This window comes from Eurosta solidaginis, chromosome 1 (assembly GCF_040869045.1).
Source record: "Eurosta solidaginis isolate ZX-2024a chromosome 1, ASM4086904v1, whole genome shotgun sequence".
Taxonomy (NCBI): domain Eukaryota; kingdom Metazoa; phylum Arthropoda; class Insecta; order Diptera; family Tephritidae; genus Eurosta; species Eurosta solidaginis.
The window spans coordinates 269,327,716-269,471,894 of record NC_090319.1 but is presented as its reverse complement, the minus strand read 5'-3'; the positions used below and the strand labels follow the sequence as shown (position 1 = coordinate 269,471,894).

The 144,179-nt window shown below is 39.4% G+C and overlaps 2 protein-coding genes across 6 annotated transcripts; one reads left to right on the top strand and one right to left on the bottom strand.

Moving 5' to 3' along the window:
• Positions 1–24,762: 24,762 nt before the first annotated feature.
• stg (string) lies at positions 24,763–39,966 on the top strand. Of its 4 annotated transcripts, none has more exons than XM_067760714.1 (3): positions 24,763–24,922; positions 26,248–26,673; positions 35,209–39,966. In XM_067760714.1, the coding sequence occupies exons 2-3, from the start codon at positions 26,615–26,617 to the stop codon at positions 36,941–36,943; spliced, it is 1,794 nt and encodes a 597-aa protein (XP_067616815.1). In that variant the 5' UTR covers positions 24,763–24,922; positions 26,248–26,614; the 3' UTR covers positions 36,944–39,966. The 4 variants fall into 4 exon arrangements, with proteins under 4 accessions (XP_067616815.1, XP_067616814.1, XP_067616812.1 ...); XM_067760713.1 differs by lacking the exon at positions 24,763–24,922 and adding an exon at positions 24,977–25,122; XM_067760711.1 differs by lacking the exon at positions 24,763–24,922 and adding an exon at positions 25,022–25,177 and having other exon boundaries at positions 26,001–26,673.
• Positions 39,967–50,526: 10,560 nt separating this feature from the next.
• LOC137237276 (protein vreteno-like) lies at positions 50,527–120,089 on the bottom strand. Of its 2 annotated transcripts, XR_010948888.1 has the most exons (8): positions 119,952–120,089; positions 119,767–119,887; positions 119,520–119,707; positions 92,706–93,831; positions 92,210–92,388; positions 61,682–61,875; positions 61,390–61,619; positions 50,527–61,288 (listed from the first exon to the last, which is right to left on the bottom strand). XR_010948888.1 is itself a non-coding variant. In XM_067760709.1 (7 exons), the coding sequence occupies exons 1-7, from the start codon at positions 119,960–119,962 to the stop codon at positions 61,453–61,455; spliced, it is 1,986 nt and encodes a 661-aa protein (XP_067616810.1). In that variant the 5' UTR covers positions 119,963–120,089; the 3' UTR covers positions 50,527–61,452. The 2 variants fall into 2 exon arrangements, 1 of the variants encoding a protein (XP_067616810.1); XM_067760709.1 differs by having other exon boundaries at positions 50,527–61,619.
• Positions 120,090–144,179: the final 24,090 nt, after the last annotated feature.

Below are 144,179 nucleotides of genomic sequence, written 5' to 3'. Positions count from 1 at the left end.
ATTACCACCTTTCATTTGATACCCATATCGTACAAACACATTCTAGAGTCACCCTGGCCCACCCTAATGGCGATATCTCGAAAAGGCGTCCACCTATAGACCTAATGCCCACTCCCTCTTAAAATGCTCAATAACACCTTTCGTTTGATACCCATATCGTACAAACATTCTAGAGTCACCCTTGGTCCACCTTTATGGCGATATCCCTAAATGGCGTTCATCTATAGAACTATGGCCTACTCTCTCTTAAAATACTCTTTAATACCTTTCATTTGATACACATGTTATACAACCACATTCCAGGGTTACCCTAGATTGATTTTCCTTATTTTGTCTCCATAGCTCTCAACTGAGTATGTTATGTTCGGTTACACCCGAACTTAGCCTTCCTTACTTGTTTTTTTTTCATTCGTAGCCTGAACACTGATAAGAATTTTTGTGTTGGCGTGTGGTTTGTGCTCTGTTTGTTCCTTTTTTTGTTCATTTCATATGTTTTTTACTTATTGTACTTATCAAATTGTGCATAGAATAAAATAAAATAAAAATCTTGAATAATTTGAGATTTTCTCACTTCCGCAGGCCATAACTATCTACATATTCATGCATTATTACACACATACATATCTGCATCTTTATCTTCTTTTCTACGTGGGAAAATTCTTTGATGGAAATAAATGGATTAAAAGCAAAATCTTATGTAAACAGATCGCAAGTCAGCTGATATCTAAAAATAAAAATAAATGTTCCTTACGTGGGTGATAAAATTTTATAATATAGAAATAATGGACGTTATTCAAGATTCTTTGAAATCAGAAACGAAGTCGTTTTAATTTCAAGCTAAGCACAGGCTAGATATTATTTTTAAACAATATACATTGTATTTGTTGTTATATAATGTAGATATGTACATATCAATAAGTATTTATACCTTTGTACATATTTACATATGTTGCTGGCTATGTGGAATGGCGAGAAATGATATTTACTGAATTTGGTCACGACTTGAATCATATAAAATCTATAAAATCTCATAATATTGTGACGAATATACGAGCATATGGCTATAAAATAAACATAAACTAGAAATATACATGAATGTATATGGCTGGTAACCAATCATGAAATTCGCTAAATTACTAGACCTTAGGAGAAATGGCTGAACAAGGAAACCGAGAGTCTAACAGCAGCGCAAGTTGAGGGATGACTAATCGATTTTGATCTAAGCACGCTATTGGTTGTGAAGTATAAGTGTTATTGTGAAGTACTTTCAAAGTAGTCTAATAAAGACCATTTTGCATTATTGAATATTGGAGTTATTTATTCAACGGTTTAGCGATTCGAACTTTAGCAGAAGGTTTGGAATAAGCGTAATTTCCCTAAATTCGTTACAATATCCCTGAGCAAGATAAGCTCTCCGAAAGGACCACATCTCTACCAGATTCCCTCATTCAAAAGGCAATTGGGCAGGGATCGTATGGGGCTCTTCACAAATGATTTTCGAAAAAAATGTCTTTATTACTACAAGAATCATCTCCTTTTTATTTTGTATGTACAAATATATCTACTATGTAGAAGGCTACTTACTTCTGCATGCAATTTTGAAAATCTCGCATGTGTGAAATCTTACACAGCAAGACCTTGCATAGCAGCATATATGTATGTATGTACACAACATATAGCAAAAACCCATCAAAAAATGGGTAAGCGGTAATATTAACAGAGCTGCTTGCTCTATTTACCAACAAATCGCAGTTGCCCAAAAAAGAGTGAGAAGTGGTACACCGCAGGGGTGTTCTATTCCCCTCCCCTGGGTTGTTGTTGTTGTTGTAGCCGGTACTAGCAACTTCTACTACTAGTACGACAGTCTCGGAAATAGTTTTTTTTTTACCACTCGAACCTTTGGGTCTATTTATTTTAGTATACCCATCTCGGGACGCTTAGCCCGTTAATCCGCTGGATGCCTTTCCTCTATGTCATCGCTGGTAACGAACTAATGCAAGACATCGAATGCAGAGGCTGTGAAGTGGAATAAATATATTTCCGTGCATTGAGACCACTCTTCAATGGCGGATTGTCGTTGGTACGATTGAATAAAAAAACATAGGGTTGACTTGATACGCAAGATGTCATGAAAGCTTAATATAAAGCACACCGCTATGCCGCTACTGTGGTGCCATTGGCAAACGCTGGAGGCTCTCTTCTCTCTTATAGACCACCGACACTAATGTCAAATATCTGGAACCCGTGCAGCGAATGGTGGACTTATGGACAACCGACAGTACAGCATTCTTGCTAGCTTCAACTTCATCTCTACACAGTAAAACCGAATACTAGCACCAAACTCTACACCGACTACTTATCTGGGGCTGGCGTTTGGTAAAACCAAACTGTACAGTAAGGTTTGAGAGTATGGATTATTCGAAAGTCGCCTCTATCAGCGATTCTGGGGATGGGATGCTATGCCGTGTATCATGTGTTAGGAAGTTTAACATCTACTTGGAATTGTCAGGCGCCTGTCAGGATGCTTCTGGCCGCTCGATAATAAGCAGTAAACTCGACGATGGAAATCCATGCGGCATGGCTCAATATTCTAGACAACCACAGCAAAGCTAGTTACGTGGGGGATGAGAAGCTAACTGACAAGCTTTTGCTTAGGCAAGGCGAAAGTATCTCGATTTGGAAGTATTCGATTCTCTGGAAAAAAATTCGAGGGTACTATTACAAGCCTTTAAATAAGGCAAAAAAATCGATGTCTTATACTTAACTCCAAAGCATCACTACATAGTATAAAACAAGGTCGCTTTTTCTGTCCCTATGTCCTTTGAATGCTTAAACCTTTAAAACTACGCAACGGACTTTGATGCGTTTTTTTTTTAAATAGATAGAGTGATTGGAAGGTTTATAAGTATAATAACATCCATTAAATAGTGGAGAAATACTTTTATTTTGGAAGTTAATGTGATGTATATATATAAAAGAAATTGGTTTTCGTTACACTATTTATAACTTCAGAACGGTAGCTTAGAACCATGAGACAGACATAGATCAAAACGTGGACCTGGGTAATCCTGGGATGTGTTTCTACAATATGGATATCAAATGGAAGCTGTTTATGAGTATTTTGATACGGGATATTTTTCGTACCCCTGGGTGACTAGGGTCTCGAGATATAGGCGAAAACGTGGACCCGGGTACCCCTCTAATGTTTTTATTATAGAATATGGATAACAAATGAAAGCTTTTAATGAGTGATTTGGTACAGGGTAGTTTTCATACCTATTGGTCTCGAGATATTGGCCAAAACGTGGATCAGGTTAACACTAGGATGTGTTTTTACATTATGGGTATCAACTTGAAGCTGTTGATGTATGCTTTAGTAAAGAGTAATTTTTATACCGCTGGGTGACTAGGGTCTCGAGATATAGGCCAAAACGTGGACACGGATACCCCTAGAATGTGTGTGTAATTTGTATGTCAAATGAAAACGAAAATGTTTCGATTCGATTTGTATCGTATTATTGTTCAATCAATTACGTCAATGTATTTTGATGTGACGGATTGGTGTCCAGGTAGTCGAGTTTTGCAAGGAAGGTTAAGCAAAATGCCAAATAGACCAAGGTAAACATATTCAATTGACTCATTTAGAAGAACACATGTGAGGCTAGGGTAAATGTAATATAAGGTTGAGTTTTTTAGTGGGTATTTAACAAATTTTTACTTGTATATATGTATAAGCAATATATATAATAGGTACCTACTCGTAAATTTACTTCTTTCTGCATTCTTTTCTATTGTTGTTGCTGTTTATAGTGTTATTTTGGGCGCGCTATGGAGATCCTCTTCTTCGTTTATTTATTCTTTTAGACTTTTTTGTTGCACCGACCAAAACAACTGAAGATATTTGTTGATATTCTTTTTAAATTTCGATCTTTTGCTTTATCCTTTCTTTTAGTGCATTCATAAAGAAGACGAGTTGAACGTACAAAATGAGTTAAATGTGAGTATTTAATAGGGGGACTCATGATAGCATATAAACTTATAAGGTGTAAAATTATATCCATTTACACACGCGGTTATATGAACGCACCTAGTAATACTCTTGATAAACTTGATTGTTTTTCAGCTGTATTATTTCCAAAAAAATTTTTTTGATTGTTATACAAATTAAAAAATACCAAGATTAAGTTAAAAATCAAAACTAAAACGCCTTTACTTGCTGATGTTGCAGATTTTTGATGAAAATGCCGTCTGTAATGTCTGCAAGGTTGCATTCCTTTGAGTTTACCGCGTTTACACAATGAAATGTGCGCGTAAATTTATACAAATTGTGTAAATGATTTTTCATACAAAATTTGACAGCTCGTGCGTAAACTAGATAAATTTATACGTTTACACACTTTATAAGGCATTTATACGGTTACATGAGTCCCCCTAATGCAAAAAGGAAAAATCGAACATTCTTTCTTATCATTTGTCAACGCTCAGAATAATCGGTTTTATATCTGTATCATTTTATAAAAGTAACCTGACTCGATCTCTGACAAGGTTAAGTTAGGTTGAGGTGGCTGCCCGAGGGCACACTTAGACCAGTGATATTAGGCCGGTTGTGATACCACGAAAATACACCATTACCTTTCCTCTTCGAACCATTTTGAGGACCTGATAAAAGCTACCAAGTCCTTGACGTCGTGCTCCGCAACCTGACCCGGATTATCTAGAAATGGAGCACCCAGAAAGCGCTACCATACTGCGCTTAGTGCCAGGCAGTTGCAGATGAGGTAAACCACCGTTTCCTCTGCCTCATTCTCTTTACAACTGTTGCAGCAACGACGATAAGGCGCTCCTAACCATTCTGCATGCCTGCCTATAAGGCAATGACAAGTTAGTGCCCTCACAAGTGTGGAAATTGTATCCCTACTTAGGATGTACACGTGACGGGATCTTTTAAGATCCAATTTGGGCAAGTTTCCTTCGATGTTCGACACCCCGTTGTTTGCAGCCATCTTTCGTCGGCTTGACGGTGGATGTGTTCTTTTAGCATTAGCTTGCATGTGGACAGGGGCATACCTAAGCGTTCTTGGCCGGGAAGAATCTGCCTGGTTGTACCCAGCCTAGCCAGTTCATCTGCAATGCAGTTTCCCTCGATGTCCCTATGTCCAGGGACCCTTGTGAGGTGTACACGGTTTTGTTGGGCCATCTCTTAAAGAGATCGGCGACAGATTAGTGCTAGTTCAGAATTGAACGAGTAGCAGCCAAGCGATTTTACAGCAGCCTGGCTGTCGCTGAAAATAAGGATTTCTTTGCCGACATCCTAACTGCGGCTTCCATAATGGCTGAAACTTCTGCCTGGAAGACGCTGCAGTGGTCGGGTAGTCTGGAGGTCAAGGTCCCAACTCTACCGTTTAGCTTGGAGCCGTTCGTGTATATGGATCCCTGACAAAATATCACTAAAATTTGGGCATCGGAGTTTACCAATCCAAAGGCGAAAATTAGCTCAGATGATAGCGGTTTTATGAAGTTTGTGACTTCTGTGAATGAAATCAAACTGCAGGGTAGCTTACGATAAATAATTGGGGTATTCACGTGAACTGGTTTTCAGGTTATCTGCTTAGATGGTTATGTTTTTTAAACAGTTTACAAAAACAAAATACATACCTTGAATACAAATAGTTTTTAAGCATATAAGTCGATAATGAGGTGATGTGAATACCTCAAATTATAATATATTGGCATATTCATCTTAGTTTCTATTTTCAAGGGCACGCCGTACCCTTATCATCTACATATATATCGCAAACCTCAGAGCTTTTTTGACATAACACGGGACCTAACGGAGCTAGATATTTATGATCTTCATAAAGTGTGTGATATTCTGACAGTATGACCTGACTTTGTGAATCCCCTTAATATAAAAAGTGTGACACAAGAGCTACACTATTGTTCATATGTATTTACACACATACCACATATGAGAAGCAGAATGTTAATTTATTTATCTGGCACATTTTCATACAAAAATTATGAAATTTTGTATTTATTGTTTCTTTGTTGATTTTTAATAAATTAGCAATTAAAACAAGTTGTGCTGTCGACAAAACAGTGATCGCAACCGCCCCCATTTATCCAACGACATACCCTGACTCGGATACAAGCTCCACAACTTGCGTACAATGGCGAATAGCAGTGGCGTAGTAAAAGAATTATTCGGGGGGGTCACAAAATTTAAAATTCAAATTTTGTTAAGTGATGTTAAGTACTTATTGTATGGAATAATGTTATTGGGAGGAAATAGTATTGTATTTATTCAGTGATTCATTTATTGAAAATGTTGTAATAATTAATAGTAAAAAGTAAAATTACAAATTGATTTTCCTCTGTTTTTGAGCGAATCGGCCAATGACGTCTTCCACTGTGATATCAATATTTCTATTGATACTTAATGTTGTTGTTGTAGCGTTAAGGTTGCTCCCCGAAGGCTTTGGGGAGTGTTATCGATGTGATGGTCCTTTGCCGGATACAGATCCGGTACGCTCCGGTAACACAGCACCATTAACGTGCTAGCCCGACCATCTCGGGAACGATTTATGTGGCCACATTAAACCTTCAGGCCATCCCTCCCTCCCCACCACCAGGTTCCATGAGGAGCTTGTGGTCACCAGAGCCTCGTCTGTTAGTGAAACAGGATTCGCCGCGGATAGGTGAGGTTGACAATTGAGTTTGGAGAAGCTGAAGGGTTGCGCTACACAGCCCCTTGAATCTGGTATTTTTGTCGTCTCTTACGACAGGCATTCCTACCACGGGTAAATTCTGACCCCCTAACAAGCTGGAGGGCAAGTCCATTCAGCCTATCTTCTCCAGTTGAATTCCTTATTAAATTTTTCCAACGCCTCAATGTTAAAAAACTTCGTTCACTGCTGGCAATGGTTGCAGCTAACGTCAAAATCTTGAAAACGTGTGGAAAAAGTTCTTCATTACAAAGATTTAATGCGTCGTTGAATGTCTTTGGGCGATCTTCTGCTCCAACCCAACGTTGTCTCCATAGTAGGACTTCATTTTTCACCATAGATACGTTTTTACCTACTTTTCTGACCAATTTATCGGGAATGACATTTTCAATAATAGACAATGTGTTTTTATGCTTGATGAATCTATTAGACACTGAAGATATGAAGTGATCGATGAAAGGGATGAATATTAATTTGCGAAAATATTCTTTGGTTGAGCTTTTTTCGAAATTTTCTCGATTTTTGACGACTCAAAATCCCAGGAACTTCAATCTTCTCTCCGATAGATACAGCTAATTCTTTAGCATCAAGAAACATTTTTTTGAACTTTGACTTAGCCTTTTCCCTCATTTCTTTCAACAAAACAGCCAGATCATCAGCCGCTGAAACTGCTGCAGAAAGATCAACACTTTTCCCTTGAAGGTAAGAGGTTAGTGGGTGAGCCAAAGAAAAAATTTCGTTAATAGAAACCATTGCCACAATAAATCCTCCAGTCCTCAAAGTGTGTAGATAACTGAAAGCATTTCTAGAACTTTCAGCGTTTCCACAGTCATGAATTTTTTCTAAACTGAAATAAATGGGAGCAAACATATCTTTGAAGCAGATCACAGCATCTAGTCTTTCTGTCTATCGTGTTTCACACAATCGCTTCAAACGTTCTTTCTTTGTTGGACAATTCAAAGTTTCGACGGCATCCTTTAGAATAGCTTCGCGTTTTGCTGAAGGTCTGAAGAAAGAAATTATCTGCTTTATGGACCTAAGACAGTTTCTTATGAGAGAAATGGAGTACGCTTCACCAACCGCCAAATTCAACGAATGGCTTGCGCAATGTACATAAAGTGCAGACGGATACTTCTCCATCACTGCAGCAGCACAAATATTCCATTCTTCACTCATTGCAGCTGCACCGTCGTATCCTTGAGAAACCAAAAACTCCAGGTTGATCTTCAGCTTCTTTGAAATGTTTATCAATGACGAAGCAAGTCCTCTACCAGTGCAATATTCGATCGGGACGAACTGTAGAAAATCTTCTCTCAAAATTATACCATCTGTAGTTTTTCCAGTATAACGGAAAGATAGTGAGTATTGTTCCACGCCACTAGTGTCAGTTGTGGAGTTGATTTTTGCAACAATTTTTTCAAGAATTATGTGCCCGCAAATTTCGGTGAGCTCATTCTGAATCTGTAGACTCGTGTAAAATGTGACGCGATTTTTCAATGTGGCAGTTTGAAGTAAATGTTGCTTCAATGTTTGGTCACCAGCATTCATCCAAAATCTTAATAAAGATCTGAAGTTACCATCATTATGGGGAGGAGTCGAGGGATATAGGACCAGAATCACGATGTCCTCTTGAAGCTATTTCTTGCCTGCCAATGAAAATTATTGTTTCGACGATGGAGCGAAAGATTTCTCGATTCCGTTGAAATTGAAATGTATATCAAATCAATTTTTTACCAAACTACTAATATTTCGGAGGGGGTCACCCGCCCCCCGTCCCCTCCCCCCCATTGCCCCGCCACTGACGAATAGGCATTTGCGATATCATTTGTTAATCGATGTGCGATCAGGGAAGCTTATTATGCGTTTACGCATTGGTCATAAATATATTACGCATATTACAATTATATAGCATTCGATTAAGCTATATGTACATATATACAAATGTTTGACTGTACAATTGTACCTTGAAACATACTGGAACGCATGTATTGCATTCGAATTATTTTATTTTTTAATTAACGCGATAAATTATGTTCAACGGAGTATTATAGAAACCTAGCTTATGACGAGTTCTAGGCCAAACTTCTACACCCATTATACAAACGCCAGTGTGTTGTCTTCCAAAATATTAATTAAAAAGGTATGTATTACGACCGGTTTAGTGTAAAGGCAACCAACTGTGAGAACTATAGTACTGACAGACTGTAAGTAAATTACAGGGAGGGTATTTTGGAGCTCAGATTTGTACTGCTATTGTAAAGCTAGCGAAGATAGCACTAGTTCTAAACTTACGCAAAATTTTCGCTTTAAAACCCATATTAGTGCTAAATCAGTTCTCACGCAGTGCTTTCATCTAACACTTTTAACATTGTGATTTTCTACGAAATGGCAATAGCGCCCCTTTGTAGAAGTTTAAGCTAGAATGAGGTAGGGTAGTGTAACGACGGCAATACGATCACGAGGCGCAGATCCCCTGAAAATGTTTTCACGATTAGTTTACGAGAAGATGGTGCGCCGATATAAAACTGCTTACGCACTGACAGGGACCGATACCAAACCGATAGCGAGTTTACACCTATATTTTACGTTGTTAAAGCTTATTCTAATCACATATTAGCAATAATTTCTTGTGCACAACTACTCACGGGATGTGGTGAAATTTTTGGAAACATTTCACAAAACTTATATTAAAAATGGTAATTCGAATCCCCGATCTTGTGCCGCTAAGGTCGTAACCGTATCGTAGCCAACCAATTGGTTTTTGGTTTACCGTCGTAACGATAAACAGCTGATTACGTTAGGGATACGAAAACAGTGATACGAAATACGGCACCAATGACTCCCGCTTAAAGGGCGAATTAATGGTGACTTATAACCATAAAGCCATAACCAGATAAATCAGCTGATCGAACCTACCTTATGGAAAGGAATGTAATCGATTAATGGTGCCATAACATAACGCTAACGCCATAGCCAATCAATTGGTTTTTGGTTTCTCGCCATATCCATAACCTAAAAATATTTGAGTTGGTGAATTTAATAACTTTTTTTAGATTTTCTTCATTGTTTTGGATACGTTATGACTAAGATACTTATTTTTTGTGGAATATGTTTGTAATTTTTTGCGTTTTCATCATTTTTATGAAATTTTCGCGATTTTTAGGTTAAGGCACCATTAATCGATCACATTGAGATGGTTATGGATATGGGTATGGTTACGACTATGGCGGTAGGGTTAAGGAAGTTTAATTTGGCTTTAATGTGGCGAAAATTACAATACGATAGTTACGATACTCTCGAAAAGTATCGATAGTATTTTTCAAAATATCGAATAATCCCCCCGACAGAATGGATTTTCTCATGTTCATGAGTTTTGATGCAATAGGGAATATCGTCACAATCACGCAAGCTGTTGCGTTTGCAGATATGAACAACACTCAGGCTTACTAGATAGAACTAATTTCAACCTGCGGACATATGTAAATACAAAATTTCGAGAAGCACAGTTAGAAACGTTCTAACTTTGCAAGACAAATACTTGTTAATACCTTTGGCCTACTATTTATCAGGTAAAATGCAGATCTTGACTGTGAAAAACGTTTGAAAGACGTTTTATCTTGTAAAGCCTTTAAGAACACACAACCAAAAATTATGTCGAACTCAAAGTGGAAAGCTGCCAACTTTTGTGCGAACTACTTGTTTTTCGTGTGAGCCAATATTCTTATAGGTTAGGTAACTGGCCGGTCGGTGGGGACTTCAGATAAACTGAAAACCCATCATCCATTGAGCTTTCAAGCTCCGTATCACGCTCAATTCTCACGGGTATTTTTGTACAAATTAGTTGTGATAGGCAGATGTCGCTGTTGTATTTCATTGAAAACATAAGAGGCCAAGCAGCGACATCTTTTTTTTGTTTGAAAAAGTAGGGTTTATTAAAGGCAGTGTTGCCAAACCAAAGACAAGAAAATGACAAAATTATCTAGCTAACAAAATGAACCAGACTTCGATGTGGATTTATTTAGCTCAAATCATTGTTTTTGCATTTACATGCAAAATTATTTATATGGCTCAGGATCTTTGCGAGCGGATGATGCCTAAAGAGCTGCCAAAAGTTTTTTTAGCGACCAAACTGAAAACCCCTATAAAACAAATCTTATATAAGCATTCACTTATTTCAGATGTAGTCTCCTGTACCTTTTTGGGACACCCTTTTCGCATTGATGACTTCAACATGTCAATGGCATTGTATATTTGGTTTTCACAAATTCTCAACTAAAACAATTTGTTGAGTGTTATGTTAGTTATTTATAAAATATATCCTTTAATCAAAAATTCCACCTAAAGTAATTGGAGCATCTCAATCATATACTACAAATATATTTACCCATGTAGATACATATGGAGTTTCATTATTCATGCAAATATGCTTTTATTGTGTTCTGGTTATTATGCAGATATGTATCCGCTCATATAATTTCATAACGCAGCCATTATGTACCTTACGCTTACATACACGGAACAATTTTTAAATAAACTTCCAACGCAATTTGTCGATTTTTTTCTGTTGGAGCGGCAGTGGCGCTTCTCCAGCCGCGGCTCCAACAACTTCTCTATGCATGATGGCGTTTGTGTGTATATCTCTAATGTATGTATTTATGATTCTTGTAGCCTTTCTTGTCATATCTTCTTCTAAGCCAACAATTCTTATGGTCTCTCCCTCTTCACATGCGAAATAGTGTATTTGTCTCGTGTCTCGAGCAACATTGAACAGATCAGCAAACCCACTGTCGTACACATATGACATAAAGCACATCCTCTGGCTGGCATTGTTGTCAACGTAATTTGCGTTGAATCGTCGTTTCTCCCAGCATTGTCATGCCTGCTGTCAGCTGTTACTTTGCGTTACGCTTAACTCTTTGACGATAAAGGGGATAAGGCGATGAAACGCCATTCCACAACGAAGATTAATGGGAGATGCTTGCCGAAGCAGGCGTCACATTCTAACTGGACTCTCATCTATGTAGACTGGACCCATACACAAACTCAGAGCTGGCGTCATGTGCAGAATGATTTTAAGATGCCATTTATCCCTTCACATGTTCATTCAATTCCACTATCTCTATGATCTAACGCTGTGACACTAGCTTGCTTTCCCTGTCTACCTTGACATGAGTCATAGGAGTATCCCCATGTTGTTGTCGTTGTTGTAGTTACCTCGTACAGATCTGCAAACAAGTGACTATCGGCACGTAGGCGTGTTGCCCATGTAGAGGGTACACCGACGAAAACAGCTCTCCATCCCTGCAAAAATCGTTGGATCATGTGGTCCACTGGAGTACTTACCATTGTACTCTACTGTAATGCTGCAATGGACCAATTCATATTTCTACACGAACATATTGTAAGCCGATCATTGCTCTTTTTTAACGATTGTAATCACTACACGATGTTCATTGGACGTGGGTACTCCATGGATTACTCTGATGTAATGCGGAGCTGCAGTATATGGTCCCGTCCTAGGACATCGCGATGTTAATTGGACCTTATTTTTTATATGAATTGTGGTTAATTTTGGAGACTTGGTTGGTCCATAGCGAGTACTCCATGCATGCAGTTTTTTCAGGGATGCTGTAGTAAAAGAGAAAGAGGCGTGGCGTGGAAACAAGGAATTTCCGCTAGCCGCCTTTCCTGACATTGAAAGAACTTCCAACAATGATCCGCCAGCGGTTATAGAAAGGGTGCTACCTACACTAGGCGTCGAATGTACCGTGGCCGAATTTCTTAGCAGATTTCTGAGCGGCGGAATTATCACAGCGGAGTAGGGGAACCCCCTTTTCTGGGTCGTACTCATGAACGACCAGGACCTGGAAGGTAGTTACTGCATAATTGTGGGTGGCTTATTCTAATGGCCTGGTAATCTTTGTCAGGGGGAAGTATCTGAATCCACTTGTGGATGTTTGGCGAAGGTAGCTTGGGTATGGTGACCAGATGATCTTAAACAGCACGCTATCCAAGTAAAACTTCTGTCCCCGAGAAGGCTCAAGGCCTTTAACAGGTGCTTTAACTGATATGGAGTTTAGTATTTATTCGGAAAAATTATCCGGATATTGGCCAATTGTTGCGGATCTCTTTACCGGTGAACGTAGGGACTCTAGAACTCTGTTGGCCACTTGATCTCTTCTTCTGGACAGGTGAGCTTTGAGTCAGCTAAAAAAGCGCTGAGTTGATACCACTTCTTTAAAGGCTTATAGTTTCTTCTAGCGCCTTATTGATTTCAAGCGCTCGCCGTAACTACGTTAATTTAAGTATTGTCAGGACACTGCCCAGTATAAGTATATGGGTTGGCGTTGAACCATTTAGACAAGCTTAGCTTTATAAGCTGTAAGGAAGATGACGAAGGGAAATCAGACAGGGACTTCATGCACCGCTGGCCAGCTTTCGCGAGGTATAAGCGTGAATATCACGGCCGGGAAGCAAATAACCGACAGAGATGTTTGCCTTACTCCTGAATTTATCGTAGCTATATAGATACGTAGTTAATCCCTACCTTGCCTAACAGATCTACTTGGACTATTAAGTCTAGACTATTTGCAGTATTGTCGACCAACAAGGACTGAAAAACATTTAAGAGGTAGTACTCGTGCTCACATACGGTCACAAAAACAGTTGTTAATGTTTTTGCCAACTTGGTGAAGGATTCCGCTCCCCCTCCTACCAGGTCGCTGAGGTTTTATTCACAGCACTGTATTTATGTCTCCATAAAGCTCGTACCGCGAAAGCCGAAGGAGGATCAAAAACCGGATATCCTTTGCTCCAATATCCCATCATGTGCTTTTTAGGAGGTGCATGATTCTTATGGAGTAATCTTAATTTCGAAACAACCTGCTCAGTCTAACTTTGTGTTGTCCTCGCTTGATGTAAGACCTAAGTCCCAGCGACCAACGGCCCTAAGGCGGAATCAGTGGGTGTTGCCATTTCTTCCAAGTAATATTTAAGATGATATGGATATGTTTGATCGCGGTCCTGGACACCCTATGAGTAGATTGCTACTTCTTTCCTGTAAACATTTTGAATTGCTTTTCTTGGTTTGATCGCCTATTAAAGCACTTGGATAAGCGTGTCGGCTAACATTACCTGAGCATATGTACAGTGTACATTGTACACACACAGAAAGCTCCAAGGCAGCCAAACTAAACGGAAACCGAATCGTTATTCGAACTGCCACCAAAGTTCTGTTATGTATTGCTTTTTTTGCTTTCACCTCAGCACAGCATCACCCAAATATGCGTTTCACAGGCTGATACGAAAGTCCAGAGGAAACTCAGCCAGCTCACATACTTCAAGAATCAACACACCGACATCATTGCTATCTACGCATAGTTACCGGAAAGTTGTTGACTGCGGTGGGATGTGTTCTATAGCTCACGAACACCACACCAAATTACGAAGCACATAACTCCAACAAAACAACAGCAATTTCTACCCAAACGGTCAGAGCCCCCACTGGCAAAATCACTCAAGCTTATTTTCTGGCGGCATTAAGTGTTGGCGCTCAGCAACTCTCCAGCTGAGATTTGGCTCCATCATATGATTTGAGTAGAAAATGCTTATAGGACTCCACCAACCAATCGACCCCATAGGTGCTTGCTCCAACTCAGTGCGCTCTGCTCTGAGCTCTTGAGCTTTATTGAATATCTTTCGGCCTTTTTCGCAAGTTGCACTCACTTCAGATGTTTCGGGTTATTTTTACTGGTTGCATATCTTTATTTTTGGATTTTTTTCTAAGATTGCTGATCCTTTTTGGTTGCCGCTCGGCTTGCCGGTATAAAAGCTTGCGCGCCAAAAAGTTGTTTACCATTGCGGCATCGGCCGCTTGGGCGGTGGCATCTTATGGCGATGGTCAACCGCGAGCAACGACAACGAAGCGTCACACTTGCTGTCCCAATTTCTTATTATGGACGTACAATACATATTTTTTACTCACAAATAAGACGTGCTTTAAGAAGATAAAAAATTTTGCGTTTTCTGTAGCATACAATATTTATTTTATTTACATAAGACTGAGCTAAAAAGTTTATTTTTTCTTGCCATTTCTCTTTTCCGTCCTCTTCCTATTCCATTTTTAGCTGGCTCTCAGTCTTTTCCTCCCTTCCTCTTTTCTTCGACTTCGGCCACCGTTTCTGCTCTTCCAATCTCCCACAATTTAACTTTATCCCTCCCCTAACTTTTTCGAATATCATCCCACTCCTTGATCCCCCGCTTTAAGTTGTCCGTCCTTATATTCCTGAACTTGCTTCCGTCTTCTCCTCGATATTGTCCCTCTACCAATTTCCTCCCTTTTTTATGAGATAAGGAGAATCCCCGAAGGTTTTGGGGAAATTTGTCGATGTTGGTGGTCCTGTACCGGATACAGTACGATGAGGGAAAATTACCATTAAGATACTAGCTCACCATATCGGGAATGATTTTATATGACCATTCTACGTCATCCAATCCCCTCCTTCCGTGAGCTTGGCGTCGACAGAGCGTCGTCTGCTACATAAGCAGGATTTGGCACGTGTAGGTGAGATTGAAAAATGGGCCAATTATCATTTATGAATCTTCTATAATATTGGAAACCCAATATTTTAAAAGGGATAATTGGACTGTCCCAAAACCGATTTATTTTATCCAATAGTAGACAGCAATAAGTACGCTAATATCGTTATGGGCACACATCACATCGATAGGTTTGTCGCTGTACGCCGATATGTTATTTCCGTTATTTTTATATCAATATCTTTAGCGATCGAGTATCCAAACCCTCTCATGGTGCCCAGTTAGAGCACGAAATCGCCTAGTCCTCTTTCATTTCGTCGTTTACTGAAAATTTCTGTCTCAATTGTTTGCTCTCTATGAGTTCGGGAAAACAATTTTTTCTGGTCTGAAAGTAAAAAGACTGAAGAGCTGTTTTAATTTCTGTCATGGGGCGATTACAAATACTGTGTGTACGCAGCTACTGCAACTTCTAGTCGGCTTCCATTTGATAGGACTCAATGCTCCATCTTCTGCTAGAAAAAATGTATATCTTCTGAGTCTTATCGAGTGCATAGGCTGTCCAATATGCGAAACTTTGCCTTCGATCTTGTGTATTAAGGGCCAGTTAAACTTCCTTAACCCAAGCGCCATAGTCGTAACCATACCCGTATCCATAACCATATTCATTGTGATCGATTATTGGTGCCATAACATTAAGCAGCTGACATTTTCATAAAAATGAGGAAAACGCAAAAAATTACAAACATATTCCACAAACAATAAGTCTCTTAGTCAAAACGTATTCAAAACAATAAATAAAATAAACAAAAAGTTAATAAATTCACCAATTCAAATATTTTTAGGTTATTTATATGGCAAAAATCCAAAAACCAATTGATTGGCTATGGTATGATTATGGCGTTCGCGTTATGGTATGGCACCTATTAATGGTGACTTATAACCATAAAACCGTAACCAGATAAAACCTACCTTATGGAAATCAATCGAACCTATCTTATGGAAACCATTAATCGATCACATTGGAGATGGTTATGGATATGGGTATGGTTATGCTTTGGCGTTAGGGTTAAGGAAGTTTAATTGGCCCTTTAATCGATTACTTTGATTTCCATAAGGTTGGTTCGATCAGCTGTTTTATCTGGCTATGGATAAGTCACCAATAATTGACCCTTTAAGTAGGCATTTTTGTTCTTAATCTTAAAAAGCAGCAGTAGACCTGCTGTGCTTAACCCAATACTGCCCACTGTTACATATGCGTAACGCAGCCCGTTTGAATTTGAAACACCTGTTAGTCATAGCAGGCTAGTAAAATTTAAAATTTTTGCATTCCGAGAAATATAATAAAATGTAGATAACCCTGTCAATCAAGCACTCAGTCAGTTGCACTTTTTATTTCATCGCGATTGGCCGTTGTGTGAAAACGACTTTTTTAAAAGTGAGGCGAAACACAAAATTACAACAAGACGAATGTAAGAACAAATATTAAAATAATAAAGAAACATTTTAGCAGTGAAAGTTTTGTGTTTATTTACTTAGAGATATATATATAGAATTATGCAAATGCAAAATGAAATATTTGGTAGCGGTAGGCTTCTAGGGATAACCGACAATCGGAGCGTTACGTATATGTAACAGTGGGCACTCCTCAGCACTTATATTTAGATTGTTTTTGTGCATGTATAAGGAGTAGAAAAGTTATTAAGCTATTACGATTTGGATACAAAATGTGGAGCCTGAATACTACTTTAGGGTATTTAGTAAATTTCGAGATGTACCAAGGATCGAATCCTCGTATGAAAGAGGAATATTCATTCCAATACGGGAAAAACATAACGCCGCTATTTTGCATGTTGGACGCGTTTGACGAAAGTATCAAGAGTTTAGAATTCAGTTTTTATTTTGACAACTTATTCACGCCACCCTCAGCCTTAGTTGGACTAAGGCAACATGGTTACCATGGAACCGGAACCATTCGACCAAACATAATTCCAAAATCATGTCCTTTGCAGTCGAAAGAAGAATTGAGAAAACTTGAACGTGGTTATATGGAAAGCGCGAAGATGGAATCAACCGATATTAAAATAACTAAATGGGTTGACAATGCAGTGGTGAGTGTAGCTTCTACTATATGTACATGGCAAACTACCTGTTACCACCATTGGTAGGTATTCGCGATTGGAAAGGAAACGTATTATGTTACCTTTGCCAGATTCTATTCAACAATACAACAAACACATGGGTGGAATGGATAGAATGGACCAAAATGTAAATGCCTATAGAATTGGAGCACGTGGTAGAAAATGATGGCACTCAATTTTTACTTGGATAATAGATGTTTCAATACAAAACGCTTGGATTTTACATCGAAAAGGAGGGCAATACATGAGCCAACTGGAATTCCGGAGAGCTATTGCTTCTCGTTATTGCAGAACTTACGGGGTAACAAAATCCCCTCAAAGTTACCGTAGAGTTGCTACTTATGAATCTCAATATTCTAGCCGTTTTGACAGCATAAATCATTTTGTGGTCGAAACTATAGAGAAAAAAATGCGTCGCTGCGCTGGCCTGAATTGTGCAGGTCACCCTTCTTCTATGTGTAAAAAATATACGTTGGTTTATGTATAAAATGTTTCGAGAAATATCATTATTTCAATACTAACTAAATCTCTATTCCTAAATGGACCATATACATATGTATTTATTATAAGTTTTTATATATTTGTTTCGAAAGTTGCCTGAATTTGTTTATTTTCTCTACATAAATAAGTGAAACACAATACAGGAGTGAACTGTTACTTAAAGTTCAAAAATTTTCATTTATTGTCAGTTACCAATAAGGCAGTCAAAATGTACTGAGTAGTGCCCACCGTTACACATATGTTACAGCTCATAACTCCAAAACCAGCAGAGGTAGAAATTTAATTTTTTCATATTTTGCTTCTACGAGCAATTAAATACTTGTCTGAAAATTGTATGTTCCTAACCCATCTGGGCACTAATGGGTTAAAATAAATTTCCAAATTAGCTCCAGTTAATTCCATTGTTGAATGTTTGCCTGTGTACAAGTTTATCTCACTGAACAAGTCACAAATCAGCTGAATAGCTCAAAAAATAAAGAACCACATATCCACACACACAAATGCATATCACGAATAACCGTAACGTACTTTTTAACAGCAACAACAAAAAAAAACTCTCAAACCCTTACTCAAATTTATACACATATAGGCAAATTGTTATTTTCGTTAAGACTCAATCTCCTTTTTTACTGTAGCTCAGTTAGCATATGAAGCAAGCTCGCAGAGCTCGACCAAGCAGCACATTGGACTGGGAAGAAACAGGGATCGAACTTTACTGTAAGCGCACTAGGATTTTCGTATGATTAGGCGGTATCTACTGCCTAGTGCGAGGTAATCCCAATATGTACTTGCAATTTTAAGAGTTTCCCGACAATCTGTGAAGAACATGAAATTACTATTCTAAACCGGAGCGCTTAGATAGACTAAACCATACAATGTCAGATAAAACTGATTGTTATTTTTGTAGTGATAAAGAAACTCTCCAATGGTTTTGGGGAGTGTTATCGATGTTGATGGTCCTTTGCCGGATATAGATCCCTTACGTTCCAGTAACACACGACATTAAGGTACTTGCGACCATCTCGGGAACTATTTAATAGCACCATATTGAGTCGTATCGCCCCAATGCCCTAGTTTCATGTGGAAACAATGATACATTCACATTTGTAACAGGACTCGCTTCGCGTAGCTGAGGTTGCCAGCTGGGTTGGGAAAGCTGTGAGTTGCGCTTATCAGCCGTTTGAATCCTTTGAAGAAGGAATTGTCTTTATCGCTACCATAACAGCAACAGATAAAACTGGATGCTTCGCCAAAAAGATTTTCAGTTTTTCCGTTTGACAGCGCCACTGTTTTTGCAAGGAGATAAAGAAAAGTTTTGGAATATGTATAGTCTTTTCCATGATGGCAACGCTTTGTTTCAAAGGTTTTTTTAATTATGAGAACAATATTATCGTATAGAGTTGTTAAACTTCATGTCCCATTCACTATTCATTCCAAAGGTACACAAAAATGCGTCTCCTGTGCCTGGTTGTTCAGTTGAACCTTTCGAATGTGGTACCTACTTTGGCAAAATTTTACAACCACTCCTATGGTATCTGCTAAATCAGATGAATTTCTTCTGAGTAGCCTTTCGTGGCGAAATATGTATAATCTTATGGTTAGCAGGTTTTTGTTATGCCTGATGTTACTTTCCCCAAAATGTGAACCTGGAGCAACTAATGGCTGAGGTTTTGATGATGTGCTACATACCTGGCCTATTTACTGCAATATTTTCTGGGATCTACTGCGAAATAGAAAACATTAAGTCCGAAACCTGAATAAATAACTTGGATGCGTTTGCTCTCACTACTCAAAGTTATAAAGAGCGAATGAAAAACTATAAAAAAAACATATGTTTCCTTATGTGAGATTTTGAATTCGTTCGTAGAACGTACATATATAGATATATATATATATTAAAGGTTTACGCCGATGACCTTATCGGCGGCGCCGACCTACGCCGGTGTTATTACTTTAAAAAGCTTGATTCTTCTATTTAAAAAAATAATATTTAGGAAAGGTTTTGTTTGTATGTATTTAAGGAAATCAACGTGTTGGCGATTTCGGAAAGATCCGGGGTTTTTGCCTCAAGATCTCGCAGACCGTTCAAAAATTTTCAGGAGTAGCTCCTTGCTGAGGGAGTGTCCCTCGTTCGCTTACTCAGAGGCTTCGAACCTAACCCCGGTCTTTGGAATTGGTACTGCTGCGTCTGCTGAAAAGAAATAGAGATACATAAAATAGTCACACTTTTGTCTGTATATCTCGTGCAAAGCGTAGTTTCACCTAGGTTAACTCCTAATAATCGTCGCGAACACAATGCCTTTAAATCATTTGTGGCTCCTTGGCGGCCACGCACAAAGGCGACTTACGGTTGCTATTAATGGTCTTTTAATACTCATGACTTTCGTGGTACAGGGCGCCTCCAGTTGTTTCGGCTGTTTTTAAGAGTTATTCCTGATGTGCGAACAATAGCAATCCCGACCACCAGTCTCTACCACGCCTCCTGACCCTCACACCATATACCAGCACAGAAGCTATAGGACTGCGACTTCGAACTCATACCTTCGCTGACGTCACTTTCCTAGAAGCTCTAGGTGTAGCTCCAAAGACTTTCAAACGGATGCTTTTGTCGCGCTATGCTGCCGAGCTACACCAGAGAAACACTTTGAAACGTTAGGGAGTCGAAATCATAAGCAGTCTAATTGGATGTCATTGTGTAATGGGGAAAATCGTATAATCTTCGGCGCATCTACATAATTAAAATTTTACAAGGACCCTGGATAAAATTTTTAAAATGTAGACCAAAGTTTGCAGACGTTTGTGTTCACAACATTGACATCAATAGTCTTCGTTAAATCAAAACGATATCTTAGAATGAAAGTCGACCGATTTTAAGTTGAAAGATGTTAACTTCTGTTTTCCGGCCTTATGATATAAGAGCTCATTATGGATGACCGCGTAGCTTCAGTTTTCATACTAGTTCGACTGTCCACTACATTAGGTTAGTAGAACACACGGTCCTTAGTTGGACTGTCTTGGGAAAGCTTTTCCTTCACCAATTTGAGTGTTCTTGCGAAGGACAAAGCCTCACCTGGTAAATATATGTGCCCACATGTTCACATTTGTAAAAAGAGCTGTAACATGTAGGTGATATTTAAACTTGGATGATAGGCTATAATCAATGTGATTCACTCCAAGGGACTAGTTTTGGATAGGGCCGCCAACTTTGGGAAATCTCAAACCGGGAGACTTGGGTGTTGAAAGATTAAGTGTGAAAATCAAAATTAACATTTCATACCCTATTGTATAGTTTCGCAAATAGGCAACAGATATTTGAATGTAAGCCCAAGTGATTTTTCAAACCCTTATACGTACATATATCCTCAACTTAAGTATGAGGTAAGAATCATTTCAAAGGGGCGTGTATGCCCCTAGAACATACTAAAGTATTTTGCGTCACTGATTTCGCTTATTCTTTTTCGCTTATTTTCTTTTAAATCCGCGCCATTTTTGGTTAATTTGCTTTTTTTAACAACTTGGGGACAATTTGAAAACATGTTCGCCTTGGGCCATTTTATTTGAATTCATTGTTTATTATTAATTTTTTTAAAAAAATATGCAAAGTGAGCATATACATTTATTAGATATATAACTTTTCTATTAGTGTTTTGTTTTAATAACTTGGTGAATTGGGTGATGCAAAGTCCGTGTTAAGCTGACATCGAAAGCGCCTGTTTTTTTTTAAATAACTTTTGAAAAGTTAGAAAGAGTTAAATTTCGCAATTCGTTTCTTATAACTGGCAGTGATGCGCATCCGTTGACACTACTTTCGACCATATCCGACCAATTTTCGACATGAACAATAAATGGCCTAAATAGTCTTAAACGAGTAGAAAATATAGTAACGCGCCGGACGCTGCCACCGCCGCGCCGATATTTTTGACATTCGGCGGCGGCGTTTATGGGTGGCGTATATCTCTAATATATATATATAGATAAAAATATATATAAAGGTTGCCATGTTCAAAAACGATTCCTGCTAATTTTATCAAAATAACTAAAATAGCATGGCGGCAAGCCACAAATCGTCATTGACTAAATTCTGAGATTTAACCTTTTCTTAACAGATTTTCAAAAGCTCATCAAGGTGGTCATTAGCGCCAACGTTACTACGGTATCACTTCTCTTACAATCTTACACGCCACAACGAGCTCATCATTTAAGTTTTCTTCCCACCAAAATTTTTATCTTTTTATTTAAGTAAAAGACTCTTAATAATGTCGGCTTTAGCTTACCACACCGAATGTCCTGTAAAGTACATTTACTGTCTTTTAGAAATTTTAATGCTTATAAATTTCTACGATCGCAATTCACCCAATACCTATTAAAAATTCACAGTGAAAGATAAAACAAAGTTTCAAATTTGATTTTTACTTGAAAAATCTGAAATTTTCCCCGATTTTACTTCTTATACTTTACTGACTTTTTGCTATGGATGGCAATATACTGATGTTATTTTTTCATCTAAGCACTCGAGAAATTTTTAATAAACACATTAGTGTACATTTATTACTGAAGCTTGTGTTATAAATTGGTTTAACATTCTTCAGTTTTCATTTTAAAAAAATCCCTAATATATGCATTGATTTTTGTCGTGAAGGTGGCCTAACCCCTTAAATCTCCTCGAAGGTATTTCGCGCCAAGTTACTACTATTATTGTAAGTATTAAGATTATGCATACTTATATAGACCTTTTTTATTACTTTTTCTGAGAACTAACTCTGAAAATTGATTGCACGACTATTTTGGTGTTAACAAGAGGGCAACAACATAAACGAAGACGATTTGGCTCACCACATATTTTCATGAAACGTTTATGCGACATTGGTACTTCAATATCAAAGCAACCGTCTTAAAATAACTGAAGAAGTCTTTTTAATTGACCAGCTTAAATTACGAAGCCAAGCAATTTTATTCCGCCCTTTATTTTTCAAAACCTTCTTTAAATTTAAAATCCAAAACATATTCAGTGTTTATTTATTATGGTGAACAACTTATTTTCAAAACGCATTGACTCCGAAAAGTATTTATACCATCGTTCTAGCCGTCTGGAGAAATGAACAACCGATTTGTGTGTCATACCGCTTCGTATTTTCAAAGCAATTTGGAAAACTGTTTTTAAATGTGTTTTGAGTGTAATCGCATTGAATCAAAGCGATGTAAACGTATAAACGTATCATATGTTTGCTATGTGCAGCGATTCCTTCTTATCATTCCACCCAATCTAATCTCAGCTCACACGCCTTGTCGTTGCCACATTACCGGGAATCCAATATGATGTAAATCTTCCCTTTATTCAATTCTTTCTACTGCTTGAGTTTACCCTAAAGCACTTCCAAGTATGGAACTATGAGCTTTATTGATTTTATTGTGGCATGGCTGCCCAGTATCTTTATAGCTTTGGCTACCTCTTCTGAATGAAAAACACTATACTGATCTCGCGGCTTGTATCCTCTATTGTAGATCTCCGATGCTCTTCGCACAGACACGTGATTAGGGTCCTATTACATTTAACGATCAGTGACTAAAAACCATTTTTACTTAAACTATAACAATGCAACTTACAAACTATTTAAAAAAAAAGTATAATAAGTTTTGGATCTACCTAGCACTATTTGTGGCTTCTTCACATATTTCTTTAATCCGATCCATCATTTCAGAGCTATTTTGAAATGGGTTTAGATCACGGATACAATAAGGGCCCTGATAGCACTTCTGCCCAATGGTAAATGACGCTATGTTTTAATGGCAGAACAGCCTGCGCTCACACTTCCCCGAAGCATTGAGTCACGTTGCATTTGTTAAATATTTCTTCATCGCCACTAGGTCCACTGGTGGGAAGTGCAAAATTGATAACTGTGTTGCTGACGTGTGGTTATCAAAGCTGCCGATAAAGTGTTCATTGCTTATTCATAGGCTTCGCAATCCTCAATTACGGATAGGGAGGGCATTAAGCCTCACGTATTCCGCAGAAATATTTTGCATAAATAGAGTGTTGTAAAAGTTGGCGGCCACCGTGGTGTGATGGTAGCGTGCTCCGCCTACCACACCGTATGCCCTGGGTTCACACCCCAGGCAAAGCATAATCAAAATTTTAGAAAAAAGGTTTTTCAGTTAGAAGAAAATTTTTCTAAGCGGCGTCGTCCCTCGGCAGTGTTTGGCAAGCGCTCCGAGTGTATTTCTGCCATGAACAGCTCTCAGTGAAAACTCATCTGCCATGCAGATGCTGTTCAGAGTCGGCATAAAACATGTAGGTCCCGCCCGGCCAATTTCTAAGGAAAATTAAGAGCACGACGCAAATTGGAAGAGAAGCTCGGCCTAAAATCTCTTCGGAGGTTATCGCCCCTTACATTTATTTTTTTAAAGGTTGAGCTTCCACGACAACTTGCTGTCTAGAATGACTCCGGCAAGATTGCCCCTCTTCACTATTTTAAATACGGATTCGTATCTGGGCTATCTACTGAATTGTTAATCTTCGAAAATTAGTATAAATACGTATCAACTTTCAAGTATATGGAGAGAAACGGTAACACTGATGGCCACCCATATGATCTGATCTGAAACTGATTATAACGACCGAGGAATTGTTGTTGTTGCTACACTTTTTGTTGCTATTAACATTTGTGAGCAAAGAGGTAAGGCATGTAAATAAATGAAAGGGATCACAGCTGAGTTTGGCAGCGGCGTTGACTTACGAAAGGATATGACGAAGAGGATGGAAGAAAAATCTGCTGACCTTCGAAGGAATAAACGGCGGAATAATTAAAACAACTGTATAGCAAAAAAACAAAAACAAACACAAAATTGGTAAAGATTGAACAGCAGAATTGTGCGTGCAGAGCGTTTGAGCGCCGGAGTGTCAAAAAATATGTATACACAGTTGGTACAATAACAAATATACAGCGGCCATTACGCTAGTACCAAGAATTCACTGTGATAAAAGGCGCAAATTCATCGGGCAAAAACTCAACCTTCATTCTTGTATGCCTTCTTTTTTTTACCAATTTGCATTCTTCTTTATTAAAAATGTTTGACATTTACCATCGTCAACTGCACGCCGTTCTCAGCCTCTTTCATTTCTAGCAGAGATTTTTGACTGGCATTAAGTTTGTGAATTCGTGAATTTTGTGAACGTTTTGCATTTGTTTTATTGTTCAAAGTGTTATTTAATATAATTTAAAGTGTTACTGTGGAATTATAACAACAAGTGTTTTTGTATTTAGAGTTTATAAAAAGGTACATCACTTTTTTCGTTTTAAGCCGTGGGTTAAAGTGTACGCGTGCAGGGCAGTCAGCTGTACGATCAGCTGAGTTGGCTTCAACGTACATATGTAGCTGGCCGAAGCATTCAATATTCCACATGACTTGTCAGAAGAGTGGCGAAGATCTTCCAGAAATGTTCGAAGTCCAATCAAGCAGTAGCCACACACACACGCATGCTTGCATATGTTTGTATAATCCCAATGTGGCGCCATATCCTGCTGTATGCTGCTTGCCTCACGAAAAAAAAAATCATAGCAGCATCCTTTTCTTCATCTTTCGCGCAATTTTCTTCACTTTTCGCTCATATTGCTTGCCATTTCCACTTGTCGGTCTTCCTTTCGGCGGTGCTTTACTTTTGTTTTGTTGTTGTGTTTTTATTGCTATTGCACTCATCCATCTGCAAAAGTCGAGTGATATGTTAAACATGCTCTCATTTTTCCCAATTTTGCTCTCTCCCAGTTTTTTTTGACGTTCTCTACATTGAGTTAAAATCAAAGAATTGTTTTTGTAATGAGATACGAGTTTCACACTCGTTTCCCTTTACATTGTTGTTGGCATGGTAGCAGCACATTTATTTCTCTTTTGATACGCCAGCAGCGAAATTGAGTGAATTTAGTAAAAAGAGCGCCCTTCAAAATTCGTATAAAATGCGAAAGCAGTGCATTGAGTGCATTAGTACGAGTTTTTCCGCTTTGGTGTTTTGGTGTTATTTGGGTTTGCATATTTGCGGTTTGCCGTGCGCCTTGTAGCCATCAAAATTACTAACCGATTTTATGTGGATTAAAAAATTTATTAGTTATTCAAAACATACCATTAACAACAATAATTATGATAAACAACAAAACGGGACTAAAAGCAATATTGAAGAATATACTGTAGTGCGAAGAACAAGAAAAGAAAAATTTACAACAAAACATATGTGGTTTATATTAAGTACTTCAATATGTGGGAGAAGGGCAATAAAAAAACGTAATAAAACTGCAAAGAGATGGACATTTTATTAACACCAAAAATAAATGCAAGAAATTTGTGTGAATATTTAGATAACCAAGTGCAAAAGTTTATTAAAAGCCATTTGGCCGGCAAGAGAAGAAAGGACTGCAATAAAATAGCAAAGTACCTACACATGAATCTGTGAGAAAAAATTTAATTAAAAAAAACATGCAATTTTAAAACTGATGAAGAAAAAGCAGCACGTGAACGTCAACGACGACGACGTCCAGTAAAAAGCGAGGGAGTTGCAGCGTCAAGATAGCGTTTCGAAATTGTGCTGTAACAATTTCATGATCCTGTCCGGCCGCAATATTTATTTTCAAAAAGAAAATTAACGACCGACATCGCCCTTTGGTGTCGCAAGAAGTTTTTAAACCTGCAATTAAGTACAAACAAAATTTATAGAAGAAAATTAAAATGATGTGGGACACAATTGCCGAAGAGAATAGCGGCGATATGGCCATGGAATATACAAAGTAAGTTTCATATAAAAAAAAAAAAAACTTGCATTTGAATGGAGCGATAGAGCATTTAAAGTGTAGAATGGGTTAGTCTAGTTGAGGGGTCGACTGCTAATACGCTACCAAAAATATCGAGAGTGGTGTCAAACGACGCGTATTGTCATCAGTATTAATAATCCGAAGGCGGAAAATAAAAATATTAACTCGTTCAAAAGATATTAACGAAAACCCGAAAAAAGACCCGCGGGTACCTCCGAAACCGGGGGTCGTATCCATAGTATTTTTGCGCAGAACACCTTTCTGAGTTGGCGGCCTTCTGCCGCGCTTATAAAAAATAACCCTGGGCTACGTCCTGCCAAGTCCGGGTGTGTGGTATAACCGTGGCTACCGCCACGGTGATGCACAATTTTTTTTGTGGGTACTAACACAACAACAACCACATGGAAATCGCCAACTTCAACTGCAAATATCTCCGGACAGAAATAAAATTTTTCTTTTCCGCATTCGGATTATTGTTCTCGAGATTAATACGCGTCTTTTGACACCTCACTCGCTATTTTTGGTAGGTTATTAGCAGTCGACCCCTCAACTAGACTATTACCGTAGAATGTTAAGCCAGAACTCTACAGCAGGTGACTGGACCTCCCTTTGGGGTGATTCTTTACTTAAGCTCTCAGCTGTTAAAACTCGTCCTAAGAGATCTGGAGAGGTGTCCAAAGACTCAATTTGGATTGAGTACAACGAATCCAAAAGCAGAAATTGAAATTTTTGTAATAGTCCAAACGCGTCCAGAAATATCAAAATAGGTGTCAAACGACGCCTATTGTTCTCGAAAACAATAAGGTAAATTCAGTCTTAGCGATACAAAACAAAGTATATGGAATTTATTTGTCACACTCCGTGTAAATAAAATGTAAGTTTTCCTTAATGAAGGAAGTCAGCTATTTTCTCACATTAACTTTTCATAACGTTAGTCAAGACAAACAATTAGTAAATTGATTTATGACGGGAGAAGAATCCCTTCGGTTATATGTACATATATCAAAGTGTGCCACGTGATGTTGAACTGGCTGATCCGTAAGGGCCTCACATAGTCTGAATAGGTATGTCCTTATGATTCCGAGTCCATATTTCGTTAGCATAATTCACCAAGACCCTAAGTAACAAAGGTAAAAAAGGAATCAAACTTTATATTTCCACTTACACTACATTCAAAAATGGCATCACTCCGTTGTTAGTGTTTTTAGTCAAGAGTGCTGATATTGTTTTACATGGATTGCGCCTTTTCCTTAGAAGGTTTAACGAGAGGTTAGATTCCACTAAAAAAAGCTACAAACTTGTCTGATTTTTATCGTGGAGCTCTGGCATATGATGTTCATAAGTACAACGTATGTTGGCTTTGATTTAAATATGTTGACCCCATACTGGCGGAAACTTTTTATCTTTTGGACCCCTGGTGTTAATATAATAATTTTGAATGTAATTTATGAACCAGTGTATCCATTAAGACCCTTAAAAACAATATAGGACTTGATAAACCGCCACAACTCTACACCTATATCCGGTCAATTGCCAAAAATTAGCGCATAAAATGAATTTTTAGAAAGAATTGCTCTATTGCGGCTGAGTAGGTAACAAAATCTAACTGACACGTTCTAATTGGAAACGTTTACAAAGCAACAGAGCTACCTGGCCTATATTTGTAAGCTGGAGTCCGTTTCACAAAATATACAACAAGTTTCGTAATAGAAGTTAAACATCTCCTGAAAAATGAAATAGTGAGAAGTGCTTTACTAGACTTGTGTTTTTGTGACAGGAAGCTCTGACCTGCATACATATAATAACTTTCACGTATTTTATAATTTAAATCCCTTGAATACCAATTTATTTATTTATTTATTAGTCTACGAATTTAACAATCAGACTAAATATAGTACGGATTACAGATAAATTACAGAAGCAAACAAATTGAACAAAATTATATTATAAAATATGTATATACATTATTAAATCAGTTGTCGGGATGGACTGTGATGCCGAGCAACGGGAATTGAACATATCAAAAAGAAAAGGTTCTTTTGGCTGCCTTTCCACTAGCAAATTTTATTTTACCAAAAAAATCCCAAAAATTTTGTTTTTGTTTTTGTGGTTATTTTTTATAAAACCATTTCAGTGTTTGAGTTGAATTTTTTAATTGCTGTAATAGCTAAAGAACCCCCAAATGTTTTAAGAATGCTGCAGTAGTGATTTTTCTTAGACCGTCATAAATTTGGATTGTTTCGATACTGAAGGTCCTGGCAAACATGCCATATCCGTATCCATATAAAACATCTGATCCAACCAACCTTTTTGTAATTGGCCAATGGTGGCAGACAACAACGCCCCAGCCATAGTCATACCATATCCAAGCAATTGATTTTTTGTTTTTCGCCATAGCCATAACCTCTAAATCTTTGAGGTGATGAATGAATTCATTAACTTTTTTGATATTTACATTTTTGTTTTGGATACGTTTTGACTGAGTGACTTAATAAGTGTGCAATTTGTTATTTTCTTCCCTTTTATGAAACTATCATATTTTTTAGGTTAAGCCACCATTAATCGATGCCAACAAATATGGTTATAATCAAAGCATTATGACTATGTCAACTTTGCAGGGGTCTTTACGTCCAATTTCCATTTTACTGTATACCTAGACTTTTTCGGAGGTCAGTCAAGTTTTTAACGCAAGGACCAACTATTGTTTATCATTACAAAGATGATGACCGTGTATTTGTTGTGATTGTGTAAAGTTACTCCGATAATTTAAATTTGTAACATAAATCGAGGTGGGATATGAAGTTCTAGCACAAGCCATTTTTAAAGGTTCATTCTTTAATTGCCTTGTAATCCCATGCCTTGCAATTCCCAAAAACCTACCACATAAAAATCAAAAATTACATTATAACTCACACTATATACTCCATTGGAGCATCACACTCCATCCACATTCAACGTTGCCGCTAGTTGCGTGCGCCAAGTTCATATTCGCTAAGTTAATATGCAAGCCAGCCAAACCGTAAGCAATGCTGAACTTGAACTTCATTTCAACGAAGTTGTTGTTATGCCATGTTTACCTTTTTCATAAAGCTACAATCATGACAGCACCACCTTACGTGAGGCAGTGAGTGAGCCCCAACCGCTGACTGGTTGACTGCTTAGTTGATTGGCCAGTCCTTCTAGTCATTTAATAAGCTTTAAAAGAAAGTAAGAGTTCTTTGTGGCTTGTTATGTATTGCCTCTTTTGTTGCAAGTATTCTTTGTATCGTTACACACACACAGTACATAACAATTTTTTCACTTTTATTATTTAATAAATTTTTCTTTTTTTTTTTTAATTTTTCTTTTTTTTTTTAATTTTTTCTTTTGTTTGGCGTTTTACGTATGCATACATGTACATATATGTTTGTATGTCGATGGTAAATTCAACACTTCCGCTTTATTATATTTGAAAGTATTGTTACACACTTTATAGTTGTTTTTGTTGTGTTGGAGATATACAGACTCCCGGAAGTTTTGGGGGAGTTTTATCGATGTTTATAATTCTTTGCTCGACATATATATATCCGGCTAGTATCGGAAACTAGTGCGATTAGAGTACTCGCCCAACTGTCACGGAAACGATTTGATATGACTACTTCAAATCTAGGTCAGCCCTCCTCCGTAAGGAACTAGGCGTCCCCACAACCTCACCTGCAAAATATTCATTTTTGTAACATGATCTATGTCAAGCCGCCCCTTTCCTTCAAGTTCCATGAGGAACTACTGGTCGCCAGAGCCTCGCCTGCTAAATATGTGTATACTTTCATATTTGTAACAGGATTCCCCTCGGGTAGGCGTGGTTTGCGGTTGCGCCTGTAAACTCCTTGAACCCCCCTGAATCGAAGTCGTACCATATAGGGCCTTATGTAAGCCCTCGTCTAATTGCTCTGATATCTGGGCGCAAAATAAAAAACTAAACGTATGTACTTCAAAAAAGACTAAAAAACCTCCAAAGTATATGTATGACGTCCGAGTAGTGCATCAACCCTGGAAGGCGTATTGCAGCAGAATGTAATACTTCTCATAACAAACACCAACCTATTTCAAAAGTACAAAGTCAGTTAAGCGTTTGTTTTTTATTGCAGTAGTTCCATATCCTATGCACGTCGCCACGGGCTTTCGACTGTGATGGAGGCGGTTTACGGTACTCTACATTTGTTTGCATTCTTATTTGCTTCTTTTCTACCTGCTTCTACTTCATCTACATATACACTCCCAACTTCCTTATTAAGTTAACGACCTGGCCTAATAATAATACACATTTCCGCTGCTTCTTGGCATTTTATGTTATTGCGCACAACCTTGATACCTTTAGGTGTTTTTTATATCTCTTAATTTATTTAAGTTTTTTTTTTTACAATTTACAATTTAACTGGGCTCGCACATTTGCTTCTCTTCTTTTCTCCCCTTGCAAGTATTTATGTTGTGCATACAGCGTGACTTAAGAGTTTTTCGTTTTTTGTTTTCATTAGCAATTTGCTTAAAATTCTTAGGGAATTACTTTTATAGTATTGTATGTTTGTGCGACCACAGCCTGACGTAATTGTCGTCACTGCATTTGACCGTATTGCATGTGCATGCATTTACTCGCGTCGTTGGGCATTTTCTTGTTCCTTCCGCGTTCTTACGGGACGGAACCAGCAGTCAGTCAGTCAATCAACAAGCATTTTTCTTTTCTCTTTCCATTTTTCGTACATACTTCGCTTTTTTGTTGTTTCTTATTTGTTTACTGTTGTGTCAATGGCCAAGTCAGGCAACCAGCCGGCCATAACATCTGCGTGTGTTCCAATTGTGTCGCTGTGTGCTGGTGACGTCTCTAATTTTGTACTTACATTGCATTAAATTTAAAGAATTTCATACTTAATTACATAGATATATATTAGTTGCAGTGTATTATTGTATTCAATAATGTTTGTATTCGTACACCAAAAACTTTGTGCTCTGCGCTCAATCCCGCGTCCTTCTTAATAGCACGTCCCCTGCTCTAAACAGCACTCTGCCGGCCCACTTCTTCCACATTATCGATCAATATCAGACTTTATACAGTCTTTCGTTCTTTTTGTTTTGTTATTGTTGTTATTGCATTTATTATTCTTATATTTTTTTGTTGTTCGTTCAATTTCAACGCGAGCTAACATTGCTTGATTATTCTCGTAGAGCTCTATGGGTACAGTACTACTTGAATATTACATTGTGTATGTGATGTGGTGTAATAAACGCTCCTTGTAGACTTGGCTGCTGCTGGCGCATACTGCAGCTGTTGTTGTTGCTCTGCAAAACAACCCTCACTAGCACATGCAATCCATCCTAGCTGGTCTGATTGTGGGTAGCATTTTCCGTTTTAATATGGCTGTGGTGTTCATGTAATAAATGTATGTACCTATGTATGCATGTATGAATATTTACCACCACCGCCGCCTCTAAAAGCAGCACCAGAACCAGCACCAGCTCTACCACTATCGCCAACACCAACAGCAGAGGGCGATCGCAGTCAGGCTATAGTTCCTCGCTATCATTTTACTATTTGATACCATAAAAAAATAAATATATATTTGCTGGTGTATTTGTGTATACGTGTGGATGATTTCAACTGCGCTTGCGTGTCGTCGGGTGGCACACAGTGTGCAAATTTGATAAAGAATGCAGAAAATTGGTTATATCTTTGTTAAGTGATAATAGCCGTGTTTTTTTTTACACGCGTATACGTTTCGTTTGCGCGTGAAAAAAAAAACGCCTATCCTCGCTTAGATAATGCTTAGGAGACCCATCTAGCGGCAGTGGTTAAACAACTAGCTACATCTACAGGGTGTACCGAAAAGCGGAGACACAACCCTCTGTTGTATTTCTGTGTATAACATATAGCTGAATCAGTTGTGATAGATAGTGGACGCGCATAGATACATGGAATTAGTGTAGAGGGTGAAACATGGACACATATTTCAGTTAAAAAAAAAAATAAATGTAAGGCGCGATAACCTCCGAAGAGATCTAAGGCCGAGCTTCTCTTCCAATTTGCGTCGTGCTCCTATTTTTTTTCTACAAATCGGCGGGACGGGATCTACATGTTTTATGCCGACTCCGAACGGCATCTGCAAGGCAGATGAGTTTTCACTGAGAGCTTTTCATGGCAGAAATACTCCCGGAGCGCTTGCTGCCGAGGGGCGACCCCGCTTAGAAAAATTTTCTTCTAATTTAAAAACCTTATTTCTAAAATTTTGATGTTGCTTTGCCCGGGGTGCGAACCCACGGCATACGGTGTGGTAGGCGGAGCACGCTACCATCACACCACGGTGGCCGCATATTTCAGTTACATCTGAGTATAATGCGTATTGAAATTTAGTAGTACTAATTTTATGCGTAGCAATTTCAGAGGTGTATTTAAAGTTTGTCGCTTAGCAGTCCATATAAAGTTTAAGCGTAAACGTATATAGATGTGAAAAAACAAACACAGCTAATAATATAGTTATAGTAATAACTCACAAAAACTTAAAATATAATAGTAAAAAAGTTAAATAACAAAAAAAAAAATTATAGTAAAAAAATATATTTTTTTTTTAAACTTAGAAAACCAGAAATCGAAAACTTATTTGTTTGAGTGTTTTTAATTTCTTTTATTAAGTCTTAAAATAACAAAAAATAGAAATTAAAATAAAATCAAATTTTACATTTTTCTGCTTTCTTATAAAAGCTAAAAATGTAAAAAAAAAAAAAAAATGTTATTAAAAATATTCTTAAATTTATTCTTAATTAAAAATAAAATATTTTTAAATTAAAAAACAAAGTTCTTTAAATACAAAAATTTCAAGATTTAAAATGTTTTTAATTCATTGAAACTTTTGTTTTTGTAGCTTAATTTTGTTCAGTATTTTTTAAATTTAAAAATTTTCTGTTTCCCTCCAAAGGTAAACATATAAATATTTGAAAAAAAAAATAGTATAAGTGATAATGAGTAAATAACTATAAAACATAAATTAATATATATGTAGTACAAATTAAATAAACCTATTTTTGAAAGGTAAAAAAAAAATTATAAATATAAAAACTTCAAAAAATTAAATCAAACAAAAATTATAAAACTGTTATCGTTTTTAATACTTAACTGTTTGTTTTTTATAACTTCTTTAAGTTTATTCGCAATAATTTTTGCTCAGTTTCTTACTTGATGTTTTTTTTTTGATATACATTTTTAAAAATGGTATTATTTTTTTTTACATACTTTTAGTTTCATATAATTTTTACTTTTTAAATAAATTTTAAATGAAAACTAAGTAAATCCCATTTTTTTATGCTAAAGGATTAACAATATAAACAAATAATTACATTCAGGAAAATATAAAAAAATTTAAATTAAGAACAAATTATAAGAAAGTGAAAAAAAAAATCATAAACAAATTTTTAATAAAAATGAATATTCATAAACATAATATAAAAATAAAAAAATTTATTAAAAATATAAAAAGAAATCAATAGAAAAAAGTGATACTTAAAAAGAAAGTATTATGTTTTAATAACAAATAAAAAATTATGAAACGAAAATTAAAAATAATAAAAAATATAAAAACTAAAAAAAAATTGATAAAAATTTGTTTTTATTCTTTAATTAAATTTTAAATTTAAACTTTTCCTAATTTTTCATTTTACTGATATTATTTAAAAAAAAAATTATATTTAGTTATCTTTGATTTTTTTTTTTTACAGCCCTGAAGATGATTTCTAATTGAAATCGAAATATCGACAAAATAAATATATGTATATGTGTGGCCTAGAGCTCGGATATTATTCTTGATATAACTTTTGAAAGGCCGAAAATAAAAATAAAAACAACAACAATCTTTGATTTTTTAAAAAAGAATTTCGTGTAAAAAAATTCGAATACTTTTTTAAAAATGTTCAAAGTGCCTAAGCCTCGTTTCTCACCTTTTCTGATTTATTCTTTTACGAACCTAAAAAACATCAAAACCATACACTGTGCCATCAGCCTTTTCAAGTTGAATGAACCGCCTGCGCAAGCAGTGCAACACACATTTACACATCCAGGCTTGAACACATACATACTATCCACCAGCTGCCATATATGCGCCTGCGCATACTTTCCTCTATTCTGTTTTACTCTGCCCTGCCTTGCTCCAGAGTTGTTTGCCCTACTCGTAGTCGTCCAACTTTACAATTCAGTTCTATTTTGTGTGTCCTTTTTGTTGGTTTGTCGTACATTTTTAACTCGCAAAGCATGCCGCCAACTACGATTTGGTATTACAGCTATTGCTGTACCAACACTACTTCCGAACCACAGAATACGAAAGGATATTATTTTTTGTTGAGTTTGTAAGTGAATATATATACCTGCCGCTGCTGTGCTTATCTATCGCTCCTTGTATTTGTTTTGTTTCAATTGTTTTTTTTCTTTTTTTCTATTTTCAATTTGATTGTTTTCTAATCAAAAAATTGTTCTTCTATTTGTTTTCATTTTAGTTGTCAAATGCAACACGATTTGAATACGGTCGCTGACACCGCTTCCAATGATAACGCTGCTGCCACAACCTCCAATCGCCGCCGACAACATCAACATCACAGTTTAATGATGAATAATAGTTCACTGCTGCATGATATGGCTGTGGATCATCATCCATTATCTTTTTATGATGATGATGAAGGAGATTTAGCACAACTTCAACTACATCAACAACAACAACGATTGTGTCCCACTGTTTTCGGCTCACCAACACAACAAATGCGCTTATTATCGCCAGAAGGTTCACCATGCCGTTTACAAATATTAGAAAAACCTAAAACACCAAAATATCAACAAGACTTTTACAATAATACAAATAATCAGCGTTATCAACAACAAACATTAGCAACACGCCTGCAGAAGCTACAACATATTGATAATGGCAGCACAAGTACGTCTTCACCTACGAAAAGTTTACGCATTTATCATAGCCTATCATCGGGTTCGATGGGTTCATCTTCGATGGAAGATGATTATATGGATCTATTAGAGATGGAAGTCAGTTCAACACGTTCTCCTGCTTCAAATGCTGCGCTAACAAAAATACCCAGCGATTTAGACTCATTATTTATGGGTCAAATTAAAAGTCTACTGTCACCCGCCCACCAACAACATGCAATTGAGCAACACAAGTCACCTTTGTTGGATCAATTGGAACAATTGAGAACACCTGAAATGCGTCGGCCACCAGTACGTCGTTGCTTGAGCATGACCGATAACTATTTGCCAACACCTAAAACCCCAGAGACGCTGCTCAAACAAGTGCAAGAATTGGCAACAAGTCCTTTTGGTACGAAAATGCTAACAACTGAACGTAATATGTCTGCAATCAATTATTGTTTTAAACGTCCTGAGCCACCATCAAAGACGAACTCTCCAGTGCAAATTAAGCGACATCGCGTTGAAGCAGAAAAAGAGAATTTAGATGTCTCGATGTCTATGTCTTTGGCTGCTTTGCCTACGATACCAACGACAATAAAAACAAGTCATCATCACCCGCCTCCCTTGCGTAAGAGTATGTCAATGAATGATGCTCAGATAATGTCAGCGTTAGCACGCTCCGACAGCACTGATGAACCCGATTTAATTGGTGATTTTAGTAAACCATTTGCATTGCCTTTGATGGAAGGACGTCATCGTGATTTGAAATCAATATCCTGCGATACAATGGCACGTCTGGTGCGTGGTGAATTCAATGATGTTGTATCCAATTATCGCATCATCGATTGTCGTTACCCATACGAATACGAGGGTGGTCATATACTTGGTGCTGAGAATTTCTATACACACGAGCAAATAATTGCTGAATTTCTTACAAGACAAAAGACTGAAGAGGCTCAATTGAGAGCGGTTGATAAACGTCGCAATATTATTATATTTCATTGCGAGTTCTCATCGGAGCGTGGTCCAAAATTATCACGATTTCTACGCAGTACTGATCGTGAACATAATACAAATTGTTATCCAACTTTAGATTATCCTGAAATCTATTTGCTGCATAATGGCTATAAAGAATTTTACGAACAACACTCAGAGTTATGTGTACCCATTGCATATCGTCCCATGTTGGAGCCAGCTTACAATAGCGAATATCGTCATTTTCGTTCGAAATCTAAATCTTGGAATGGTGATGGTGGTAGTTTGGGTGGTGCGACGGGACGTTTGAAAAAATCGCGTTCACGTTTAATGCTTTAAGAATAGCTGCTACTGCTGCAAGAGGACGAGCGGTATGAGGCGGTAACAAACAATGGTGTTTGTTGTTGTTTTGATTTAGTTTGAAAAGTGTTGGATTATAGAAAAAGCAATAGCTGCATGTACACAATCAGCGCGTGGTAACAGTTGCCGTGCAGCAGCAGAGTTTTGCATGAACCTGCGTCGTATTCGTGCGGAGTTAGCGTCGTTTAGCTAAAACAATTGACGAAGCACCTACACATGTAAATACTTACATACTCTAAATGATGACCAATTTGCTAGAATAGACGTTAGTTTATTAAAGGGGTGGAAAATGAGTGTAAACCAAATATAAAAAAAAAAAAATTAAAAAAAGTACAAATTCGAAAGCTCAGCTTTTACTTGAATGCTAAACTTATAATTAGAAGAAAACACAAACAAGTGTTGAATTTATAAATAGTTTACAAAAGTTCAGTATAGTAAAAACAAAAAATGTAACTCCCCACTCCTCTCCACAACGCGTTTATTCGACAATACTATGATAAAAACGGCAAAAAATAGAGTAACAGCGCAAGTGCATACACACAAACGCACACGAATGCATTTATTGTAAAAAAATATATATCTACACACATGCTTACACTCTTTTTCTTACATACATACATACACACGCAGTTGCATTGTTAAAAAGAAAAAAAGAAAGAAAAAAAAACAATTTCAAAATGTACATGAAACATTCATACATACTACATACTCAACACAATCCAGTCTTCAACTATACATACAATTTGTTTTTGTTGAATTTTTTTTTTGTTTTCGATGTTTTTACGCTAAAACAATTTTCGATTTTATTTTCTAGCAATTTTTTATATACATACATATTATATGAGAAAATGTAAAAAAAAAATATTTTTATACATATATGCAATGACTGCACTTTTCAAGTAAGTGTGCTTATGTCGCTTTCGCTGTGTGTATGCGTGTTTACATATGTGTGTGTATTTGATGGATGTATGTATACATATATGTATTATAGTATGCAAATATAAAAATTTTATTTGTACTAATAGTAATCCCAAAAAAAATGGTTAATATGAACAAAATGTATGCGTTGCGCATGCGCATTGTGCCGACTACATTGTAAATATGTGTGTGTACTATAAACCATGTATGTATGTAAAATGACACTACGGTTTTCGGAAAGAAAAAAAAGATGCTTAAAATATACCTAATTTATTATTAGCTATGAATAGCTTTAGTTAGCTTAATTTAATTTAAATAATTTAATTTAATTTTGCACGAACGTATGCGCATGCGCACACAAAATTTAAACACAAACACCCACACGTATTTAAATTGATTTAGTTTAATCTATAGAAAATAAAAATTTGTAAACAGTATATATTAAAAAAGTTTATATATGCATACCTGCGAATGTACATACTAATTAGTAGATAAAAACATATATGTATGTTAGTGAAATTCATGCATACATACTACATTTATATACATACAGTATCCAACTTTTATAGTTGCAAAAAATTAAATGTGAAGAGTATGTGAACAAATTCTAAACCTTAAAATTTAAAAAAATTGTGCATTATGATGTTTTATTTTAATTTGTACGAAAAATTGCAATTTAGCAGGAAAATTTTAAGACAAACCACTTAAGAAAACAAAATTTTGAAAAAGAAATGCAATTTTTTTTCAAGCTAAGGTACATACATATGTATAATTTCTAATTTTTTAAATTTTAAAACTGTTTTTTTTTTTTTTTTTAACTAAAGGTTTGTTTAAATTTTTTTCGATTTTTCCTTGTTTAATTTAGAAAATTTGCAAAAACACTTAAACACAATACAACATCGATGTGAAATAATAGATCGGCTATTACAACAAAAATTCGCTTACTTTATAATTATATATGTTAAATATATAAACAAAATACATCAAAATATGTGTATGTATGTATATGTATATGTGCACTCCACTGTATGTACGCACATATGGTACACGCACAACAACCAAACAACCATTCACTCATCCAAACAACATAAGCACCTTCTAAGAAACGCGCAACTCTGTAAGGCTGCAACGACTAAATGAAACATGGAAATATGAAAAAAAAGAAACATGGAAGCATTTCACCATGGCATGGCATGTCGTTGCAGTCAAAGCAAAATTTTTACGTAAAAAGTTTAAAACAATTACGCTTATTTTATGTTTTAAGTAACCCATTTTTTTATTTTTAAAGCATAGCTTTCTTTTTCTTAAAAAAAAAAATTAAAAAAAATACAAAAAAAATCTAAAACAAAAGATAAATGCAATACAAAAAATACAAATTAATATGTAATAATAATATTAAAAAAAAAAATATTCAAAGAAATATATATAAAAAATTTATAAAACCTAAAAACACGGCTTTAATTCTAAAATATTATTTTTATTTATTTGTCTATTTTCCCTCCTTTTTTTGAGCAGCTTGTGGACCTGAAATAAGCGTGATTGTCAAACTTACGACAAGGTGACGACTTTTACTCCGAGAAGTGAAAGAGAAGAAAATTAAAAGTAATATAGATACTTACCAAATATTTTGTAAGCATCGAAGTCAAAGTAATGGCCGCACATTGGAATATTTTAAAAGAACTTGTGACAAAATCAAACTGCTACTCAGATCGTATTTTGTGCTACTCTGCATACAAAAAAAACCGTCCTGAAGATGCCACAAAGCCGAAACCAGCTTTTTTTCAAAGCAAATTTGACAAGGAATGACTGAAGATCATTCCAATATAACTACTTATTTATGTTTTAGCGAGATTTTTCTGAAATATTTTCAGTACTTATCTGGAATATTAATTGAGTTGTTTGATTTTACTGGTATTTTTACTATATTTGTTGACATGTTCCTTCAAAACATCCCACTGTGCGGCGTAGTAAAATGTGTAATTCCTTTTTTCCTGAGGACTCGAAATAAACGTGATTATCAGATGTAATATGACTACTTTTTACGCTATGAACTGAATAAAGAGCAGTAAAAACATATACCTTTGAAGCCACCACAAGAAAGGGTGTTCCTCTTCTGAGAATATAACCGCAGTAAGGCATGCCTGTGGTGGTAACGGGTAACAAACGCGTACAATGAATAAACTTGGTAACAACCCTTAGATGAGGTCTCGTTTCGACCACGGTAAACGTTTAAAGGAGTACAGTTTGATGGCATATACCTAAAATATCCGGAATCTTGCAGGGAAAGGTACAGATGCTTTGCTGGTTGATGATGGAAACCGCTGATATCAGCGCCATTCAGGGACCAAGAAGAACGGGGCAGTGCAGGCGTACAATAGCGCCGTCTACTACGGTGGACTTAAGGAGGGCAGGGCAAGTTGGAGGCACGCTATTGGTTTTGTGGCGAGATTATCAATGATTAGCATAACGGTTGCGCTAAAAACTGACCCGACAGTAGTATTGCCTGCCATTGTACACATCTCGCTTACAGACCTTATGGTCAAATACACAGCGTGAACAACTTAAATAAGGTTTAAGGCTTCGGACAGCTTAAGAATAGGTCGTATGACTATAGCAGTATAGAGTCAACTTATATAGGGCGAGTGGACTACATTATCCCATGACAGAGCTTCCAAAGAGATCTTGAAGCCACAATAGTCGGAGGGTTGGCGCAAGGTTGCGCAAATGGCAGAACGATTTGTCTGATCACTGAAGTGTCTATCAGGCGGAAATTGTAGCAGTAAAGAAGGAGCAGAAGTTCTGGAGTAAGCGTGCTTAAGCTGCAATCACGTTTAAAAAAATGTTGATAGTCAGGCAATAATCTCACATCGTACTTATCACGAATATCCTGGAATGCTAAGAACTTTAGGGGAAGAAGGTAACGAAACCCCCAGCGGGTTAGGGGGTCAGAATATTCCCGCGGTACGTATTCCTGTCGTAAGAGGCGACTAAAATACCAGATTCAAGGGGCTGTATAGCGCAACCCTTCAGGTTGCCGGCGCAATATATGACTTCTCCAAACCCAATTGTCAACCTCACCTATCCGCGGCGAATCCTGTTTCACTAACAGACGAGGCTCTGGCGACCCCAACCTCCTCATGGAACTTGGTGGTGGGGAGGGAGGGAATGGCCTGAAGGTTTAATGTGGCCACACAAATCGTTCCCGAGATGGTCGGGCTAGCACCTTAATGGTGCTGTGGTAGCGAAGCGTACCGGATCTGTATCCGGCAAAGGACCATTACATCGATAACACTCCGCAAAGCATTCGGGGAGCAACCGTATCGCTACAACAACAACAAGGTAACGAAAAGGTCGATGAGTTGACAAAGAAGGGAGCAGCACTCGATGAATCGACGGTGGATGTCCTTAACTGGGGCCGTATCGTGACATACGATCCGTGATCGAATGCAATTACAATATCTCCGAAATGGTGAATCGGTTAAATGAAATATTTGAACTAGAGACAACGCCTACATACTATGGAATATTATAGTTTTTTTTAAATAATTGTATAGCTTCATTTTTATCGCTTCAGTAAAAATTGTTGTCGATACATGATCGTAAGTGACGATACGGCTCCTGTTTTGGGAGAAATCAAAAGGAGACAGGAGTCGCATATGATCCATCAAGCGGGAAAGACGTGATACAACATTAGTCTCACGAAGTTGCTCAGATCTCTTTAGAGAAATCTCACGATGGGCATACTAACTGAACACTGCTTTCTGGCGTTACATGCTTGAAAGTTAGCACTCGTCAGTAACAGCAGATGTAGGAAGTGCGAGTTGCAGGAAGAAACGGTTGATCACGTTCTGTGTTCGTGTTCTGCGCTCTCGGGGTCGAGGCTGCAGCTTCTAGGGGTTGCATTTGCCAGATCTTGGCGCAGCAATTAAGCTAGATCTTATGAAACTGCTAGTATTTGCACTATGGAGCTACTCTATAACAAAAGAACTGGGGTGGCTTTCCGTAATTCGATATCGAACAAAAACGAGTATCAAATAATCGTTTTTGCGTTCCGTAACACAAAATCTCGTCGCGTCGTATTGAACGTTGTATCTAACGTCTACCAAATTAGGTGTCGAATTGCTTTTCGTAAGCTACAGTTTTTAATGCTTTGAGGAATAATTTTAAGCTAAGGAGTCAGCAAACAAACGCTTTTCCCTATTGAAATTATTTTGATGATTCCAATATACTTTCGAAACACTTTTTGATACACGGGAAAAATGTACTCAAATTGAAATACGTAAACCAAAACTGTATCATCGAGCGTTCGATATCGAATTAAAGTATCGAGCTAACGAGTGTCGACTATCGAATTATGGAAAGCCAATCCTGTTACCTTATAGAGGTGTTCAACAAATTCTATGTTATATGCCACTTCAACCAAACGCTGTGGGTGTGTTCTAACTGCAGTTATTGCAGCAGTATTACTTTTAATTAAAGAGCATCACGTTCTTCGGCAAAATTTGGAGAGCAGTGGCAACATCACACGTTCGATGAATGAAATGTTGACTATCTATTGATCATCAGTATCATATCATGGGCAACATAACAATTTTCACTGCCCAATTGCATCACATTCTGGACTGAGTAAAAGCAACACACTATAAGTAGCATTATTGGAAGATTGTTGTAAATATTGAACGGCTCGAACATACCCTTTTGGATGCTGCAATGATAGGGTCCAATCAGTTTGTCGACTTTGGGCTTCAATCTCGCGCTCAATATGCTAGATCGAACATTTAATATATTAATGGCCGGCAAAATCAAATGAATTGATTTATAGAGTGAATGAAACTTAAATTTAAATGCATATGCAAAAATAAAAACGAGACAAAAAGTTTCCGTAAAACTAACAACTCGTTGATACTGTAACAATTTTTCGGGGATCCTGATAATTAAACACCTTCTGCTATCGTTCGAAATAGTCTAAGAGCCCGTGACGGCCAGGCCTTAGTTAAAGTATAAAATCTAAAAATTTCTCTATGTATGTCCACTATACGGGTAAGAACGATCCCAGGCTATGAGACTTGGGTGGCGGTGGCTTTGGCATGTAACAGGTAGTAAAGGTGTATAAAATTGTGTCTCAAATTAGGTATAGTATAAAGCTCAGTTTTCACATATTTTATTAGTGCCAATCTAAGAAATCGCCTCGTCCGCAGCCAGACATTTAGTGCAGTTCCAACCACCTGCCAGAAACCCTTAAAGTAGGGTTAATTTTAATTGTACTTTAGTTATAGTATAAAACCTGAATTTTATATATGTTACTTGGAGAACTATAAAATGATGTTTCCTCATTAGCCAGACAGTTTTGATGGTTCCCCTATATTGACAGACACATTAACGATCTAGTATAGGTGCGCGCGCGAGGGATATATGCGTAAGCGGGTGCGAGTGAGATAGTGCGCTCGGTCCACGGCGACCTTTTGTGGTATACTGTAGTGAATTGTTATACGTACAGCAAAAGTTTTATTATTTATTTGTGCAAATTTTATAAAATAAGTGCGATCCAGTTGTAATAATAAAGTGTTGTCATGGAAGAGGAAAGCAACAAATTAATTTGTTTTGTTTGTAAAAAAGCGATGGCAAAATAACATTATTTTCTGAAGAGACATTAAAGAAATGCCACACCATTTGGGAAGTGAGAAAAAAACATAACCTCAAATACAAAACATTATTTTGCCTGATAAATATACTGATGGGAGTTATCACCGGGAATGTCATAAAGCGTTCACAGGACTTATGAAAAAATATTACACTTCTGAACGTGTACGTTGTAAGAAAAGAAGTGCAAATGAAGAATTAACCATTGTAGTTGCAGAGAACTTATCTTCAGTCAAACTCAACAACAGAATCTCCGACAGCATCAGAGCAAAATTTATTTTCTCAATCAATAGAACCGCAACCTTCAACTTCTCAAGAGCAATCTCAATTACCGCCTGTATAACAAGCTGTTTTAGTTTCTGAATCAGGAACATCACATTCTATAACTTATGAAGAAAGTCCTGGCGTAAGTAATTACCTCGGTGCCATTGTCAATGTGTCATATAGATGGAACTATTTGTAAAACAGATAAATCAGCATTGATGAAGCGTTTAGAGAAACACGATGAAAAACGATCCAAAAAAATTGGAGGTATTTCTAGAAAAATGTTGCAAATGGTTACTCAATTACAATCGTTGAGAATCGATGTAATCTTTGATCAATACCTTACACCATCTATTAAAGATTATGAGCATTCTCAACGGTTTGAATCTGCACAATTGGGGTACAACATAACTGGACCTGAGCAATCGCGACCAAGCGATTTTAAAAAAGAACTAAAAATTCAAATTTTAAAAAAGCTCTTGTGGATTTTTTTATTTTACATTGGGCAACTGATGAATTGGCGTCATTTATTGGTAACAAGATTATACACGTAAATTTTAGAAAATGTCATTCTTTCACATCTAATAATTCTAAAGTTACATCAAGTATTGATGAAGAACCGTCATGCCCGGAACATGAAGAAGCAGATACAAAAATAATATACCATGCGTGTAACATCAACTATCCAGCGAATATTGTAATCCGAAGTGTTGATACAGACATTTGGGCTTTAATGCTTGCTCATATGCATCACCTAAAAAATGATTCGTTTGTTTGGATTCTGTCGGGAACTGGAAACAACTTAAGATACGTGGACCTAACAAAGATACACGCAGAATTAGGAGAATCTGTTTGTCAAAGCTTACCAGGATTCCATGCAATAACAGGGTGCGATTATAATCCTGCATTATTCAGGAATGGAAAATTAAAACCTTATGAACTTTTGAAAAAATCTGATGAATTCCAGGAAGCTTTCATTAGGTTCGGTGACAGTGAATTAATTGAAAATAAAGTTGAACAAAAAAACGTGTTTAATATTATTCAAAAATTTATATGCAATATATACAATATTCGTAATATCATTGATGTTGATGCAGCTAGACTTCAAATCTTCATAGATTCGTATACAGTCTCTTCGAAAAAAATTGCGAAACTTCGACGCTAGCAGTTTACCACCTTGTAAAAGTGAATTATTACAGCAATTTTTGCGAGCAAATTATATCTGTACTATTTGGAAAATGCTGACCTACAAAATCCAACTTCTTATGGAACAGAAAGTAATGGTTGGGTACTGGAAAATGACCAATACCATTTTAAATGGTTTGAAGGGGATCAACTACCAAATTATGTCAGTGATTCTTTAACAACTTCGTCAGGTATGTTACTATGATTTCAAATTATTTTAGATACATTTCAAACTATTCATAACTATGCTAACTTGGTTTACTTATTACAGAAAATGACGAAGAAGGAGATACTGACGACGACGAATCCACGGACAGAAGTAGCAGTGGTGAGGACGATTAAGATATCGGCGAGACCGATGAAAATAATTGACTACTTTTTTGAATTTAATAATAATAATAATACCCGATTAAAAATATTATTTTTTTACTTTGTATTCAGTGGCTATAATTATAATTAAACTTCTTTTTCATTCAATGTTTTACTACCACAATAATTCTTCCTTCCTTACAGTATAAAAAATTGTTTACAAAATTAAATATTTAAATGAAGCTTACAAACGTCTAAACAGTAATTAACTACATTTTTGGATTATTGATTTAAAGATTAATTCATGAACGCACTATCTCACTCGCACCCGCTTACGCATATATCCCTCGCGCGCGCACCTATACTAGATCTTTAATGTGTGTGGCAATACAGGGGAACTATCAAAACTGTCTGTCTACCGAGGAAACATCATTTTATAGTTCTCCAAGTAACAAATACAAAATTCAGGTTTTATACTATAACTAAAGTACAATTAAAATTAACCCTACTTTAAGGGTGTCTGGCAGGTGGGTGGAACTGCACTAAGTGTCTGGCTGCGGACGAGGCGATTTCTTAGATTAGCACTAATAAAATAAGTGAAAACTGAGCTTTATACTATACCTAATTTGAGACACAATTTTACACACCTTTACTACCTCTTACCTGCCAAAGCCACCGCCACCCAAGTCTCATAGCCTGGGATCGTTCTTACCCGTATAGTGGACATACATAGAGAAATTTTTAGATTTTATACTTTAACTGAGGCCTGGCCGTCATGGGCTCTTGCTCTAAAACGCTGAACTGTTGAATAAATAACTGCAATATTTAGTATTGCAAAATGGTCTTTATTTAAATTAGTTTGGGCGTAGTACTTCACAATTATACTTCACTAATAGCGTGTCCAAATCAAAACTGATTACTTATTCCTCAGCTTGCGCTGCTAGGGAGTATTATACTCCCGATTACCTTTTTGCCGATTTCTCATTAGGTCTAGACGTTTCACGCACATGCCTTCTAGAACAGTTGTATCTGCCGGTTATGTGTATGGAATGTTTTTCGTTGCCTTGTACATAAGTGTGTCTGCTTGCTCTAATGTGTTCATGTACATAAGTGTGGCTGCTTGCTGTTTTTGTTTTTGTGATTATTTTCTAACAGCATAGTGATGCTAATATTCGCCACAATACTTTATATAAAAGTACCGGCCGTTCGTATGTGATATTAAGTAGGTTGACTCAGCGATAATTAGAAAATCAAATAGTCCTACCTAAAAAATGTCCTAAACATTTTAACCAGTGTTTATACAGAACATTGCAGACGGAACAGATGTTGTTGTTGTTGTAGCAGAGTTGTAGTGTTTCTCCCCATCCAATAGGAGCGACCGATCACAAATTGTCATCAATATCCTCTAACGGGAGTCCAAAGTAAACTTGCAGTTTCAACAGGATGGACAATAGTGAGAGGGGTGTTAAATGCGTTGATTCCACATTGTAATTGCAGAGATGGTTGGTATTATGTTGGAACACATTACAAGCAGAACATAAATTATGTATGTCGGGATTGATACTGGATAAGTAAGGGTTTACCTGTTACAGTTCCCAGATCGATGTTGAGCTAGAGTGATGCGCGTCTCCCTGGGATTCTGGGTATTTTTCTTTAAGAACTGGATTCGCCGGGCAATTCCTGGTATAGAGGTCCGGCGCCTGTTTGTGGATATTATTGCGGACCTGTTTGTGTTTTTTTGCTGTGTTCTTAGGTGCAGTATTTCCTCATAATGCTTACGGAAATTTCTTTAATTTGATGCTGGAGAAAATTATACTAGCTTCAGACCTTAACCGCTCTGGAACAATATTCTATAAAAGCGTTCAATTACTGGCATATGCTGATGGCATTGATATCATCGGCCTAAACATCCGCGCCGTTAGTTCACCTTACTCCAAACTGGTAAAAGAAGCGGTAAAGATGGGCTTGATGGTGAATGAGGACAAAACGAAGTACCTGCTGTCATCGAGCAAAGAGTGAGCGAATATGCGCCTTGGCAACCACGCTACTGTTGGCAGCCATAATTTCGAAATAGCAAAAGACTTCGTTTATTTGGGAAGCAGCATCAACACTAACAACATCAGCTCTGAAATCCAGCTAAGAATCACTCTTGCCAATAAATGCTATTTTGGACTAGGTAGGCAATTGAAAAGTAAAGTCCTCTCTCGGCAAAAGAAAATCATACTCTACAAGTCACTTAGCGTACCCGCCCTGCAATATGGTGCGTGGACCATGACAACGTGAAGCGGCTCTGGGAGTGTTCGAGAGAAAAGTGCTTCGAAAGATACATGCACGCATTGGCGATGGCGAGTACCGAAGATTTAATGATGAGCTGTACGAGCTCTACGCAGACATCAACATAGCCCAGCGAATTAAAACGCAACGGCTGCGATGGTGTCTAGGCTTTCGTTATTTAAGTGGGCTTATTTGTTATTTAAGTGGGCTGTATATATATTTTATTTAAAGAGAGGTCGCTATGCGCCTGTTAACCTTGTATATATTCATTGGGGGCGAGCACTGGGGGTTCCAACGTATTGGTTGCGGGTTGAGCCACCTTGTTTTGCTTTGAAAACCCTCGATTTGGGATAAAAAATTTAAACTATGTATGTCTTTAGAATATTTCACTAACCAGTTGAGAATTACAAGTACACTCAATGGCTAATGAAACAAACGAACGAAAAATGTTCATAGTTTAAGTCACTTAAACAGCTGGCTAGGCCATAAGATGCCGCTCCGGCCAAGAAAGTGTTTCTATCGGAACCCGCTCATGAAAGCAGAGGTAGAGCGCGGCCCGCACTCCGCTGGAAGAACCAGGTCGAAAACAATTTAAACTCCCTTGGTGTGACCAATTGGCGCCGATCGGCAGAGAAAAGCGACTGGCGCACCTTGTTGGGCGGTCATAACCGTTTAAACGGTTAAGCGCCAATTAAGTAAGTAAGTAAGCTTACGGAGATAACCTCGTAAGCCCCTGGGGGGCCTCCTCAATGTTGTAGGGATGCCCAGGTTTCTAGTATTAAAAACAACTTCTTTTAGGGAGTGCAATTCATTTATTTGTTCAAAACATGCTGATACATAGATATAAGTTTACATAGTGTGCAAATAATTAATTGTTCAAAGTACTTAATAGTGATAATAAAAGAGCATATAAATCGCTTAAAAGCAGAGTGGAATTATTTATTGTGGTTGTGATTTCAATTGTTCTTAGTATTGTTTCGAGTAATAATGTAAGCAACAAATAATTGCGTATAAGTAAGATTAAAGAAAGATTGTATTCTGCTTACATATATAAAACATTCAATTCTTACATAGATCTTGAAATTGAATCACAGTTTATGGCATTAAAATAAATTTACATAAAACTATTATTGTATAATTCTAGACCTCAAAGTGCATTTTTAAAACCGTGACAAAATTCTTCAAACGCTTTCCATGCTTGCTCGTATACAAACATTACGATTTTTAAAATTTTGCCACACTGCTATATGAGGATCTTTTTTTACTGTGATCAAGTTATGTTTATTTTTCAATCTGGTGAATATTATGTTGTGGTGGTACAAATACATTTTCTTAATACATATTTCTTTGAGCCAAGAATTAAAGTTCTATCTTGTTTTAACTACATTTTATTTATTTATTTGCTTGTAAAATTAAAACTTAAAATCTTGCAATGGTAATTGTTTATAGGTCACATAAAACATGCGAGAAAGAAATAATTCTAAACTGTTCTTTGTTCAAAAGCATAGCAAAGTGAAATAATTAATCAACAATCACATGGATTTCCGTTTCAGCAAAATATAGAATCTAGTCAAATATTATAAGGGGTATATACGAATAGCAGAAACAACAACAGAGAAAAAGAAATCATCATCAGTAATGACGTCCCCAGAACGTTAATTTGTGCTGGATGAATCAAGTAAGTTTGATAAAAAAAAGTAAGATATAGCAACTGTACATATATAGCAATCGGGACTTAAAGGTGAGCTAAGATTGAAATCATCAACAACTACTCCAACTCCATAAGGAGAAGATGGGAAAGATTTGTTCATTAATAAAATATTTGGATAAAATACGGATTTACAGGATGTATTCCTGCGGTGCGAGAAGGTGAACAAAAAAGTTGTGTAATGACTAGGTAAGTTTATGATGGGATTTGTATTGATTAACTATCAGAGTGTGTAGACGATTATGGTATTTTGGTGTTTTCAGCATGTGTATAAAGATATAAGAGCATAGAACCTTCTTCCGTGAAAATAAATTAGATTTGTATTTTCATTCGTTCATTTGAGGTAATCATAATTTGGTGCTAAAGTTACCATCTGGCATCTTTACCCTGATAATACACCCTTTCGATGGGCGCCTTTTTATAAGTTAACATTTTGTTTAATATAAATGCCGTTTTTATTTTAACATAAGTGGAATTATCTGATTTTAAAATCATACAAATTTTCGTCTGCCTTTTAACTACATACTTTTTCTGTTATTTTCGTGCGCAAAATTAAATCAGCTGATGTGAGTTGACAGCTTAACACAAAAGAAATACAGAGAGCTAAGCGAGTTATGTTTGACAACTCGTGTTATCTCCAGTTCCTTTACAACTATAAAGGAATTTGAAAAAAGTTAAGTGTGGTTAAGATGGTAAGTTGAGCACCCTAGACAACAATAAATTGTGATTACCCCAATTGACACATTCATATTGGAAGAAACTAATCAGCTAGTCATACCTTCTCGGTACAAAGCTTTTAAAACTTATACAGAGGTGGTATAAAATTATTAGATGTGAGGTTTTATATTGAGGCCAATCATGTCTATTTTAAATATTTTCATCGGGACTTTTGAGTAGGTGAATCTGTGTCTAAACGGATATTTCAGGCGAATTATTTATTAAATTACTAGTTTTACTCTTACTTAAAAACACAGGCAGAAATTAGTCACAATCAGTCTGGAATTTGCGCCATTTCTTCAACAGTTGGGGAGGTTAAAAATCTTCTCATGTTGGTATACAAGTTAAACCTACAAATTAGTGATGACCACCCACGAAAGCCGACTTGTTCTTTGATGTCTTTCATAGCTTTATAGGTGGAACACTTGACGACATCGCTCATTTGCAAAGCAAGAGTGTGGTGACTACCAGGAGAGTTGTTTGTATACATATATATATATATATATATTTTATTTTTTTTTTAATCATACATATTTTAATTCATATATTTATTTATTTTTTCCATATCGGTATTTAAATATTCTGACTTACTTTACCTTATATTGAGTTTTTGTAATATGATTCCCTTTAGTCGTTATGAATTATGTTTGTTGTACTACAAAAGACAATTTGTCTTACTGTACTAATGTATACTCTCTGAATAAATGAAATGAAATGAAATGAAATGAATGGCAGTAGAGAGTTATATCATCTCACTTTCGTATTTCTTATTGGAACGGAGTATAACACGTTTGAAGCACAGGCGGTAAGCGGTCGCTTAAGCGTGTCCTTATGGGAGAAAGTCTAATTAGAAGTTTGTTGCAATCGGATTTTAATAAAATATTTATAAAAGCGAAAGCATTTCTTTAGACTAAAAAAATGTTGATCTTTTCGATCTAGTTAGGTTCTAGAACACTTCTAGTATTTGCTAAGAGGGTAGAGTTATTTAATAACATAAGTTCTGATACCTAAAAACTTGTCTTAGTTCATAAAATAAGTGAGGTTTTCAATTACCCAATTGTACATGTTTGTCATTCCCAAGCTGAACGAAGCTCTCGAGTGCATCTTTGGTCGGAGCGAATCCGATTTTTGCCGACTAAGGCCTTTAATTTTCATTTCAGTGCAACCCCATCTCAATGTTGTGATTCCACCTATTGGATGGGGCTAAGCACTGCTACAAGAAGAAAATACTAACGTTGGTTCTGAGATTTAAGTAAAAAAAAATAACATAAATGCAAGGTTTATGCAATAGCAGAGCTATACCATGCAATATTGATTCAAAATACTTAAAAGCAAGTCCTATAAACGTAATTTTATATATAAAACCACTTTTGTAAAATAATATGCAAAAAAGTCTCAAGTGAACTACCTTCAATTCACGTTTTCAATGCTTCTCGAATTTAAATGAAAAAATTCCCTCGATTTGTGAGCACCAGAACAAGTTTTAAAATCGAGTTCGAAGATCGCTTTTCATGTATTCGTGTCTTGAAGGTTTATAAAAAATTAAAAAGGATTACCGCTAGGTTTAAACTAATTTAAATTTACTTGTTCAATGCCGGTCGTATTTAAATCGTATATTTTTTCGATTTGTGCCGACAAGTACAAGTTTCAAAATCGAATTGAATGTGACAATTTTTTTCGAATTCGGAAATAGCCGCCCTTTCACGTAGTCGGGTTCTAAAGGTTTGTAAAAACAAATTGTATAGTTTCTGAAAAAAAAAACTATCAGGCATTTTCCAGTTTTCGTAAAAAAAGTGGAATCGATTTTGAATCCACATCGCAGTGTTTTTTTTTTTAACTATGTAGTTTAAGTTCACCTATTCAATGCTGGTGGACTTAAATACGACACTTCTTTGATCGAATTCGAAAACCGACACATGGCTTTATGACAATTATAAATTTCCAGCATTTTCGCGTAAGCAACAAATGTAAAGTCTTTTTGCGTATACGTGTGCCATTGGAATTTTAAAATAAGACAATATTTACTCTACATCGAATTAAACGCATACAACTAGAAAAGTACAAGGTCAGATATGCTATTTGACAATAGCTAAAAGAAAATTAATAAGGAAACAACATCTTTGCATATATCTAGATTACGGATCTTTCTAAAAATAATTTAAAATAATACACATACAGATAAAAAAAAATTATAGGTAATTTAAAAAAAAAAATCCGTTTGACAGTTTTAAGGGTTGGCCAACTTTCAGAAGTTTTTAAAATTTATTTACGCCCTTCTCACCCTTTTAATATTTTTTGAGCAACTAAGAAACACAAACGTGTTCGAAACCTTCAAGGATACCAAACCATTTATGATGATATGATACTGACACTTAAGTGTCAAAAGCTTATTTTTTAGGTGACATTTGGGGATAGTCTTATTCAAATTTTTAGAGATGGCATCTTGTTATTTTCGCCAATCACTTTTACCTCTGTACTATAATTAATATTTTACCATGAGGTTAGTCCTTGCAATACACTAATTTCTTAAGCTCAGCTATAATTCTATAGGGTGTACCGAAGTGAAACTGCAAACGTTATTATGGAAACTGAACACCGCTTCCTCAGGCAACCACTATAGTTACAGTCAATTTGGTATTTTAGTCGCCTTTTACGACAGGCATAGATACCTGTCGCGGGTATATTCTAAGCCCCCTAACCCGCTGGTGTGGTGGTCCCACAATACATTAAGTGTTTGAATAGTAAAACCATGGAATTGATGCCTTACCTATAAATACTTGAACCGTTAACATCTTGGAAGGTATTCCTAAGTTTCTTGGTCAGAAATTGGTGATTAGTAACCGAGCGAAAATGTTTCGTTACAATTTTAATGGAAATAATTACCCTCAAAGAGGGCATGGTAGAGGTGATCAGTCATGGCGTAACAATAATAATTATATTGATAATTATTATCAACAACAATATCAGCAGCAACAGCCACTTGAACAATATCAATCCCAAGCTCCTTCGTCACATCGTGGACGTGGAGGATATAAACGCGGTGGGGTTTCAGAGAGACCTAAAGATAATGTAAGAGCACCGATCGTTGCATAGGAGAAAGGCAGTACTATGCCTTCAGGACAGCATTCTGATTTGAAAAATGATCATTTTCATTCTTTCCTACTCCATCTGAAGAGTTAAACCATTTTTCGGGTTTTCATGGTCCGACTTCTATAATTAATGAAACATATGAAACTTTTTCTGCACATAATTTAAATTTTAAGCGTTCTATTTCACTTTCCGCTCATGCGTATTATATAGCCGTTTTGTCTTGGGCTAGGGTATTATATATTAAGAGAGCAAATAGATATAGATTAACTACTGATGAAATTGAATTTGTTGATATGATTTAAAAGTTTATTTATCTTTCAGGTTTTGGTAATTTCACTATCCCTTCAATCAAATCAAAGTTTAAAACCAACCCCTATACGAGGGTTGCTATTTATATTTTGAGTCTAATAATGAAAAGACAGTAATTTATTATCGAAAATGGTTTTATTGTTTTTCGAAGTATTCTCCATGATAATCATGCAATTTGCATGCGTTCAAACCAATTTTCGTAGCACTTTTTCCACTCCGATTGAGGTATTGAGGATTGAGCTTTTGTCAAATTATGCGGGATCCAACGCGAACAAATTTTTTTCACAGCTAAATGTTCATGCAATATCTTATTGATGCTTGTCATACTAATGCCCAGGGATGCCTCAATCTCACGATAAGTCGTATGCCGATCTTGCAATATACGTTCGCGCACAGCGTCAATGTTTTGTTGCACAACAACTGATTTTGGACGACCTTCACGACTTTCGTCCCTGAGCGAACGGCGGCCACGATGGAATTCGTTATACCAGCGTTTCACAGTGGGCAAAGGATGGGGCTTCATCACCAAAAGCGGAAGTAAGTTGTTCAAAGCATTCCTGTCTTGATAATCCACGTGGAAAGTCGTAAAAAATCATCACACGAAAATGTTCACGAGTTAATTCCATTTTTTCGCGATATACAATTTTTAAGTTACTGTAAACAACATAAATTGTGCTCGAATGTCAAAATTGTCTGAAGAAGGTTCTGCTTAAAAACGTGTAGCTTTCAATTGAAAACGTTATATGGCGCCGGCAAACAATTAGAGATGCCAAGGCTCAAAATATAAATAGCAACCCTCGTAGTTATGGTGTACATGAATATTTTGAAAATTTTGATACTTTATTCTATTTGTGTTGTTCTTATCCATGTATTTCTATTTTTGCAGAACGGATAATACGCGATTGCGCGTATACTGAAACAATGATCGTGGTAAAGAGTGGTTTCCTAATGATATTGAACACGAATGGAACACTCGAAGTCTCGGTTACTCACCATGTTTAAATTTGCCTACGATGCAAATTTCAGTTCTAAAGCGCGCAAGTATTGGCGTCGAAACTTTTCCTTCCGATTATGGAGGTTTTTAATTAATGTTAGTTTAATGAATTCGGTTCAAAGATATTTAATGGAAATTCCTAGTTTTGAGTCTGGTCCTATACCAGCTAATTTAACTGGTCCTCAAAGTCAGTTTGTTATTAAAGAAGCCAATGATAGTGCCGCACAGATAGTTGCTGCTCTTGAGATTGGTTCTGTTTCTAAGTTCAAAGTCTTATGTCCAGGTGTAATGGCGCCTAAGTTCCTAAACTCAAATATTCATTAAGTTTTGTTAAAACATATAAGTTATAATAAAGTGTAACTAGACACATATAAAAAGGTGTTCATAAGTAACCTGCAGTGTTTTAATTATATGGCACAACTTTAACAAGGTGTTTAGATGGTAAAGTATAGCCAGTCAATATAATTGGAAATCTGCAAATCATCTATATACCACACAGGTTCATTATCTTATTTAAGTGGAACATTTTTATATCGAGTTCATAAAGTATTAACTCTTGGGCGACGATGCTCTATGCGTGCATTGTATAGGACAGTCAACATATTGCAAACTAACTTCAAAGAGGAAATAGCTTATAGCAGTAAAAACAACGACTTGTACAAAGGTGATCAATACGAGCCCTACCCGTGAAAAAAAGGTAAGCGACACTATTATCGATTTTTACTTTTTTGCACAAATCGATAGTTTACAATCATATGCATCTTCTGGGAAATTTTTGTAGTTCTGGGAATTCCCGTTAATTAGTTGCAGCGGAAGTAATTTGAATGTAACCAACTCATTTTGTGTACATGGTGCTTGACCGCGGTTTGTCGCTTACTTTTTATTTTCTGCCTGCGCTTAGTTTTTTATTCTATGTCGGCGCTTAGGCAATTATCGCGGTTTAAAAATAATTAGTATACATTATGAGCCATTTGGAACTAGACGTAAGTGTATTTATACAAATATTTATATATATATATATTTTGCAAATTCATTAATTTTAGCTAGGAAAAGGCGCTCTTGTACCGTACTCGGATACTGATACGGAGAAAACCGACGATTGCGAAAAAGAAATTTGTGTTGGGAAAAGAGGCTATAAAAAGAAAAAAACCAATACCTAAGCGACACCTAACTAGAAAAAAGCGGTCTAAAGAATATCCAGAGGGTGAGATCAACAAGTCCCAAGATTACTCCATAAATTTTAACGACAAAACCATAAAAGTGTGCCAAAACTTTTTGTTAAGTACTTTGATTATATCGCAAACATTGTTAGTATCAGCGAGGGATAATGCTAAGTATGTCAATGTTGTTGAAAATAAGGTACGAAAGGAACCCCATAACAACTCAGGCATAGCTAAAGTATCAATATTAAAAGCATTCATTGAAAAGTTGCCTGCAGTGCCTTCTCATTATTGCCGTAATAAGAGCAATAAACTGTACACTTCACATGAGTTTCGTAATGTACCAGGGCTATATAAATGTTATGTTAAACAATTAAGGAGCATCAACCAAGAATCATCCAAGTTATCTTTGCGAGTTTCTCGAAATATTTTCAACAATGAATTTCATTTGCCCAAAAAAGATAAGTCCGTGACTTGCGAGCGTTATAAAAATTTGGACAATGAAGCAAAAAGTGATTTCCGTCATACTGAAGAGTACAGAAATCACATCCAATCCAAGGAAAAATCCAAAGAATTATTTCTGGAGGACAAAAAAAAACAAAAAAAAGGGAAATCAAATTCCGAGTTTTTATGTGCTAGTTTTGATCTTCAAAAGGTGCTTAACACTCCTCACGAGAAAAGCGTTAACTTATTCTATTCCCAAAACTATGCGTACTACAACGAAAGTGTGTATGAAAACGGCACCAAAAATGGATATTGCTTTCTTTGGGGAGAATCTGTTGGAAAATGGGGTTGCAATGAAATTAGCACAATTATTTTTCAGTATTTAACATTAGTAGATAAAAGAAAAACTCACGAATCAATAAGTCTTTACTGTGATAGCTGTACAGGTCAAAACCGGAACAGAGCCATGCTCGCTGCCTGGGCGTTTTTCCTGGAGAAGTCAGTGTTTGTTAAAAATATCAAAATAACATTCGCTACCTGGACATACCATGATGCCAGTAGACTCGATTCATAGCACTATTGAGTCTTTTATTCGTGAAAGAACTGTTTGGGCTCCAATAGAATGCTATACCATGATTGGTAGTGCTGGGACCAATCCAACAAGTTATACGTGTATCGCCATGCATCACTCTCATTGTAAGGATTGGAAAAGTTTTGCAAGTGCAATGTTTCCACCCATATTTAGAATTAATTCCCAAAAATTACGTTCCGCTTCATTCAAGAAAAACAGCTCTATTATTAAATTTAAATATGGATACTTTGAATGCTCTGAAACCAAAGAATATGATGTGAAATTAATTCCACAATCCAGACGTAACTCTTCATTATTAAACAATGGCCCTCTTCCACTATACAATATGGAGCTTAGTATTTCATTAGCTAAATACAAAAACTTGAAAGACCTCTGTGATAAGAACATAATCCCACACAAATTTCTAAAGGAATATTTGAATCTGAAATCCGATGAAGATATTAGAGATATTCTAACAGAAACAGATGCGGAAGATAATGCAAAATAATTTATTTTGAAGTTCCAAAAAGTTCTTTTGAGAACTAAGACCTAGAAATGAAGTTCCTATTTTTTTACTATACATAAGTGCAATTAATTCAAATTGAACTGAAACTACCTATACGAATGTATTTATACGAAATAATTTAAGTTTCTTTAGATGTTTTTTTTTTTTTACTTTGTAAACTGATTGAAAATGAAAAAATAAAAATAACTGCCAAATACTAACAATAGTGTTTTTAATGTCTTATATTTTAAGGTAACCGCCATATCTTTGAGAACGAGCAATTTATGGTGACAGCAAAAATGTAAGCGACAAAAAATTGAGATCTCCCACTTTTCTAATGCAATAAATGGGAATGGTACCGAGTTTCAAACAATAATCAGCTTTGAGTGCCGAAATAAGTAAGAAAAACGTTCTCCTGTAAAATTTTCATTTTGTCGCTTACCTTTTTTTCGCGGGTAGGGCTCGAATAGTCTAATAATCGTATAAGCTAATCTAATATAGCTAGCTTGCGTGAAATAGCCACATGCCTTCACACAGAAGGTGTATGGCAATTTCAGTGGGATTCCGAAAAATTAGGAATACAATTAATACGGTAACATGTTACAATGATTATTAGCATAACTACAAATCAATCAATAGTGTACTACATATTAATTGTTATCAAACGGGTTTCGTTTATATCATAAGCTACCAACCACCCATAATTGTTGCTCTAAATGTTAGGGAGGTAGACAGATAAGACCTTCCCCCTCTCTGGAGATCAAAGAAAGTTCCAAATAGAGCTACATACGAGTAATAGCCTGTCATATTTTAATATATATAGAGATACATACGAGTAATAGGCTGTCATATTTTTATATATACAGATGTATATGCATAGCTATATGCATATAAATGTACTTGTTCGGAGCTTCAATCACTGCCGTAGTACTGCAGCACTGCTCAAAGGAAAATCTCTATTACTAATGACAACAACTGTAGGCTGGCTTAGGTACTTAGGAACTAATTGGCTAAACCAGCGTCATCAAAACTCTTTATGTTAAAGGTGACTCTTTAACATAAACGTTCCAACTAGACAAAGGAATACCAACAATGACAGTCTAGTTCAAATGTCCGTTTTTGAGTTCAGTTGAAGTTGGTTGTTAGCCGTCCCCACGTCGAAATAAAAATGTTAACCTATAACGTAACGTGTAAACCTAAAGCGTGTCAAATGTTTAACCAAGTGGTAAAGCCAAAACGATAAATTACTCTAAATGTAAAACTGTAACGCTAAACTTGAGTGTAAAGCAAGTAAAAATTGTTTAAAATAAAAACTCAATGTGAATGAGTTTTATGTTGTATCCAATTAATTTAAGAAAATGAAAAAAAAAAAAAAAACGAAACCAAATCTTAGTGAACTAATTGTATGGAAGCAGAATGTCACCATCTAGTTTGCTGAAATTCGCTGCTTGGCTGCATCTGTGAAAATAAACATATTCGATCCTTTTCAGCTTAGGTAAAGAAGTGCCCCTGTTTGGCAGTATCGCGCACGTGATTGAAGCTCTGAATAGATCCTATATGTTATAAGTGGACATCTTAACCAATCTCCCTTGTCGCGTACGCAAACTAATGGGCTAATTTATTTGTTGTCAGTCTTTAATCTGACAGAAAGCTATTCCTGCTTATAACAGTGTCTTCAGAGTTTCAGCTAAGTGTAAGCAAAAAATAAAACTGAAGTTTATGTATTCAACTAGGTTCCTTTTACTTCCACAACCGAGTATTTTTGTTGAGTTTGCTTCTTTATGAACTGAACATAAGACTGCATGAAGCAAATGTTGCCTTAACTTATAGCTAATTAGACGTTATGGCTGCTTAAACACTACCTCAAAGTGCTAACGCGTGGTGTCTATTGTAAACGTGGCCGCAAACAACGGAAAAAGGGTTGTTACTGAGACGCCGTTCTTTTCATACTACATAACAATAATTTGCTGCAGTGTTTCAGTTAAAAATTATAACGAATCGTATACAGTCGGTATTTTATATACAATTCAGGTATCAATTGAAAACTGCGACAGTGTTTCCCGTTAGTTAGCAAGAGCATTTGATGCGAAGGGTGGAATAGCAAACGGGAACTAGTGATGTATTGGTCTAAGTTTTGCCGTTTTAAGAAACATCTCGAATTACGCGTAATCTGTTGAACAATGTATAAATACCAAAATGATCTAATAGAGAATGCTTTGGGAAGTTTAAATATAAGTAAAATGGTAAGAGCGGAACGAGGATAGAGAATGATTTGGTAAATGGCGCCGAAAGCGAATTTACAAATTTTAAGTTTAATATGAGTAAAACAATCTGATGAATGAAATGGTAAATGGGGCCAAGGTCTAAGGCTTACCATGTTCAGAAACTTTCGAATTAAATGGAAGCTGTCGATTGATGTGTAATTTTGACCACGATATGATAGAAATGATTTGGTAAATGGCGTTAACGAATTTCAACTGTTAATATGAATAAAGCTGCGTTTAGAACGAAGCGGTGGTAGAGAATGATTTGGTAAATGGAGCCGAGAGAGAATTTACGATTATTAAACTTTAATGTAAGCAAAATTTACTTTCACCAACTCCTTAGATCAATACTAAAACAATCAAAGCAAAACGGCCATGTTTAACACAGTTACATTGTTCATGCTTATGCAATTATAAAAGCGCAAGTCCTATGCAGGCACACATCAGTTTGTTCACAAATATGTTTAAGATCAAACATTATAATAGTACTTGAATCAGATTGAGTAAAGACGGCTCCACATTTTATTTCTTTTATTAACAACAACACGCTATTTTCAAAGAGCGATCTTTATACGATATATTTCTAATGTTCGAAGGGAAATAAGATCAATAATGGGCTGGTAATTGGCACCGAGAGAATTAACGATTTTCAAGTTTTACTATAAGTAAAAAAAAAAAAAAGTAAAGCTGCTATAAAAACGCAAGACGAAGACCAACAATCACCAAGATCCATAATAAAACAATAAAATCAAAACAGCTACGTTTAACACTATTAAATTGTTTATGCTTGTGCCATAATCAGAGGCGCCAAGACTTTTGAAGGCAATCGACAGTTTGTTAACAATTATGTTTTAAACGTTATAACATTATAATAGGGCTGCTCGTTTTCATCCATGCTTTAACTGTTTTACAGCCACATAATTTACTCCACCTTATACTGCACTTTATCATTTCTATTTGCATTATCGATTTTGTGAACTATTGCAATTGAAGGAAAATTAGATAGCAGCAAAACTAAACTCGGCGCTTATTTTTATTTATTCTATTAATGTATTCAGCAAATGCAGCGACTTAACTTCAGCAACATTTTCGCTTATCTTGCATGAGAGTGATATAGTGGAAATCTCAGTCCTATTCGCAAACAGAGTTATATAGAGCGGTTTTATTAAATCGGCTGAACATTGTTGAAAAATAAATACTCAATCTTCTCAAATGGCCTGCCTTAAAATAAATGAGCGTCTGATGTTTGATTTGGATAGTTAAAACAAAATTAACATTCAATTCTTTATCTTATTCTTTAACAACAACAACATTAATTCAAATATTGCTCGCATATCAGTGTGTAAAAAGTTACGAAGTAAACCTCTTTAATCATTAAAAATTATAACTTTTATAATGAGTGATGTTCTTTTAAAACAACGAATTAACAAATTTTTACAAAAAAATACGTTCGCTTATTGAATTAATTTCACATAATAATAAAGGATGCATCCTTCACCTTAAACTATACAAATCACATAACAACTGTATCGCTGCCACTACAGCCTGATTTACAGGGCAGAATATATCTTAAGTTAATCAAATATCACCAACAAACTAATTGAGTTTGCAGCCAGTCACGCAATACCGCGTAACTGCTCCCTGTGTTTAGAGAACACTAAGCTCGTACCTCGAAATCATGCAATTTAAAAGATAACATATTTTAAATTATCCGAAATGTCAACACTTTCATTTTCAAATTTAAGAAACTGAAAATTTATCGTTAATAAAACTAAAACATCAAACTACCACTGGAACTACCAAATACGCAGGAAGCAATATTTATATTTGCCTACATAAGCTTACTTCAGCCATAAATTTTGAAGTTAATGTCTATCATTGGAGCATTTAAGCCGAATTGTAGCTACTCTGTTACCGCCTGTAATGCCCAACGCCTTAGCTGGGTTATACGCATGATACTGAGCCCAAATATCTAAATGGTAAGTGTTTAACATTTTAGATATGGATTTTAAATTGAGTGGGAATAGTTTTGAAAGGATTAAGCAAATTTATAAATTTATATATAATTATTACTTATAACTCGAGCTGTTTGCTGCTATCGTCTTAGCGATTTAAATGTTTTTTGGATGTTTTAATTTAGCCAAGTAAATTCTTTTGCTGAATTTTGCTTAATAAGTTTTTGCATTCGATGACAACAACTTGTTCATCGATTTTTTTTACACCATCAATTGTTATAACAGTTTGCAGTGTAATTTCTTCGTTAAGAAATTTTATGAGCTCAGCACTGAATTCGGATGGCAAACCTATATAGAAAATCAAATACGTATAGGTCATTTTGAAATTTATAAATAGTAAATATTCTTACCATCAATTAAACACAAATTAGTTTTGCACACCCCCGTCACACTTGCAGGATAGTGGCGTATTTCATTGCTGGTTAAAGTTGCTTCATTTGTAAAGTCGATATACATTACAGTGAAATGAGAATCATCAGGTATATCAGTTACCTGAGCACGATACCACATGTCTTCAAATTTAGCGATGCAATATTCATCTAATCTAAAATAAAATATAAAAAAAATCGTTATTATGTATGTACATTAGAGTGGTCTTAAAAATTTGTTTTCCGTAAAAAGAATGTACCGCCCAAGCACCCCCCCCCCCTTTTTTTTTTATTTCCTTTGTATGTAAGTAACAAATATCACAACTCCTGTGCAGATTACACAAGCTTAAGGCGAGGCACATTCCAACTCAAAATGTCCAAACCCATTTTCTTTTAATTTTCGAGAATAACGCCCAACAAAATCTTATAAAAAGTTGTAAATATGCTGTTTTACTTATAGAGTATTTGTAACAAGAAAATGAAAAAGGAAAACAATTTTTGGACATTTCGGCACTTTCCATTTTTCAATCAAGCATATTCCAACGTTTAGCAAGACCAATTGACGTATCAAGTCAAAATCCGTTACACATATTTCTCCCACATTGGTTAAGGAGCACGCCTATTTTATAAACATTTTTTTTTATTTGTATGAGTTAATCATGGATTGCCCGTATTGCTTTTAAATGTATGAAAGCATTTATTTGAAGCAATTTTTAATTTTATAATTTACTAGCCTTTACCCGCGGCCCCGTCCGCAAGGAGAAAATGAAATATATGGGCTATTCACGTTAGCCTGCTTATCAAGTTATCTGTTTAAAAAAATTTGTCTGTCTAACGCATTTTATTTGCAAATAAAATAATGTGCTGATAACCTGATAGGATCCCCGAATGATCCCGAAGTTATCCAGAAAAAGCCACGAAATGACCCCGACGATATTGCGGACGGATCCCGAAAACCGTCCAGAAATGCCCCGGAAGGGTCTCCAAAATTTCCCGGAATAGTCCCAAAAAACCCGGAATGACGACGACACAATTCTAGACTTATCCAGTGAACCACACAGAAATGATCCCTGAAGGGTACAAAAATGGTCCCGATATAGTCCCGGAAAAGTTCCAAAATGACCCTGACGGGCTCCCGTACGGATCTCAAAAACCATCCAGAAAATATCCAGGAAGGGTTCCCAAATTATCCTGACATAGTCCAGAAAAATTTCCGAAATGACCCCGAGGGGATCCACGACGGATTGCGAAAACCATACACAAATGATCCCGGAAGGATCCCAAAACTATCCCGAAAAAGTTACAAAAATATCTCGAACTGACTCCTACAGAAATGACCTCGGAAGGGTCCCCAAATGATCCCAAAACGGTCCCGAAATGACCCTGATGGACCCGGCAAACCATCAAGAAATGATGCCGGAAGGGTCCCCAAATGATCCCGAAATAGTCATGAAATGGCCCCTAAAAGGTTCCCAAATAATCCCGAAATAGTCCCGAAAAAGTTCCGAAATTGCTCCGATGGGTTCCCGTATAGATCCCGAAAACTATCCAGAAATTATGCCGGAAAGGTCCTCAAATAATTCCATCCAGAAATGATGCCGAAAGGGTCCCCAAATGATCCGAAATAGTCCCGAAATGACCCCGGCGGGATCCCAAAAACTATCCAGAAATGATGCCAGAAAGGTCCCCAAATGATCGCCTAATAGTCCCGAAATGACCCTGATGGGATCCCGGACGGATCCCGAAAGCCATCCAGAAATAATGCCGAAAGGGTCCCCAAATGATCAGAAATAGTCCCGAAATGACCCCGACGGGATCCCAAAAACTATCCAGAAATGATGCCAGAAAGGTCCGCAAATGATCGCCTAATAGTCCCGAAATGACCCCGACGGGATCCCGGACGAATCCCGAAAACAACCCAGAAATGATGCCAGAAGGTACCCCAAATGATCCCGAAAAAGTCGTGAAATGTCCCCGACGGGATCCCGAACGAATCCCGAAAACTATTCAGAAATGATGCCGGAAAGGTCCCTAAACGATCCCCTAATAGTCCCGGAACGTCCCTGACGAGATCCCTGGCGGATACCGAAATCATACAGAAATGATGCCGAAAGGGTCCCCAAATGATCCCGTATAAGTCGAGAAAAAGTTCCGAAATGACCCCGACGGGATCCCGGACGGATCCCGAAAACCATCTAGGAATGATGCCGGAAAATACCCCAGATGATCCCGAAATAGCCCCGAAAAAGTCCCGAAATTACCCCGTCGTGATCCCGGACGGATCCCGAAAACTATCAAAAAATGATGTCGGAAAGGTCCACAAATGATCCCAAAATAGCCCCGAAAAAGTCCCGAAATGACCCCGACGGAATCCCGGACGGATCCCGAAAGCCATCTAGAAATGATGCCGGAAAATACCCAAAATGATCCCGAAATTACCCCTATGGGTTCCCGTACAGATCCCGAAAACTATCCAGAAATGATGCGCCTAATAATCCCGAAATGACCCTGACATCAAGATATGATGCCGGAAGGCACCCCAAATGATCCCGAAAAAGTCCCGAAATGACCCCGTCGGGATGCCGAACGGATACAGAAAACCATCCAGAAATGATGTCGGAAAGGTTCTCAAATGATCACCTAATAGTCCCGAAATGACCCTGACGGGATCCCCGACGCATCCCGAAAACCAGCCAGAAATGGGGCCGGAAAGGTCCTCAAATGATCCCCTAATATTCCCGAAATTACCCTGACGGGATCCCGGACGGATCCCGAAAACCATCCAGAAATGATGTTGAAAGGATCCCAAATGATCCCGAAAAAGTCCCGAAATGATCCCGACGGGATCTCGGACGGATACCGAAAACCATCCAGAAATGATGCCGGTAGGTACCCCAAACGATCCCGAAATAGTCCCGAAATGACACCGTCGGGATCCGGGAAGGATCCAGAAAACTATCCAGAAATGATGTCCCCAAATGATCCCGTATTAGTCGAGAAAAAGTCCCGAAATTACCCCCACGGGATCCCGGACGGATCCTGAAAACCATCTAGAAATGACCGGAAGGTACCCCAAATGAACCCGAAACAATCCCGAAAACCATCTAGAAATGATGCCGGAAGGTACCCCAAATGATCCCGGAATAGTCCCGAAATGACACCGACGGGATCCCGGACGGATACCGAAAATGTCCAGAAATGATGCCGGAAATTATCCCACGGATCCCCAAAACCATATAGAAATGATGAAGAAAGGTACTCCAAATGATTCCGAAAAAGTCCTGAAATGACCCCGACGGGATCTCGGACGGATCCCGAAAACCATCCAGAAATGATGCTGAAAGGATCCCAAAAGAATGATGGTGGAAGGGACCCCAAATGATCCCGAAAAAGTCCCGAAATGACCCCGACGGATACCGAAAACAATCCAGAAATGATGCCGGAAGGTACCCCAAACGATCCCGAAATAATCCCGAAATGACCCCGTCGGGATCCCGGACGGATCCAGAAAACTATCCAGAAATGATGCCGGAAATGTCCTCAAATGATCTCCTAATATTCCCGAAATGACGCTGACGGGATCCCGGACGGATCCCGAAAACCATCCAGAAATGATGCCGAAAGGGTCCCCAAATGATCCCGTATTAGTCGAGAAAAAGTCCCGAAATGACCCCGAAGGGATCCCGGACGGATCTCGAAAACCCTCCAGAAATGATGGTGGAAGGGACCCCAAATGATCCCGAAAAAGTCCCGAAATTAGCCCGACGGGATCCCGGACGCATCCAGAAAACTATCCAGAAATGATGCCGGAAATGTCCTCAAATGATCTCCTAATATTCCCGGTATGACCCTGACGGGATCCCGGACGGATCCCGAAAACCATCCAGAAATGATGCCGAAAGGGTCCCCAAATGATCCCGTATTAGTCGAGAAAAAGTCCCGAAATGACCCCGAAGGGATCCCCGACGGATCCCGAAAACCATCCAGAAATGATGGTGGAAGGGACCCCAAATGATCCCGAAATGGCCCCGAAGGGATCCCGGACGGATCCCGAACACCATCCAGAAATGATTACGGAAGGGACCCAAAAGGACCCCGAAAAGTCCCGAAATGACCCCGACTGGATCCCGGACAGATCCAGAAATGATGCCTGAAATGTCCTCAAATGATCTCCTAATATTCCCGAAATGACCCTGACGGGATCCCGGACGGATCCCGAAAACCATCCAGAAATGATGCCGAAAGGGTCCCCAAATTATCCCGTATTAGTCGAGAAAAAGTCCCGAAATGACCCCGAAGGGATCCCGGACGGATCCCGAAAACCATCCAGAAATGATGGTGGAAGGGATCCCAAATGATCCCGAAATGGTCCCGAAGGGATCCCGAAAACCATCCAGAAATGATTACTTAAGGGACCCAAAATGACCCCGAAAAAGTCCCGAAATGACCGCGGCGGGATCCCCGACGGATCCCGAAAACCATACAGAAATGATCCCGGAAGGCTTTCGATATGACCCTAACGGGATTACAAATAAGGTGAAGCTAATTATAAAACCATGTTAATAAGGAAGCAGGCGTGTTGGGGCGAATGAAGAGTTACATAGAAACATACAGGCTAATAAAAGCGTGCTAATAAAATCAATTGAAGGAGGGCGGATGGCGGGAGGAGAAGGAGAGGACCACTGATCGTTTTTCCAAAATTGTTTAGATCTCGATCTGTATGTGCCAGATACCAAAAACTATTGATTTTGGAGAAAATTTATATTGAGTTATAACAATTTATAGATTTTACACCAGGGGGTGGGAGAAGGGGGGAGGGAGGCACGGAGGGTGTCACTGCTCATTTTGTAAGCCCCCGACTTATTTGACCTATTGAGTTGTAATATTGGTGAAGGTCAGTAAAGGTAAAATTATAATGTGTAAAAATTATTAAAAAGTAATTGTTTGAAGGGGTCGTGGCATCCCCACCCCCCTTTCCATGCTCGAAAAAAATTTCGCTTGTAGACTGTTGCCTGTGTACCAAATTTCATCAAATCCGTGTAGCCGTTCTGGCGTGATTCAGTCACAAAGACGAAAAAATACAATAGTTAAATTTTAACTGTTCCTAGGGGGCGGGGACCTCCCCCCTTTTCAAAAAAATATAGCTAGTAGATCCTTCTAGACTATTGGCTATATGTGTGCAAAATTTCATCCAAATCGGTCCAGCCGTTCTTGCGTGATTGAGTCACAAAGACAAACGTCTGGACAAACATCCAAACATCTTAACATCCAAACTTTCCCATTTATAATATAACTAGCCTTTACCCGCGGCCCCGTCCGCAAGGATAAATTTAAATATATGGGCTATTCACATATCAAGTTATCTGTTTAAAATTTTGTTTTCTGTCTAATGCATTTTATTTCTGTAATTGAGCAAAAAAAGAACTAAATGAACTGATAACCTGATAGGATCCCAAATGATCCCGAAATTATCCAGAAAAAGCTACGAAATGACCCCACGCTATCGCGGACGGATCCCGAAAACCATCCAGAAATGCCCCGAAAGGGTCTCCAAAATTTCCCGGAATAGTCCCAAAAAAACCCCGAAATGACAACGACACGATTCTAGACGTATCCAGAGAACCACACAGAAATGATCCCTGAAGGTGTTCCAAAATGATCCCGAAATAGTCCCGAAAAATTTCCGAAATTACTCTGACGGACTCCCGGACGGATATCGAAAACCATCCAGAAAATATCCAGGAAGGGTTCCCAAATTATCCCGACATATTCCACAAAAAGTTCCGAAATTACCCCGAGGGGATCCACGAGGGAGCGCGAAAACCATACAGAAATGATTCCGGAAGGGTCCCAAAATGAGCCCGAAACAGTCCGGAAATGACCCGGATGGGATCCCGCACGGATCCAGAAATGATCCTGGAAGGGTCCCATAACTATCCCGAAAAAGTAACAAAAAAATCTCGAAATGACTCCTACGGCATCCCGGAAGGATCCAGAAATGGCCTCGAAAGGGTCCCCAAATGATCCCGAAATAATACAGAAAAAGTCATGAAATGACCCTTAAAGGGTCCCCAAATGATCCCGAAATAGTCCCGAAATTACCCTGATGGGTTCCCGTACAGATCCCGAAATACATCCAGAAGTGATGCCGGAAGGGTCCCCAAATGATCCCGTACTAACGGATCCCTAAATGACCCTGACGGGATCCTGGACAGATCCCGAAATCCATCCAGGAATGATCTTGGAAGGGTGCCAAAATGATCCCGAAATTGTATCGGAAAAGTCCAGAAATTACCCTCTGACGGGATCCCGGACGAATCCTGAAAACCATCCTTAAATGATCCCGAAAAAGTCCCGAAATTACTCTGACGGGATCCCGTACGGATCCCGGAAACCATCCAGAAAAGATGCCGAAAGGCTCCCCAAATGATCCCGTATTAGCCCCAAAAAAGTCCCGAAATGACCCCGACAAGGTCCCGAGCGGATACCGAAAACCATCTAGAAATGATGAAGGATGGTACCCCAAATGATCTCGAAATAGTCCCTAAATGACCCCGACGGGATCCCAAAAACTATCCAGAAATGATGCCGAAAATGTCCCCAAATGATGCCCTTATAGTCCCGAAATGACCCCGACGGGATCCCGAACGGATCCCAAAAACCAACCAGAAATGATGCCGAAAGAGTCCCCAAATTATCCCGTATTAGTCGAAAAAAGTCCTGAAGTGACCCGGACTGGATTCCGAAAACCATCCAGAAATGAAGTCGAAAGGGTCCCGAAATGATCCCGTATTAGTCGCGAAAAAGTCCCAAAATGACCCCGAAGGGATCTCGGACTGCTCCCCAAAACCATCCAGAAACGATGCCGGAAGGTACCCTAAATGATCCCGAAAAAGTCCCGAAATGACCCCGACGAGATCCCGGACGGATACCGAAAACCATCCAGATGTGATGCCGGAAAGGCCCTCAAATGATCCCCTAATAGTCCCAAATCACCCTAACGGGGTCCCGGACGGATCCCGAAAACCATCCAGAAATGATGCCAAAATGGCCCAAATGATCCCGTATTAGTTGAGAAAAAGTCCAGAATTGATCCCGACGGGATAGCGGACGGATCCCGAAAACCATCCAGAAATGATGCCGGTGGGCACCCCAAAATGATCCCGATATAGTCCCGAAATGACCCCGTCGGGATCCAGCACGAATCCCGAAAAATATCCAGAAATGATGCCGGATGGGACACTAAATAATCCCGAAAAAGTCCCGAAAGTACCCCGACGGATCCCGGAAACCATCCAGAAATGATGCCGGTGGGCACCCCAAAATGATCCCGATATAGTCCCGAAATGACCCCGTCGGGATCCAGGACGAATCCCGAAAACTATCCAGAAATGATGCCGGATGAGACACTAAATAATCCCGAAAAAGTCCCAAAAGTACCCCGACGGATCCCGGAAACCATCCAGAAATGATGCCAAAAGGGTCCCAATTGATCCCGTATTAGTTGAGAAAAAGTCCAGAATTGACCCCGACGGGATACCGGACGGATCCCGAAAACCAGCCAGAAATGATGCCGGAAGGGACCCAAAATTACCCCGAAAAAGTCCCATAATGATCCCGGAAACCATCTAGAATTTATCTCTCAAAGGTACGCAAATGATCCCGAAAATACCACGACGGGATGCCGGGCGGTTAACGAAACCCATCCAGAAATGATGCCGAAAGGGTCCCCAAATAATCCCGAATTAGTCGAGAAGAATTCCCGAAATTACCCCGTCCGGATCCCGGACGAATCCCGAAAAATATCCAGAAATGACGCCGGTAGGTACCCCAGATGATCCCGAAATGACCCCGACGGAATCCCACACGAATCCCGAAAACCATCCAGAAATGGTGCCGGAAGGGACCCCAAATGATCCCGAAAAAGTCCCGAAATGACCCCGACGGTATCCCGGACGGATCCCGAAAACTATCCAGAAATGATGCCGGAGAGGTCCTTAAAAGATCCCCTAATAGTCCCGAAATGACCCTGACGGGATCCTAGACGGATCTCAAAAACCATCCAGAAATAATGCCGGAAGATACCCCAAATGATCCCAAAATAGCCCCGAAATGGCCCCGACGGGATCCCGGACGGATGCCGGAAGAGACCCAAAATGACCCCGAAAAAGTCCCATAATGATCCCGGAAACCATCAAGAATTTATCACTCAAAGGTACGCAAATGATCCCGAAAATACCTCGACGGGATGCCGGACGGATCCCGAAACCCATCCAGATATGATGCCGGAAGGGTCCCCAAATGATCGCGAAATTGTCCCTATTAATCGCGGAATAGTCCCCAAAATGTCCCAAAACAACCCCGACGGGATCCCGAACGGATCCCGAAAACTATACAGAAATGATCCGGTAATGGTCCCAAAATGATCCCGAAATAGTCCCGAAATTAACCCGGCGGGATGCCGGACGGATCCCGAAAACCATCCAGAAATGATCCCGGAAGGGTCTCGATATGACCCTAACGGGATTACAAATATGGTGAAGCTAATTATAAAACCATGTTAATAAGGCAGCAGGCGCGTTGGAGAGAATGAAAAGTTAAAAAGAAACATACAGGTAAAGCTAATAAAAAGCGTGCTAATAAAAACAATTGATGGAGGGCGGATGGCGGGAGGAGATGGAGAGCACCACCGATCGTTTTTCCAAAATTGTTTAGATCTCGATCTCTATGAGCCAGATACCAAAAATTATTGATTTAGGAGAACATTTATATTGAGTTATAACAATTTATAGATTTTACACCAGAGGGTGACAGAAAGGGGGAGGGGACGTAGGGTGTCACTTCTCATTTTGTAAGCCCTCGACTTATTTGACTCATTGAGTTTGTAATATTGGAGAAAGTCAATATAGGTAAAGTTATAATGTGTAATAATTATTAAAAAGTATTTGTTCGAAGAGGTCGTGGGTCCCCTACACCCCTTTCCATGTTCGAAAAAAATTTCGCTAGTAGACTATTGTCTGTGTTCCAAATTTCATCAAAATCCGTGTAGCCGTTCTGGCGTGATTCAGTCACAAAGACGAACAAATACAATAATTAAATTATGACTGTTCCTAGGGGGCGGGGACCTCTCCCCTTTTCAAAAAAATATAGCTAGTAGATCCTTCTAGACTATTGGCTATATGTGTGCCAAATTTCATCCAAATCCGTCCAGCCGTTCTTGCGTGATTGAGTCACAAAGACAAACGTCTGGACAAACATACAAACATCCACACTTTCCCATTCCAGAATTCCCGAAATTACCCCGACAGGATCCCGGACGGATCTCGAAAACCATCCAGAAATGATGCCGGAAGGGACCCAAAATTACCCCGAAAAAGTCCCATAATGATCCCGGAAACCATCTAGAATTTATCTCTCAAAGGTACGCAAATGATCCCGAAAATACCACGACGGGATGCCGGACGGTTAACGAAACCCATCTAGAAATGATGCCGGAAGGGTCCCCAAATTATCGCGAAATATTCCCGAAATGATCCCGGAATAGTCCCGAAAATGTTCCAAAATAACCCCGACGGGATCCCGGACGGATACAGAAAACCATTCAGAAATGATGCCGGTAGGTACCCCAAATGATCCCAAAATAGTCCCGTATTAATCGCGGAATAGTCCCGAAAATGTCCCAAAACAACCCCGACGGGATCCCGAAAACTATACAGAAATGATCCGGTAATGGTCCCAAAATGATCCCGAAATAGTCCCGAAATTACCCCGGCGGGATGCCGGACTGATCCCGAAAACCATCCAGAAATGATCCCGGAAGGGTCTCGATATGACCCTAACGGGATTACAAATAAGGTGAAGCTAATTATAAAACCATGTTAATAAGGCAGCAGGCGCGTTGGAGAGAATGAAAAGTTAAAAAGAAACATACAGGTAAAGCTAATAAAAGCGTGCTAATAAAAACAATTGATGGAGGGCGGATGGCGGGAGGAGATGGAGAGCACCACCGATCGTTTTTCCAAAATTGTTTAGATCTCGATCTCTATGAGCCAGATACCAAAAATTATTGATTTAGGAGAACATTTATATTGAGTTATAACAATTTATAGATTTTACACCAGAGGGTGACAGAAAGGGGGAGGGGACGTAGGGTGTCACTTCTCATTTTGTAAGCCCTCGACTTATTTGACTCATTGAGTTTGTAATATTGGTGAACGTCAATATAGGTAAAGTTATAATGTGTAATAATTATTAAAAAGTATTTGTTCGAAGAGGTCGTGGGTCCCCTACACCCCTTTCCATGTTCGAAAAAAATTTCGCTAGTAGACTATTGTCTGTGTTCCAAATTTCATCAAAATCCGTGTAGCCGTTCTGGCGTGATTCAGTCACAAAGACGAACAAATACAATAATTAAATTATGACTGTTCCTAGGGGGCGGGGACCTCCCCCCTTTTCAAAAAAATATAGCTAGTAGATCCTTCTAGACTATTGGCTATATGTGTGCCAAATTTCATCCAAATCCGTCCAGCCGTTCTTGCGTGATTGAGTCACAAAGACAAACGTCTGGACAAACATACAAACATCCAAACTTTCCCATTTATAATATACTACTAGCCTTTACCCGCGGCCCCGTCCGCAAGGAGAAAATAAAATATATGTGCTATTCACGTTAGCCTGCTTATCAAGTTGTCTGTTTAAAAATTTTTCTGTCAATGTATTTTATTTTTTAATACAGTAAAAAAAAGAACTAACTGAGCTGATGGGCACGCTTACATGAATAGTACAATACACTTTTTTCGAATTAAAAAAATACATTTTGTTTCTAAGTTAAATTAATTGATATGACAGGGGTGAAAGAATTACTACTCATAGAACAAAGGAGTGAAACTACAATTAGCTAAAACCAAAAAGAAGTTTTTAAATGAAAGCAGTGTTGCTTTTTCGGGTATTTAGCTGGTTAAAATATTACAAAAATTTTAATTATAGTTGTAATAGTTCGTTACAGGATTCATTTAAAAATAGAACGAAAAAGCTGTGATATATTAAAGATAAAACATACCGAATTTTAATTACGAATAATTTGCCGTAAATCCACGGCCATGTGTGCTGAATTACCGGTTTCGAAGAGACCTAAAATGATCCCGGAAGTGTCCCTAAATGACACCAAATAGTCACGAAATGATGCCGACGGGATCCTGGACAAATCTCGAAAACTATCCAGAAATGATGCCGGAAGGGTCCCAAATAATCCCGAAGTAGTCACGAAAAGTCCCGAAATGACCCTGACGGGATCCCGGACGGATCCCGAAAACCATCCAGATTTGATTCCTGAACGGTCCGCAAATGATCCCGATATAGTCCGAAAAAGTCCCGAAAAAACTCTGACGGGATCCCGGACAAATCCCGAAAATCGCCCAGAAATTATCCCGGAAGAGTCCCAAAATGATTCCGAAATAGTAGTCACGAAAAAGGCCCGAAATGACCCTGATGGGATCCCGAAAACCATCCAGAAATGACTCTGGAGGGATCACCAAATGATCCCGGAAAAGTCCACAAACCATCCAGAATTGATCTCTGAAGGTTCCGCAAATGATCCCGAAATAGTCCCGAAAGTCACGAAAAACTCAGACCCAACCCGAAAATCATGAAGAAATTATCCTGGAAGGGTCCCAAAATTACCCCGAAATAACTCCGACGGGATCCCGGACAGATCCCGAAAATCATCCAGAACTGAGCTCTGAAACGTCCGCAAATAATCCAGAAATAGTCCGGAAAAAGTCTCGAAAAAACTCCGTCGGGATCCCGGACAGATCCCGAAAATCACCCAGAAATTATGCCGGAGGGGTCCCAAAATGATTCCGAAATAGTCCCCAAAAAGTCCCGAAATGACCTTGAGGGGATCCCAGACCGATACCGAAAACCATCCAGAATTGATCTCTAAAGGGTCCGCAATTTATCACAGATAAAGTCGCGAAAAAACTACGAAGGGATCCCGAACAGATCCCGAAAATCATAGAGAAATTATCCCGGAAGGGTCCCAAAATGATCCCGAAATAGTCCCGAAAAGGCGCGAAATAACCCTGACGGGATCCCGGACGGATCCCGTAAACCATCCAGAAATGATGCCGGTAGGTACCCCAAATGGTCCCGATATGACCCCGTCGGGATCCCGAACGTATCCCTAAAACTATCCAGAAATGATGCGGAAAGGGTCCCCAAATGATCCTGTATTAGTCGAGAAAAAGTTCCGAAATGACTCCGACGGGATCCCGAAAACCATCTAGAATTGATACCGGAAGGTACCCCAAATGATGCCGAAATAGTCCCGAAATGACATCGACGGTATCCCGGACGGATCCCGAAAACCATCTAGAAATGATGCCGGAAGAGACCCCAAATGATCCCGCAAAGGTCCCAAAATGACCCCGACAGGATCCCGGACGGATCCCGAAAACCATCCAGAAATGATGCCGGAGGAGACCCCAAATGATCCCGCTAAAGTCCCAAAATGACCCCGACAGGGTCCCGGACGGATCCCGTAAACCATCCAGAAATGATGCCCGAAGAGACCCCAAATGATCTCGCAAAAGTCCCAAAATGACCCCGACAGGATCCCGGACGGATCTCGTAAACCATCCAGAAATGATGCCGGAAGAGACCCCAAATGATCCCGCAAAAGTCCCAAAATGACCCCGACAGGATCCCGGACGGATCCCGAAAACCATCCAGAAATGATGCCGGGAGAGACCCCAAATGATCCCGCAAAAGTCACAAAATGACCCCGACAGGATCCCGGACGGATCCCGTAAACCATCGAGAAATGATGCCGAAAAGGTCCCCAAATGATCCCGTATTAGTCGAGAAAAAGTCCCGAAATGACCCCGACGGGATCCCTGATGGATCCCGAAAACCATCTAGAAATGATGCCGGAAGGTACCTCAAAGGAACCCGTATTAGTCGAGAAAAAGTCCCAAAATGACCCTGAAGGGATCCCGAACGGATCCCGAAAACCATACAGAAATGATGCCGAAAAGGTCCCCAAATGATCCCGTATTAGTCGAGAAAAAGTCCCGAAATGACCCCGACGGGATCCCTGATGGATCCCGAAAACCATCTAGAAATGATGCCGGAAGGTACCTCAAAAGAACCCGTATTAGTCGAGAAAAAGTCCCAAAATGACCCTGAAGGGATCCCGAACGGATCCCGAAAACCATACAGAAATGATGCCGAAAAGGTCCCCAAATGATCCCGTATTAGTCGAGAAAAATTCCCGAAATGACCCCGGACGGATCCCGAAAACCATCGAGAAATGATGCCGAAAGGGTCCCCAAATGATCCCGTATTAGTCGAGAAAGGGCCCCGAAATGACCCTGACGGGATACGGACGGAACCCGAAAACCATCCAGAAATGATGCCGAAAGGGTCCTCAAATGATCCCGTATCAGACCAGAAATGACCCCGACGGGACCCGGACGGATCCCGAAAACCATCCAGAAATGATGCCGAAAGGGTCCCCAAATGATCCCGTCTTAGTCGAGAAAAAGTTCCGAAATGACTCCGACGGGATCCCGGACGGATCCCGAAAACCGTCCAGAAATGATGCCGGAAGGGTCCCCAAATGATCGCGAAATAGTCCCGAAAAAATCCCGGAATAGTCCCGAAAATGTCCCAAAATAATCCCGACGGAATCCCGGACGGATCTCGAAAACTATACACAAATGATCCCGGAAGGGTTCCAAAATAATCCCGGAATAGTCCCGAAAAAGTCCAGAAATGACCCCGGCGGGATCGCGGACGGATCCCGAAAACCATCCAGAAATGATCCCGGAAGGGTCTCGATATGACCCTAACGGGATTACAAATAAGGTGAAGATAATTATAAAACCATGTTAATAAGGCAACAGGCGCGTTGGAGCGAATGAAGAGTTACAAAGAAACATACAGGTAAAGCTAATAAAAGCGTGCCAATACAAAAAATTGAAGGAGGGCAGATGGCGGGAGGAGGAGAGTACCACTGATCGTTTTTCCAAAATTGTTTAGATCGATCTGTATGAGCCAGATACCAAAAATTATTGATTTTAGGACAAAATTTACATTGAGTTATAGCAATTTATAGATTTTGCACGAGAGGGGGAGATAAAGGGGGGAGGGCGGTGGGTGTCACTGCTTACTTTGTAAGCCTTCGACTTATTTGACCCCTTGAGTCTGTGATATTGGTGAAGGCCAGTATACGTAAAGTTACAATGTGTAAAAATTATTGAAAAATAATTTCTCGAAGGGTTCGTGGGACCCCCACCCCTCTTTCCATGTTCGAAAAAAATTTCGCTAGTAGACTACTGTCTGTGTCCCAAATTTCATCAAAATCCGTGTAGCCATTCTGGCGTGATTCAGTCGCAAAGACGAAAAAATATAATAATTAAATTATAACTGTTCCTAGGGGGCGGAGACCACGCCCCTTTTGAAAAATATATAGCTAGTAGATCCTTCTAGGCTATTGGCTATATGTGTGCAAAATTTCATCCAAATCGGTCCAGCCGTTCTTGCGTGATTGAGTCACAAAGACAAACGTCTGGACAAACATCCAAACATCCAAACATCTTCACATCCAAACTTTGCCATTTATAATATACTAGCCTTTACCCGCGGCCCCGTCCGCAAGGAGAAATTTAAATATATGGGCTATTCGCGTTAGCCTGCTTATTATCTGTTTAAAATTTTGTTTTCTGTCTAATGCATTTTATTTTTGTAATTGAGTAAAAAAAAGAACTAAATGAGCTGATAACCTGATAGGATCCCAAATGATCCCGAAATTATCCAGAAAAAGCTATGAAATTACCCCCACGCTATCGCGGACGGATCCCGAAAACCATCCAGAAATGCCCCGAAAGGGTCTCCAAAAGTTCCCCGAATAGTCCCAAAAAAACCCGAAATGACAGCGACACGATTCTAGACGTATCCAGAGAACCACACAGAAATGATCCCTGAAGGTGTTCCAAAATGATCCCGAAAAGGTTCCGAAATGACCCTGACGGGCTCCCGGGCGGATCTCAAAAACCATCCAGAAAATATCCAGGAAGGGTCCCTAAATTATCCCGACATACTCCAGAAAAAGTTCCGAAATGGCTCCCAGGGATCCACGACGGATCGCGAAAACCATACAGAAATGATTCCGGAAGGATCCCAAAATGGTCCCGAAATAGTCCGGAAATGACCCAAATGGGATCCCGCACAGATCCAGAAATGATCCCGGAAGGGTGCAAAAACTATCCCGGAAAAGTAACAAAAAATCGGGAAATGGCTCCTACGGCATCCCGGACGGATCCAGAAATGATCTCGAAAGTTCTCCAAATGTTCCCAAAATGGTCCCGAAATGACCCTGATGGATCCGTCAAACCATCAAGAAATTATGCCGAAAGGGTCCCAAAATGATCCCGAAATAATACAGAAAAAGTCACGAAACGACCCCTACAGGATCCCCAAATGATCCCGTATTAGCCCCGAAAAGGTCCCGAAATAACCCCGACGGGATCCCGGACAAATCCCGAAAACCATCCAGAATTGATGCCGGAAGAAATCCCAAATGATTCCGAAAAAGTCCCGCATTGATTCCGACGGGATCCCGAACGGATACCGAAAATCATCCAGAAGTGATGCCAGAAAGGTCCTAAAATGATCACCTAATAGTCCCGAAATTACCCTTAGGGGGTCATGGACGGATCCCATAAACCATCCAGAAATGATCCCGATATAGTCCCGAAGAAGTCCCGAAATGACCCTGACGGGATCTCGAACGCACCCCTAAATAACCCCGACCGGATCCTGAAAGCCATCTCTAAATTATCCCGAAAAAGTCCCGAAATGACCCTGACTGGACCCCGAAAGGATCCCGAAAACTTTCCAGAAATGATGCCGGAAAGGTCCTCAAATGATCTCCTAATAGTTCCGAAAAGACCCTGACGGGATCCCGAACGGATCCCGACAACTATCTAGAAATGATGCCGAAAGGGCCCGCAAATGATCCCGTATTAGTCGAGAAAAAGTCCCGAAATGACCCCGACGGGATGCCGAACGAATCCCAAAAACCATCCAGAAATGATGCCGGAAGGGACACCAAATGATCCCGAAAAAGTCCCGCAATTACTCCGACGGGATCCTGAACGGATACCGAAAACCATCCAGAAGTGATGCCGGAAAGGTCCTCAAATGATCACCTAATAGTCCCAAAATGACCCTGACGGCATCCCGGACGAATCCTGAAAACCAATCTTAAATGATGCCGAAAAAGTCCCGAAATGACCCTGATGGGACACGGAAAGGATCCCGAAAACTAACCAGAAATGATGCCGGAAAGGTGCTCAAATGATCTCCCAATAGTTCCGAAAAGACCCTGACGGGATCCCGAACAGATCCCGACAACTATCCAGAAATTATACCGAAAGGGCCCGCAAATGATCCCGTATTAGTCGAGAAAAAGTCCCGAAATGACCCCGACGGGATGCCGGACGAATCCCAAAAACCATCCAGAAATGATGTCGGAAGGGACCCCAATGATCCCGAAAAAGTCCCGCAATTATTCCGACGGGATCCTGAACGGATACCGAAAACCATCCAGAAGTGATGCCGGAAAGGTCCTCAAATGCAAACCTAATAGCCCCAAAATTACCCTGACGGCATCCCGGACAAATCCCGAAATCCATCCAGAAATGATCTTGGGAAGGTCCCAAAATGATCCCGAAATAGTCTCGGAAAAGTCCAGAAATTACCCTGACGGGTTCCCGGACGAATCCTGAAAGACATCCTTAAATGATCCCGAAAAAACCCCGAAATGACCCTGACGGGATCCCGAAAACTATCCAGAAATGATGCCGGAAAGGTTCTCAAATGACCCCCTAATAGTCCCGAAATGACCGTGACGGGATCCCGAACGGATCCCGGCAACTATCCAGAAATGATGCCGAAAGGGTCCGCAAATGATCCCGTATTAGTCGAGAAAAAGTCACGAAATAACCCCGACGGGATCCCGGACGAATCCCAAAAACCATCCAGAAATGATGCCGGTAGGTATCCCAAATGATCCCGAAATAATCCCGAAATGACCTCGTCGGCATCCCGGACGGATACCGAAAATTATCCAGAAATGATGCCGGAAAGGTCCACAAATGAGCCCTAATATATCCGAAATTACCCTGATGGGATCCCGGACGGATCCCGAAAACCATCCAGAAATGATGCCGAAGGGGTTCCCAAATGATCCCGTATTAGTCGCGAAAAAGTCCCGAAATGACCCCGACGGCATCCCGGACGGATCCCGAAAACCATCCAGAAATGATGCCGGAAGAGCCCCAAATGATCCCGAAAAGGTCCCCAAATGACCCCGACGAGATCCCGGACGGATACCGAAAACCATCCAGAAATGATGCCGGTAGGTATCCCAAATGATCCCGAAATAGTCCCGAAATGACCACGTCCGGATCCCGGACGGATCCCGAAAACTATCCAGAAATGATGTCGAAAGGGTCCCCAAATTATCCCGCATTAGTCGAGAAAAAGTCCCGAAATGACCCCGACGGGATCCCGGACGGATCCCGAAAACCATCCAGAAATGATGCCGGAAGAGCCCCCAAATGATCCCGAAAAAGTCCCCAAATGACCCCGACGAGATCCCGGACGGATCCCGAAAACCATCCAGAAATGATGCCGAATGATCCCGTATTAGTCGCGAAAAAGTCCCGAAATGACCCCGACGGGATGCCGGACGAATCCCGAGGACCATCCAGAAATGATGTCTAAAGGGACCCAAAATAACCCCGAAAAAGTCCCGTAATGATCCCGGAAACCATCAAGAATTTATCTCTCGAAGGTACGCAAATGATCCCGAAAGTACCCCGACGGGATCCCGGACGGATCCCGAAAACCATCCAGAAATGATGCCGGAAGGGTCCCCAAATGATCGCGAAATAGTCCCGAAATGATTCCGGAATAGTCCCGAAAATGTCCCAAAATAACCCCGACGGTATCCCGGACGGATCCCGAAAACTATACAAAAATGATCCCGGAAGGGTCCCAAAATGATCTCGAAATAGTCCTGAAAAAGTCCCGAAATTACCCCGGTGTAATCCCGGACCGATCCCGAAAACCATCCAGAAATGATCCCGGAAGGGTCTCGATATGACCCTTACGGGATTACAAATAAGGTGAAGCTAATTATAAAACCATGTTAATAAGGCAGCAGGCGCATTGGAGCGAATAAAAAGTTACATAGAAACATACAGGTAAAGCTAATAAAAGCGTGCTAATAAAAACAATTGATGGAGGGCGGATGGCGGGAGTAGAGGAGAGGACCACTGATCGTTCCTCCAAAATTGTCTAGATCTCGTTCTGTATGTACCAGATACCAAAAACTATTGATTTAGAAGAAAATTTATATTGAGTTATAACAATTTATAGATTTTACACCAGAGGGGGTGATAAAGGGGGCGGGCGGAGGGTGTCACTGCTTACTTTGTAAGCCCTCGACTTATTTGACCCCTTGAGTCTGTGATATTGGTGAAGGCCAGTATACGTAAAGTTATAATGTGTAAAAATTATTGAAAAATTATTTCTCGAAGGGGTCGTGGGACCCCCACCCCTCTTTCCATGTTCGAAAAAAATTTCGCTAGTAGACCACTGTCTGTGTCCCAAATTTCATCAAAATCCGTGTAGCCATTCTGGCGTGATTCAGTCGCAAAGACGAAAAAATATAATAATTAAATTATAACTGTTCCTAGGGGGCGGATACCACGCCCCTTTTGAAAAATATATAGCTAGTAGATCCTTCTAGAATATTGGCTATATGTGTGCAAAATTTCATCCAAATCGGTCCAGCCGTTCTTGCGTTATTGAGGCACAAAGACAAACGTCTGGACAAACATCCAAACATCCAAGCATCCAAACATCCAAACTTTGCCATTTATAATATATACTAGCCTTTACCCGCGGCCCCGTCCGCAAGGAGAAAATGAAATATGTGGGCTATTCACGTTAGCCTGCTTATAAAGTTATCTGTTTAACATTTTTTTTTCTGTCTAATGCATTTTATTTTTGTAATTGAGTAAAAAAAATAACTTTATGAGCTGATAACCTGATAGGATCCCAAAATGATAACGAAATTATCCAGAAAAAGCCACGAAATGACCCCGACGCTATCGCGGACGGATCCCGAAAACCATCCAGAAACGCCCCGGAAGTGTTTCCAAAAGTTCCCGAAGTAGTCCCAAAAAAACCCGAAATGACAACGACACGATTCTAGACTTATCCAGATAACCACACAGAAATGATGCCTGAAGGGTACCAAATTGATCCCGAAATAGTCCCGAAAAAGTTCCGAAATTACCCTGACGGGCTCCCTTACGGATCTCAGAAACCATCCAGAAAATATCCAGGAAGGGTCCCTAAATTATCCCGACTAACTCCAGAAAAAGTTCCGAAATGGCTCCGAGGGGATCCACGATGGATCGCGAAAACCATACAGAAATGATTCCGGAAGGATTCCAAAATGATCCCGAAATAGTCTGTAATTGACCCAGATGGGATCCCGCACAGATCCAGAAATGATCCCGGAAGGGTGCAAAAACTATCCCGGAAAAGTAACAAAAAATTCCGAAATGGTTCCTACGGCATCCCGGACGGATCCAGAAATGATCTCGGAAGGGTCGCCAAATGATCCCAAAATGGTCCCGAAATGACACTGATGGATCCGGCAAACCATCAAGAAATTATGCCGAAAGGGTCCCAAAATGATCCCGAAATAATACAGAAAAAGTCACGAAACGACCCCTAGAGGATCCCCAAATGATCCCGTATTAGCCCCGAAAAGGTCCCGAAATAACCCCGACGGGATCCCGGACAAATCCCGAAAACCATCCAGAAATAATGCCGGAAGGAAACCCAAATGATTCCGTAAAAGTCCCGCATTGATTCCGACGGGATCCCGAACGGATACCGAAAATCATCCAGAAGTGACGCCGGAAAGGTCCTCAAATGATCACCTAATAGTCCCGAAATGATCCTTAAGGGGTCATGGACGGATCCCATAAACCATCCAGAAATGATCCCGAAATATTCCCGAAGAAGTCCCGAAATGACCCTGACGGGATCTCGAACGCACCCCTAAATGACCCTGACGGGATCCCGGACAGATCCCGAAATCCATCCAGAAATGATCTTGGGAGGGACCCCAAATGATCCCGAAAAAGTCCCGCAATGATTCCGAGGGGATCCTGATCGGATACCGATAACCATCCAGAAGTGATGCCGGAAAGGTCCTCAAATGATCACCTAATACCAAAATGACCCTGACGGCATCCCGGACTGATCCCAAAATCCATCCAGAAATGATCTTGGGAAGGTCCCAAAATTATCCCGAAATAGTCTCGGAAAAGTTCAGAAATTACCCTGACGGGTTCCCGGACGAATCCTGAAAGCCATCTCTAAATGATCCCGAAAAAGTCCCGAAATGACCCTGACTGGACCCCGAAAGGATCCCGAAAACTATCCAGAAATGATGCCGGAAATGTCCTCAAATGATCACCTAATAGTTCCGAAAAGACCCTGACGGGATCCCGAACGGATCCCGACAACTATCTAGAAATGATGCCGAAAGGGCCCGCAAATGATCCCGTATTAGTCGAGAAAAAGTCCCGAAATGAACCCGACGGGATGCCGGACGAATCCCAAAAACCAGCCAGAAATGATGCCGGAAGGGACACCAAATGATCCCGAAAAAGTCCCGCAATAATTCCGACGGGATCCTGAGCGGATACCGAAAACCATCCAGAAGTGATGCCGAAAAGGTCCTCAAATGATCACCTAATAGTCCCAAAATGACCTTACGGCATCCCGGACAGATCCCGAAATCCATCCAGAAATGATCTTGGGAGGGTCCCAAAATCATCCCGAAATAGTCTGGGAAAGTCCAGAAATTACCCTGACGGATACCGGACGAATCCTGAAAACCAATCTTAAATGATGCCGAAAAAGTCCCGAAATGCCCTGATGGGACCCGGAAAGGATCCCGAAAACTAACCAGAAATGATGCCGGAAAGGTCCTCAAATGATCTCCCAATAGTTCCGAAAAGACCCTGACGGGATCCCGAACGGATCCCGACAACTATCCAGAAATGATACCGAAAGGGCCCGCAAATGATCCCGTATTAGTCGAGAAAAAGTCCCGAAATTACCCCGACGGGATGCCGGACGAATCCCAAAAACCATCCAGAAATGATTTTGGAAGGGACCCCAATGATCCCGAAAAAGTCCCGCAATTATTCCGACAGGAATCTGAACGGATACCGAAAACCATCCAGAAGTGATGCCGGAACGGTCCTCAAATGCTCACCTAATAGTCCCAAAATGACCCTGAGGGCATCCCGGACAAATCCCGAAATCCATCCAGAAATGATCTTGGGAAGGTCCCAAAATGATCCCGAAATAGTCTCGGAAAAGTCCAGAAATTACCCTGACGGGTTCCCGGACGAATCCTGAAAGCCATCCTTAAATGATCCCGAAAAAGCCCCGAAATTACCCTGACGGGATCCCGAAAGGTTCCAAAAACTATCCAGAAATGATGCCGGAAAGGTCCTCAAATGATCCCCTAATAGTTCCGAAATGACCGTGACGGGATCCCGAATGGATCCCGACAACTATCCAGAAATTATGCCGAAAGGGTCCGCAAATGATCCCGTATTAGTCGAGAAAAAGTCCCGAAATGACCCCGACGGGATCCCGGACGAATCCCAAAAACCATCCAGAAATGATGCCGGTAGGTATCCTAAATGATCCCGAAATAATCCCGAAATGACCTCGTCGGCATCCCGGACGGATCCCGAAAACCATCCAGAAATGATGCCGGAAGAGCCCCCAAATGATCCCGAAAAAGTCCCCAAATGACCCCGACGATATCCCGGACGGATCCCGAAAACCATCCAGAAATGATGCCGGAAGAGCCCCCAAATGATCCCGAAAAAGTTCCCAAATGACCCCGACGAGATCCCGCACGGATCCCGAAAACCATCCAGAAATGATGCCGGAAGAGCCCCAAATGATCCCGAAAAAGTCCCCAAATGACCCCGACATACTCCAGAAAAGGTTCCGAAATGGCTCCGAGGGAATCAACGACGGATCGCGAAAACCATACAGAAATGATTCCGGAAGGATCCCAAAATGATCCCGAAATAGTCCGGAAATGACCCAGATGGGATCCCGCACAGATCCAGAAATGATCCCGGAAGGGTCCAAAAACTATCCCGGAAAAGTCAACAAAAAATCCCGAAATGGCTCCTACGGCATCCCGGACGGATCCAGAAATGATCTCGGAAGGGTCCCCAAATGATCCCAAAATGGTCCCGAAATGGCCCTGATGGATCCGGCAAACCATCAAGAAATTATGCCGGAAGGGTCCCCAAATGATCCCGAAATAAAACAGAAAAAGTCACGAAACGACCCCAAGAGGATCCCCAAATGATCCCGTATTAGCCCCAAAAAAGTCCCAAAATTACCCTGACGGGATCCCGAAAGGATTCCGAAAACAATACAGAAATGATGCCGGAAAGGTCCTCAAATGATCCCCTAATAGTCCCGAAATGACCGTGACGGGATCCCGACAACTATCCAGAAATGATGCCGAAAGGGTCCGCAAATGATCCCGTATTAGTCGAAAAAAAGTCCCGAAAGGACCACGACGGGATCCCGGACGAATCCCAAAAACCATCCAGAAATGATGCCGGTAGGTATCCCAAATGATCCCGAAATAGTCCCGAAATGACCTCGTCGCCATCCCGGACGGATCCCGAAAATTATCCAGAAATGATGCCGGAAAGGTTCCCAAATGATCCCCTAATAGTCCCGAAATTACCCTAATGGGATCCCGGACGGATCCCGAAAACCATCCAGAAATGATGCCGAAAGGGTTCCCAAATGATCCCGTATTATTCGCGAAAAAGTCCCGAAATGACCCCGACGGGATCTCGGACGGATCCCGAAAACCATCCAGAAATGATGCCGAAAGGGTTCCCAAATGATCCCGTATTAGTCGCGAAAAAGTCCCGAAATGACCCCGACGGGATCCCGGACGGATCCCGAAAACCATCCAGAAATGATGCCGGATGAGCCCCAAGATGATCCCGAAAAAGTCCCCAAATGACCCCGACGAGATCCCGGACGGATCCCGAAAACCATCCAGAAATGGTGCCGGAAGAGCCCCCAAATGATCCCGAAAAAGTCCCCAAATGACCCCGACGATATCCCGGACAGATCCCGAAAACCATCCAACAATGATGCCGGAAGAGCCCTCAAATGATCCCGAAAAAGTCCCCATATGACCCCGACGAGATCCCGCACGGATCCCGGAAACCATCCAGAAATGATGCCGGAAGGGTTCCCAAATGATCGCGAAATAGTCCCGAAATGATTCCGGAATAGTCCCGAAAATGTTCCAAAATAACCCCGACGGGATCCCGGACGGATCCCGTAAACTATACAGAAATGATCCCGGAAGGGTCCCAAAATGATCCCGAAATAGTCCCGAAAAAGTCCCGAAATTACCCCGGCGTAATCCCGGACCGATCCCGAAAACCGTCCAGAAATGATCCCGGAAGGGTCTCGATATGACCCTTACGGGATTACAAATAAGGTGAAGCTAATTATAAAACCATGTTAATAAGGCAGCAGGCGCATTGGAGCAAATAAAAAGTTAGATAGAAACATACAGGTAAAGCTAATAAAAGCGTGCTAATAAAAACAATTGATGGAGGGCGGATGGCGGGAGTAGAGGAGAGGACCACTGATCGTTCCTCCAAAATTGTCTAGATCTCGTTCTGTATGTACCAGATACCAAAAACTATTGATTTAGGAGAAAATTTAGATTGAGTTATAACAATTTATGGATTTTACACCAGAGGGGGAGATAAACGGTGGCGGGCGGAGGGTGTCACTGCTTACTTTGTAAGCCCTCGACTTATTTGACCCCTTGAGTCTGTGATATTGGTGAAGGCCAGTATACGTAAAGTTATAATGTGTAAAAATTATGAAAAATAATTTCTCGAAGGGTCGTGGGACCCCCACCCCTCTTTCCATGTTCGAAAAAAATTTCGCTAGTAGACTACTGTCTGTGTCCCAAATTTCATCAAAATCCGTGTAGCCATTCTGGCGTGATTCAGTCGCAAAGACGAAAAAATATAATAATTAAATTATAACTGTTCCTAGGGGGCGGGGACCACGCCCATTTTGAAAAATATATAGCTAGTAGATCCTTCTAGACTATTGGCTATATGTGTGCAAAATTTCATCCAAATCGGTCCAGCCGTTCTTGCGTTATTGAGTCACAAAGACAAACGTCTGGACAAACATCCAAACATCCAAACATCCAAACATCTAAACATCCAAACATCTTAACATCCAAACTTTCCCATTTATAATATATATTAGATGTATATATTAGATTAGATATTGGATTAGATTAAATAATTTGGGAAAAATTTAAACAACGTGACATCAGGACGGACAAGGCGACAGCTGTTTCGATTATACGGGTTCAAATCCCAATCCTGGAAGAAAAGGCTTTGAAGAGATTTACAAGGTATAATCGAAACAGCTGTCGGCTTGCCCGTCCTGATGTCACGTTGTTTAAATTTTTCCCAAATTATTAAATACATTTTTTTTTAAATAAAGAATCATCGACCAATGTAAAAGATATTATCTTTGTGAAAAAAATCTTCATATCAATCGTATTTTACTTTCAAAATACCATTATAACAAGAAATTTAAGAAACTGAAATATTTGAAATAGGTGTTTCACCACTCCTTCTTCGACCATTCATTACTCTGCGTTTCGATAGACATTACTGGAAGAAGAATTACTAGAACTATTGTGAAGCAAGTATATATCCTTCTTTTTTATAAATATGAATATTTCTAATAAAATTGTCCAAAATCATTTAATAAATACCCCCGTTTTGACAAATGTATGACAGCGCTAACCGTTTAAACGCTTATGGCCGTCCAACAAGGCGCGCCAGTCGCTTTTTCGCTCAGCCAACTGGCGCAAATTAGTCATACCAAGGGAATTTAAATAGTTGTTTCCACCTAGTCTTTCATCGTAGTGGGGCCCGCCCTCTTACTCTGCTTTCATATGTGGGTTCCCTTAAAAATATTTACTTGGCCGGAGCGTCATCTTTCATTCGCATAGCATGGCCTGCCCAGCGTAGCCAGTGCATTATAATTCGTTGGACTATGTCGATGTCTGTGTATAGCTCGTACAGCTCATCGTTAAGTCTTCTTCGGTACTCGCCATCGGCAACGCGTAGACCTTTCGAAGAACTTTTCTCTTCATCTGATATTGTCATGGTCCATGCTTCTGCACCATATAGCAGGACGGGTACGATAAGTGACTTGTAGAGCATGATTTTCTTTACCGAGAGACGACTTCCTTCTTCAATTGCCTACCTAGTCCTAAGTAGCATTTATTGGCAAGAGGGATTCTTCGCTGGATTTAAAAACTGATATTGTTGCTTGTGTTGGTGCTGGTTCCCAAATAAACGAAGTCTTTTACTATTTCGAAATTATTCCCTAGCGGGTTAGGGGGTCAGAATATTCCCGCGGTAGGTATGCCTGTCGTAAGAAGCGACTAAAATACCAGATTCAAGGTAGTGGTTTACGCCGATCACTTTATCGGCGGCGGCGGCGCAGGCTCTATTATATACCGGCGGCGGCGGCGTGGGCGGCTTTAAAAAGCTTGATTTTTCAATTTAAAAAAATAATATTTAGGAAAGGTTTTGGGTAAAAGTCTAGTTGAGGGGTCGACTGCTAATACGATACCAGAAATACGAGAGGGGTGTCAAAAGACGCGTATTGACCTCGACAACAATAATCCGAAGGCGGAAAAGAAAAATTGTATCTCTGTTCGGAGATATTTCCAGTTGAATTTGGCGATTTTCATGTGGTTGTTGTAATGTTTTGGTGTACCCAAAACCCCAAAAAAATTGTGAACAGAAGTGTTTTTTGCGGATATAGTTTTGGTCTCCAAACCGGTGTTGGACCCACCCAGGGTAATATTCAATAAGCGCGGCCGAAGGACCGAAGGTGTTTTACACAAAAATACTATGGATCCCACCCCCGGTTTCGGAGGAACCCGCGGGTCATTTTTAGGTTTTCCGTTAATATCTTTTGAACGAGTCGTTTGACACCTCTCTCAATATTTTTGGTAGCGTATTAGCAGTCAACCCCTCAGCTAGACTTTTACCAGGTTTTGTTTGTATGTATTTAAGGAAATCGACTTTTGGCCATTTCGGAAAGACCCGGGGTTTTTGCCTCAAAATCTCACAGATCGATTAAAAATTTTCAGGAGTAGCTCCTTGCGGAGGGATTGTGCCTCATTCGCTTACTTCAGAGAGGTTTCGAACCTAACCCCGGTCTTTGGAATTGGTACTGCTGCGTTTGCTGGAAAGAAATAGAGATACATAAAATGGTCACACATACGTGCAAAGCGTAGTTTCACCTGGGGTTAACTCCTAACAATCGTCGCGAACACAATTTCTTTAAATCATGTGCGAACAGTAGCAATCCCAACCACCAGTCGCTGCCACGCCTCCTGACCCTCATACCATATGCCAGCACAGAAGCTATAGGACTGCGACTTCGAACCTTCGTCGACGTCACTTGCCTAGAAGCTCTAGGTGTAGCTCCGAAGACTTTCTAACGGATGTTTTTGTCGCGCTATGCTGCCGAGCTACACCAGAGAAACGCCTTGAAACGTTAGGGAGTGACTATTCGGCCAAGGATGCCGTCCTCGAAATCATAAGCAGTCTAAATGGATGTCATTGCGTAACTCATGGGTGAAAACCGTATAATCCTCGGCGCTTCTACATAGTTAAAATTTTACAAGAACCCTGGATAAAATTTTTAAAATGTAGATCAAATTTTGCAGACGTTTGTGTTCACAACATTGATTTCAATAGTCTTCGTTAAATCAAAACGATATTTTAGAATGAAAGTCGACAGATTTTGAGTTGAAAGATGTTAACTGATGTTTTCCGGCCTTTTGATATAAGAGCTCATTATGGATGACCGCGTAGCTTCAGTTTTCAGACTAGTTCGACTGTCCACTACGTTAGGGTAGTAGCACACACGGTCATTAGTTCGACTGTCTTGGGAAAACTTTTAGTTCACTACTTTGAGTGTTCTTGCGAAGGACAAAGCCTCACCTGGTAAATATATGTGCCTACGTATTCACATTTGTAAAAGGAGCCGTAACGTTTAGGTGATATTTAAACTTGGTTGATAGGCTATAATCAATGTGATTTACTCTAAGGGGCTAGTTTTGGATAGGGCCGCCAACTTTAGGAAATGTCAAACCGGGAGACTTGGGTGTTGAAGGATGAAGTGTGGAAATCAAAATTAACATTTCAGACGCTATTGTATAGTTTCGCAAATAAACAACAGATTTTTGAATGTAAGCCCAAATGATTTTTCAAAACCTTCTCATACGTATATACATATATCCTCAACTTAAGTATGAGGTAAGAAACATTTCAAAGGAGTGTTTATGCCCCTAGAACCTACTAAAGGTTTTGCATCACTGATTTTGCTTATTCTTTCAGCCAATCGCAATATACAATTATTTAAAAAATGGGCTCCTTTTTTGGGTAACTTGCTTTTTTTAACAACTTGAAGACAATTTGAAAACATGTTCGCCTTGGGTCATTTTATTTGAAGTCATTGTTCATTATTATTTTTTTGAAAAAATATGCAAAGCGAGCATATAAATTTATTATATTAGTGTTTCGCTTTAATAACTTGGTGAATTGGGTGATGCAAAGTCCGTGTTATGCTGACATCGAAAGCGCCTGTTTTTTAAATAACTTTGGAACAGTTAGAAAGAGTTAAATTTCGAAATTAGTTTCTTATAACTGGCAGTGATGCGCATCCGTTGATACCACTTTCGACCATATCCGACCAATTTTCGACATGAACAATAAATGGCCTAAACAGTCTTAAACGAGTAGAAAATATAACAACGCGCCGGACGCCACCGCCACCGCCGCCCCGCCGATATTTTTGACATTCGGCGGCGGCGTGCGAAAAACGACTAAAATCGGCGGCGTATATCTCTAATTCAAGGGGCTGTGTAGCGCAACCCTTCAGGTTGCCAGCGCAATATATAGCTTCTCCAAACCCAATTGTCAACCTCACCTATCCGTGGCGAATCCTGTTTCACTAACAGACGAGGCTCTGGCGACCCCAAGCTCTTCAAGGAACTTGGGGGTGGGGAGGGAGGGAATGACCTGAAGGTTTAATGTGGCCGCATAAATCGTTCCCGAGATGGTCGGGCTAGCACCTTGATGGTGCTGTGGTACCGGAGCGTGCCGGATCTGTATCCGGCAAACCACCATTACATCGATAACACTCCCCAAAGCCTTCGGGGAGCAACCCTATCGCTACAACAACAACAACAACAACAATAACAACAACAACATTTCGAAATTATGGCTGACTCTTTGCTCGATGACAGCAGGTACTTCGTTTTTTCCTTATTTGCCATCAACCCAACAACTTGTAAATTTATTGTCTTTAGTTTGGCAACGCTGCCTTTAATAAACATCCTTTTTCAAAAATAGATGCGCTGCTTGGCCTTTAGCCGCATGTTTTAAATGAAACACAACGGCGATATCTGTCAACTTAGTTGTACATATCACGACCTCTGTTTCTCCAGTCTCCCAATGATCCAAAGCATTTCGTGAGAATTAAGAGGGATACGGAGCTAGAAAACTCTCTGCATAATGGCTAATATGTGTGAAGTGTTTATTTAATGATTTTGGGTGTCTTTTATAAGAAGTATTCCTCTTTGTACAGGAAATAAGTGTAAAGAGTTTCTTCATAGTAGGTGAATTCTTCTTCATTGGTCAAAAGAGGTTACCACACCCATTTAAAAAGGTTTAAGTTACGTCAAACAGTCTTCGAGTTACGGCTTTAGAAACGGTACCCAATGCATGATCAAATAAGAGGTGCTGTCACGCCCGTTTCCAAAAACTGTTTCCATTCTTGTAATTGTTATAAATACACTTTAGAAGATAAATAGCATATTAACAACTTTTTATAAGGTTTTGTCGGACATGGCTCTCGAAAATTACAAAAAACCCGATTCTGCGCATTTTCAATGAAACTGTGCCACGCCTTAACCTGAAACTATCTGCCCAAGAGTTTGGAATTTTATTACCTACATACAAAGGAATAACTTGAGGAGGCGGTACGGCGTTTTCTTAAAATTTTCAATTTTTTCATACAAAATATGTCCAATCTAATGTACATAGTATATATATACATTGGGATTTTAATTCATTACAGACGTTTTAAGGGAGTGCATTTGAACATTGCGAAAAATTTGTTTTGATTATTTCAAGACAAAGTCCCGTATATTTGAGGAACAATCCGGAATTATTTTGAGACTATTTGGGGCATAGTTTTGGGAATGTGTTTGAGATAATTTAGATACTATTCGGGTTTAATCTTTAGGACTACTTCGAAACTATCTCCGCATTATTTTGGGACGATCTTCGGCCTATCCGCATTATGAATTGCTTTTGGAATAATTTCAAACAATTTCCGGATCATTGTGGGACTACCAACGGATCGTTGAGGGGTCACTTCGGGACTATCTCCCGAACATTTGGAACTGGTCAAGATCTTTTTAAGCTAATGCCAGAATCATTTGTTTTTAGTTTGATTTCACAACTTTCTTTGGCACCATTTCGGGCTTGTCTCCGGAATAATTTCTAGACTACATCCGGACGAGATCATGTTTGGACTGTTTTCGGGGAAATTTCTACATTTTCTCTGGATCATCTCGGGCCCCTTTGGAATAATTTCCACAATATTTTCAAGATAATGTCTTTACAACTTCCACATTGTTTTCGGGATAAGTTCAGGTTATTTTAGGATAATTTTGGGATAATTTTGAGATTGTTTTCAGGACGACTTTGAACTTTTTCGTGATGAATTTGGGTATACTTCGGGATAATTTCGGCTTTGTTGCCGGAACAATCCCGGGATTATTTCACATTCATTGCGAGATATTTTTGGGATTTTTTGTAAAGATAATAGCGGGACCATTTCGCGATTATATCTAAGAAATTCCGGAAACATTTTATAATTGTTTCCACACTATTACGATTTTTGTTATTCATTCTATTCAGACTATTTCGCGACATTTTTAAGATGAATATCGGATTATTTTTGGAATCATTCAACACTCGTTCGTTCATTAGTTAAGAAGCCCTCCCAGCCTAATTCAGATTTGGAATTTATACATAAGAGGTAAAATATAAAAAAAAGCTTTCCCGAAATTTTATTTTCAAAATTCGAAAAGCAGAAAAAATACATTTTGTAGCTAACTAAAGTAAGGTAATTATTTGAAAGAGGAATAAGTGGCAAAATGGAACATTAAGAAGGTAGTTGCATTTTAATAGCATGCGTACTTACTTTGGCACGTACGGTTTATTGGGAACATCAATTGTGCTCAATTGTTTATGCACAGTTTGCAAACAAGCCAAGTCGGCCTGTGCAATACATCCAATGTAGCCAATTTCCAAACAGGAAACATCCAATACGATCGACTTGAAAGGCGCACACCCCACTTTAAAATAATGAGTTTCGAAAGGCTGCAAGTAAAAATTTTTTTTCCGTTACAAGAAAACGAATGTGTTTATGGTTTCAGAGCTAAACGCTTAAAGAACTATAGGAACTGTTAAAAAAGTATTTGTAAAGCAATCGAATTAATGTAAAATTTATATTTTGAGCAAGCATTTTGAAAGAACAATGGAAAAGATATAGAATGTAATAACTGTTAAAATATAATTGAAAACTAATAAGATGTATGTAAAAGAGCTGTACCAATTTGCAAATACCGACTAAAATTGTAGTATGTCCTCGCTCCGGCATTGTAAAATAAACATTGAAACTTCAAAATCCTACTTACAGCAATCAGAGTAGGTCGTTCAACTTCCTTCACTTTTTCCACGACCTTCTCAGTGGCACTTGGCGTGCTTGTTGCGCTTTTGGCATAGTACTGCTCATCGGGTTCATCGCCGTTTACTGCTGCAGCTGCTTTTTCAGGTGTTTTTTCTATTTTGGAATTTTTGGCAGTTTTCACCTCTTCGGTGTTCTTTTTGCTTCCAGCCTGGTTGGCCTTCTTATCGTTATTTTCTTGTTTCTTACGCATTGTATCTGCCCATACCTCAGCACCAGACTCCTTACAAAATTGTTCAATTTCATCATTTAGAGATTTATCAGTTTGCCAGTGGAATAATTCTACACCATCTTCAACACGTTCATATTTTATCTTAAATTCTTTATCTTCAAATGTATTGAAAAGTTTAGTCATGTCGCCATTTAATACATAATTGGAAACGTTACGCAATGGTACCATGCAAGCATATTGTTTTAACAATATAATTTCATCATTAATTTCACGCAATTGATTTAGGCGACGTGTAGCTAAAATGCCACGATCTAGAAAGAGTACACGTATGTTGTCGGGATTACGCTCTTGTGCCTGCAATATCTCAACACGATACATGGCACCTTCATATGGTGCTATTGCATACGTATGTGGTCTAGGTACTTTGCTAAGTGGTGCCGCATTTTTGCCATATGTATCAATTTTGCGTGCATTTAATAAATAATCTTCGTCTTCTTCATTGCTAAGAGGGCGAACATAGCACCGATTTGGGGTACGAAAACCAGTCAAGATGACACGACTATTATTTTTAGGTAAAACAGCTAATGGTATAGAAGCTGTGGGCTCCTTATTTTTATTTGGATTTTTATTGGCATTTTGTTGTAAATTACCCCTGTTGTTGTTCTGTCCAAATCTTTGTTGTTGTTGTTGTTGCTGTTGTCCATTCAAAGCGAAGTTTTGCTGCTGCAGATTTTGAGAAAATTGTTGCTGATTGTTTTTTAACAAATTGGAATTAAAAATTTCATTCAATATAGTCTGACGATTATCTAATGGATGGTTAGTTAATTGATTAACAGTCATTAGCGGCTTTTCCACAGGATATAATGCGTCCGTGGTCAAAGTTGTTGCTGGATGTACCAATGCACTGTAAGATATGAAAGAATGAAATTTTTAAACAAGTTGTTAGACCTAAAGCAGCAAGCATTTGCCAGAATGTGAAAACTTAGAAGTGCAACGAAAGTAAGTTAAAAATAATTTTCGCAACTGGCTTGATGCCAAATTATTGCAGTCGCACTATGCAAGTTTTAAATTTTTAATTATTATTGCCTATTGCGTATACACAGAAAGCGAAGTATTTACAGCGCTGCGCTATGCCCTTTAGCTTGTCATACTTGTCCTGCTTGTGCTGTGCGACTGATTTTGTGATTATTTTTGAAGATTTTCATGTTTTTCATTACATAATACCTACTTATGCCTGACACGTCTGACGGCACCTTAAGTTAAAAGCTCCGGCCATTCATTTTAAACAAAAATAAGGGTGGTTATATAATCCCTACTTTGATGTGAATGAACTTTAATTCGCACTAAAGTACTATATTAAACAATGGCTTCCTCAGCTCATTGGCTTCAGCATCGAATGGCAAAGTAACCCTTCAAAGTATATAACGTTTTGTATGCTGTACTCAATAATATTGTTCATGCATTTCAAAGTTATATATGTACATCGATATATACACGTATAGATTTACATACATGTTTCCTGTTTTTCGACGCGCATAAGTTTTTGTCGACAACAAAACAGTTTTTCAAAGCGCGAAAACGAGTTGCTTGTATGCTGCTAGGTCTGAATTTGAGTTCCCAGTAAAGCCTATTAGACATTGTCATTGTTGACGTTTGGCATCACTACCGGCTACGTAAGGATTGGGAATGACCTATCCGAAAGGTCGATTGTCAATATCACCGCTTCAAATGTCTTTAATTGAATTGGCCTAATGACCACGTCAAATGATCATAACGTCACCCCTGAGGATGCTAAGATCGCTTCCCAAGGCCGTCGGTTCTCTGTACCGGAGCGACTCGGTATTTTTCCCGACCAAGGACTTCCATTTCAGTGTAACCCCATTTAATTTGTTGCGTCCCTCCCACAAATTGTCATTCTCCCAGCAGCTCCTTGCAGCGGGACTGCTCCATATTCTTTTGCTCCGGGAAGGTATCGAACCCAATCCGGGTCCGTCTCCTGACCCCTGAGAAATGGTTTTGCTGCATCTGCCGGAAAATAATCTTTTTAGGACGGTCATACTCTTGTCAGTGTGTCTCGTGTAAGGGATGGTTGCATCGGACAGGTTGTTCTGGGCTAGATCCCAAAACCAGACGTCCACGTATTTTCTATAAATCGTTTGTGGCTCCTTGCTGTTCACGCCCTAGGACGTCCCTTAGTCTGCGCCTTAGCGCCCCCCCCCCCCTCCCCCACTACCTTCCAGCAGCCCAGCTGCTCAGCAAGCCACAACAAGTACCCGCTGTTGCTCGCGCCCCACGGCGTCACCAACTCCTGCGGCTGCTCCCACTCATACCTACAATCTCCGTAGTAGAGTCGGGAACATTGCCGAGCATCAGCCCTGCCCCCGTCTTCTCCCGCCTCTTTTCCGACAGCAATTGTCAGGGAAAAATACTCTTAGTCCCCACCTCCCTTTGCATATATATGTTTGCGACATCCGCCCAATGCAGAGCCTGCAATGGACGTTGCCACTTTCCTAGATGTTCTGGTCTCCGCGACGGCAACCCCTCGACGGGTTTCATTGCGCCATGTTGCCAGGCCGCATACCCAAATACACCGGGTACCCCAATGCTTACCCAAGGACGTCCAGTCCCAGGGCCACAACAGCAGTTGCGTCCTAGCACAGGCGTAGTCACCCTTCACTTACTCCCAGAGTGGCGACGTCTCCCCCTATGCACTTCAGACTTCTGCACTGTAATGGATTAACTGGGAATATCACGGAGATAGTCTATTTCATGAAGCGGCACAACATCCGCATTGCTGCGATTCAAGAGACTAAACTCACAGCAAGATCTGCACTGCAGACCTGTTCTGGGTATAATGTCCACAGAAAAGATCGCGAGAGCGGAAATGGAGGCGGCCTCGCGTTTATCATACACCACCCTGTGCAATATCATATATTTGATCCAGGCATCGACCGCAGGGACAGTGTCTTAGAGCGTCAAGGCTCATCTGTCCGGTCAGGCGATACAAACCTAGAAATCATCAAAATCTACATCCCTCCTGCCACCTGTTGCCCCAGCGGATACTGACCTAATATTAGCGCCTTACTGGCAAAAATCGCATTATCTTAGGCGATTTCAATGCCCATCACGACCTATGGCATTCAAACTTGCGGGCGGACAGTAGGGGTGAGATGTTGGCGGATCAAATAGAAGAAACGACGTTCTGCACTATAAACGGAGACGCCCCCACACGTATAGTAGGAAGCTGTCACAGTTCGCCGGATATTTCAATCGTGAGCGCAGAACTCGTAAACTGCGTCAACTGGCAGCACTTCCCGGCGGAGGCCGCAAATTTAGCAAGCGAACGTGACCTTATAAGGCAGCTCGATCCCGGCGACCCCCAAATAAGGGATATAAACCAACGCATCAGATTGCTTGTGGATGAATACAAGCGGGCAAATGGGAGGGGCACCTAAGAGGTTGCAACCTCTCTGCCGGTGTAGGTAAACTTTGTTCAACCGTAAAGTCCCTATCGAATCCGTCTAGGCACAATGACAAAGTTTCCATCGCCTTTGGCGATAAAGTGCTGTCGGATGCGCAAAAATGCGCGAGCGCTTTCTGTCGACAATATATAATGCATTCTTCAGTCGACAAAGATAGACGGAGGGCCAACAGACACGCACATAAACATAAATTCAGCGCGTCACCAATTACCATCACCGCCAAAGAGGTTGAGGATGCCATCGGTCATGCTAAACCATCCAAAGCAATGGGCCTAGACGCCATAGCCATGCCGATGCTTAAAAGCCTAGAGAAAGAGGGTTTCAAATATTTAGCACATGTCTTCAACCTGTCTCTTTCCATCTTTGTCATACCCGAAAAATGGAAAATGGCCAAGGTGGTCCCGCTACTAAAGCCTGGGAAACCAGCTAACATAGGAGAGTCGTATCGCCCGATATCTCTCCTATCGCCAGTAGTCAAGACGCATGAAGCCATTTTGCTTCCCTACTTCAAAGCAAATTAGCAGCTAGCCTGTAATCAGCATGGCTTCAGAAAACTCCATAGCACCACCACCGCGCTAAATGCCATCAACACCCACATAAATTGCGGTTTAAATCAAACCCCCCAACAACAGTACTCGTTGCGCTAGACCTATCAAAAGCTTTTGATACGGTCAACCATGGCACGTTACTGCAAGACCTGGAAGGGTCTACCCTTCCCCCATGTTTTAAAAGGTGGACCGCAAATTATATGGGTGGTCGGCCGGCATCGGTTAAATTTAGAAATTAAACATCAAAACCAAGAAGAATTAAACAGGGGGTGCCACAGCGTGGTGTCCTATCCCCACTTTTGTTTAATTTCTACATATCTAAGCTACCTTCGCCACCAGAAGGAGTTACTATCGTTTCCTACGCCGATGACTGCACAATAATGGCCACAGGCCCAGGCCCACAGATCGATGAGCTTTGCAACAGAATAAACGGCTACCTCCCTGATCTCTCCAGTTTTTTCGCCTCGCGAAACCTGGCATTATCACCGACTAAATCCTCCGCGACCTTATTTACAACATGGACGTCCCAAATGTCGACCATTTTGAAAATCCACGTCGATGGCACTACGCTACCGACTGCCCTACACCCCAAAATCTTGGGTGTGACGTTTGATCAGCCGCAATTGTTCCGAAAATCCGGAGCCGTAATAAAATCCTCAAATCTCTTGCTGGCAGTACTTGGGGAAAAGACAAGGAAACGCTCATTACCACATACAAAGCAATTGACCAGCCGATTGCGTGCTACGCGTCCGCTATATGGTCGCCAAGCCTAAAAACTACCACTGGAAGAAGCTATAGGCCTGCCAATATACTGCTCTCAGAATCACCACGGGCTGTATTTTTATGGCCCCAGAACACCATCTACAACATGAGGCGAGAATACTCCCCATCAGGGAGAGAAATGAGATGCTAACCAAACAGTTCCTGTTGAATACCCAGAAAACTGGGCATCCCAACAGACATCTGATTGATGAGCCAACACCGCCTAGGGGCTTAAGGAGTCATCTCCGTAAGCATTTTGAGGAAATACGACACCTGAGCACTCAGCCGTATGAAGCAAAAAAACACAAGCAGGTCCTTGGTGAACTCCACAAACAAGCGTCGGACCTTTATGCCAGGAATTGCCCGGTGAATCCAGTACTCAAAGAACAGTACCCAAAACTTGCGGAAGAGGAACGCATACTCCCCAGGGAAGCGCGAGTCACTCTAGCTCAACTTCGTTCTGGATACTGTAACAGGTTAAACTCTTACCTATCCAGAATTAACCCCGGCATACCCCCGCTTGCAATGTGTCCCCACATGACACCAACCATCTCTTTAACTGTAATGTGGAACCAACGCCTCTAGCACCCCTTTCATTATGGTCCACCCCTGTTGAAACAGCAAGTTTCCTTGGACTCCTGTTAGAGGATATTGATGACAATTTGTGATCGGTCGGAGCTGTTAGGTGGGGCGAAGCACCAACAACAGGATTCTAAGATGATTAGCAAAACGTCTTACGACTTTTAAGACGTTTGAGCTCTTTAGTTTACCATGCAATTGACGAAGTAGCTGTAGAGGTATTAGCTAGCGGTATGCATTTATGAAATAAGGCGTAGAGTACATTGTTGAAATGAAATGTACACTCATCAATATAACCGGTGTAATCGGGCCAGGTTATTTTTGACAATTCACTGATTAGCGCAGACCAATTAGCTTTCTTGAACAGAAACCGGGGAGATGTCTCTCTTACGACCTTCTGACTTTGGCTTGGAAGACTATACGACTCCAAATAAAGAGCAAGAGCTGGATGATAAACATCTTCAGGCAATACAAATGGATCACATCTATGAACGGAGCAATTCAAGGTGTCGTCTGTGAATATTAAATTTAGATATTTACCGTATTTGTTACGAACATTCTTTAATTGATAAAGTCCTGCATCCGAAAGCTCATTTAAGAACTGAAAGAATATATCCCGGGAAGAAGCAGGGGCCATTAACACATCCACTAGATTCCCAGACACGCAAGGTAGATTAAACTCGCCAAGCAATATGACAGAATCAGAGGAACTAGCCTTAGAAACAACTGATTTCATTAAAGGTGAATGTCTCAAATAAATGGAAATATCCGATTGGGGTGGTATATATGTAGGTGGCAACAAAATATTTAAACGTTGTGAATAATTTTACACTCACGCAAAGAAACTCGATATCATCAGAGTCAGCAAAATGCACTTCCTCTGCAGAAAAACTGGTGTGAACGGCAATCAGCACGCCACCACCAATTCTGTCCAGTCGGTCTTTTCTAAAAATCTCCAACGATTCGGATAATATTTTGGAGTTAAAAACAGTTGGCTTCAACTATGTGTAAGTAAACACAAGAACGTCATAATAAGTATCATGACTCTTGAGAAGAGTAACCGTTAGTTTTTTGTTCAAACCCCTAACGTTTTGATAAAAAATATTTAAGAAAAAAGTCAGTTAAATTGCACGTATAATTTAAACTTAAATTAGGCTTATGAATATCCAAGAAATAAGTAGTGTTAAGAACAGCTGTCTCACTTATTGCTCTGCCACGGGTGAGGTTGTTTTTTGAAAAACTCGAACGGCCGCATTTTGACATGCGTCGGCCAAAGCATGCGTGGGTCCAGCATTTCGTCCGCGTCAGCCGATGGATCATCGATTTTACAGTTGACTCTACTTATCGATTATTTATGGCATAAAATATATTTTGACTGAATATTTGTTTGCTTGGATATATACATAAGTAGATATATCAGTTGTCTGAACAGAAGGCTTGAATCATGGCGCAACGACACAAGGTGGCAGCATGGAACAGCTGATTATAAACTTTTTTTATTTGATTCGATACAGAGCTCACATGAAACCATTTGAGTTGAACAACAACATCAAGCTACACACCTTGCATTTGTGCCTATAACGATGCTACGTGTTTTGTTATTTATATACTTTTTTGAATGATTTGCGTTCGTTTTTGATACATGCATTGCGTTAATGGGATAAGCGCCAGCGTTATTGGTGTGGCGACAGCAGAATTGTCAGCAAAGGCATTGGCGTGAGCAGCAACTGCATTAAGGCCGCCACACAATGACCTTTCTCGTATAGAAGCGTTTAACACAAGCTTATACATTCCAATAACATCGCCACAATCAACAAAGATGTTGCGTTTGTAAATATGAAGGAACTTCAGACTAGGCAATTGAAGTTTATTACGCCTTGCCCATTCACATGCAAAATTTCGCGAAGTACTGTTATGAACATTCGCCATCTTTCAGTGAGTTTTACAGCTCCGGCTCACGCTCAATTCTCACGGGATTGCTCTGGATCATTGAGAGACTTGTGAAGCAGATGTCGTGAAATTTTCGCACACGTGAAATGTGATAGGCAGATGTCGCCGCTGTTTTTCATTTAACTCATACGGCGAAAGGCTAAGCAGCGACATCTGTTTTTGAAAAATTAGGTATATTAAAGGCCGCGTTGCCAACCTAAAAAGAAGTAATTAACAAATCATCTGGCTCACAAATTGAACCAGACTTCTATCTGGATTTATCTGGCTCAAATCGTTGTTGTTCCATTACCTGCAAAATTATTTATCTGGCTCAGGATTTTGCCACCGGATGATAGCTATTCTCTCTAGACAACAAAAATACTAGCTAACATATTTTGTGTCGTATTCGATTGTTATATTGCAGTTTTTAATTGCGAAAAATGTTAGAACAGTTACCAACCAGTGGGAAAAATAATTTCACTTGCAAAGTGTGCCAACACCCTTAGCCAAAGCAAATGTGAAATTCTTCTTCTTATGATTTGCTGGCAACAAAATTTGGGAGTTGGCTACTTTTCCATATCAGATGGCGCCAGTGTCGCCCAATCTACGTTCCCCATAAAAATACGTGCAATCTACTCATAATGCAAAAGCTTGTATTAAACTCATCTGTATGAAAAACTGCTTATTTGTCGGGGCATTTACTAGCAGCAGTGCATGCATGGAGTACTCGCTATGGACCAACCGAGTACTCCAAAATTAACCACAATTCATACAAAAAATATGGTCCAGTTAACATTGCGATGTCCTAGGACGGGACCATATACTCCAGCTCCGCATTACATCAGAGTAATCCATGGAGAACCCACAGTCCAATAAACAACGTGTAGTGTTTACAATCGTTAAAAACGAGCAATGATCGGCTTACAACGTGTAGAAACGTGAGTTGGTCCATTGCTGCATTAGAATGGAGTATAATGGTAACTACTCCAGTGGACCACATGATCCAACGATTTTGCAGGGTATGGACCAACCGAGTACTCCAAAATTAACCACAATTCAAACAAAAAATATTGCGATGTCCTAGGACTGGACCATATACTCCAGCTCCGCATTACATCAGAGTAATCCATGGAGTACCCACAGTCCAATAAACATGGCGGGGGGGGGGGGGGGGGGGGGGGGGGGGGGGGGGCAGAACAACAGACGACGCATACGAAGGAGATATGGGCGCAGCAAGATCTGTCGATGTTGAAGATTTTGCATTATTAGCTGTCCGTAGCACTGATCCAGGCATAGGAGTGGTAAGCGGAGGAGCAGCAGACTACCCACGGTGAGGAGTAGACAAAGGCGAAAAAGTAAATAAATCTATTGTCGCAGGAGGAACATCCACTTTACTGTCCGAAATGGTAGCGCGCGAACTAACAGCTGTTTTTAACGCACTAATTTCAGAAGCTAGTGCACCAATATTAATATCATTGTTGCTAACACTTTTAGCTTTGCCTTCATTAGATTTGGATTTATCTTTTGCGATATTCTTCTTACGACTCTTTATTTTTGCCTTACTCGTTGTGGGTGTTTGTCATTCGAAATTAAATTCCTCAGGTCATCCAACTGCATATCTTTAAAAATAACTTCAAATGCCGTCATAATGGCTTCTAGCCCCAGTTTTTACGAGGCAAGGACAGAATCGAATGCTTTAGATAATCTGTCAGGCGCATTCACACACTCAGGACACAAATAGCGAATGTGGTAATTAACTTTTGACATCGTACTCGGTAATTTCACCTTCACAACAGGCACGGTGAAAACGCTTCTTACAGAAGCCATTGCAAGGCAGAGTAGTCGTGTCATTACGGCCAAAACCTTTATATGACAATTGGGTTGGCGAAGCTATATATTGCGTTGGCAACCCCCTGAGAGGGTGCGCTACACGACCCTTTGATCCAATTTGGTATTGTGACGAATATTAGCAACTAAGGGATACTATCATCTCAAAGCCGATACTAAGCAGTGACTTGTATGTACATAAACAAATCAATCATTATGTCTACACATATGTACATGCCTTCAGCGGAGAGATGCTCACAAAAGTATGCAATCATCAGCAAAGTATTTCTCACACATGCACATGCATATATCTGAGATGCACACAAAAGTAGGCAATTCTTGGGCAAGTATCACTCACATATACACACGCATATGAGAAGATATAAACGTGCATCTGTGGTTTATAGCTGGTAAACAAGTAGTAAATTCTAGAAATAGAAACGCCTAGAAATATGCCAACGAAGAAACCGAAGAGTATAAAAACAGCACCAGCTGAGCCACGACCAATCAGTTTGATTTAAGCAAGCTATTAGTTGTGAAGTATCAGTGTTATTGTGAAGTACTTTAATAAATGCCATTCTGTATTATTGAATATTAGAGTTATTTATTCAACAGTTTAGCGATACGAACGTTAGTAGAAGATTGGAAATAAGAGGAATTGCACTAAATTCGTTACAGTATTTTAGTCGCCTCTTACGACAGGCATACCTACTAGAGGTTTACGCCGATCACTTTATCGGCGGCGGCGGCGTAGGCTCCATTATATACCGGCGGCGGTGGCGTGGTCGGCGCGCCGGCATACGCCGCTGCTCTTACTTTAAAAGGCTTAATTTTTCTATTTAGAAAAATAATAACTATTTAGGAAAGGTTTAGTTTGTATGTATTTAAGGAAATCAACGTGTTGGCCATTTCGGAAAGATCCGGGGTTTTTGCCTCAAGATCTCGCAGACCGTTCACAAATATTCAGGATTAGCTCCTTGCGGAAGGATTTCCCTCGTTCACTTACTCCAGAGAGGCTTCGAACCTAGCCCCGGTCTTTGGAATGGTACTGCTGCGTCTGCTGGAAAGAAATAGAGATACATAAAATAGCCACACTTTTGTCTGCATATCTAGCACAAAGCGTAGTTTCACCTAGGGTTAACTCCTAATAATCATCTTGAACATAACTTCTTTAAATCATTTGTGGCTCCTTGGCGGTCCCGCACAAAGGCGACTTAAGGTTGCTATTAATGGTCTATTAATACTCATGACTCTCATGGCACAGGGCGCCTCCAGTTTTTTCGGCTGTTTTTAAGAGCTACCGGCGGGAATGAAACGAGCCGAGGCGGATTCAATGACCTTGCGGAAAGCACGCCCCCCTTGGCGGGTATCAGTTGGGATAGAGAGGGCAGCAAAGCGGTTGTCTGTAAAGAATTTGTATTCGTCCCACTTTCCCTTTTAAAGATAATGAAAGTGCGTTTTTCTGCGACCATGAAGTCGGCGGAACGCTCGAGCGAAATAAGTATAGACAGGTGGTCGGATGCCAATGTTACCATCGGCTGCCAGTTGACGCAGTTTACGAGTTCTGCGCTCACGACTGAAATATCCAGCGAACTGTGACAGCTTTCTACCATACGTGTGGGAGCGTCTCCGTTTATTGTGCAGATCGTCGTTTCTTGGCGAGTAATCAGCATTCGAGTTTTTGTCGAGAATGTGACGTAGAGCTCCGTTGTAAGCTCCTTTTATATTGGCGGCGTTATCGTACCCTTGTGCACGACAATATTTTAATGGGTTTTCATGTTTACAAATTAAATCAGCGATTTCCTGACTAGTTTTTTGGTTACAATCCACGAGAGCCAAAACCCGTTCTTGAGTTGTAAAATTTGTTGCTTTCGAACTGAAATGGAGGTAGCGCAAAATGAACGTAGTCTGTTCAACGTGACCAGGATCGGGCGTAGCATCAACGATATTGGCAAAATTCTTGGCTTCCTTGCCTTGATCTAATATAGTTTCCCTCACGTGTTTTGCTCAAATTTCTATAAACTCGTTCTAAATGTCTGGGGAAAGATAGTGAACTTGTAAACGTTTGTGCTCCTGTTGTGAAATCCTAACTATCTCCAAATGATCTCTATGTATCGGAGGATAATGGCTTATGAGATCTTAGATGCCCAAAAAATGTCCATCGTTTTGTTCACCAAGATATATACCTTCGCCTTGAAAGCTAGACCTCTTCACCCAAAAATAAAATAGTGTACAAAATTCTATATAAAATTTCTTTCCACTTTTGAGTTTCAGTGATTAGCTGGTCATTGATAAGTGTATCAATTGTAGCCTCCTTTTGAACTAGGTTTTGTAAAGATCGCCATTGAATATAACATTTAATGTGATCTTGAGTATTTTCGTGTGATGGCAGTTTATCGTGTAGCTTCTTCAACACCTGCAATTTCGAATATCCGCCAGGACAACAAAAATTTTACCTCAGCGGGTTAGGGGATCAGAATATACTAGCGGTAGGTATGCCTGTCGTAAAAGGCGACTAAAATACCAGATTCAAGGGGCTGTGTAGCGCAAACCTTCAGGTTGCCAGCGCAATATATAGCTCCTCCAAACCCAATTGTCAACCTCACCTATCCGCAGCGAGTCCTGTTTCACTAACAGACGAGGCTCTGGCGACCCCAAGCTCCTTATGGAACTTGGGGGTGGGGAGGGAGGGAATGGCCTGAAGGTTTAATGTGGCCACATAAATTGTTCCCGAGATGGTCGGGCTAGCACCTTAATGGTGCTGTGGTACCGGAGCGTACCGGATCTATATCCGGCAAAGGACCATCACATCGATAACAATCCCCAAATCCTTCGGGGAGCAACCTTATCGCTACAACAACACCAACAACAACAACAACAACAACAAAATTTAGGTCGATTTAAAGTATTGGTGCTAAACAGACGACATGGTAGGCAATACAAATCATTGCTACTGGCACTCCACACTAACCAGTCACGCTCCACTTTCTCTCCATTTGGCAAGATCCTGTTTAACAACGATGTAGGAAATGACTCGTCATGAAAATCACGTGGAAAAATAACAGGACACTTTTGATGACCTCGACGAATTATTTCGTTGACTTCTTCAGATCGCAAAAACTCATTATTTACGGTACCGATATCGAAGTCGTTTAAATAATCTGGACTTTGATATAGAGTTGGTGGTTGTTGGAAACTTTACGATTTCGGATTCATTCCGCCATTCCCCCTCCCCTCTCGCCGGGCCTGCTCAAGCTAACAAATTTTTTTAACGGTGGCTGATTACTCAACGTCCAAAGGAATAACAGCCAAACTCAACAATGCAGTCAAACTTAAGTTGTTAAAATAACATAAGTTTGTACGGTAGCTATAGTTCTGAAAAATCCCATTTGTAGGGAAGGCTCATCAGGAACATCATACAGCTCCTTACCAATATTCATTATCCTACCATTACTACATCCAGAGATATGCAGTATGATATATTCCATTTGTATGGGAGGTGCCACGCCCCTTTTTTCCTAATTCCACATTTTCTTGGTGGTGTTAGGGATTGACTTCATATAACTCCTTACTGAATTTCAGTGTTCTGGCATGCATACCTTCAGAGTTATGCAGTACCAAAGATTCCATTTGTATGGGCGGTGCCACGCCCGCCCTTATTATATATCAAAATTATTTTTAGCCTAAAACCTTCGTGGGAACCTATAGCCAAAATTTGGTGATGATTGAAGTATGGCAAATACGTTTCCATAACGAACACACACACACACACAGAATTTGATTTTTATACACATATATAGATAAGTATCGAATGTTATTTCGATAAGCATTAAATAGCCTAATACTTTCTAATTTGACCTGATATATTATAGTTTGATATTATCACTGAATCAATTTGAATTGTTAAATCCATAAGTTTACCTTTAATTTAATGTTAATCTTATAATTTCAGTTATAATACTTTTTGTACAAATTTTATACTTTACCAGTCGGATGTTTTGTGTCGAATTTAAATAAACAAATTTCGGAAAATCAAGTTCGTTATAATGTCAATATCCCCTACTCCCGATCGTGCGACTTCTTTATCGTGATGCTAGAGTATATAAACCGCTGAACCGCGATAATGCAATCAAATAAAAGAGTGTATAATTTTTGGCGCATGCTTATAATATTGATTGGCCTTAACAAACCCGCTGTAATTTGTCTACTTTTGCTTAATGAGGCGAAAAAAGTGGGACCTGCTGTGAACGAATGCAAGAGATTTCTTTGAGTAAGCAATTGAAAAGTAAAGTCATCTGTTGCAGCGAAAATATTAGGGTATTGTAGACTGTTTACATCGTTCCCAGCTTATTTGACTTCTACAAAAGATTAAAAAAAAAAATATTTGACTCGCTTGACTCTTAATAACTTTGGAAATTGACTTTATACCTTTGATCTTAATTGGCACACCCAGCATCGTTTTTAAGGTCAAGGTTTAAACTGCCCTCGGACTTCCGTTAGAGGGTTTTAAAGGCAAACCAACTGCAACCATTCATTTTGACTGTTGCATAAACTTAACGACGCACGTGCAATTGCGTTATGTAGCAGAGATGATACAAATCTTTGTTCGTTAATTTTTCAAAATTTCCGTATATCAAAACCCGCTTTAAGACCGGCCAGAAAGGTCCCATCTTAGCATATAGACACCTCACCTCGGTGGCCGTTTCTAAAGCGCCCTACGTCAGAATATTGTTCAAAAATGCCCTATTTTAGAATTTGCATGAAGAACACCCTATCTCGGTAGAATAATTTTCTATCCCTAATTTTTTTTTAAAGAAAATTGTAAGCAAACATTTAATACATTTCTGAAACAGCAGCTAAATAGGGTGATTTTGACCTAAGCAGTCGATATATTCATTAAATTTTGCGATGAAATAAGGTGGCTAAGAAAAAAATCTGCGATAAGTGGTTTCAAAAAATCACAGATGTGGTTGTTTTTAAACGAATTCTGAGATATGAGGGACTACACAATGTTTGAGCATATATTACACTTGAACATAGAACGATAGATACACATCAAATTAGTATAAAGCTTGATTTTGGTTTGAGTCCCTGAGTTGTCCGATGTTGATAATAACTCGTTTTCCATGATAAGCTATACAAGTTTAATAGAATTACATGAAATTTCACACTGGAAAGAGCTCTGAATTGAATAGTGATTATGACTTCGATCTCTGTCTCGAATGAGTTCACCAAAACTTAAATGATCAGTGATCGAAACATAGAAAAAATGTTTGTTTAGACACGTGACTAGAGATGTCGTTATCCTAATGGTTTGCGCTGAAAAGCTATTTAACTTGACGAACACTAGATAGGCTAATTAGATTTTTATTTTATTACGGTTTTTTGAATGGTATTGCATCGTAAAATAGTGAACTTTTACGAACTTTGATAGTGATCTCACAAAAATTACATTTAAGTTTCAGCGGAAATATTGAAAGAGCATTCACTAGTTTTATAAGTTTTCCGAATTATTATTCAGCGTTCGTCCCCACAATGGGAGACGAAATTTAGATACGAAAGCGACACAGCATTTAGAAACTATAGCGATAAGACAAAAAGTGTCGAGGAAGATAGTATTTTTTTATCGCGGAGTTGAAATTGGCAAAGTAGATTCATACTGATGTGAGGACATATTTAAAAAAAAAAAAAAAGACAGAAGCCTAGAAAAAGCTAGTTCTAAGGCAAAAAGAGAAACCGCCGCCAAAGTCTTGCCAAAGCTGGATTAAGAGGAAGTGCCACTGAGAAGTCTGGTAGTCAAAAATTATAGTGAATTCATATAAGCAAGACTATGATGTATGCAAAATAATAGAGAAGAGAAAAATAATAGGATTCGGTCACACTTTTAATATTTACAAAAAAATCTTCGTTTGGACCATGGGTCAACTATGTATATGGTTGGCTCATCTCTACAGCAACAACATACCTTTGTTCAAATTGTCAAAATCTGCGTGTTGGTGTTAGGCGAATGGAAACGAGAAAAAACATAAAAATTTGCAATTCTTGTGTGTAGTGGTAAACTAATGCGCTAAATTAGATGGATTTACTAAAAAACTAACTTGCAAATGATGTGAAACTATTTTTTAATACAAAATTGACCACCACGGCAGAAAAAAATGTTATATTTTGCGTTTGCCATGTCCTTTTGACAATGCCTATACCAGTGAAATAAAAAAAATATAATCAACTGATGAGATGAGCCAACCATATAATACAACCATGGTTTGGGTCATGCATCATAGCAACGTCTTTTTTGAATTTCAGGAAATGAAAAGCATTTATAAGAAAAAAAATTTTTCAAAAATTATTGAACTAAAGAAAAACTTAAGAATTGTGCTTAAAGTATTTTTTTGTTTGTGAAATACATTTATATCGCTTTAGTAAATCCAAAACGTATGGAATTAGTTGCAACTTGGCGATCGAAAATACAAATATCTGTAAATTTGTTTATAAAATATAAACTGTTCCATATTATGTTGTACTATAAGAGATCATAAATCTCATTATACTAATGTGACTTATAAATGAAAATATATTGTATGTCCACGCAGCACTACAACTGCATAATCGATGCTTTTAGCATCACCGTATTTCAGCTGTGGAAGTTGAATAGCTGATCAACGCGTTGATATTCTATAACGACACCCCAGCGGGTTAGGGGGTCAAAATATTTCCGCGGTAGGTATGCCTGTCGTAAGAGGCGACTAAAATATCAGATTCAAGGGGCTGTGTAGCGCAACCCTTCAGGTTGCCAGCGCAATATATAGCTTCTCCGAACCCAATTGTCAACCCCACTAACAGACGAGGCTCTGGCGACCCCAAGCTCCTCATGGGACTTGGGGGTGGGGTGGGAGGGTATGGCCTGAAGGTTTAATGTGGCCACATAAATCATTCCCGAAATGGTCGGGCTAGCACCTTAATGGTGCTGTGGTACCGGAGCGTACCGGATCTGTGTCCGGCAAGGGACCATTACATCGATAAAACTCCCCAAAGCCTTCGGGAAGCAACCTTATCGCTACAACAACAACAACATTCTATAACGACTGAAATGCCGGTGAGAGGTTATTTATGAGTTCTGCTTTTAATGCAAATATGTATTTGTATTTGTATTTATTAGGCAATTCATCCCAGCACAACAGTTTGGCAAAAATTATTTTATAGTGCTAGTCGGTAAAAGGCATAAAATAGGAACAATTTAAACTTGAAACTTAAAGCTAATGACTATGGCTAAGAAAAGGTTACAATAAATATATTTAATAAATAGTAAATAAATAAAATAAACGAATGATAGAGTACATTTGCTTAGAAGAAATCAGAATTTTAACTCATGACTCTCATGGCACAGGGCGCCTCCAGTTTTTTCGGCTGTTTTTAAGAGCTACCGGCGGGAATGAAACGAGCCGAGGCGGATTCAATGACCTTGCGGAAAGCACGCCCCCCTTGGCGGGTATCAGTTGGGATAGAGAGGGCAGCAAAGCGGTTGTCTGTAAAGAATTTGTATTCGTCCCACTTTCCCTTTTAAAGATAATGAAAGTGCGTTTTTCTGCGACCATGAAGTCGGCGGAACGCTCGAGCGAAATAAGTATAGACAGGTGGTCGGATGCCAATGTTACCATCGGCTGCCAGTTGACGCAGTTTACGAGTTCTGCGCTCACGACTGAAATATCCGGCGAACTGTGACAGCTTTCTACCATACGTGTGGGGGCGTCTCCGTTTATTGTGCAGATCGTCGTTTCTTGGCGAGTAATCAGCATTCGAGTTTTTGTCGAGAATGTGACGTAGAGCTCCGTTGTAAGCTCCTTTTATATTGGCGGCGTTATCGTACCCTTGTGCACGACAATCTTTTAATGGGTTTTCATGTTTACAAATTAAATCAGCGATTTCCTGACTAGTTTTTTGGTTACAATCCACGAAAGCCAAAACCCGTTCTTGAGTTGTAAAATTTGCTGCTTTCGAACTGAAATGGAGGTAGCGCAAAATGAACGTAGTCTGTTCAACGTGACCAGGATCGGGCGTAGCATCAACGATATTGGCAAAATTCTTGGCTTCCTTGCCTTGATCTAATATAGTTTCCCTCACGTGTTTTGCACAAATTTCTATAAACTCGTTCTAAATGTCTGGGGAAAGATAGTGAACTTGTAAACGTTTGTGCTTCTGTTGTGAAATCCTAACTATCTCCAAATGATCTCTATGTATCGGAGGATAATGGCTTATGAGATCTTAGATGCCCAAAAAATGTCCATCGTTTTGTTCACCAAGATATATACCTTCGCCTTGAAAGCTAGACCTCTTCACCCAAAAATAAAATAGTGTACAAAATTCTATATAAAATTTCTTTCCACTTTTGAGTTTCAGTGATTAGCTGGTCATTGATAAGTGTATCAATTGTAGCCTCCTTTTGAACTAGGTTTTGTAAAGATCGCCATTGAATATAACATTTAATGTGATCTTGAGTATTTTCGTGTGATGGCAGTTTATCGTGTAGCTTCTTCAACACCTGCAATTTCGAATATCCGCCAGGACAACAAAAATTTTACCTCAGCGGGTTAGGGGATCAGAATATACCAGCGGTAGGTATGCCTGTCGTAAAAGGCGACTAAAATACCAGATTCAAGGGGCTGTGTAGCGCAAACCTTCAGGTTGCCAGCGCAATATATAGCTCCTCCAAACCCAATTGTCAACCTCACCTATCCGCAGCGAGTCCTGTTTCACTAACAGACGAGGCTCTGGCGACCCCAAGCTCCTTATGGAACTTGGGGGTGGGGAGGGAGGGAATGGCCTGAAGGTTTAATGTGGCCACATAAATTGTTCCCGAGATGGTCGGGCTAGCACCTTAATGGTGCTGTGGTACCGGAGCGTACCGGATCTATATCCGGCAAAGGACCATCACATCGATAACAATCCCCAAATCCTTCGGGGAGCAACCTTATCGCTACAACAAAACCAACAACAACAACAACAAAATTTAGGTCGATTTAAAGTATTGGTGCTAAACAGACGACATGGTAGGCAATACAAATCATTGCTACTGGCACTCCACACTAACCAGTCACGCTCCACTTTCTCTCCATTTGGCAAGATCCTGTTTAACAACGATGTAGGAAATGACGCGTCATGAAAATCACGTGGAAAAATAACAGGACACTTTTGATGACCTCGACGAATTATTTCGTTGACTTCTTCAGAACGCAAAAACTCATTATTTACGGTACCGATATCGAAGTCGTTTAAATAATCTGGACTTTGATATAGAGTTGGTGGTTGTTGGAAACTTTACGATTTCGGATTCATTCCGCCATTCCCCCTCCCCTTTCGCCAGGCCTGCTCAAGCTAACAAATTTTTTTACTCAACGTCCAAAGGAATAACAGCCAAACTCAACAATGCAGTCAAACTTAAGTTGTTAAAATAACATAAGTTTGTACGGTAGCTATAGTTCTGAAAAATCCCATTTGTAGGGAAGGCTCATCAGGAACATCATACAGCTCCTTACCAATATTCATTATCCTACCATTACTACATCCAGAGATATGCAGTATGATATATTCCATTTGTATGGGAGGTGCCACGCCCCTTTTTTCCTAATTCCACATTTTCTTGGTGGTGTTAGGGATTGACTTCATATAACTCCTTACTGAATTTCAGTGTTCTGGCATGCATACCTTAAGAGTTATGCAGTACCAAAGATTCCATTTGTATGGGCGGTACCACGCCCGCCCTTATTATATATCAAAATTATTTTTAGCCTAAAACCTTCGTGGGAACCTATAGCCAAAATTTGGTGATGATTGAAGTATGGCAAATACGTTTCCATAACGAACACACACACACACACAGAATTTGATTTTTATACACATATATAGATAAGTATCGAATGTTATTTCGATAAGCATTATATAGCCTAATACTTTCTAATTTGACCTGATATATTATAGTTTGATATTCTCACTGAATCAATTTGAATTGTTAAATCCATAAGTTTACCTTTAGTTTAATGTTAATCTTATAATTTCAGTTATAATACTTTTTGTACAAATTTTATACTTTACCAGTCGGAAGTTTTGTGTCGAATTTAAATAAACAAATTTCGGAAAATCAAGTTCGTTATAATGTCAATATCCCCTACTCCCGATCGTGCGACTTCTTTATCGTGATGCTAGAGTATATAAACCGCTGAACCGCGATAATGCAATCAAATAAAAGAGTGTATAATTTTTGGCGTATGCTTATAATATTGATTGGCCTTAACAAACCCGCTGTAATTTGTCTACTTTTGCTTAATGAGGCGAAAAAATTGGGACCTGCTGTGAACGAATGCAAGAGATTTCTTTGAGTAAGCAATTGAAAAGTAAAGTCATCTGTTGCAGCGAAAATATTAGGGTATTGTAGACTGTTTACATCGTTCCCAGCTTATTTGACTTCTACAAAAGATTAAAAAAAAAAATATTTGACTCGCTTGACTCTTAATAACTTTCGAAATTGACTTTATACCTTTGATCTTAATTGGCACACCCAGCATCGTTTTTAATGTCAAGGTTTAAACTGCCCTCGGACTTCCGTTAGAGGATTTTAAAGGCAAACCAACTGCAACCATTCATTTTGACTGTTGCATAAACTTAACGACGCACGTGCAATTGCGTTATGTAGCAGAGATGATACAAATCTTTGTTCGTTAATTTTTCAAAATTTCCGTATATCAAAACCCGCTTTAAGACCGGCCAGAAAGGTCCCATCTTAGCATATAGACACCTCACCTCGGTGGCCGTTTCTAAAGCGCCCTACGTCAGAATATTGTTCAAAAATGCCCTATTTCAGAATTTGCATGAAGAACACCCTATCTCGGTAGAATAATTTTCTATCCCTAATTTTTTTTTTTAAGAAAATTGTAAGCAAACATTTAATACATTTCTGAAACAGCAGCTAAATAGGGTGATTTTGACCTAAGCAGTCGATATATTCATTAAATTTTGCGATGAAATAAGGTGGCTAAGAAAAAAATCTGCGATAAGTGGTTTCAAAAAATCACAGATGTGGTTGTTTTTAAACGAATTCTGAGATATGAGGGACTACACAATGTTTGAGCATATATTACACTTGAACATAGAACGATAGATACACATCAAATTAGTATAAAGCTTGATTTTGGTTTGAGTCCCTGAGTTGTCCGATGTTGATATTAACTCGTTTTCCATGATAAGCTATACAAGTTTAAAAGAATTACATGAAATTTCACACTGGAAAGAGCTCTGAATTGAATAGTGATTATGACTTCGATCTCTGTCTCGAATGAGTTCACCAAAACTTAAATGATCAGTGATCGAAACATAGAAAAAATGTTTGTTTAGACACGTGACTAGAGATGTCGTTATCCTAATGGTTTGCGCTGAAAAGCTATTTAACTTGACGAACACTAGATAGGCTAATTAGATTTTTATTTTATTACGGTTTTTTGAATGGTATTGCATCGTAAAATAGTGAACTTTTACGAACTTTGATAGTGATCTCACAAAAATTACATTTAAGTTTCAGCGGAAATATTGAAAGAGCATTCACTAGTTTTATAAGTTTTCCGAATTATTATTCAGCGTTCGTCCCCACAATGGGAGACGAAATTTAGATACGAAAGCGACACAGCATTTAGAAACTATAGCGATAAGACAAAAAGTGTCGAGGAAGATAGTATTTTTTTATCGCGGAGTTGAAATTGGCAAAGTAGATTCATACTGATGTGAGGACATATTTAAAAAAAAAAAAAGACAGAAGCCTAGAAAAAGCTAGTTCTAAGGCAAAAAGAGAAACCGCCGCCAAAGTCTTGCCAAAGCTGGATTAAGAGGAAGCGCCACTGAGAAGTCTGGTAGTCAAAAATTATAGTGAATTCATATAAGCAAGACTATGATGTATGCAAAATAATAGAGAAGAGAAAAATAATAGGATTCGGTCACACTTTTAATATTTACAAAAAAATCTTCGTTTGGACAATGGGTCAACTATGTATATGGTTGGCTCATCTCTACAGCAACAACATACCTTTGTTCAAATTGTCAAAATCTGCGTGTTGGTGTTAGGCGAATGGAAACGAGAAAAAACATAAAAATTTGCAATTCTTGTCTGTAGTGGTAAACTAATGCGCTAAATTAGATGGATTTACTAAAAAACTAACTTGCAAATGATGTGAAACTATTTTTTAATACAAAATTGACCACCACGGCAGAAAAAAATGTTATATTTTGCGTTTGCCATGTCCTTTTGACAATGCCTATACCAGTGAAATAAAAAAAAATATAATCAACTGATGAGATGAGCCAACCATATAATACAACCATGGTTTGGGTCATGCATCATAGCAACGTCTTTTTTGAATTTCAGGAAATGAAAAGCATTTATAAGAAAAAAAAATTTTCAAAAATTTTTGAACTAAAGAAAAACTTAAGAATTGTGCTTAAAGTATTTTTTTGTTTGTGAAATACATTTATATCGCTTTAGTAAATCCAAAACGTATGGAATTAGTTGCAACTTGGCGATCGAAAATATAAATATCTGTAAATTTGTTTATAAAATATAAACTGTTCCATATTATGTTGTACTATAAGAGATCATAAATCTCATTATACTAATGTGACTTATAAATGAAAATATATTGTATGTCCACGCAGCACTACAACTGCATAATCGATGCTTTTAGCATCATCGTATTTCAGCTGTGGAAGTTGAATAGCTGATCAACGCGTTGATATTCTATAACGACACCCCCGCGGGTTAGGGGGTCAAAATATTTCCGCGGTAGGTATGCCTGTCGTAAGAGGCGACTAAAATATCAGATTCAAGGGGCTGTGTAGCGCAACCCTTCAGGTTGCCAGCGCAATATATAGCTTCTCCGAACCCAATTATCAACCCCACTAACAGACGAGGCTCTGGCGACCCCAAGCTCCTCATGGGACTTGGGGGTGGGGTGGGAGGGTATGGCCTGAAGGTTTAATGTGGCCACATAAATCATTCCCGAAATGGTCGGGCTAGCACCTTAATGGTGCTGCGGTACCGGAGCGTACCGGATCTGTGTCCGGCAAGGGACCATTACATCGATAAAACTCCCCAAAGCCTTCGGGGAGCAACCTTATCGCTACAACAACAACAACATTCTATAACGACTGAAATGCCGGTGAGAGGTTATTTATGAGTTCTGCTTTTAATGCAAATATGTATTTGTATTTGTATTTATTAGGCAATTCATCCCAGCACAACAGTTTGGCAAAAATTATTTTATAGTGCTAGTCGGTAAAAGGCATAAAATAGGAACAATTTAAACTTGAAACTTAAAGCTAATGACTATGGCTAAGAAAAGGTTACAATAAATAATATATTTAATAAATAGTAAATAAATAAAATAAACGAATGATAGAGTACATTTGCTTAGAAGAAATCAGAATTTAAATTGTCTAGGTTATTATAGAAACTTGTTAATTCTTTATTGAAGAGCAGAGCATTGCTTATAAGCCTAAGTCTAGAAGGAAGCGAGTTCCAAAGACGTATGGAAGTAATGAAGAACTGGCGATCAGATATTAGCATACGATGTCTGAACTGGGTAAGGAGAACAGATCTAGACGACTGGAGAAAATTTAGCCTCCGATACAGATAGTCAGGTTCCTTCATATATATTAATTTGTGTAGCGTAGTGAGCGTTTTAAGTTTAATAAGGTTATCGAAAGAAATGTTTAGCAACCTGTAAGCATGATGAGAGACGTGGTCAAGTCTTCTCAACCCATAGACGTATCTAGCAATGTTGTTATAAACAACATTAAGTTTCCTATTACATACATAGTCACAATTAGAGTAAACCTCACAACCATAAAGGAGCGTAGGTATTAAGTACGCTTTTGCTATTAGTAGACGAATATGTAACGGAGTAAAATATTTTGTAAGCCAGAGTGTACGAAGCATCCCATACACTTTTCCCACTGTGCGGAAGATGTGATCTTTCCATGTCAAGGTTTTGTTAAAAACTACACCTAGATTTTTTGCCGTGTCAACGTATTCTATAATAGTGTTGTCTAAAATTAAATTTTCCATTCCACTTTTATCTAGTGACCCTCTATGAATGATTATACATTTCGACTTCTTAGGGTTAAGACATAAGCCGTTCATAGAATCCCACGTACAAATTTGACACAAATCGTAATTTAAGTTATTAATACATGAACTGGTACGATCACAAGGACAGCACATATACAATTGTACGTCGTCAGCATAAATGTGAATATTACAATACTTGAGAACACCAGGCAAATCGTTTATATACAAAATAAATAACAGGGGACCAAGGATTGAGCCTTGTGGGACTTCTCTTAAAACACTGACGACGTCAGACTTTCTGCTACCAACACTTACTGCCTGAGTTCAGTCGGCCAAATACCATCTGATTAGGGCTGTTGCACAGTTGGAGAAATTAAATAGGTTGTCCAGCTTCTTGCAGAGAACGGTATGGTCGACCGAGTCAAACGCTTTTGAATGATCGAGAAGAGTCAGGAAAGCAGTAAAATTTTTGTCAACTTGTTCTCGAATATCCTCTATCACCGATAGGAGCGCCGTTTTACAGCTACGATTTGACCTGAATCGATACTGGGAAAATGTGAGAAGGTTATTATCCTGCACATAAGTGGCAGTGCAAAATTCGTTCGACGACCTTGGAAAGGAAAGGCAGAATAGCTATAGGTCTATACTCCTTGTTTTGCTTGGGGATTGGGATTACCTTAGCAACTTTTCAACATTTGGGAAATACACAGGACGTCAGCACAGAGTTAACCAAGTAGGTTAAGTGAGGAAGGATTTTAGGAAGAATTATTTTTAAAAATTTCGGACATATACCATCGAACCCCATAGCATTAGACTTTACTGAAAGAATGGCTTGAACGACATCACAATCATCGACACTAGCAAACTCAAGAGGACCAAAATCAACATTAGCGCGAATACAATAATTGTCAGCACATATATTGTCAGTTGAGATTGGCAAAGTTTACAGGATAAACTACTTTTAACATATATAGCAACACCACCACCATGACCACGTCTATCAGCCCTGAAAAGTTGATATCCATTTAGTTACACCAAATCATTTTTATGACATGAAGAAAACCAGGTTTCGGAAATACATATAACATCTATATCAGAACCCTCAGATATGAATCTCAATTCATCCAGCTTTTTATATAGGCTTTGCGCATTGAGATGGATGACTTTGAGCCCTTTAGTACGTTTGCTGAATACGCGCAACAGTGTATGTAAGCAGTCTTTGGAACTAGACAACCTATAGTCTAGGACCATCACTATCTATGGGATATAAAGAATGCTCTGCGATGCGTAACAATAAAGACAACATAAATGATTGTTTACAACTATGATAGGGAGAGATAAAGACGGAAACGAAGATATTCAAGAACTTAAGTAATATACCATACATAGAAATTAATTTATTGATTATTCGTTGGCGCATCATCAACTCGAAAGGATATCGCGCTTTCTTCGCCGGTATTCTCAAGACGCTCTAGAAAATCCAAAGCTATGTATTGCTTCAGGGCTGGCGTTGGTGTTCGTCTGATATGTACCAGACCCTTCTTAGAAAAAACCGCTACTACCTTCCTTTTCTTCTTTAGACGGATCGCTGCCTTGAAGATCGCATAGTTTTGCCTGGACAGCGAAGCATTTACATAAATCGGAGCATTTGAATTTATGCCCACATGAACTAATTGCAGACCCTTGATGTTTGGATTGTTTTGGCGCCTAAAGGTGCCTATACTTTTTAGCAATTTGTTTCTGTCTGTCGGCGACTGAAATTTGATTATTACGGCCGGATCTGTCACGCTGTTGTCTAGTATCCGTAGCCGAAAAATGCTCATTATAGAAATTGGTTGCAATCTAAGAGTGGAACAGAGGTGATGAAAGACACCTGTTTTCTCCTTCCTTAAAGGGAATTCCGTGTACACGGACTTCACTTGCGGCAATATAGCTCTCTTGCTTTGACGCATTGTTTTTGAGTGTTTTTACTTCCTCTTCGAGATAACCAACGCGCTCGAACACGCTCTCCAGCTGAGTAACTCTTGCATCAAGCTCACTGACCTCTTTCTTCAGCACCACAAATTTGTCTTCTAGTTTTTTGCATACGAATTCAATGAGCCTATTTTCCGAGTCCAAAATTTGTTTAGCAATCAGATCGTTGAACTTAGCAAATCGCTGATCCATGCTTTGCATTAAACTAGGAGAGAAGCCGCTGATCCGTTGCACCTTTTTGGCGCTATCAACCTCGTTATAGGGCGTCACCACGACGCTTACCATTGACTTGATCCATGGTGTTCGAAAAAAAACGGGCCAAAAATAATGCTCGAAGAAACTGGGTGGCAGATCTAACGCAGCTTAGATTATTATGACGCAGGCGCAAACCACAAAATAAAGCTTGAAGCACAAACAAACTTCAGTGACTATAAAACTTTTGACGGGAAGATACACAGTTGATGGTGTGAAGGTGTTAAAAAAATCAAGTTGACTGACAACAACAAAGCAGGAGAACCAATCGCAATATACTCCCAAGCTAGTAAAGTTGAATTGGAGATCACCTGGACAGAATATCTTATTTTCCACAGATAAATGTCACGTTTGTTGATTTTTAGACACAGGTTGTAAGAATTAAGACACAATAAACAATGAATTTGAAAATTTAAAGAGGAGCACAAATTACTTTAGCTTTCACACACCAGGGTTGCCAACTTGGATTTGTTGAGGTTGTTGTAGCGTTAAAGGCACTCACGGAAGGTTTTGAAGACTGTTATTGATATTGATGTACTTTTGCCGAATCTAGGTCCTCTGCGTTTCGGTAACAAGTCATTACGGTACCAGCCCGACTGTCTCGGCCATCTCCCACCACCATCACCATCCGTCACCTTAGACTGAATTTCCTTTGGGAATTGTTCTAGGCGCCGACTGCCAATACGCTTCAAAAAATATTGGGAGGTGTCAAAAGAATCGTATTGACCTCGACAGCAATAATACGAAGGCGGAAAACAAAAATTTTAACTGGTTCCAAAGATATTAACGAAACCAAGATTCGCGATCCCGGGACTGCAATGCGTCTTTTGACACCCGCCCCCATAATTTTGGAGTGCCATGCTGTCGTATAGCATTACAATTTTTGCTTTCCGCCCTCGGATTATTGTTGCCAAAGTCAATACGCGTCTTTTCACATCTCTCTCGAAATTTTTGGACGCGCAGTAGCAGTCGAACCCTGTTCTAGACTTACAGAATTGTGTTATTTCTAAGCTATTCGAGATTACCAAATAACAAATCGGTGTTACCAAATAACAAATCGGTGTTACCAAATAACAGAGGTACATTTGTACATAAAATAATTATATACATGTCATGTAGATAAAAATGTACTTACGGCACCGGAAAGCATATATAGCGGTGACTTGGCCAATCCTTCATTTGACATTGCGGTGAGCAATAATAGTCCCCACAACGTTGGCACACACAAATTGCCTTGCTGCGGCATGAAACACATTCGCCCGTCTGCAATGCAGTAGCACCTCCAGCATTACCAGCTTCCACAACGCTATTGACCGGACTTTTCTAGAGTAACAAATAATAATATTCAAAGGTTTTTCCAATAAGTTAACGAAGACACTAACAAAAGGATTGTGCCTATTTTCAGACTGGTAGCCATTTTGTTTTTTTGTGGGAACACCATGATGAGACTTGTCCTGTCCCGCATTGTTCGCTTGTGGTTTTCGGTTTCTTTGCGCTAATGCTCTGGAAAGAAACAAAATATATAAAAATAGAAACCCGTTCGCCTTAGATATGCTTTATTAGCTACCGTCGGTCCATTTTCTAAGATAAAAATTCGCACACGTAATATCTCTTTGCAAAATGTGTATAAGCAGCAGCTAGTCAATTGTAAAGATGAGATAAAGCCAGTCGATAACGATAACACTTTTTTCCTTCTTGCCAGAGCATGAAATTCTACCCTTGATTGGTGATACACGTGAGAATTACGGTGACCAGAAAATTTTTTATTCATCCATACATAATAATATTTTTAAGGGCACGTCTGATAAAACTTTGGTGTGAAGCTGCAAGACATTTAATTTTTAAAGCTAATATAAAAGGTTCGTAGTTAAATGCAATTGCGGTCTCCGTGGTGTGATGGTAGCGTGCTCCGCTTCACACCCAGAGCAAAGCAACATCAAAATTTCAGAAATAATGTTTTTAATTAGAATCAAATTTTTCTAAGCGGGGTCTCCCCTCGGCAGTGTTTGGCAAGTACTCCGAGTGTATTTCTGCCATGAAAAGCTCTCAGTGAAAACTCATCTGCCTCGCAGCTGTCGTTCGGAGCCGGCATAAAACAAGAAGGTCCCGTCCCTCCAATTTGTAGGAAAAATTAAAAAGGAACACGACGCAAATTGGAAGAGAAGCTCATCCTAAAATCTCTTCGGAGGTTATCACGCTTTACATTTATTTTTATTTAGTTAAATGCATCATGTCTTATCAACTGCGTTTGACCAGCGTCAACGTTAAGACTTAACAGCCGACTAAAGGGCCCATTACTGATACCTAGTATAGACTTGACTTGACTTGGCGTAAACTTGGCAACTTAGTAACGATTATACTCCACTTAGCGCATACAATCTGGCATCATAATCAATAAATGTCAATTTGTATGGCAAAACGTCAAAATGAAATGGAAAAAACAAATGGCATCTCAAAATGTAAACGTCACTTAGAACTTAAGCGGGAGTCATTGGTGCCGTATGTCGTATCGCTGTAGTCGTATCCGTAACGTAATCAGCTGTTTATCGTTATGACGGTAAACCAAAAACTAATTGGTTGGCTACGATACGGTTACGACCTTAGCGGCACCAATAATCGATTGCATTGATTCTCATAAGGTTGGTCGAATCAGCTGTTATAAGGTTACCGATAAAGCACCAATGTCTGCAGCTTTACATAGAAAATAAAATTTCAACAGACTTCTAAGTCAAGTGTTGCTAAGTTTTGATTAATCTGTAACATGCAATGTTCATTTAACAGAACTGTAAGTAACAGTTCTCAAGTCAAGGTCAAGTCAAGTCTATGCTAAGTATCAGTAATGGGCCCTTTACTTTGCTAGGTTAGGTTAGGTTGAACTGGCCGGTCCATGAGGACATCACATAGACTGATTGAGTCCGTAGTGTTTCTAGTTTGCTAAGTGAATGTAAAATCTTCGGCGTTTTAATTGCGTGCTTTAAATGTGTTGCTGTGATGTGAAAAATAATCATTTTTGGAAACACACTTTTACAATAAATTACGTATATTATAAAACGTTGATTGTGATATCCCTCGTGCGATTTTCTTTCAATGTTGTAAAAGCCCAACACAACTGCAGAACTGCTGCGCAGTTATATTTTGAGGTACATTTTAAGGCGGAGGGTGGAGCCGTGTGTAGAAGTCCACGAAAGTGGGGAAAGCTTCTGACCGCCATTCACCAGGGAATGGCCAGAACGATTCTTTTGCATGCGGTTCAAGCAGCTCGCTACTGCCGGTCGCTTGCGGCCAAGTATCCTCTGGGTAGCCGCTAAACACCCGTTTAGCGGTGAGCTAATGTGCGAAGGCGACAACCTGGCTAGGCCAGTCTGACATAATCGGATTAAGGGCTAGCCGGGGGAGATCTCATCGGCAGCGACTGTACACCTCTAGGTGCGGCTGCAAGCGGGCGTCTGTCTTGGGGCAAGCGGCTCGCTATATAAACGTGCAATTAATATTTTCACCCCGCTGAGCGGGTTGTGTACTGGGCTTGGGTCCCGCCACGTAAAACCATACTCCAATGAAATATAACAACAGGCCTCGGATAAATACACTCTCTATTGATGACGACCATGTGAAACGTTTGAAGAACAATGAATTGAGGGCATTCACCTGAAACGTCCGCTCCCTGAATGGGATTGGTGCAGATGCCCGGCTGGTTGATGTCCTCGTCAAAGCAAAATCTGACATCACCGCCATCCAAGAAATGCATTTGACGAAGCAAGGAAGAAAAAAGATCAAAAATTGTGACATCTATTGGAGTGGCCATACGAATAAGCGCAGTTTCGGCGTCGGATTCGTGGTGGGGGAGAGACTTTGTCGCCAAGTGCTGGCGTTCACGCCTGTGGACGAGCGTCTCGCCGCTATCCGAATAAAAGCAAAATTTTTTAATATATCATTCATCTGCGCCCATGCGCCGACAGAGGAGAAAGACGATGAAGTGAAAGACACTTTTTATGAACAATTAGAACGCACATACGAGCGCTGCCCCCGTCATGATATAAAAGTCGTGCTTGGCGACTTTAACGCCAGGGTGGGCAAGGAAGGTGTTTTTGGCCCTACAGTCGGAAAGTTCGGCCTACACAATGAAACTTCTCCTAACGGACTGAAGCTGATTGACTTTGCCGGTGCTGGAAACATGGTAATATCCAGCACGAGGTTCATGCATAAAAAGATACATCAAGATACATGGCTGTCTCCTGATCGAAATACTCGCAATCAGATCGATCACGTTGTGATAGACGGATGGCATGCCTCCAGTGTTTTAGATGTGGGCACGATCCGAGGACCTAACATCGACTCGGACCCTTATCTCGTTGCAGCCAAAATACGCACCCGCCTCAACGCGGCTAAAACCAAGGAATAAAAAACACAAGGGAAGCGGGACATCGAAAAACTTCAATCACAACAGACTACCAATGATTTCGCAACTCGACTCTCACACCTGCTCTCTGAGAGCACAACTCATCCCGAAGGAATACAGGAGCAGTGGGAGCATATCTCCAAAGCACTTCGTACTGCCGCCGAGAATAAAATTGGTTACCGGCGGCCACGAAAAAACAACTGGTACGATGAAGAATTCCGTGTTGCAACCGAAAGAAAATACTCTGCCTACAGGGCTACGTTAAAAGCGAGCGCGACAAGAGGAGTGTGTGAACGCTATCGTGAGTTGAAAAGGGAAGCGAGACGCCTTTTTAGGAAGAAAAAGGCAGAAAGGCGTGAGTGCGAGGAGCTTGAGTTGCTAGCCACCAGGAATAACGCCCGAAAATTTTACCAAAAAATACGGCGATAGACGGAAGGTTTTAAGACCGGGGCAAACTCCTGTAGGAACGAAAACGGCGACCTTGTAGATGATGTCCAGAGAGTGCTTAGATTATGGAGGGAACACTTCTCTGCTCTCCTAAATGGAGGCAGCAATTCACCGCGCAGAGATGAAGAACCCGATCCCGCAATCTATGATAATGGAATATATGTCCCCCGCCCGATTATGACGAAGTTAGAATAGCAATAACCAGATTTAAAAACAACAAGGCCGTGGGCTCTGATGGATTGCCTGCGGAGCTATTCAAGTACGGCGGCGAGGAGTTGGTAAGGCCCATGCAGCAGCTTCTTAGCAAAATATGGGCGAACGAGTGCATGCCCGACGGTTGGAATCTAAGTGTTCTTTGCCCAGTCCACAAGAAGGGGGATACTGCAAAATGCACCAACTATCGTGGAATCAGCCTTCTTAATATCGCATATAAGGTCCTTTCAAGTGTATTATGTGAAAGATTGAAGCCCACCGTGAACCAGCTGATTGGACCTTATCAGTGCGGCTTCAAACCTGGTAAATCTACCATCGACCAGATTTTCACAATGCGCCAAATCCGGGGAAAAAAAACCCGTGAAAAGAAAATCGACACACATCACCTCTTCGTCGACTTTAAAGCCGCCTTCGACAGCACGAAAAGGAGCTGCCTATATGCCGCTATGTCTGAATTTGGTTTCTCCGCAAAACTTATACGGCTGTGCAAAATGACGTTAAGCAACACCATCAGCTCAGTGAGAATTGGGAAGGACCTCTCCGAGCCGTTCGAAACTAAACGAGGTTTCAGACAGGGTGACCCCCTATCGTGCGATTTCTTTAATTTGATGATGCTGGAGGCAATTATACTAGCTGCCAAACTTAACCGCACTGGAACAATATACTATAAAAGCGTGCAATTACTGGCATATGCTGATGACATTGATATTGTAACGAACTTACTTGCAAATCCTCTTATTTGCAACCTTCTGCTAAGTTCGAATCACTAAACTGTTGAATAAATAACTCCAATATTTAATAATGCAAAACGGCTTTTATTAAAGTACTTCACAATAAATAACCCTACTATTACCCGACAGATAGCGTGTTTAATGGAAACTGATTCTAGCGCCTCTATCTGTCGCTGCCTTTTATACTCTTTGATTTCCTCGTTCGCATCTTCTAGGCGCTTCCATTTCCAGAATCTATTAGTTGACCATCAGCTATCATATTTCTCAGCTGTAACTACAATTGCACGATTTTATAGCTTCTCTCATTGCATACTTTCGGGAGTATCTCAGATATATGCATGTGGTTGTGCGTTGCTTCTCAGCTGCGTATACGTACATATGTGTAGACATAATGATTGATTGGTTTATGTAGATACAAGTGACCATTGTGAATCAAACTAAGTGTGATATCTTATCTGTCAACTGCCTGACAGGATATTCAATATGGCTACTTTTTAGCATTTTGACAGGGTGTTCAATATGGCGGCGCATAGGGCCGGCTATCTACAGCGGCTGATAGAAAGAGATACAGAATGAGACAGCGGTAGTCAATCAGGTGATCCAATCACTTTGGAATTTTGAAGTATATGCAGAAGATATCACACTTAGTTTGATTCACAGTGCAAGTGACTGTCTGCTTTATTGTTGTTGTGACTTCATTTACTTAGCATCAGACTAGGGATGTGAGTATCACTTAGTGTCACTCAAATTCGTCACACTGCCCTCCACCTAAATCTCTTGATCTAACCGCTGCTAGCCTCTCCAAATGAACCACCCTTCTATTTCGTGGTTTCCCAATGGTTTGTATGCGGTAGATGGTATCACTGATCTTCACAACTTTGTACTGGCCTTCCCAACTGCACCGAATCTTGGATGGAATACCTTTCCGCCGGTGAGGGTTGTATAACAGTACCAAATCTCCCTCCAAGAAACCTTCCGAATTATTGTTCTCATCGTACCAGCGTTTCATCTTGCTACTCATTTATTAGGTTCCATTGGTGCGTGAACCAGACACGGATAGGAATTTAACATGCAAATGCAACAACAACGTTGTGATCCTCATATTTATCTGGTTCAATTTCTGATCCGTGTTACAGTTCTGTTCGTTTCGTTTTCTGTATTAGATTTTTTGACAGCTAACCACTTTTGAGTTGGTAGCACTCATGGCTCAACTATATGGTTGGCTCATCTCTACAGCAACAACATACCTTTGTTCACATTGCCAAAATCAGCGTGTTGGTGTTAGACGAATGAAATGGAATGAAAACATAAAATTTAGCAGCATTTGTAAGTAGTAAGGAAATGTTGTAAATTCGTTGGTTTCATTTTAAGTTAGCCATCTCCTTCTGACAATCCCTACTCCAGTGAAATGAAAAAAATAAAATCAGCTGGTGAGATGAGCAAACCATATAGTTGATCCATTGTAGCAATGAACTAAATATGTGTACATTTGTGTATACATAAAAGATTTCGCCATATTTAAAAGCAAAAACACTGAAAGAGTAAACAACTTGAGATGATGTAAGGAAAATAAATAGTTTGCTTACGTGAGAAACTATTTAAATGTTAATAATTCTATCAGTATCTTAAAATTTTGTGTACGTTTCTTCTTATTTTCAACAAAACAGATGTTTTATATTAGTGCTGCCACCTCTCATAAAGTTGATCCAGATCGTTCCAATGAGATTTGAGCCAGAGCCAGAGCTCGATAAACCAATGGAACGGCCCTATTATCCTTGATCGTTCCCTCGCACTCTGTTGTTTGGCCAATGAACTACTTTGTAGATCTTGCTCTTGACTTGCTTGGCTTCACATCCTCAGTATCGTTCCGACGCTTCCCAACAGAAGTGCGCTGGCTTGAAACCACCCTTGCATTCTTTCTGCAAAATTCTTTCAGTCGTTTTAGTGCGTCTATTAGGTTTTGTCAATGCCAGTGTTTCTCTCGCAGGTACTTTTGATTTCGCTTTATTTGGCCCATTCGATCCATCAACCTTTGCTCGATCTACTTTCCTTGACTTTCGTGGTCTCTGTCGAATCTTCTCTACCAGTACCCGATTACTGCTGAACTCTTTCTCCAAACTAAAGTTAATTGGTATATTCTGGTTCTTATAGTGCATAATCTTTCTCCGCATATCGATCCTGATGTCGTGGTCAACTAAGAAGTCCACTCCCAATATGACTTCATCAACAATCTCCGCCACAATGAATTTGTGTAGAACAATGACCTTTCCAATTAATACCTCACATACCACTTCTCCTTGGACTTGGTTATACTCGCCAGTGACCGTACGCAACCTTGATCCAGGTAACGGTTTTACTCTCCTGTTGACCAAGTCAGATCAGATTAAGGAATGAGATGCACCCGTATCTACAGCCAGTACACTCTCCTTGCCTTCCAGCTTTCATTCGACGGCAAGACTGCTCGATTTTATTCCAATTTGCGACACAGATATCACAGGACATTCAATAGCTGGGGCAAGTTTTCTTTCTATACATCTGACACGCTCTTGCTCATCTCCTCCAACTTTGCGTTTACGGCCACCCACATTATTGGAACTATTAGGACCAAGATCGCAATGACGTGCAATGTGACCGGGCTTCCCGCATTTGAAGCATTTGATAACTCTTTCACTCCGCTTGTGCGATCCTTTCAGCGCCTCCAATATCATGTCTACCCACTCTGGCCTTTCTACTTCCACACGGCGTACTTTGAAAACTGCCTTACACAGAAGCGACGCTGTTTCCTGAATCAGAGCTTGTGACACCGTTTCTGCGAATGTTGGCTTTGGGTTTGCGTATGTAGCTCGCTTTGTTTCAACGTCCCGTATGCCATTTATAAAGCTCTGAATGTTTACCCTTTCAGTGTATTCCACTCTCTGCCTCTCTTGCCTCTGGAAGCGATTCAGTAACTCCATTTGGTATATCTGTCTCCTATGCTCAGTTCCGTATCGTCTCTCTAGAGCGCCAATCAATGCTTCATAACAGTTCCGTTCGCCCTCTGGAATGGTTTGTAAAATCTCAGCTGCAGGCCCTCTCAATGCCATGAACAGTGCAGCAACTTTATCTTCAGCATTCCAGTTGTTCACTGCTGCGGTCTTCTCAAACTGTAGCTTAAAGACCTGGAAAGGAACAGACCCGTCAAAGGATGATGTTTTTACCTTTGGATTACTCGCTGAAACAGCTAGGCGATTTAGTTGTAACTGCTCCATACGACCCTTCAAATCATCGACTTCTGCCTGAAATTGAGCGACTTTTGCATCCTGCGCTTCCACATTTGATGTTACCCTTGCTGCCTGTGCTTCTAACTGCGAAGACATTTGTGCCACCTGCAATGATAAGCGCTCCTCTTGTTCTTCTATCTTGGATGTTATACGTGTCTCTTGCGAATCCAGTTGGGATGCTATACTTGCCTTCTTTTCTGTCAGTTGAGATGACATTTGTGACGAAATTTCTGAAATACGCGTTTCTTGTGCTTCAATCTTCGACGTTATTTCTGACGACATTTCTGCAATACGTGTCTTCTGTTCTTCCGTCTTGGATGTTATACGGTTCTCCTGCGATTCCATATATGTCTTCTGTTCTGCCAGTTGAGATGACACTGTCGATGTTTGAGCAGATATTGCAGCTAAAATCATGTTCAAGTCTGTGCTCGTAACTGTCTGCGATGTTTCGTTTTTCTCTTCAATTTTTGTTGTTGTTTCGTCGACATCAAGATGAAAGACATACTCTTCCACGTTAATTCCTTCTGCTTCAATTGCCTTTCGTAGTCGTGCCTGAAGTTCGAGTTTATTGCCGGTTGTATTCAATCCACGGCTCTCCAACTCCTTCTTCAGCTGCTAGATCTTCAATTCACTCCACTTTGCCATGTCCAAGTTGTATTCGAAGGCCTCGGAATTTATTCAACAATTCCTTTTCTGAAACCACTTGTAACGAATTTACTTGCAAATCCTCTTATTTGCAACCTTCTGCTAAGTTCGAATCACTAAACTGTTGAATAAATAACTCCAATATTTAATAATACAAAATGGTCTTTATTAAAGCACTTCACAATAAATAACTCTACTATTGCCCGACAGATAGCGTGCTTAATCGAAACTGATTCTAGCGCCTCTATCTGTCGCTGCCTTTTTATACTCAGTTGAGCAGAGCTCACAGAGTATATTAACTTTGATTGGATAACGGTTGGTTGTACAGGTATAAAGGAATCGAGATAGATATAGACTTCCATATATCAAAATCATCAGTATCGAAAAAAAATTCGATTGAGCCATGTCCGTTCGTCCGTCCGTCCGTCTGTCCGTTAACACGATAACTTGAGTAAATTTTGAGGTACCTTGATGAAATTTGGTACGTAGGTTCCTGGGCACTCATCTCAGATCGCTATTTAAAATGAACGATATCGGACAATAACCACGCCCACTTTTTCGAGATCGAAAATTTCGAAAAATTGAAAAAGTGCGATAATTCATTACCAAATACGGATTAAGCGATGAAATTTGGTAAGTTAGTTGAACTTATGATGCAGAATAGAAAAAAAGTAAAATTTTGGACAATGGGCGTGGCACCGCCCACTTTTAATAGAAGGTAATTTAGAAGTTTTGCAAGCTGTGTTTTGGCAGCCGTTGAAGATATCATCATGAAATTAGGCAGGAACGTTGCTCTTATTACTATATATCTGCTTACCAAAAATTTGCAAAATCGGAGAACGACCACGCCCACTTTAAAAAATTTTTTTTTTTTAAATTCAAATTTTAAAAGAAAAGTTAATATCTTTACAGTATATAAGTAAATTATGCCAATATTCAACTCCAGTAATGATATGGTGCAACAAAATACGAAAATAAAAGAAAATTTCAAAATGGGCGTGGCTCCGCCCTTTTTCATTTAATTTGTCTAGGATACTTTTAATGCCATAAGTCGAACAAAAATTTACCAATCCTTGTGAAATTTGGTAGAGGCTTAGATTTTAGGACGATAACTGTTTTCTGTGAAAAAGGGCGAAATCGGTTGAAGCCGCGCCCAGTTTTTATACACAGTCGACCGTCTGTCCTTCCGCTCGGCCTTTAACACGATAACTTGAGCAAAAATCGATACATCTTTACTAAACTCAGTTCACGTATTTATCTGAACTCACTTTGTATTGGTGTAAAAAATGGCCGAAATCCGACTATGACCACGCCCACTTTTTCGATATCGAATATTACGAAAAATGAAAAAAAATGCTATAATTATATAGCAAATACGAAAAAAGGGATGAAACATGGTAATTGTATTGGTCTATTGACGCAAAATATAACTTTAGAAAAAAACTTGGTAAAATGGTTGTGACACCTACCATATTAAGTAGAAGAAAATGAAAAAGTTTTGCAGGGCGAAATCAAAAGCCCTTGGAATCTTGGAAAGAATACTGTTCGTGGTATTACATATATAAATAAATTAGCGGTACCCGACAGATGAAGTTCTGGATCACCCTGGTCCATATTTTGGTCGATATCTCGAAAACGCCATCACATATACAACTAAGGGCCACTCCCTTTTAAAACCCTCATTAATACCTTTAATTTGATACCCATATCATACAAACACATTCTAGAGTCACCCTGGTCCACGTTTATGGCGATATCTCGAAAAGGCGTCCACATATAGAACTAAGGCCTACTCCTTTTAAAATACTCATTAACACCTTTCATTTGATACCCATATCGTACAAAAAAAATTTAGAGTCACCCTAGCCCACCTTTATTGCGATATCTCGAAAAGGCATCCACCTATGGAACTAAGGCCCACTCCCTTTTAAAATACTCATTAACGCCTTTCATTTGATACCCATATCGTACAAAAAAATTCTAGAGTCAGCCCTGGTCCACCTTTATGACGATATCTCGAAAAGGCGTCGAGCTATAGAACTAAGGCCCACGCCATTTTTAAATACTCATTAAAACCTTTCATTTGACACCCATATTGTACAAACGCATTCTAGAGTCACCCCTGGCCCACGTTTATGGCGATATCCTGAAAAGGCGTCCACCCATAAAACTAAGGCCCACTCCCTTTTAAAACACTTATTAGCACCTTTAGTTTGATACCCATATTGTACAAAGGCATTCTAGAGTCAACCCTGGTCCACTTTTATGACGATATTCCGAAAAGGCGTCCACCCATAGAACTAAGGCCCACTCCCTTTTAAAATACTCACTAACACCTTTCATTTGATACCCATATCGTACAAACAAATTCTAGAGTCACCCCTGGTCCACCTTTATGGCGATATCTCGAAAAGGCGTCCACCTACAGAACTAAGGCCCACGCCCTTTTAAAATACTCATTAACACCTTTCATTTGATACCCATATCGTACAAACAAATTCTAGAGTCACCCCTGGTCTACCTTTATGGCGATATCTCGAAAAGGCGTCCACCTATAGAACTAAGGCCTACGCCCTTTTAAAATACTCATTAACGCCTTTCATTTGACACCCATATTGTACAAACGCATTCTAGAGTCACCCCTGGTCCACGTTTATGGCGATATCCCGAAAAGGCGTCCACCCATAGAACTAAGGCCCACTCCCTTTTAAAACACTTATTAACACCTTTCGTTTGATACCCATATTGTACAAACGCATTCTAGAGTCAACCCTGGTCCACTTTTATAACGATATTCCGAAAAGGCGTCCACATATAGAACTAGGGCCCACGGCCTCTTAAAATACTCATTAATACCTTTCGTTTGACACCCATATTGTACAAACACATTCTAGAGTCACCCCTGGTCTCCTTTATGGCAATATCACGAAACGGCGTCCACCTATGGAAATAAGGATCACTCCCTTTTAAAATACTCATTAACACCTTCCATTTGATACCCATATCGTACAAACAAATTCTAGAATCAACCCTGATCCACCTTTATGGCGATATCCCTAAATGGCGTCCACCTATAGAACTATGGCCCACTCCCTCTTAAAATACTCTTTAATACCTTTCATTTGATACACATGTCATACAAACACATTCCAGGGTTACCCTCGGTTCATTTTCCTACATGGTTATTTTCCCTTATGTTGCCACCATAGCTCTCAACTGAGTATGTAATGTTCGGTTACACCCGAACTGACGATATTCCGAAAAGGCGTCCACCCATAGAACTAAGGCCCACTCCCTTTTAAAATACTCACTAACACCTTTCATTTGATACCCATATCGTACAAACAAATTCTAGAGTCACCCCTGGTCCACCTTTATGGCGATATCTCGAAAAGGCGTCCACCTACAGAACTAAGGCCCACGCCCTTTTAAAATACTCATTAACACCTTTCATTTGATACCCATATCGTACAAACAAATTCTAGAGTCACCCCTGGCCCACCTTTATGGCGATATCTCGAAAAGGCGTCCACCTATAGAACTAAGGCCTACGCCCTTTTAAAATACTCATTAACGCCTTTCATTTGACACCCATATTGTACAAACGCATTCTAGAGTCACCCCTGGTCCACGTTTATGGCGATATCCCGAAAAGGCGTCCACCCATAGAACTAAGGCCCACTCCCTTTTAAAACACTTATTAACACCTTTCGTTTGATACCCATATTGTACAAACGCATTCTAGAGTCAACCCTGGTCCACTTTTATAACGATATTCCGAAAAGGCGTCCACATATAGAACTAGGGCCCACGGCCTCTTAAAATACTCATTAATACCTTTCGTTTGACACCCATATTGTACAAACACATTCTAGAGTCACCCCTGGTCTCCTTTATGGCAATATCACGAAACGGCGTCCACCTATGGAAATAAGGATCACTCCCTTTTAAAATACTCATTAACACCTTCCATTTGATACCCATATCGTACAAACAAATTCTAGAATCAACCCTGATCCACCTTTATGGCGATATCCCTAAATGGCGTCCACCTATAGAACTATGGCCCACTCCCTCTTAAAATACTCTTTAATACCTTTCATTTGATACACATGTCATACAAACACATTCCAGGGTTACCCTCGGTTCATTTTCCTACATGGTTATTTTCCCTTATGTTGCCACCATAGCTCTCAACTGAGTATGTAATGTTCGGTTACACCCGAACTTAACCTTCCTTACTTGTTTACTCTTTGATTTCCTCGTTCGCATCTTCTAGGTGCTTCCATTTCCAGAATCTACTAGTTGACCGTCAGCTATCAAATTTCTCAGCTTTAACTACAATTGCACGATTTTATAGCTTCTCTCATTGCATACGTTCAGGAGTATCTCAGATATATGCATGTGGTTGTGCGTTGCTTCTCAGCTGCGTATACGTACATATGTGTAGACATAATGATTGATTCGTTTATGTAGATACAAGTGACTATCTGCTATATTGTTGTTGTGACTTCATTTACTTAGCATCAGACTAGGGATGTGAGTATCACTTAGTGTCACTCATATTCGTCAAAATATCATCGGCCTAAACACCCGCGCTGTTAGTTCTGCTTACTCCAAACTAGAAAAAGAAGCGGTAAAGATGGGTTTGATGGTGAATGAGGACAAAACGAAGTACCTGCTATCATCCAGCAAAGAGTCAGCGCATACGCGCCTTGGCAACCACGCTACTGTTGGCAGCCATAATTTCGAAATATCAAAAAGAATTTCCGAGCACTAGGCCACACATATATATTAATAATAAAAATGCAATTAATTATACCATATATGTTGTATTGTCGACAAGGTGCATTCACAAGTCCCTGAAGATGATTTCTAATTAGAATCGAAATATCGACAAAATAAATAAATACAACATATATGGTATAATTAATTGCATTTTTATTATTAATATATATGTGTGGCCTAGTGCTCGGAAATTCTTTTTGATATAACTTTTGAAAGGCCGAAAATAAAAATAAAAACAACATCAATTTCGAAATAGTAAAAGATTTCGTTTATTTGGGAACCAGCATCAACACTACCAACAACATCAGCACTGAAATACAGCGAAGAATCAATCTTGCCAATAAATGGTACTTTCGACTCGGTAGGCAATTGAAAAGTAAAGTCCTCTCTCGGCGAACGAAAGTCATACTCTACAAGTCACTTATCGTACCCGTCCTGCTATATGGGGCAGAAGCATGGACCACGACAACAGCAGATGAAGCAGCTTTGGGAGTGTTCGAGAGAAAAGTTCTTCGAAAGATTTATGGACCTCAACGAGTTGGCGATGGCGAGTACCGAAGAAGATTTAATGATGAGCTGTACGAGCTATACGCAGACATCAACATAGTCCAGCGAGCTTAAACGGAGCGGCTGTGCTGGCTAGGCCATGTTATGCGAATGAAAGATGATGCTCCGGCCAAGAAAGTGTTTCTATCGGAACCCGCCTATGGAAGCAGAGGTTGAGAGCGGCCCCACTATGTTGGAAGGACCAGGTGGAAATCGATTTAAACTCCCTTGGTGTGACCAATTGGCGCCGGTTGGCTGAGCGAAGGAGCGACTGGCGTGCCTTGTTGGACGGCCACAACCGTTTAGACGGTTAAGCGCCAATTAAGTAAGTAAGTAAGTAATATTTAAAGGTTCATGCACATTATACGACGCGACATGTAGAGAAAAAACATTCTTCGCATGTATTCTTATGGAGCCATGCACATCTAGCGACAGTCTTACGCCACGATACGACTAAGTTGACCAATTAGGCAAAAATGTGAATATTTGTTGGAACGTGCCGCTACATGTCGCGTCATATAATGTGCATGAACCATTAAACGCACTGTTTTACAGTACCCAAAATACACTTTGGTTATCACTTGCTGTTTTAATTTTTTCACTTCACTGAGTTCGAAAATGCGATTCTTAAAACTGCTGTGAAAACTGTTAGCTGAATAACATTTGAATTCACGATGTGTGAAGTTTTCTTTGCTAAATGATAAATTATGACAGATTTCTTTTGTTTTTGTTTGATGTTTGTTTGACAATTTTTTTTATATTCAATCGTTAACACAAAATTTGTACCGCGCACTGGTTTTATGTATACATACTATAGTATAGAGAAATATTAGTTTCTTTATTCACGCAAATGCTAAATAACACAAGAATATTCGTAGTATAAATTATAAAAGTTGTATTGCCCCTCTTCATTTACTTTCATTTTAAATTAAATTCACTTCGATAATTCTTTCCGACACAATTCCTCTTTAGTACTTTGGCATATGATCCTCTGTGGGTGCTCCATGGAGTACTACAGTGAAAGTACTTTGGAAAGTACTCTCACGTATGCACTCTATGGAATACTCACAAACAAAGCGAGAGTGGGATCACCTTCTCCTCTCCTAGGACATCGCAATGTTAATTGGAGCACATTTTTTGTATGAATACAGATTAGTTTTGGAACACTCCTATACTCCTAAAGGAGTATTCCTTATACTGTTTATGGAGTACTCGCGTTTCTTGAAGGGTAGTTATCATTCACAATACTCGTGTGCACCTTGCCTAATAGCTCTGACACATAAGCAGTTTTTCATATAGATGAGTTTAACGCGACCTTAAGTTAAGTTTTTTTTTTTTTTTTTAAGTATATCAATCAGGCGGCAGCAAAACTATTGGCTGGCAAAATGGCTGCACATGTAATTTGGGCATACAGGCCATGTCTGATAAAAGGCGCGTCGCGTCACGTGATCGTTACAACTTCGGAAATGTCAAGTAATGCCCCAAAGTTTTATTGGACATAGATTTTAGGACTATCTTTGGTTTCTTTTAAATTAAAATACTCAAACAAATAGTTGTTAAAGTTATTGAAATGATAAAACAAAGCAAAAAGTTTAAAGCTGAGGAAGAAAAGACTACTACGTAGAGTACGGCATTCAAGATCTAATAGCAAATTCGGATGCAGTGGCGTTTATAAAGAAAACAGATTGCGATGCACATACATCTCTATATATAAAAATCAAATTCTGTGTGGCTGTGTGTTACCTATAGAAACGTATTTCCCACACTTCAATAATCACCAAATTTTGGCTATAGGTTCCTTCGATCAACACGAAGGTTTTAGGCTAAAAATAATTTCGATATATAAAAGGGGCGTGGCACCTCCCATACAAATGGAATCTTTGGTACTGCATAACTCTTAGGGTATACATGCCAGAACATCGAAATTCAGTAAGGAGTCAACCCCTAACACCACCAAGAAAATGTGGAATTGGGAAAAAAGGGGCGTGGCACCTCCCATACAAATGGAATATATCATACTGCATATCTCTGGATGTAGTTATGGTAGGATAAAGAAAATGGTAAGGAGCTATATGACGTTAAGTCCTAACACCTCCAGTAAAATGTGGAATTGGGAAAAAAGGGGCGTGGCACCTTCCCTACAAATGGGATTTTCAGAACTACGGCTGCCGTACAAACTTAGGTTATTTTAACACCTAAAGTTTGACTGCATTGTTGAGTTTGGTTGTTTTTCCTTTTGGACGTTTAGTAATCTGCCGCCGTGAAAAAAATTTTATAACTTCAGTCTATCTACATCTTCTATTAAAATCAAATTCTTTGTGCGTGTTCCTTTGAAAACGTATTTCCCACACTTCAATTATCACCAAATTTCAGCTATAGGTTTCTTTGATCAAGACGAAGGTTTTTCATATTTTAGAATAAAGAATTTTAAATTTAAGTTTTTTTTTGGCTATGCGAACGAGCAATCTTAGCTCCCAAAAATGATCATGTTAACAAAATCAATGATCGCATTCAAAACCAAATTCCTGGTGTATTGGCGAAATATAAATCGATCGACACAGTTACAGATGAAGATCAAATTGTTAATTATCCAATTGAATTTCTAAACTCTTTAGAACCACCTGGAATGCCTGCGCATATATTAACTTCGAAAATTGGCTCACCAATCATGCTTCTTCGGAATTTAGACCCACCAAAATTGTGCAATGGAACCAGACTTTGCGTTAAGAAATTAACGCCGAATGTAATCGAAGCCACAACCATCAGCGGTAAAAGCGAAGATGAAGATGTGCTTATTCCACGGATCCCGATGATTCCTACTGTTTTGCCATTCAATTTTGACCTCTTACAGTTTCCTGTACGCCTTGCTTTTGCAATTATAATCAACAAAACACAAGGACAATCGCTTACTGTTGCAGGATAAAATTTAGAGAGTCCGTGCTTTTCCCATGGCCAGCTATATGTTGCTTGCTCAGGAGTTGGAACGCTAAAAAATGTGTTATCTTTGCACCGAACAAAAGACCAAAAATATTGTGTTAAGCATTGTTTAGTTTAATAAATGTTAAGTAATTATTTTAAATAAATACTTTGTTATATATTCCAAAAAAAAACTTAAATAATTTTTGGAATAACCAAAGATAGCATTTGTTGGAAAATTGTAATAAAAAAATGTATAAAAAGATATTTTGAGTTTCAGTTTTTAGTTTTTGCAGTTTTCAGTCTGTGAATTCATTGTTAAATAAATAATATTTAAATAGAAAAATTTTAATATTTTTCATTGGCGCTTAACAACAAAAAAATAATATCCTTATAACAGGATACATTTGCTGAAAAATATCCTTATAATAGGATACCGTATATTAATACGTGATACGTGGACTAATCCTTATAAAAGGATAATATATAAAAAATTTTAAAAATAAAAATCCTGAGGAAAGGATAAAAATTTGAAAATAGATCTTGAAAAAGTGAATATATATCCGAAAAGGATTATAATTTAAAATTTACTAACGAAAATAAAAAGCCTTTATAATGGATTAAAGACTAAAATTTAGAAGTTTGTTTAAGAACAATTGCATAAGAAATATGCAATTAAGTGAATGAAAAAAACAAAAAAAATACATATATACATGTTGTGCTAAGCTCATTCAAGTGAAAACAAATAAAAGAATTTTCTGGATAAATAAATATTAAAATTCGGTGTCATAAAATTCTGTGAAAGCAATTTCAAGGTAAATAAAAAGTATTTTGTGAACAAATAAATGATAATCAAAGAAAACTGTGAGAACAATTCAACATAATAAAAAGTTGTAAAAAATTTTGAGTAAATACTTTAGACTCAAGAAACGAACTTGATTTTTCTCTTTTAGATTGAACTATTCTAAACTATTCTATAAAATTCTAGAACTATTCTAAAAAATTAAAATTATATTTATTCTGGTCAAGACATATTGTATGGTGCAAAACGAGTTTGCTAATACATAATTTTCGGCAAAACTGTCATAAAGTAACAGATATATATATAAATTTGGAGAAAGCAATAAGATTGCAATAATGCATATATATAAACAAACAACAGTATTCATTGGGAAATATTAAACCATCAATCAACTTCAGCAAATTAAGAAGAGATTTAAAGACAATAACAACAATCAATTTCAAACCATTAAACCTTCATAGATGTCAAATTGTTAAGTATTTACTGAAATGTAATTTAATTTATTAGAATTTTATTTGCTATAATTTAATTTCATTTAATATCATCTAGTTTAATTTAAGAATTCTATAACACCATATTCGATTTTTTTTTGCTTTTCTTATTCAAACATGGTTGGCCGTGGTTCTGTTCTGAACTTAGTAGAAGCTGCAGTAGAAACAGCTAAAGTTGAATTAGAAAATCAGATAAATGAATTGTCCTTAGCTTTTCAAAGGATAAGTCCCTCGAGAGTGGAAATACATTCTCCAGTATCTATAGTTCCAGGAGTTCAATACACTCATAGTGATTTAAGTTCAGTTAAATCATTGCCTGAATTTAAAGGAAGTATTGTTTATTACCCTGCATGGAGGGAAGCGGCAAAGTTTGCAATTAATTGTTATAATGAAGGTTCAGAAGCTTATTATATTGCAATGGGTATACTTCGCAATAAAATAACGGCTTCTGCAAAGGAAAATTTGAGTTCTTTTAATACTCCACTTAATTTCAAGGCAATAATATTGAGATTAGATCAGCTTTATGCTGACAAAAGATCATTACATATTTTAGAAAATGAATACACTGAGGCAAGGGAATCAACACATTACTCAGTATTATGATGCCGTTGATAAACAATTAACGTTAATAATAAATAAAAATATTGTAACGAATTTACTGCAAATCCTCTTATTTGCAACATTCTGCTAAGTTCGAATCACTAAACTGTTGAATAAATAACTCCAGTATTGAATAGTGCAATAATGGTCTTTATTAGACTACTTGAAAATAACACTTATAATTCGCAACTGATAGCTTGCTTAAACGAAACTGATATCCAAAATAATACTGCTATTGCTCGCTAGATAGCGTATTAAATCCAACTGATTCTCGCGCCTCTACTGTTGCTGCCTTTTATAGTGTTTGGTTTCCTCGTTGACATTTCTAGGTGGTTCTGTTCTAGAATCTACTAGTTGGTTATCTGCTATAATTATAACTACAGATGTACGTGTATAGCTCTCATATGCGCGTGTATTTGTGAGCGACACTTCCACAATTATAATTGCATATCTCAGATAAGATATCTGCATGTGTTTGTGCGTTGCTTCTCCGCTGCGTGTACGTATATATGTGTAGACATAATGATTGAATTATTGATGTGCATACAGTCACTGCTTAGCATCAGCTTAGAGATGGCAGTACCCCTTGGTGTTGCTAATATTCGTAACACTGCCCTTCACCTAAGTCTGATCGTCCCGATCAGAAAAATCTCTCGATCTAAACGCTGCTAGCCTCTCCAAATGAACCACTTTCATTTTGGTTCGTGGTTTGCCAATGGTTTGTATGCGGTACACTACATCGTTGATCCGTTTTACAACTTTGTATGGGCCTTCCCAATTGCACTACAATTTCGGGGACAAACCTTTTTTTCGTTGTGGGTTGTATAACAGCACCAAATATCCTTCCTGAAATCCTTCCGAATTAATTGCTTTATCGTACCTCGCTTTCATCCTGTCACTCATAACCTTTGCTAGTTGTCTTACCAGATCGTGCACCTCTCTCAGCACTTCTTCCAAGACACTAGTGGATTTCTTGACATTTCTCTCCACATCGGCATCTATCCCATACTTCAAATCAGCTGGCAGTCGAAGGTCATTGCCAAAAATTACTTTTGCGGGAGTTTGGCCCGTTGTCTCATGTACTGCCGATCGGTAGGCCATCAAGAATAATGATATGTGTGTATCCCAATCCTTATGGTACTTGTCTACTACTTTCCTTAAATGCTCCTCCAATGTTCTATTGAACCGTTCCACCATACCATCGGACTGAGGATGCAATGCAGTTGTCCATGTTTTTCGAATGCCCAACTTATTGCACATTTCTTGGAACACAGCTGATTCGAAATTCCTGCCTTGGTCAGAATGTAACTCCATTGATACACCATACCTTGCAACCCAATTGTTTATAAACACTTCTGCTACTGTTTCCGCTTCTTGATTTGGGATTGTGTATACCTCTGGCCATTTGCTGAAATAATCCATAACCACCAGTACATATTTGTTTCCGCAATTGCTAGTAGGAAATGGACCTGCGACATCTATAGCAATCCTTTCAAATGGCGCACCTGAATTATATTGCTTCATCTGGCCAAGACTTCGGGTTTTGGGCCCTTTCGCTCTGCTGCAAACCTCGCAGTTCGCAATCCACTCAGTGACCGACTGACGGCAACCAACCCAATAGAAGCTCTGTTTAATCTTCTCGAGCATCTTCGTGATTCCAAGATGACCTCCGCTTGGAGCATTATGCAGCTCGCTGAGTACGTCACGAATCCTCTTTCTGGGAACAACTATCAGTTTCTTCTTGCATTGACCATCCTCACTCTCGCATACGCGATGCAAGCAACCGGATATCAATTCTAAACTGTTCCACTGTGCCCAATATGACTTCGCAATGATACTCTCTGCTGACATCTCCTCTCTATTTGGTCTTTCGTTCCGTTCGAGCCCTAGCATAACATGTGACAGATCTGTATCTTCTAGCTGACACTTCCTTAGTTGTTCCTTGTCCCATTCATCCGCACACGTTATAGTCATTAGCCGGACATCTATAATGTTTTCTTTAGCCTCGGCCTTTGAACAGTGCTTGTATTCCAAACTACATGGTCTTCGTGACATTGCATCGGCATTCCCATGTGTGCTACCTTTCCGATGCTCATAGCTTTGTAGCCGCTCGATCCACCGTGCCAATTTTCCTTCTGGATTACGGAACGGCGGAAGCCATTTCAACGCTGCGTGATCTGTCCTCACACGGAATCGCTGGCCGTAGAGTTATTTGTGAAAATGTTTAATGCACTCTACCAATGCCAACAGCTCTCTCCGTGTAACGCAATAGTTCCTCTCTGGTTTTCCAATCGAACGGCTGTAGTATGCAACTACCTTCTCCTGTCCATCGACCAGTTGTGATAATACTCTTACTATAGCATATCCACTCGCATCTGTATCTAGAATAAAGGTTGCTCCTGCAATCGGATATGCCAACATTGGGGCTGTGCACAAACTCTGTTTCAATGTTTGGAAAGCCACTTCTTGCTCCTTCTTCCATTCAAAAGCTTTATTTTTTTCTCGTAAGCTCATGGAGGTTATGGGATACGCTGGAAAAGTTTGGCAAAAATCGCCGGTAATATGTGCACAGCCCAAGGAAACTTCTTAATTCATGCAAGTTCTGTGATTTTGGCCAATCCTGTACTGTCCCTATCTTTTCATTTGCTGTACGGATACCTTCTGTCGTTACCTTGTGACCTAAATAATTTACTTCCTTTTTAAACAGCGCACACTTTTTGGGACTTAGTTTCAGACCAGCGACATCTATTCTCTGGAAACTTCCTCCAAGTTTTTAAGATGTTCATCGAAGTTCTTGTTCAATACGATGATGTCGTCCAGGTATACCAAGCATGCTTTCCAGTGCAGTCCTTTCAATACCTGATCCATGAATCTCTCAAAATTAAATGGTGCATTACAAAGTCCAAAAGGCATTACTGTAAATTGCCAAAGACCATCTCCGACGTTGAAGGCTGTTTTTTCTTTGTCTTCCTCCTTCACCTCCACTTGCCAGTAGCCACTTTTCAAGTCCATGTGGAAAACCATTTCGTACCAGAGAGCGAGTCTAGAGTGTCGTCAATTCTTGGAAATGGGTAGCTATCCTTTTTCCCGACGTCGTTCCACTTGCGGTAATCCACACAAAACCTCATTTTCCCATCCTTCTTCTTCACAAATACCACAGGTGAGCTCCATGGACTAGCTGATGGTTCGATGACGCCGCTGTCGCTCTTTCTTGTACGATTTGACTCACAACTTCCCGTTTTGCCAGTGTAACACTACGAGGAGCTTGACGTATCGGCCTCGCGTCTCCAGTGTCATTTTGATGTTTCACAACATTGGTGCGGCCTGGTTTAGAACCATCCTGGTCAAATATGTTTGCGTACTTTAGGATCAGTTGCATTGCCTTACTCTGATAATCTTCCTCTAGCCCCTCCCTCCATGCCCTGATGTCATTTATTCTAGATGAAACTCAGTATTACTAGATGAAACGTGTTCTTGGAGCTGTTCACAGTTAATAACTACTTGAGCCTTTTGGCATCTTCCGAAAATAGCTCCTTTGGTCAGTTTGAGTGGTGACTTGAATTCATTGAGTACTCTTACCGGAATACGTCCATCTTGTTTTGTCGTAGACAGGGTTTTTCCTACAAATATGTTCGGTGCTGATTTGTTTGCTGCTTCGACAACCCACAATTTGTTTGTCCCACAATCTCCATCAACCTTTGTCCAGATGACTGCTTCTGATTTTGGTGGTATTTGCTGACTCTCTTCCACCATCACTCGTTTACTGCTGTAGCCTCTCTCGCAGCCGAAATTAAGTGGTACATCCATGTTCTTATATCGCATCGTCTTGCTTTGCACGTCGATCTTGATGCCCTGGTCGATTAAAAAGTCCACTCCAATTATGATTTCATCAACAATCTCTGCCACTATAAAATTGTGTACTACCGTGACGTTCCCAATTGCGACTTCACATGCTACTCCTCCCGTAAGCAATCTTGCTCCATGCAATGGTCTTATCTTCTTGTTGACTAAATCCACTCGAATGATGGAATAAGATGCACCCGTATCTACAGTCAGTAAACGTTCCTTTCCATCCACATGTCCTCCGACAGTAAGATTGTTTGACCTTCTTCCAATTTGTGAGATAGAGATTGTGGGGCATTCAATTGAGGAAGCCAGCTGTCGCCCCTTGCGGCTGACTCGCTTTAGTTTAACGATTGATTGGTCTTGGAGATCTGCTCATCTCCTTCAGCTCTGCGTTTACGTTAGGGTTGGTGTTGCAATAACGCGCAATGTGCCCTGGCCTTCCACACTTAAAGCATTTGACTGCATCATTATTCTTCTGCTGCGTACCCTTTAATGCTTCCAAATTTTGTCTACCCAGTCTGGCCTTTCCACTTCCACGCGATGAGCTTTGTATGCGGGCTTACTCAAAAGCGACGCTATTTCTTAAGTCAGTGCATGGGATACCGTTTCTGCGAATGTGGGTTTTGGGTTTGCATGTGTCGTTTCCACGTCCCTTATGCCATTTTTAAAATTCTGAATTTTACCCTCTCGGTGTACTCTACGGGTGCATCCGCATTTGCCAAATGAGCCAACCTTTCAACATCCTAAGCAAACTCTTGCAAAGTCTCATTAGCTTTTTGGTAACGGTTTTGCAATTCTATTTGATATATCTGTTTCCTGTGTTCGCTTCCGTACCGTCGTTCTACAGCAGCCATCAATGCGTCAAAACTGTTCCGTTCGTACTCTGGAATAGTCTGTAAGATTTCGGCAGCTGGTCTTTTCAATGCTACGAAGAGTGCAGCAACTTTATCTCCAGCATTCCAGTTGTTCACTGTTGCGGTCTTCTCAAATTGTAGCTTAAAAACCTGGAAAGGAACAGAACCGTCAAAGGATGGTGTTTTTATATTTGGATTGCTCGTTGAAACTGCAGGGCGATTTAGTTGCAACTGCTCGATACGTCCTCTCAAAGCATCCACCTTGGCCTCAATTTTTTCCTCAAACTGTAAAATTTTTGTATCTTGCGCCTCCAACTTCGAGGAAATATGTTCTTCTTTCTCTTCCAGTTGAGCAGAGATCTGCGATGATATCTGTTCTGAAATTTGCGCCGACATTTCGGATATTCGTGCCTCTTGTGCTTCAATCCTCGCTGTTATACAGTTCTCCTGCGATTCCAGCTGAGTTTCCATCTTGGATGTAATCTGTGTCGGCATTTTTGACATACACGTTTTCTGTTCTTCCAGTTGGGATGACACTGTTGATGTTTGAGCAGATATTGCAGCCAAAATCATGTTCAAGTCTGTGCTCATAACCGTCTTCGATGTTTCATTTTTCTCTTCAATTTTTGTTGTTGTCTCGTCCCCATCAGGATGAAAGACATCATCGTCCACATTAATTCCTTCCGACTCCATAGCGTTTCGTAGCCGTGCTTGGAGTTCGATCTTATTGCCGGTTGTATTCAATCCACGGCTCTCCAACTTCTTCTTCAGTTGCTGAATCCTCAATTCACTCAACTTTGCCATGTCCAAGTTGTATTCGAAGTCTTCGGAATTTATTCAACAATTCTGACACCAATTGTAACCAATTTACTGCAAATCCTCTTATTTGCAACCTTCGGCTAAGTTCGATTCACTAAACTGTTGAATAAATAACTCCAATATTGAAGAATGCAATGGTGGTCTTTATTAGACTACTTGAAAATAACACTTATAATTCGCAACTGATAGCTTGCTTAAACGAAACTGATTTTCAAAATAATACTGCTATTGCTCGCTAGATAGCGTCTTAAATACAACTGATTCTCGCGCATCTACTTTTGCTGCCTTTTATAGTGTTTGGTTTCCTCGTTGACATTTCTAGGCGGTTCTGTTCTAGAATCTACTAGTTGGTTATCTGCTATAATTATAACTACAGATGTACGTGTATATCTCTCATATGCGCGTGTGTTTGTGAGCGCCACTTCCACAATTATAATTGCA

What these genes read in the sequence shown, in the direction of transcription:
- stg (XM_067760714.1), top strand. Translation starts at nt 26,615, where the DNA reads ATGATGTGGGACACAATTGCCGAAGAGAATAGCGGCGATATGGCCATG. An exon ending in ATGGCCATGGAATATACAAA is followed by an intron (nt 26,674 to 35,208) that starts GTAAGTTTCATA and finishes TTTTCATTTTAG; the next exon opens with TTGTCAAATGCAACACGATT.
- LOC137237276 (XM_067760709.1), bottom strand. An exon ending in AAAATAGGCACAATCCTTTT is followed by an intron (nt 119,708 to 119,766) that starts GTTAGTGTCTTC and finishes TTGTTACTCTAG; the next exon opens with AAAAGTCCGGTCAATAGCGT. An exon ending in AACGACCTACTCTGATTGCT is followed by an intron (nt 92,389 to 92,705) that starts GTAAGTAGGATT and finishes TTTTACTTGCAG; the next exon opens with CCTTTCGAAACTCATTATTT.